The following is a 144,179-nucleotide window of genomic DNA, read 5'->3' as shown; positions in this document are numbered from 1 at the left end:
CCCTATTCTAAAATACAAAAGTAATCAGCTCTTTTACCTGCCCTTAAAAGGGCTTTTTGCGGGGCCTTGCCCCAAAGTAATCAGCTCTTTTAGCTGAAAATAAAATACAATACCCCCCCAACATTACAACCCACCACCCACATACCCCTACTCTAACCCACCCAAACCCCCCTTAAAAAAAACTATCGCTAACCCCCTGAAGATCATCCTACCTTGAGTCATCTTCACTCAGCCGAGCCAAATTCTTCATCCAAGGTGCGCAGAGGAGGTCCTTGATCCAGTAGAAGTCTTCATCCAAGCGGGGCAAGAAGAGGTCTTCCATCCAGGCGGCGTCTTCAATCTTCATCCATCCGGAGCGGAGCCATCTTCAAAGGAGCCGACGCGGAGCCATACTCTTCTTTTCGGACTAACGACGAATGAAGGTTCCTTTAAGGGACGTCATCCAAGATGGCGTCCCTTCAATTCCGATTGGCTGATACAATTCTATCAGCCAATCGGAATTAAGGTAGAAAAAATCTGATTGGCCAATCGTATTGAACTTGCATTCTATTGGCTGATCGGAACAGCCAATAGAATGCGAGTTCAATACGATTGGCTGATTGGACCAATTATTAGTTGCTGAGCTGTGTGAGGCCCCCCACCTTCCTTATCAGTGTTCTCCCCTGGGTCCTCGGGATGAAACAACCCCTGCTCCCTAATCTGGGCAGACTGCTGTCAGGTCACCACTGATACAGAGGGGCCCTCCCCCTCTGGCACTACTTCCACAAACTTCAGGTACTGAGGGATGTTTGGTTCACACACCAACAGACAGTCATTCTCATTCAGCTCTCTCTCTCTCTCTGTCAGTGCATCCTTCCACATTTTCACAGGGCACTACAGACATGTCTGGTTCAGGTAAAGGCTGCGTCACACACACACCTTGCCCCCTCCCCTTCAGCACATATCTGGGCATAGTTACACATGGTCTCTTGTACATTTGGGCCCCTATCTTGTTTACCTAGGTCACAGGTATCATGATCAGGTATATACTGTGACAATAATCTACCCAAATCAGTACCAAGCAATACATTTGTAGGAATATTATCTGACACTCCCACATCTCTTAACCCTCTTCCTGTTCCCCAATCTAGATATACTGCAGGCTGTACTCCCCCAATCCCTTTTACTGCTAGAGTCTTTCCAGGGATAATGTCCTCCGAGCTCACTAGCTCTGGACGCACAATAGTCACTTCTGCACCCGTGTCCCGAAGCCCCAATGTTAGCTTATCTCCAACAGTCACAGGTTGTAAGTTTTCATTGGTACTTTCCTCTGGCCGAGTTACAAACAAAACAGAAGATGATAATCCTGAGGAGCGTCTTCCTCCTGTGGATGCTAAAGGTTTCTTCCTCTCTGGGCAGTTAGTGCTGATGTGACCCATTTTTTGACAAGCGAAACACTTGCGGGTATCTCCCTGTCCAGGTGCAGCACCCGTCCTTCCTTTCCCAGAGGGAGCAGACACACTAGAAAAAGGCACAGCAGGTTTTGTGAAGGGGGTCGTGCAGCAGCTTCTTTCCAGGTGGATCCCCCTTAGCAAATGATTTTCTCCCATTCCCTGGTGACCTGTTGGCTGTGTAAAAATCAGCCAGCTCACCAGCTTCCAATGCTGTTATGGGTTTATGATCCAAAACCCATTCTTGAACATCTGCTGGGCACAGCTGCAAAAATTGATCCTTCACAATCAGCTCTCCCAGCTCCTCCATAGTGGCAACCTTTAGCCCTCTGACCCACTGTTTAAAGGCTGTCATCAAGTTCCCAACAGCTGCAGTATAGCTCTCTGACGTACCTTTCTGCAGATAACGGAATTTCTTCCTGTACACCTCAGGAGTAAGATTATATCTCATCTGCAGTGCAGCTTTTATGGAATCATAGTCCTGATCAAATTCTGGGGGTAGTTCAGCAAAAGCCTCCAGTGTAGGACCTTTCAGTCCAGGGTTAAGGTACTTGGCCCACTGCTCCCTTGGAAGCTGGAACTGTCTGCAAACTTTCCCAAGGCTATGCAGGAATACATTCACATCGCGATCTTTCTCCAGAGTGGGAAAATTCTCTGCATGTACTCTGGGAACAGGTGGGTCTCTAGGTTCACTAGCAACAGGGGAGACCATACCTCTCTCCAACCGTAGAAGCTGTAGCTGATACTCTCTCTCAGCCTGTCATTCAGCAGCCTGTCTCTCAGCTGCCAGAGACTCTCTCTCAGCTTCCCTAGCCGCCTGTTTCTCAGCTGCTTCCACAGCCGCCTGTCTCTCATAAAATTTTGTAATCAGTTCCATGTGCAAACTTGCATCCACTGAGCCCATATGTTTCAAAACAGTTTGCAAATAACAGTAAAATGAATCCTCAGATCCTGATGAATTGCTGCCCCCAGCTGCAGACACCTCTCCTGAGACTTCCGCTGGGGTGGCTTGGCTGTTATCATATTCAATAAGGAGTTGTATTAGTCCATCTTTGTTCTTTCCACGGGATGGGATTTCTTTCATGTAATTAGCAAGAGTCCATGAGCTAGTGACGTATGGGATATACATTCCTACCAGGAGGGGCAAAGTTTCCCAAACCTCAAAATGCCTATAAATACACCCCCCACCACACCCACAATTCAGTTTTACAAACTTTGCCTCCTATGGAGGTGGTGAAGTAAGTTTGTGCTAGATTTCTACGTTGATATGTGCTTCTCAGCATGCTGAAGCCCGGTTCCTCTCAGAGTGCAGTGAATGACAGAGGGATGTGAAGGGAAAATTACCTATTGAATACAATGGTCATCCTAATGGGGATCTATTTCATAGGTTCTCTGTTATCGGTCATAGAGATTCATCTCCTACCTCCCTTTTCAGATCGACGATATACTCTTATATACCATTACCTCTACTGATTCTCGTTTCAGTACTGGTTTGGCTATCTACTTTATGTAGATGAGTGTCTTTTGGTAAGTATGTTTTCTTTTATTTATGACACTCTCAGCTATAGTTTGACACTTTATATGTAAAGTTCTAAATATATGTTTTATACTTATATTTGCCATGATTCAGGTTAATCAGTTTCATTTTGGGAAATGCATATGAAAAAACAAAAAATAAAAAATACCTGAAAATTTTCAAATTGACTTTCTTTTCTAAATTGCGGGCTGTTAGGCTCGCGGGAGCGCAACATGCTATAATTTATTACGTCATTTTTGGCGCGAGACTTTTTTGGCGCGAGATTTTTGACATTATTTAAGTTCTTATTTCATTTTGCTTCTGGTTTCCAGAGGCTTATTCTGTTTGCATTTTTTCCCATTCCTGAAACTGTCATATAAGGAAATTGATAATTTTGCTTTATATGTTGTTTTTTCTATTGCATATTGCAAGATGTCTCAATTTGACCCTGTCTCAGAACCTACTTCTGGAATGCTGCTGCCTGATGTCGGTTCTACCAAAGCTAAATGCATTTGTTGTAAACTTGTGGTAACTGTTCCTCCGGCTGTAGTTTGTGTTAGTTGTCGTGATAAACTTTCAAAAGCACACAATATTTCCATTAGTAGTAATCCATTACCTGTTGTTGTTCCTTCAACATCTAATGTTCAGGATATTCCTGTTAATGTGAGAGAATTTGTTTCTAATTCTATTCAGAAGACCCTGTCTGTTATACCACCTTCTAATAAACGTAAAAGGTCTTTTAAAACTTCTCATAAATTTGATGAATTTTTAAATGACCGACAGCATTCTGATTTATCTATCTCTGATGAGGCTCTATCTGGTTCAGAAGATTCTGCCCCAGATATTGACACTGACAAATCTTCATATTTATTTAAAATGGAGTATATTCGTTCTTTATTAAAAGAGTTATTGATTGCATTAGATATGGAGGAGACCAGTCCTCTTGATATTAAAACCAGTAAATGTTTAAATTCGGTTTTTAAACCTCATGTAGTTATTCCAGAGGTTTTCCAGTTCCTGATGCTATTTCAGATGCAATTTCTAGGGAATGGAATAGTCTGGGTACTTCATTTACTCTTTCTTCAAGGTTTAAGAAACTGTACTATGGGAAAGAGAGATATATGGACCAGCGCCAACTAAAGAGCCCTTAGAAGCCTGGGGATGGTGGTACCTAGTAACCACCAGAAAGGGTATAGACAATACAGATGAAACCCCAGGCGCCTACCCACGGAGGCAAGGGATAAAAAAAATTGTTAATAGATAATAGAGTGTAGTGCATAAAATTACTTTAATACAACAAAGTTAAAAACTCATAAAAGTTAAAAAATCATGGATCCATGTTACAAATAAAAACAAAATATAAAATCAATAAGTGATACACAATGGAATAGAATGCAGTTAATGAAATACAAATATAAAATACAAAAATACAAATACAATCGAGGAGGAAATGGGGCTTCCTTCCAATAGGTGCAAGAACAAAAAGTGGTCCCAGAAAAAAAATGTCCCAGAGACTAATACAATTCATCCATCAAGAATATAATAATAATAAGAAAGTGCTGTAGTGTAAAGTGTCCAGAAAATAATCCTTAGTGTGTAAGCTTTCAAAATAAAAAAATGAATCCTCAGTGGGAAAATAGTGATAAAAACAAAGGTAAAAAAAACTTCAGTGAAGAAGATAATCTAATATGAAAGTGCTAAAGTATAAAGTGTCCAGAAAATAATCCTCAGTGGATAACCTTTCAAAATAAAAAATGAATCCTCAGTGGGAAAAATGGTGATAAAAAACTCCAGTAAAAAATACTTCAGTGATGAAAATAATCTAATGCTGGTGTGGAAAAATTACTGGTGTGGAAAAAATGTGTGCAATAAATCAATCCCAAAGTACAAACATTAAAGTGGTAAACGGGAAAAAACGGATGGCAGGATTACTTGTAACTCAGATACTGCGAATTAGGAAAGGATGCTGCTCATACAAAGTAACTGCTAATGAATCAGCAACTGACGTGTGAAATATCCCCAACCTAGAAGAGATAGATAACAAACATATCGCAATAACGTACTAGAATCAATAGTGTAGAACGCAATGTTTAAATATATGCCTTGTCTCCGTATTCAATGTGATGTCACTTCCGGTCAGAGATAAGAATGAAATAGTTTGATCTATAATCGTACTATATGTAAGGGTTAACTGTATTGAAGGGGAAAAATTAAAGCCGATGCCAAAATATTATGCCAAAATATTAGGTTTAAAATATTTTAGGTCCGTGATTTCAGCTAGCTGATTGGTTGTGACGTCACGATAGGCGTCTAGGTTTATGATTGTAGAAAAATGAGAAAGGAATAAATTTGATCATAAGATTGTGTAGGATTCATGTGTTATTCACACTATGTTATGTGGAAAAAAATAATAAATAGAGGCTAAAGATCAAAATATTGAAATTTAGAATGGAAACCCGGACTTTGTTTTCGGTCCGTGATTGGAGCTAGCTGATTGGCCGTGACGTCTTACTAGGCGTTTGGACTATTGATTGGAGGAGGATGGGGGTGTGAGATGAGAATTAGATAGTGTAAAATTTAGACAAAATCAATTAAACAAGATAAGGAGTGTATTCCATTCATCTACGCTCAAACCCATAATGGTTGGTTCTAATAATAGTCCTAATATTAGAGAAAGGGGGCTTTGTGGCCAAAATGGGTCGACAAACATCTATGGCTGAATCCTTAGAGACTTAAACCGCTAGGAATAAGTAAGTGTGAGTCAGGCACTTTGAGTCCATATTAATATAAACAGCTATGGGAACAGAGCTAGTATTATCAGGTAGAACGGGCAATGTAGTCCCTCTATTATTGGAATAAATATCATAGTGTGTATATGTACGAGTATGCCCACAATAATAGTGGTAGTGTACCGGGGGTGTATCTTTGGTAAGATCCTCTCCATCCTATCACCCCGATGATATACCACTTACCAAAAATCCACAAGTCGCTTCAGAATCCACCAGGGAGACCAATAATTTCTGGTATAGGCTCCCTTAGCAGTAACCTATCTGAATATGTGGACTTAAACCTACAAAAATACGTCAAACAGCTTCCTTCATGTCTTAAAGACTCGACCCAGGTATTAAATTTGCTAGATCAAATAACCTGGGAAGACGGCTTCATTCTGGTAACATGTGATATCACATCCTTGTATACCAGCATCCCACACCAACAAGGGATAGAAGCGGGGGAATTCTTTCTTGAGAAAAACCCTGAAGTTCCTACGAATCAGGTGGAGTTCATCCTGGAGAGTATTAGGTACATTTTGGAGCATAATTACTTTTGTAATAACGGAACCTAATACAAACAGATCTGTGGCACAGCGATGGGGACCAGGTTCGCGCCTAGTTATGCGAACCTATACATGGGGAAATGGGAACGCATCTTTTGGGACTCCTGTCCGGCTAGTGCGGACCTGGTCCTCTATCGCCGTTATATTGACGACATTCTGATCATATGGAAGGGGACGAAGACAGATTTAGATTTCAATCATGAACCACAATATGAATAACCTAAAATTCACCTACGAGTCAAGTACCACCGAAATAGTCTTCCTGGATCTTAAGATAATGGTAAACGAAGGAAAAATAGAAACATCTACACACTTTAAAGCTGTGGACAGCAATAACTATATCCACAAGACCAGCTGCCACCATGACAACTGGAAGAATAACATACCGAAGGGACAGTTACTAAGAATGAGGAAGAACTGCTCTACCCAAGAGAGATGGGAAGAACAGTCCCAAATGATAAAAACTAAATTCTTAGAAAGAGGTTGTTCCTATATGATGTTGGAACAGAAAATTCTGGAAGTGGGTGAAATAGAACGTACTGAGCTGACTAAATACAGGGACAAAACCAGAAGACTTGAGGAAGAAATAAATGGACCTCTCGATATCCCAATGATAACTGAATTCAGTCTGAATAAAGACATTATTGGGAACATCTTTAATAAACGTTGGGCGATCCTTAAAGAAGAAGAACTAATAGGTGAGAGATTACCTTCAAAACCCAGGTTCATCTATAGAAAGACCAGAAATCTGAAAGTATGGTAGCACCAAGCAAGCAAAAGACGAAAAAAACTGGGGTAACAGACGTGTTTGGAAAAAGGATCAAAGGTTTTTTTCCTTGCCCATCTTGTAAGGCATGTAAACATGGAATCAAGTCTTCAGCATTTAAATGTCACAACACCGGAGAAACATATAAGATCTACGATATGATTAGATGTCATGATTAGGGTGTCATATATATGCTACAATGTCCATGTGGACTACAGTATGTGGGCCAGACGTCACGAGCCCTCAGAGACAGGATACGTGAGCATTTACTATCAATTGAAAAATGTAGTATGGAAACACCCTTATACAAACATTTTTCAATAAAGCACAACGGAGACATAAGAGATCTTAAATTTACAGGGATTCAGAAGGTCAACAAAAGGTGGAGAGGAGGCAACTTTGAGAAAATGTTATTGACAAATGAGTCCAAATGGATCTTCAATCTTGATTGCCTCCATCCTAGAGGACTAAATAATAAGGAAGATCTCTCTCACTTTCTTAATATGACCTAGAAATAGGATTTATGTCAAGTTGGGACATATAATACTCTATTAACCACTCTCATTTGGTTACCCATACTTTCCAACATACTAATATATGGTCTGCAATTATGTTTAATCTCATTAAAGCGACGTTAATTGCACATCAGAATTTTCAGCTCAGTCACTCACATGCTCCGTAGGGAGTTTTATTTGTTCGCCACAACTTATAGAACTAATATATTTGTTTATCCCCTTTTTTAGATAGACAATAGGTTCCCCCAGCATTATGGTATTCCCCTCAGCTATGTACCCCATTAGCAGCATTTCAGCTGACACTGGTCTGTCTTTATAAGTGAACAGGCCACTCTTGTGGCCCTTTCTGATCCAAGTTAAAACTATGATCCAGATATTACGCTTTTTCTAGGGATTGCTATGAATGTTCTCAAGTTCCATCACCATCGATGAGCCACCATTACACAATACTACATTGAGTCTGTTCTCCCAGCCACACCATTACTAAATGATATATTATTATATTTTGCTCAGATATTGATTATATCATTCCACCCCCTCCCTCCCATCAAATACTCCTTAGACTGACTGCTTAATCTTTGTCAGCTCAACTGATTAATAGCCGTTGACTATGAGCACTAGGTTCACCATTAAAATTTGGAAAGAAATTAGATAGTCAATGAATCGTTTTTAGAATTGTCTTTATAATGATAGTATGATAGTGACACATGGTCCTTAGGTTGGTATCTTATTGGACTGACCACAATCCACGCAGCGGTCATTCCTTTAGGATTTAGTATCCGAGAGTGACATCTGTAGTCAGTACAAGAATGACCGGTAGTTGAGACCAAGATTGTATGGGACATACTGACACTACCACTATTATTGGGGGCATACTCGTACATATACACACTATGATATTTATTCCAATAATAGAGGGACTACATTGCCCATTCTCCCTGATAATACTAGCTCTGTTCCCATAGCTGTTTATATTAATATGGACTCAAAGAGCCTGACTCACACTTACTTATTCCTAGCGGTTTAAGTCTCTAAGGATTCAGCCATAGATGTTTGTCGACCCATTTTGGCCACAAAGCCCCCTTTCTCTAATATTAGGACTATTATTAGAACCAACCATTATGGGTTTGAGCGTAGATGAATGGAATAAACTCCTTATCTTGTTTAATTGATTTTTGTCTAACTTTTACACTATCTAATTTTTTGCACTATCCAGCTTTCTGATTTACCAAGAATTTTAAGTTGTTTTATATGCAACTCCTTAGTTTACTACCCAAAGGACTTCCGAACATTTATCATGATCAGTCTTTTTCCTTTATATATCTCTTCTGTTTTAAGTAAATGGTCATCCTTTGCATCAGGTCATCTATTCCATATATGAACAATTAGGCATTGATCTCTCCTTATTTATATATTGAAGTTTTAATATATAGGGATATCACATTGGAATAACTTCCAAATTATTCCATCCAATCAGATTTAGATTAACACACACACCCATCCTAGTACTAGGGAAGTAGTACATAGGTTCGCCCAATCCTTCGATCAGTTTCATCTCACACCCCCATCCTCCTCCAATCAATAGTCCAAACGCCTAGTAAGACGTCACGCCCAATCAGCTAGCTCCAATCACGGACCAAAAACAAAGTCCGGGTTTCCATTCTAAATTTCAATATTTTGATCTTTAGGCTCTATTTATTATTTATTTTCCACATAGCATAGTATGAATAACACATGAATCCTACACAATCTTATGATCAAGTTTATTCCTTCCTCATTTTTCTACAATCCTACACCTAGACGCCTATCGTGACGTCACAACCAATCAGCTAGCTGAAATCACGGACCTAAAATAAAGTCCGATTTATTTATTAAACCTAATATTTTGGCATAAGATTTTGGCATTGGCTTTAATTTTCCCCCTTCAATACAGTTAACCCTTACATATAGTACGATTATAGATCAAACAATTTCGTTCTTATCTCTGACCGGAAGTGACGTCACATTGAATACGGAGACAAGGCATATATTTAAACATTGCGTTCTACACTATTGCTATGTTCAAAGTGAGGATTATCATTCACTAATCAGTATTGTCAACTTCTTTTATCTATACATGTTTCACACTATTAAATATGTATAAAACTTTTACACCATAAGATTTGTAAACCGGAAGTTAATTAATTTTACACATCCGGTTCTTGGCTTTAAAAGGCTACCAGAAACTATTTGAAAACCAGTCTTGATAAAGGCCTATCACGGGCCGAAACGCGTAGACCAACTGGTAAGCCTTACTCTTATTCCTCCTTGATTCTAGTACATTATTGCGCTATATTTGTTATCTATCTCTTCTAGGTTGGGGATATTTCACACGTCAGTTGCTGATTCATTAGTAGTTACTTCGTATGAGCAGCATCCTTTCCTAATTCGCAGTATCTGAGTTACCAGTCATCCTGCCATCCGTTTTTTCCCCTTCACCACTTTTATGTTTGTACTTTGGGATTGATTTATTGCACACATTTTTTCCACACCAGCAATTTTTTTTCCACACCAGTAATTTTTCCACACCAGCATTAGATTATTTTCATCACTGAAGTATTTTTTACTGGAGTTTTTTATCACCATTTTTCCCACTGAGGATTCATTTTTGATTTTGAAAGGTTATCCACTGAGGATTATCTTCTGGACACTTTACCCTTTAGCACTTTCATATTAGATTATCTTCTTCACTAAAGTATTTTTTACTGGAGTTTTTTCCCACTATTTTCCCACTGAGGATTCATTTTTTGATTTTGAAAGCTTACACACTAAGGATTATTTTCTGGACACTTTACACTACAGCACTTTCTTCTTCTTATTATTATATTCTTGATGGATGAATTGTATTAGTCTCTGGGACATTTTTTCTCTGGGACCACTTTTTGTTCTTGCACCTATTGTGGGGTATTAGCACCCTTTAGGAAGCCCCATTTCCTCCTCGATTGTATTTGTATTTTTGTATTTTATATTTGTATTTCATTAACTGCATTCTATTCCATTGTGTATCACTTATTGATTTTATATTTTGTTTTTATTTGTAACATGGATACATGATTTTTTAACTTTGATGATTTTTTAACTTTGTTGTATTAAAGTAATTTTATGCACTGCACTCTATTATCTATTAACAATTTGTTTTATCCCGTGCCTCCATGGGTAGGCACCTGGGGTTTCATCTGTATTGTTTAAGAAACTGTACCCTTTGCCGACTGATAGATTGGAGTTTTGGGAAAAGATCCCCAAAGTTGATGGGGCTATCTCTACTCTTGCAAAGCATACTACTATTCCTATGGCAGATAGTACTTCTTTTAAAGATCCTTTAGATAGGAAGCTTGAATCTTATCTAAGGAAGGCTTATTTATGTTCAGATCATCTTCTTAGGCCTGCTATTTCTTTGACTGATGTTGCTGCAGCTTCAACTTTTTGGTTGGAAACTTTAGCGCAACAAGTACCAGATCATAATGTGTATGGCATTGTTAAGCTAATTCAACATGCTAATAATTTCATTTGTGATGCCATTTTTGATATCATTAGAATTGATGTCAGGTATATGTCTTTAGCTATTTTAGCTAGAAGAGCTTTATGTCTTAAATCTTGGAATGCAGATATGACTTCTAAGTCAACGTTGCTATCTCTTTCTTTCCAAGGTAATAAATTATTTGGTTCTCAGTTGGATTCTATTATTTCAACTGTCACTGGGGGGAAGGGAGCCTTTTTGCCTCAGGATAAAAAAATCTAAGGGTAAATTTAGGGCTGCTAACCATTTTCGTTCCTTTCGTCAGAATAAGGAACAGAAACTTGACCCTTCCCCTAAAGGAACGGTTTCCAATTGGAAGCCTTCTCCAGTCTGGAATAAATCCAAGCCTTTTAGAAAATCAAAATCAGCCCCCAAGTCCGCATGAAGGTGCGGCCCTCATTCCAGCGCAGCTGGTAGGGTGCAGACTAAGATTTTACAAAGATGTTTGGATCAATTCAATCCAAAATCATTGGATTGAGAACATTGTTTCTCAAGGGTACAGAATAGGTTTCAAGGTAAGACCGCCTGTGAGAAGTTTCTTTCTCTCAGGCATTCCAGTGAACCCAGTAAAGGCTCAGGCTTTCCTGAAGTGTGTTTCAGACCTGGAGTTATCTGAGGTAATTGTGCCAGTTCCCTTTCCGGAACGGGGTCTGGGGTTTTATTCAAATCTGTTCATTGTTCTAAAGAAAGAGAATTCTTTCAGACCAGTTCTGGATCTAAAAATTTTGAATCGTTATGTAAGAATACCAACATTCAAGATGGTGACTATAAGGACTATTCTGCCTTTTGTTCAGCAAGGGCATTATATGTCCACAATAGACTTATAGGATGCATATCTTCATATTCCGATTCATCCAGATCACTATCAGTTTCTGAGATTCTCTTTTCTAGACAAGCATTACCAATTTGTTGCTCTTCCTTTTGGCCTAGCAACAGCTCCAAGGATCTTTTCAAAGGTTCTCGGTGCCCTACTCTCTGTAATCAGAGAGGGGGGTATTGCGGTGTTTCCTTATTTGGACGATATCTTGGTACTTGCTCAGTCTTTACATTCTGCAGAATCTCACACAAATCAACTAGTGTTGTTTCTTCAAAGACATGGTTGGAGGATCAATTTACCAAAAAGTTCCTTGATTCCTCAGACAAGGGTAACCTTTTTAGGATTCCAAATAGATTCAGTATCCATGACTTTGTCTCTAACAGACAAAAGACATCTGAAATTGGTTTCAGCTTGTCGGAACCTTCAGTCTCAGTCATTCCCTTCAGTAGCTATGTGTATGGAGGTTTTAGGTCTCATGACTGCAGCATCAGACATAATCCCCTTTGCTCGTTTTCACATGAGACCTCTTCAGCTTTGTATGCTGAGCCAATGGTGCAGGGATGTTATGTTCCTGTCCCTTTAAGTCAGGATGTTCAGGTATTCACATTCCTATATAAGGCCCCTCCTCCAGTCTACCTATGCTTGGTAATTTGTATTCACTTAGCTATAAGCTGAGCAACAACGAAGACACCTTGCTGATATTCCTAACCAAGGAATTTACTATTAGTAACTTCAATTGCTGTGTGCTTTTCAACTTTGGATCGTCATATTTCAGGTTTCCTTATTTTGACCGGAATCCTCAAAGTATCTTACACTTGTTAAATCTGTTTCTCCCGGCTTATACATTGAAGCCGTGTATCGGCGTCTGACGTCACCGTAAGTCTCAGGAGCTCTCTCTCACTCTGGCTGCAAACAACCAACTCCTGTGCTTAATAGTAACTCACCTTAAAGCTGCGGTAACCGTTACTATTTCTTACTCTCTGAAGGTGGTAACGTATATACCTTAATTCACTTACTACTTTAAAGGACTTTCCTGCATGTTATACAGTGTGACGCTTATGCAAATTCAGCTACCTTTAACAATCTGATTGCTTGTAATATCTATCGCTTCAGCTTGACGAACTGTGCTTTAATATTCTATGTGCATTATCAAATATCATACTGTTGATTGTGAAGGACTGCCTGCTGTTTACATGAATACTAACAACGTTATAGACTAACTAAGGATTGCCTGTTAACTAAAAACAATATAACCGTTATAGAGCTCTCCTGCTTAATTTATATAGAAACACCTCCTGGTTGCAACCTGTGTTATTTGAGGCTGACATTCACATACTAACACTAATCTATATTTACCTTTCTTTTATCTACTATCTCTATAATTATCTGCATATTGCAAACTGCTATTGCAATCGGGATAATATACCTTTAAATCTCATTTCCTCCTCTCTGTATAATTATCTGCATATTGCAAACTGCTATTGCAATCGGGATAATATATCTTTAAATCTCATTTCTTTCACTCTGCATCCATGCAGCAGTGACCCTCAGATCTATGAGCAAAAACTAGGTTCTTGATTACATCTAATGAACCTAAAGGTTTGGTGTGAGACTGAGTGGTCCTGCAGTTAAGGATATCAAATACTTGCACCAACATAACATATTACCAAGCCTAACATATATCCTACAGCATGGATATCAGTGAACTTACAAACCGTGTTGGTTCCCTTGCACAAAGCATGGACCATATGCTACAAGGCCTCAGAGAAATTAAAATTGAAAATGATCACATTAGGAAGTTTATTAATGTGCATTTATCTGATAAACCTGCTCCTATTGATTTAACACCTGAACCAATTGTATCTCCACCTGAAAAATTCTTTGGTGACAGGACTCAGTTTAGAGAATTTAAAAACTCCTGTACTTTGTATTTCTCTTTAAAACCCCGAACCTATGCATCTGATCGAGTCAAGGTTCTAACGGTCATCTCATATCTCAGAGGAGAGGCTAAATCATGGGCTAACGCCTTCTATGAGAACAATGACCCCATATTGGACTCCTTAGATGCCTTTTTCTCTGCCATGTCCCTATTATATGAAGACCATCATAAGCAGAATACTGCTGAGACAGCTCTTAGGAACCTACGACAAGGTAAAAGAGCAGTAGAAGAATATATCACGGACTTTAAAAGATGGGCACCAGACACCCAATGGAATGAACCTGCTCTGAGAAATCAGTTCAGAACAGGTCTTTCTGAAACATTAAAAGATGAATTAGCCCGTGGTGCAGTTCCTGTGGATTTAGAGAATCTTATGACTTTATGTATCACTGTTGATAGAAGGATAAGAGAACGTAGATCTGAAAGGGCACTATCTGATCCTGTTGTCAAGAAAATCCCAGCATACCATCCTGTGGTCACTGCACCATCTAAATCAAACGATGAACCTATGGAAGTTGCTGTCATGAGGGGTCCTCTAAAACCAGAGGAAAAAGCCAGAAGGAAGCTACATAACTTGTGTTTATATTGCGCAGCAAAGGACCATGCTGTTAGAGACTGTCCTGTGCTTATCAGACAGAAGAGGGGTAAGAATCTTCAGCACCAAAATTGTCTTAATAAATTGTCTGCGCTTACCACTCATTTACCAATTTCTGTTCTTTTGCAGTGGCGTCTACAGAAGACAAAAACCCAGGCCGTTATTGACTCTGGTGCATCTGGGAATTTCATTGACCAAGCATTTGTAACAAAACATAAAATACCCACAATAAAAAAAGATAGTGCACAAGCCATAAGATTGGTTGATGGTTTTCTTATGAATACAGGGCCTATTACCCATCATACCACACCCTTACAAGTTATCACACAGAAGGGCCATACTGAGACATGTACATTTGACATTTTGCCCTCTAGTTTATACCCATTAATTTTTGGTATCAATTGGTTGATAAAACATGATCCTGATATTTCTTGGAAGCAAGGTGTTGTGAATTTCAATTCCACTTACTGTAAGGAAGTCTGTTTTCCCAAAGCTTCTGTGTGTTGTATGACTGATCATGTTTTACCTGAATGTTATAAAGAATATTCTGATGTGTTTGACAAAGTAGAAGCTCAGAACTTACCCCCCCACAGGTCATATGACTGTCCTATAGACTTACTACCGGGCAGTTCCATTCCCTTTGGTCATATATACCCTATGTCAGAACCTGAATTGGTTCATTTGAAACAGTACTTAGAGGATAACCTTAAGAAAGGTTTTATAAGACCTTCCACCTCTCCAGCAGGTGCTGCAATGTTTTTTGTTAAAAATAAGGACGGATCACTTCGTCCTATTATTGACTACAGACAACTTAATAAATGTACCAAGAAAAACAGGTACCCACTCCCACTTATCCCTGAACTTATAGAACGGTTGCAAGGAGCTAAAATTTACACAAAATTAGATCTTAGAGGAGCTTATAACTTGATAAGAATGAGGAAAGGCGATGAGTGGCTAACAGCTTTCCGCATACGTTATGGACTGTATGAATATACAGTAATGCCTTTTGGGCTGTGCAACGCTCCTGCAACGTTCCAGTGTTTTATAAATGACGTATTCCATGACTTACTTGATGTCTGTATGGTCATTTATTTAGATGACATTTTAATCTATTCTGACAATATAACAAACCATCACACCCATGTCAAGCTTGTTTTGTCCAGACTTCGTACACACCATCTCTATGCCAAGCTAGAGAAATGCATTTTTAATACCACTACTATCTCCTTCTTAGGATACCAGGTTTCCCCTTCTGGTATCGCTATGGAAGCAAACAAAGTGGAAGCTATTACTAACTGGAGCACCCCCCGTACAAAAAAAGATGTTCAGAGATTTCTTGGGTTTGCAAACTTCTATATGAAGTTTATCAAGGGCTTTTCTGAGATTGCTAGACCCTTGACTAAACTAACTCAGAAAAAACCTGGTTTCTCTTGGAATATACATGCTGAGAACGCATTTAAAGTATTAAAGGAGAGGTTTGTAACAGCACCGATACTCAAATTCCCAGATCCCAGTTTACAGTACACGCTTGAGGTTGATGCTTCTGAGTACGCTCTTGGAGCTGTACTCTCACAAAGAGATTCACCCAAGGAAGCACTACATCCAATATCATATTACTCTAGGGTAATGAGCTCAGCCGAGCTAAATTATGCTATTGGTGAAAAAGAGCTTCTCGCTATAAAATCAGCACTAGAGTTTTGGAGACACCTCCTTGAGGGTACTAAACATACTATTCTTATATTTACGGATCATAGAAACCTTGAATATTTAAAAACCAGCAAAACATTAACATCTAGACAAGTTAGATGGAGCCTCTTCTTTTCAAGATTTGATTTCACCATCACTTACCGCCCAGGTTCTAAAAATACAAAAGCAGATGCGCTTTCAAGGAAGGATCCAAAACCTCAACATTATATACCTCCAGATTCTATCATTCCACAAAATAAGTTCATTGGATTGACTTCAATCACTGAAACCTCTATAAAAGAGTATCAGAGAGCAGATCCAAAACTCCCATTAGCAGATCTACAAAAACACAGTAGTAATCTGTATTACCATGGAAACCAGATATACATTCCAGAACCTCTACGAAATGAATTGATGCATTCTGCACATGATTCTCTCCTTTCAGGACATCCTGGACTTCATAAAACACTACGCATACTACAAAGAGACTATTGGTGGCCCAATATGAAAAGTTCTGTCTCTTCCTACATTCGATCCTGTTCTGTCTGCGCTACTTGCAAACATACTAGAACTCGTCCTTATGGACTTCTACTTTCATTACCAGTTCCTGAAAGACCCTGGAAGGACATAGCAATGGACTATATAGTGGAGTTACCTCCATCCTCTAACCATAACACAATTCTAGTCATTGTTGATTTGTTTTCTAAAATGGCACACTTTATCCCACATATGGGTTTACCAACCGCATCCGAAACAGCCATACTGTTCTTGAATCATGTTGTAAAGTTACATGGACTACCTGACTCCATCACGTCTGATAGAGGATCTCAATTCACCTCTAAGTTCTGGACTCAGTTATGTTCTATACTCAAGATTACTAGGAGATTAAGTACTGCTTATCATCCCCAGACTAATGGTCAGTGCGAAAGGACTAACCAGTCTCTTGAACAGTATCTGAGATGCTATTGTACCAACCAACAGGATAACTGGTTCGCTCTGCTACCTACTGCAGAATTTGCACATAATAACATGACCAACGCATCCACAAAAACTTCGCCATTCTATATTAATTATGGTTTTCACCCTTCATACCATCTTTTCCACAGAACCGATTCCTTGCTACCTACGGTTGATCAGACAGTTAATACTATTGCTGAGGGTTTTTCTGTTCTCAAAACAACCTTACAAGAAGCTCAAGCTTCACAGAAACATCATTATGATTTGAGACGCTAGAAACCCCCTCCTTATAAACCTGGGGATAAGGTTTGGTTAAGTACCAAACACTTGAAACTCTGTATTCCAAGTAAAAAGCTTGGAAGTCTCTTTATAGGTCCCTATGACATAGTTAAGGTTGTTAATCCAAATGCTGTGACTCTTCAGCTACCTCCCTCTCTCAGGATACATCCTACATTCCATGTGTCCCTCCTGAAACCTTTCTCTCCGACAAGGGATCCCCCTCATCCGTCATTGACTAACCCTCCAGTTGTGGATGATGTTGAGTATGAAGTGGATTCTATTTTGGACTCTCGTTTATACCGCAATCAACTCCAGTACCTGGTACGATGGAAAGGTTTTGGGGCTGATGAGGACTCCTGGGAACCATACTCTAATTTGTCGGCACCCCGTCTTCTTTCAATTTTCCATCGAAGACATCCCGACCGACCCAAGCCTTGATCCGCGGAGCGGCTCTTTTTAGGGGGGCGTCCTGTTATGTTCCTGTCCCTTTAAGTCAGGATGTTCAGGTATTCACATTCCTATATAAGGCCCCTCCTCCAGTCTACCTATGCTTGGTAATTTGTATTCACTTAGCTATAAGCTGAGCAACAACGAAGACACCTTGCTGATATTCCTAACCAAGGAATTTACTATTAGTAACTTCAATTGCTGTGTGCTTTTCAACTTTGGATCGTCATATTTCAGGTTTCCTTATTTTGACCGGAATCCTCAAAGTATCTTACACTTGTTAAATCTGTTTCTCCCGGCTTATACATTGAAGCCGTGTATCGGCGTCTGACGTCACCGTAAGTCTCAGGAGCTCTCTCTCACTCTGGCTGCAAACAACCAACTCCTGTGCTTAATAGTAACTCACCTTGAAGCTGCGGTAACCGTTACTATTTCTTACTCTCTGAAGGTGGTAACGTATATACCTTAATTCACTTACTACTTTAAAGGACTTTCCTGCATGTTATACAGTGTGACGCTTATGCAAATTCAGCTACCTTTAACAATCTGATTGCTTGTAATATCTATCGCTTCAGCTTGACGAACTGTGCTTTAATATTCTATGTGCATTATCAAATATCATACTGTTGATTGTGAAGGACTGCCTGCTGTTTACATGAATACTAACAACGTTATAGACTAACTAAGGATTGCCTGTTAACTAAAAACAATATAACCGTTATAGAGCTCTCCTGCTTAATTTATATAGAAACACCTCCTGGTTGCAACCTGTGTTATTTGAGGCTGACATTCACATACTAACACTAATCTATATTTACCTTTCTTTTATCTACTATCTCTATAATTATCTGCATATTGCAAACTGCTATTGCAATCGGGATAATATACCTTTAAATCTCATTTCCTCCTCTCTGTATAATTATCTGCATATTGCAAACTGCTATTGCAATCGGGATAATATATCTTTAAATCTCATTTCTTTCACTCTGCATCCATGCAGCAGTGACCCTCAGATCTATGAGCAAAAACTAGGTTCTTGATTACATCTAATGAACCTAAAGGTTTGGTGTGAGACTGAGTGGTCCTGCAGTTAAGGATATCAAATACTTGCACCAACATAACAAGGGATTATACAAAGATATCACAATTAATATCCTTAAATCCCAATATTCGACTATCTCTAACTTGGTTAGATCACCATAATTTAATTCAAGGGGCCTCTTTTGTTCGTCCAACCTGGACTGTGATTTCAACAGATGCAAGTCTTTCAGGTTGGGGAGCTGTCTGGGGATCTCTGACAGTGCAGGGGGTTTGGAAATCTCAAGAGGTTACCAATCAATATTTTGGAACTCCATGCGATTCTCAGAGCTCTTCAGTTTTGGCCTCTTCTGAAGAGAGAACAGTTTATTTATTTTCAGACAGACAATGTCACAACCTTGGCGTATGTCAATCATCAAGGTGGGACTCACAGTCCTCAAGCTATGAAAGAAGAATCTTGGATACTTGCATGGGAGGAATCCAGCTCCTGTCTAATCTCTGCGGTCCATATCCCAGGTATAGACAATTGGGAGTGGATTATCTCAGTAGCCAGACTTTACATCCGGGAGAATGGTCTCTTCACCCAGATGTGTTTCTTCAGATTGTTCAGATGTGGGGGCTTCCAGAAATAGATCTGATGGCTTCTCATCTAAACAGGAAACTTCCCAGGTATCTGTCCAGGTCCAGGGATCCTCAGGCGGAAGCAGTGGATGCGTTGTCACTTCCTTGGAATTACCAACCTGCTTATGTCTTTCCGCCTCTAGTTCTTCTTCCAAGAGTGATTTCCAAAATCATAATGGAGCGTTCATTTGTACTGCTGGTGGCTCCAGCATGGCCACACAGGTTTTGGTATGCGGATCTTGTTCGGATGTCCAGTTGCCAACCTTGGCCACTTCCGTTAAGGCCAGACATTCTATCTCAAGGCCCATTTTTCCATCAGGATCTCAAATCATTAAATTTGAAGGTATGGAGATTGAACGCCTAGTGCTTAGTCTTAGAGGTTTCTCTGACTCAGTGATTAATACTATGTTGCAGGCTCGCAGATCTGTGTCTAGAAAGATTTATTACAGAGTTTGGAAGACTTACATTTCATGGTGTTCTTCTCATAAATTCTCTTGGCATTCTTTTAGAATAACTAGAATTTTACAGTTTCTTCAGGATGGTTTGGATAAGGGTTTGTCTGCAAGTTCCTTGAAAGGACAAATCTCTGCTCTTTCTGTTCTGTTTCACAGAAAAATTGCTAATCTTCCTGATATTCATTGTTTTGTACAGGCTTTGGTTCGTATCAAGCCTGTCATTAAGCCAATTTCTCCTCCTTGGAGTCTTAATTTGGTTTTGAGGGCTTTACAGGCTCCTCCGTTTGAGCCTATGCATTCTCTGGACATTAAATTACTTTCTTGGAAAGTATTGTTCCTTTTGGCTATCTCTTCTGCTAGAAGAGTTTCTGAATTATCTGCTCTTTCTTGTGAGTCTCCTTTCTGATTTTTCATCAGGATAAGGCGGTTTTGTGGACTTCATTAAAATTTTTACCTAAAGTTGTGAATTCCAACAACATTAGTAGAGAAATTGTTGTCCCTTCATTGTGTCCTAATCCTAAGAATTCTTTGGAAAGATCTTTGCATTCTTTGGATGTGGTAAGAGCTTTGAAATATTATGTTGAAGCTACTAAAGATTTCAGAAAGACTTCTAGTCTATTTGTTATCTTTTCTGGTTCTAGGAAAGGTCAGAAGGCTTCTGCCATTTCTTTGGCGTCTTGGTTAAAGCTTTTGATTCATCATGCTTATTTGGAATCGGGTAAATCCCCGCCTCAGAGGATTACGGCTCATTCTACTAGGTCAGTTTCTACTTCCTGGGCTTTTAAGAATGAAGCGTCTGTTGATCAGATTTGCAAAGCAGCAACTTGGTCTTCTTTGCATACTTTTACTAAATTCTACCATTTTGATGTTTTCTCTTCTTATTTAGAAGCAGTTTTTGGTAGAAAAGTACTTCAGGCAGCTGTTTCAGTTTGATTCTTCTGCTTATAATTTCAGTTTTTTTCGTTATAAAGATTAAAACTTTTGATTTGGGTTGTGGATTCTTTTTTCAGCGGAATTGGCTGTCTTTATTTTTATCCCTCCCTCTCTAGTGACTCTTGCGTGGAGTTCCACATCTTGGGTATTTGCTATCCCATACGTCACTAGCTCATGGACTCTTGCCAATTACATGAAAGAAAACATAATTTATGTAAGAATTTACCTGATAAATTCATTTCTTTCATATTGGCAAGAGTCCATGAGGCCCACCCTTTTTATGGTGGTTATGTTGTTTTTGTATAAAGCACAATTATTCCAATTCCTTGTTGATGCTTTCGCTCCTTTCTTATCACCCCACTTCTTGGCTATTCGTTAAACTGAATTGTGGGTGTGGTAGGGGTGTATTTATAGGCATTTTGAGGTTTGGGAAACTTTGAACCTCCTGGTAGGAATGTATATCCTTACATCACTAGCTCATGGACTCTTGCCAATATGAAAGAAATTAATTTATCAGGTAAATTCTTACATAAATTATGTTATCTCACTCCTGGTATAACAGTGCCAACATTTCCTTTGTTTGTTGCTGATATAACTCCATATTAAAAATAAAATAGAAAAGAAAAACAGAGAATAGGGAAGGGGACTGTTTGCAATGTGTGACTATATAATGCACTGAGTTTTAGCCTTTGGAAATTGTGAGTTACAATTTCTTTTTAGTACTGGGATTTTTACACTAGCAAATCCACAAGCACTAAAATCTAATAACAAAAATTATCTACACCGCTGCCCACCAATTTGTGATGACCAGGGTTATGCAACCCTGCGCCAGTCACTTATTTGGCGCAAAAAGGGTTATCAGACCCCTTCTACTCTCACTAATATGTCACAATCTAGCCACACCAGGCAAGCTTGTGATTTAGTTCAGTGGGTGCAAGGGTTAATAACACTCTCCAGTGTGTACTAGACGTAAAAGAAATGCCCAAAACTCCCCTTCAATGCCACCCACACCAAACTAACTATAATATCTAGCTCAAAAACTGCCACCACTTATGATTTATTAAAGGGAAAATCCTAAGGAAAAACCCAGACTTACACATTAACTCTCTGAATACATTTTAGCAGAAAATAACCTAAATTATACAGTTCTAATATTCCAGTCTCTTTCAGTAACGTGGTTCAATTATTAGACAAAGGTCAACACTTAATAAAGGAATTATTTATTATGCCAAAAATATTATGCACAATGCATTATTAATAAAAAGTTGTTACAAATACAATTACACACAGCAAACAGTTTTTTAAAATAAGAAAGGAGAAAAACAGATTGAATACTTTACTAGTCGTTGGAATCTGTTACCAGAGAGATGGCATGAAGCAATTGGGTCCTTACTCTGTGTTGTTACAGCCTCCCTTGCAAGAATGACAATCTTATAGTTAAAAATAAGATTCTTATACCTATTTTCCAGAGATCAAGTTGCCTGACCACACCCTCCTGGGCAAGGTAAGAAACCCCCAGTCTTTATGGTGAAAATATTTTTATTCATACATTTTTACAAATACAAAAACAGTAAACAGTGGTCATAAGTTCCAACATTCTCAAGTTGCTCGGTACAAATCACATACATTACAAAGAAAAACACTTTGACATATGGGTACAAATGTGTCTCCACTCTCCTAAGATGTTTTGTGGTTCTATTTTATATAAGTTTTGCTTGGCCTAGTCCATTCCTGCCCCCCCCCTCCTCCTCGAGGCTTCATAGTAATGTATGAAGGGTTCCCATTGCTGAAGAAATGTTTTTTTATCGTCTAGATATTCTGCTGTGGCGCTCGCCATATCAAAGTGATATATCATCTTTTGTTTGATCATATCAAAACTAGGGGGGGTTCCCTTCCAAAATTGGGCTATGCTCAGTCTGACAATAGTACAGATCCATCTTGCTAACTTATTATTATGTTTGGAGATTCCTGGAATCGGGAAGTGGAGGAGAGCCTGCTCCATTGTCAACGTTATTGTTTTTTGGAGAATCTCACTCACTAGGGAGGAGGCCTGATTCCAAACTTCCTTAACTAGTCTACAGTCCCACCACATGTGGGCGTATGTCCCAGTTTCGCCGCACCCTCTATAGCAAAGTTTGGTGAGAGGGTCTCCCCCTCCTCCCGACCTAGTTGGAAATAAGTACCATCTGAAGGCTACCTTAACGAAATTTTCCTTAAGAGCCGCATTTTGTGAGAAAGATAACCCACTGGCTAAATTCTCCTTCCATGTCTCTATAGACCAGGTTTTCCCTGTGTCATTTTCCCATTTTAGCATTATAGGTGGTTTGCTATCTTGTGGAGTGCTGTTGAGTAGTGTATATAGGGTAGAGATCCCACTTCTAACGTTCTGATCAGAAAGGCAAAGCCTCTCTAGTGTGGTACTTATAGGAACCTTCTCCCCCCCCATAATTTGTTGTGCTCTTGATTTTAATTGGAGGTAATGATACCAAATATTTCTATCTTCGCTATCTAAGGCTTGATACTGTTCGTATGAAATTAACTTGGCGTCTTTGTATATGTCTGCTATTCTGTAAAGCCCTTTATTATGCAATTTCTGTTGTGTAATTTTATCGAGTGGGGTGTTTTTGGGTGTCAAGGGAGTGATCATTGATCTCCTATTGAGGAGGGGGAATTTGGAGTTCACAGTTTTCCAAATGTGTAGGGTATGCTGAATTGCAATAAATTCACATTTTTTATGAGTGATATCATTGTTGGGGGTCCATAAGAGATTGGATAATGGCGAGGTGTTCATAATGTTAGATTCAATTTTTATCCATTGCGAATTATCATGAGGTTTGAACCAATGTAAGGTCTGGGCCATAAGGGCTGAGTAATAGTATGGGACAAGGTTTGGAAGACCCACCCCCCTCTCTCTTTTTGAAGTACACATGATATTTTTATTGATTCTTGCTCTTTTACCCTGCCATACAAACTTCGAGATATCCTTTTGGAGTTTATGTAGGTCCGACAGGGGAAGAGATATTGGCAGGGAGCGGAATAAATATAGCAATTTGGGTAGCAGGGACATCTTGGTAGAGATAATTCGTCCATATAGAGAGATTTTGAGTTTCGTCCATTTTATTAATAAGGCTCTAATTTTTTTAAACATGGGGAGGTAATTTAATTGATATAGGGAGTGTATATTATTAGATAGGTTGATTCCTAGATATTTAATGGACTTTTTTGGCCATTTGAATGCAAAATTAAGTTCCATAAGTTTTTTAGTGTGGTTTGGCAACTCGATTCCTAGGGCTTCGCATTTCTCCTCATTTATTTTATAACCCGATAGGAACCCAAACTGCTGTATTAATTTGTATACCGGTGGGAGGGATAATAAGGGTTTAGTTAACGTCAAGATCACATCATCGGCGAACAGAGATATCTTATGTTCTGTTTGGCCTACCTGAATTCCGGAGATGTCTCGATTTTCTCTAATTTTAATAGCCAACGGTTCTATGCTCAAAGCAAATAGCAGTGGGGATAGCGGGCATTCCTGTCTAGTTCCGTTGTTGATATGTATGGTTTTAGACTGATATCCTGCCAATTTTACAAAAGCTGTTGGGAATGAATATAGTGATTTGATAGCGTCATAAAATGACCCTGAAATACCCACCCTCTCCAGAACCGCAAACATAAAGTCCCAGTTAATTCTATCGAATGCCTTCTCTGCGTCCAAAGAGAGGAACAGAGAAGGCATTCTTCCCACCGTGGCTATATTGATCAGATCAATAATCTTCCTAGTGTTGTCTGGGGCCTCTCTTTGTGAAATAAATCCAACTTGGTCTGGGTGAATTAGTTTAATAAGGAGTGGGTTTAGGCGGTTCGCTAAAATTTTAGTAAATAATTTAATATCCTGATTGATTAAGGAAATGGGTCGGTAGTTGTGGCAATGTTGTTTATTTTTCCCCGGTTTTGGGATTACTGTAATTCTGGCCGACAGCATTTCTCTAGGTATATCTTTACCCTGCATCATGGCATTAAATACTTTGACTAGCTGAGGTATCAGAATGGGATGTAGTATTTTATAAAAGATGGCAGGGTAGCCATCAGGTCCTGGGGCTTTAGATCGTTTAAGATTTTTAATATTCAATTTTATTTCCTCTTGGGTTATGGGGCTATTTAGGGATTCTAACTCCTCTTCTGTTATAGTTGGCATCGTACTCTCTCCAAGAAAGGCGGATAGGTCTGGGGCTTTGTCTCTACCTTTATTTGCTAATGATATATTATACAGTTTATCATAGTAGTCTGCAAAAATGTTGGCAATGTCCTGGGGGTCATTGGTCATTTTGTTATTTGGAGATTGTACCTGGGGGACTGTTGTGATTTTCGTTATTTCTTTTAGTTTGTTAGCTAGCATTCGGTCAGGCTTATTGCCGTAGATATAGTACTGAGTGTCCACTATTTTTATAGATCTTGCTGCTTCCTTATTTAGAAGTGAGTCTAATTCTGCATTTTTGGTCTTGAGTAGGTTAGTTAAATTACGTGAAGGGTTGAGCCCTATTGGTGATCGAAGCCTGTTTGTCTCCGCTTTTAGGTTTATTAATTTAGTTTCCCTAAGTTTATTTTGTCTGCCAGATTCAGCCATAAGTAAACCTCGCGTATATGCCTTTAGTGCTCCCCATTCTAAGATAGGGTTCTGTGTGGAGTTATTGTTGATATTGATAAATTCAGTGATTTGTTGCTTAAGTTGTGTTAGTTCCGGACCTTCCCTAAGCAGGGATGCATTTAGAGTCCAGGATTTAGTCCTGTATGGGTTAATCAGTCCTGACAGAGTGATTTCCACTATGGAATGGTCTGACCAGGAGCAGTTTGTGATAGATGCTTTGGAGAGTAAGGGTACTAGAATTTGACTCACCAAGATATAATCTATTCTAGATTGAGATGAATGCATAGGGGAATAATATGTGTAATCTCTAGTTCCGTGATTTAGAGCTCGCCACCCATCTATCAGATTATGATCTAGTGAGAAGTCAAGCAGGATCCTGCTTGATTTGGTGAGTTTGTTAACAGGCGACTTCGCTTGTGAGGATCTGTCAATTCTGTCATTCATAGTGAGATTGAAGTCCCCACCCACTATAATTTTATACCTTTTCCACATCATGAGGTGCTTGCTAAGTTTAGAAATAAAATTGGCTTGTAGCTCATTAGGGGCATACACGTTAACTAACAGAATTGGGGTATTTTGTATTGAACCTTGTATTATTAAATATCTGCCTTCTCTGTCTTTTGTAACAGATTCCTCATGAAAATTTAGGGAAGAGTGTATTAGTATTGAGACCCCGCATTTCTTTTTCGGGCCTATAGCATGATATTGTGTGGGGAACACCTTATCCCAGTATGTGGGTGTGTATGCTGACGTGAAGTGTGTTTCTTGTAGCATTATTATCTTGGCCTTTAGCGCCTTGTATTCTGAGATTGCCTTTTTTCGTTTGATATCGGAGTTTAAGCCCCTAACATTATGTGATATTTTTATTGACATGATATATCTTTAGACAGAACAGCTATAGTAAGGTACCTTAGGGCCTCTGACGAATGGATCGCGGTCTCTCCTTTTTGGAGGGGGAGCTCCATGGACCAGGCCAAGCTTGGCTTCTGTGGGAAAGTTATGATCAAGCCTACATAGTGAATGGAGGAAAAAATTAGCAAAACAGGTAATATTGCAATAGGCAGTACATGAGAATAGATATCCGAATGAACTGTCACAGTGAATGTGTGGAATGACCTGGAAATTAGTGACCAAGAGTGAAGTAAAAATGAAGTACAAATAAATTCTAGAAATAATAATAATAAATATGTGATGTGGAACATAGTGTTTACATCACATTTACCTGATCAGAAAGTTTAGCATGAACATGGGTTAGGGAAGGGGGTAAGGGATGGGGGGAATGGGGAGGTGGGGAGGGGAGGGGGTGGGGGAGATCCTGGGAATATTTATTACTCTTTTAAATTCTACTAGTAAACATTTTGAATGTAAATCTAACTAAGAATTGTAGGCAATGTGTTTTCAAAAACTTAAATAGGATAATTAAGTTCAGAGAGGCAGTAGGGGCTACCAATATTTCTTATGCTATCTATTAGTTGAAGAGCTAGCTTAGACAAATATGAATTTGAAGGTGGTATGCTATCTAAGCGGGGAGCTATACCTTTCTGAATTGAGCATTGCCTACGGACTGTAACATATAAACATTGCAACCGAAAAGTAACCCTAAAACAATAACATATCAAAATTGAACCTCAAACAAAAGAATGTCACTATACAAGCCTTGTCCCTTCAAGTTGGGTCAATCCTCTCAACTTTTGAAAAAGTTCTGGATTAGATAAAGATTCCAGATTAGCCTTGTTCTCAAGGTGGGGGATCTACTGTGTCATCAGTTTCTTCTCCGTCAGTATCCTTGCTGGGGTTTGCCCTTTGTTTCGTTGCTTTTCCTTTTCTCCCGATCGGGATCCATTCTTTCTGAAAAGTTTTCCTAGTGGATGATGAGCTTGCAGGAGTAACAGGAGTTTCCATTTGTATTTGTAGACGATCTAGTATGGCCTTTCCTTCCTCCAAAGTAGTACAGGTGTAATTTCCGTTCTGATATGTAAAGGCCAGTTTGAAGGGGAAGTTCCATCTATATTTTATATGCTCCTTTGTTAGAGCTGTGGTAATGGGTTTCAAGTCCCTTCTTTTCCGAAGTGTTATTGGAGCGAGATCTGAGTATATTTGCAGATTATGACCTTCATATTCTATGCATTTTTGGTCTCTGGCTGCTTTCAATATTTTTTCTTTAACATGGTAGTAGTGCAGTTTTAGAATAATGTCTCTAGCAGAATTTGGTTGCGGTCTTGTGAGAGCCCTATGGACCCTGTCCATCAATATCATATCTGGTTCAATATCTGGGATTAGTTGTGTGAATAGATCAGTAACGGTTTCTTCAAGATTTTTAAAAGTCTCTGGGAGATTTCGAATTCTCAGGTTAGATCTGCGAGATCTGTTTTCCAGATCTTCAATCTGTTCTTCAAGTCTGCAGATGTATGAAGAGTTGTCTTGTATGGAGTTTCTGAGTATAGGGATTTCTTCTGTTACATTGTCTAGTTTTTCTTCTAGTTCCACTGTTCTCCCACCTATTTCTCTAATATCTTGCCTTATCTCAGACAGGGCCATTTTGAATTCTTCCTGGAATATTGATTTAATTTGGGCTAGAAGCTCTTTATTGGTCTCCTCTGTTCTTAAACCTCCAGGAGTCTCAGGGGTTTGTGTCATTGAGTTAGTTGCCACAGGAGAGTTACTTTTATCCGGTCCCTTTTGTTTTGATTGGGACCTTGATAGGCATTCTTTCACTGTTTGTGACTTGTTCTTCATGGTAAGAGTGATGATATGTAGGCAGCCCTATATTGTATCTTAAATTTGAGATAGGCCCTGACTTGTGTTGTTCCTTGTGCTTCGCTATTCTCAGGATCTTTAGGTAGTATTTAGGGGTGTTTGTTCATGCTTGTGGTAGTCCAACACTTAGTTAGTGCATATCGGTTAATTGTCAGGAAATGTGATTATTGGAGTTCTTTTTCAATTTCACATAATGCGTTTAGGGTAGTGAGATGGTATATTTGAAAAGTCTCTCTTGTCTGGTGACTTGTAGGCTCCTGCTAATTCTCAACTGGTATTCCCAGGTTGTTGCTATAAAGCTCCACAGCCTAGGCCGAGAATTTGGTATAATGGAGTCTTGTAAGGAGACTGTTCTTAGATAAATATGCTGGTACTCACATTAGAGCAACGAGAGGGGTGTTAACAGAGGCTTTATGTGTCCCTGTTGCAGTGTCTTTTAAATGGCGTCTTTTCCCGCCAGCTAATTCTCAGCCCCTATTAGCCTCTTTTATTTATTGCGGTATGTATGTTTATTTTGAGGAGCTATAGATGTAGGGTATAGGTATTAATAGTGAGTGTTATCACTGCTGTTGCGGTTGCAGGTCAGTGGTGTTCAGTGATGAGGTGCCTGATGTTAAAAGGGTTCTAGTCTTGTGATACTGCAGGTGAGGCCTACCGGGTGTGAGATGTGTAGGCCTCAGGGCTCCTCAAGACGAACCATGCACTGCCTTTTTTGTTGTTTTTTTTTGGTTTTTCTTTCCCCCTTATTTTTTCCCCAAAGTGTCCTCAGAAAAAATGGAAGGAAATCGATAGGGGTAGGTGTCAATCTAGGGTATTCCTCCGGTTGTGTGTGTTTAAGTTGGGATTGACTCACCTCCCCTTGCGTTTTGCTGATTCAGATCAGGCCCGCAGTCCTCCACCCCAGCCGGGCCCACTCCTCCAAGAATCTCCGTTCTCCGGCAGCCAGGGGATGCAACAGGAGCCTCTCCCCTGGGACCGGAGGTTGTTGATCGACAAAATAACTTCGTTTGCGGACCCCTCTGAGCACACCAGCAGAGGCCGCGCCGTGTCAGGAGAGAAAGGCCCCAAGCAAGATGGCGGCTCCCCGCGCCTAAAGTTGTTCAGGCGCGCGGAGGACTCGGTACCACAGGATCACAGGTAACAGTTCGTGAGGCTTGGGTCGTGGAATGACTGCTCCCGGGATGATGATCAGTGGGGCTGTGTAAGCAGTCCCAGGGGGAGGTAAGGCCCAGCCTGGGCAACGTGAATGGTGTTGCTGTTAGGTCTCCGGTCGCAAGTGCAGCGGTCAGACTGACCTCCTAGCCGGCAATGAAGCAGCAATCTTCTGCTCCGGAGCGGATCCCCGACCCTCCGGAGCTAGTAAGGGACACCTCAGCAAGGATGAGCAGTTACTGGGCCTGTGAATGCGCCCGCGATTCAAAAGTTTTGATAGAGGTCCCTAATTTTATGCAAGGATAAGGAGGCTATAGTTGTGGTCTTATATATATCAAAATTGCCCCCAAATATAAGTAATATTGAGGCTTTTATTTAACTTTTATGGGTCTAGAGTCAGGAGCTCTCCTCTGGCACGTCTGCTCCCGTTGGCTGTCGACTCCGCCCCCCAACCCCCAGTCTTTATAACCTTCAATAAACTAAGTCTTTGCCTGAAATTATAGAACCCATTATAATTTCTGCTAGGTAAATCTATTTTCATATATATGTATATGTATATATATATATATATATATATATATATATATATATAGACAGGCACTCTCTTAGTTTCATTGGGAGAATCAATTTGATATCAAATATGACAGGGTTGTCATATTTCCCTTAATTTAATGTCATAACAGTTTTAAACACATATATACATTATACCCATGTCCCTTTATTGACCTTATCAGTTTCTGTGACTGAGGCCCTGTTTTGCATCATGCCGGCTGCTGACAGTCTGAGCCATAAAGGTCCCCCCTGTGTGAGCATTTATGAGGCTTCTGGCACTTCAAAGAAAACACAAACAGACAGTTCTTCTTGAAAAACAAATCTTTTTTTAGCTCACAGGCTAAACAGAATTAACCCCTTAGCAGCTAAATCCTGAGGTATTTGTGACAGTGACTAAAATGAAGATCCTTTCTAAGCTGCTCTCTACCTGTTATTATACCTATCTCAGACTTAACTAAACTACATAAATATATTCTAAATTTCATGTGGAACAATAAGAAAGCTAGGATTAATAAACATATAATGACAAGACATAGAAATGGAGGGGGAATAGGCCTCCTCGAATCTGGTGTCATACTATTATGCAGCCAGACTGGCCCAGACAACTCTATGGTATAAATTAACTAGTGACATCAAATAGGTGCATTTAGAGACAGATATTTCTGGAATTGAGCACCACTTTAAACTCCTATGGGCCCCTAAAGCTCATAGACCACAACAAGGAAAAAGATTTATAGCTATTACGTACTCTATATGTATGGAATAAAGTGGTCTAAATTCTCTTTAATTAGCAGTAGATCTCAAGTCTCACCTCTGATAGTTTTACATTTTCCAATCCACAAGGTAGTCCAGGACAAGTGGGCAAACAGAGGACTTTATATAATTGCAGATACTATCATCAATGGGAAATTCTTAACAATCCAATAATACAATGATCTAGATCCAGCATACTTGGTTTCACTACATACAGCTGATATCTAGAGTACACAAAGAGATGGGTCCATCATAAACGACCACTAATACTCCCTTTGAATACTTATGTAATTTAAAATCTAAACAGAAAGAATTGATCGCCTCTATGTATCCTTTATGTAATATCCCAGACACTAACACAAAAAACAACTTATGAGACAATGGGAGGCAGATTTGGGGAAAGAATGGTCAGTCAACACTTGGATTAACACATTGAAACAGGGTACATCATTTACCTGTAGTTCCCTTTTGTAAGATAATTATCTGAAGTCTGCCTTCAGATGGTATTTACACCCATCTAGACTTTTTAACGTCGGGGTAAGGGAAAATACCAATGCTACAGGGGTTGTGTTGAGAGTGGGACTTATATGCACATGTGGTGGCAATGTGAGTAAATCAATGGGCTTTGGAAGGGAACTGTCAGGCTACTGAGCAAAAGATTTGAGAAAGATGTAAACTTAAAGGGACAGTCTAGTCAAAATTATGATTCCAATAGGGCATGCAATTTTAACAACTTCCCAATTTACTTTTATCGTCAAATTTCCTTTGCTCTCTTGGTGTTCTGTGGAATGGTAAACCTAGGTAGGCTCATAGTGGAAATAGTGGCAACGGTGTTAGTTTAAGCAAATATCAACCCCTTCATAATATAGTATGCTGAAATAATGGTAGATATATAATCTATTCAGTATTCATTATATACCAGTTAGTATCACTGGTGAAGTGTAGGAGAAGGGGGGTGCTGACTGTCTGATATATATATAGGTACAAAAAAGAGAGAGAAGTTTGACAGTACCCAGCACTCACAAAACACTATATAGTAACAGTATGTATTGAAAACCGGATTGTGTCAAGAACTGGTTATTAAAACGTAACTTTTACTAATGATAGAATAAAAAAGTGGTAAATAGTGCCAAATGTATAACATAAATATGTGAGACATACATTTAAAACTTAGCCTCTGAGAAAGCTGTGCTAGCGGCGAAATGTGCATCAGGCATTGTCTGTGTGCATGAGAATTGCTAATTTGTGTTTACCTGGGACCTCTCTAAGCTCATATTGATGTGGCAATTGCCTTCCTTAATCAGTCATTTACAAACCGTTTCCTCTCCTGCTCTAGATACCAGTATTGCTCAGATTAGGTAATGTTGTAGATTAGCTTTAGAGCAATCCGTGTATTCTCTGAGCCCTGAGGATTACGGTGTATTTGAACTATTACCCAGGGAAGTAATTCTGTTTTTGAAGTCTCACACACACAGTCCTGATCTGTTTCTTAATCTAAGTTTTAAATGTATGTCTCACATATTTATGTTATACATTTGGTACTATTTACCACTTTTTTATTCTATCATTAGTAAAAGTTACGTTTTAATAACCAGTTCTTGACACAATCCGGTTTTCCATACATACTGTTACTATATAGTGTTTTGTGAGTGCTGGGTACTGCCAAACTTCTCTCTCTTTTTTGTACCTAGGTAGGCTCACATGCTAATGCGAAGCTGTTGAACTGCCTCTTCTCTTTTTTTGACAGTTTTTGACAGTTAAACACTGCTAATTCATGTGTGTCATATAGATAGCATTGGCTAAAATGAACGTCTGTCAAAAGAACTGAGATTAGGGGGAAGTCTGCAGAGGCTTAGATACAAGGTAATCACAGAGGTAAAAATATAACAGTGTTGGTTATGCAAAACTGGGCAATGGGTAATAAAGGGATTATCTATATATAAAAACAAAAACATTTCTTGAGTAGACTGTCCCTCTAAACCCTGAACATGCATTATTATATTTCCCAACACAAGGCCTTACCCCAAAACATAACTGACAGCAATCATTTGTACAGCAACTAGAACATGCATTGCTCAATACTGAAAAACAGAACCGCCTAGCTTTGCCCTAATAGAACAAAAAATAGACTATTTCTACCGAATGGCTAGCTAAGCTGCAGACTTATTAGGGTTGATTTATTAAATGTTGAGCGGACGTCCGTTTGACATAGCTAAATACAGACAGCATACGCTGTCCACATTTAACATTGCACAAGAATTTCTGGTAAAATGCTTGTGCAATGCTGCCCCCTGCTTATTGGCGGCCGCTAGCAGGGGCTCTCAATCATCCCGATCGGACAGGTTAAGGAGCAGCTGCCTGAAACAATGGGCCTCTGAAAGCAGCATCTGCTGCTTAAAGGGCCAGTAAACCTAAAAAATAATGTTATAAAATTCTGCACATTATATTAGCAGCAGCTTTATAAAACCTAATATTCCCTGTGAATTTTTATAAAAAAAGACAGTTTTTCAGACCCGCTCTCTGTGCTCTTCTGAGCGGGTCTATTTTTATCACAGAGCGCATCCGGCCAGCTGTCTAGTCACAGCCCGGCCCGACCGCGCCATTATACTCAGTGCAGCTCGCTCCTGTCATCAATTCAAAAGTTGACATCTTAATAGTACTACTTGGAGTTGCTCTTAATGCCATTAGGACTAGAGGTAATTTTACATCCCAGTCTTTACCTGTTTCACTCACAAACTTTTTGAGGATTTTCACAATGGACTGGTTGTAACGCTCTACACCACCACTTGAGGCAGCTCTATATGCAATGTGGAGCTTTCTTTTAACCCCTATTATTTTCCACATTTTGGTCATCACTTCGCTAGTGAAGTGGGTTCCCCGATCGGATTCAAATCTCTGGGGTAAACCAAATCTGGAAAAAACGTGGTTGATGAGCAATGCTGCGCATGATTCAGCACTATTGTTAGGTGCACTGATGCACTCTACACATTTAGTGAACAGGCATGTCACTGTTAACATGTATTTGTTACCTCTTGATGACCTAGTTACTGGACCAATAAAATCAATCTGTATATCTGACCATGGCATCACCATCCCCCTTTTCTGCAATGGCGCTCTATGCGTTGGTGCAGTGGGTTGGAACTGTGGACAGATTAAACAACCTTGACAGTAGGTTTGAACATCTTTCAACATGTGCGGCCAAAAGGCGTAATCACGTAATATTTCATACGTGAGTTTGGCACCATGATGGCCAGATGTGGGAGCATCATGGGCATGTTGAAGCATGAGACCTCTGAACTTTGTGGGTACTACCCATTACTGGATGCCAGTTTTGGAGGTTCTAATTAACAAACTATCCTGTAATTTGAATTATGATCTAGACTTCATTAAGATTCTAAGATCTTCCTTGCCAATACAATCATCTTTTGAGATGGGGTTTCTTTCAGGATCTTCTATGTGTTTATAGAAGGTGCCTACAATGGGGTCTTCTTTTTGACTAGTGATCAGGTCCTCACTAGGAGAATCCTGACTCCATTGTACCAGGTTAGGCTCACTTTGTTGTTTAGCCTGTTTTCTGGTAATGGCTTCTACCTGAATTGTACCCATTAAGTGGTCGATATTAAGGAGTTCTCCAGTTATGGCTCCTTCTTTGGCTAATGAATCCGCAAGATCATTGCCTTCCTTATCAGGACCTAGAACCCTGGAATGACCCTTGGTCTTTTTCCAGTGTATGGTTAAATTATTGGACACCACTAGATTAACAATCTCGCAGAACAACTAGCCATGTTTGACTGGTTTGTTGTTAGTTTTCTGCATGCCATTTCTTTTCCAAGTTGGCAGGTATTCAACAAAACTGTCATGCACGTAATTTGAGTCATTAATGATCACAAATTCATGAATACCATGTTCAATAGCCATTTCAATGGTTTTTAGAGCAGCAGTGAGTTCTGCAACTTGACTGGATCTTGGTCCAATGTTAAAACCTACAGAAATATTTGGGTATCCGCTTTACCAAGTTATACCAATGCCAGCGACTGGTCTGTGCTCATCATCAATAGTGGCATGGTAAGAACAACCATCAACATATACCCAAGGTAATGTCTGATAATGGTCCTCATTGTACATTTTATATGGGGAAAGCAATTATTCCTCCAGGAAATCATCTTCTGATAATTCTTCCCCAGGATCTTTAGCAGTACAGTCGAGGAGCTCAGCAAACCCCTGTGCAACTGGATTCTTTTTATTCTGCTTGTAGCGAATTTCTAAGGGCCAGCCTTGTAAGGAAAGAGTCCACACTGTTATGCGGCTATTAGACAAATTCCCATCTCTTATTCTCACCACTTTGCAAATATAGCAAAGGCTGGTGGGCTGTTTCTACAATAATTTTCTCACCCTGTATATAGCTGCGGAAATTTTGTAGAGCCCATACAGTAGATAAGAGGGCTTTTTCGCAATCGCTAAATTTTTATTTCTACTGGGGATAGAGTTTTGCTCACATAAGCAATGGCTTTGCTTAAATTATCATGTTTTTGGTATAAAACAACACTCATGGTTATATCTGTGTAACCTGTTTCTAAGAAGAAAGATTTACCACCTTCAGGGTATGCTAAGCAAGGTGCTTGAGTGAGTTTTCTCTTCAGCTCCTTGATGGCTGTCTCTTGAGATTCACTCCAGTGCCATTTCACATCCTTCTTTAGAAGAAGTAGTAGTGGTTTAGCTAATTTTGCATAATTATCAATGAATTTGCAAGAATAATTTGTCATACCCAGGAATGATCTCAATTCCTTTAGGTTAGTTGGGTTTTTAGAATTTACTATAGCTTCCACCTTTTTCTTCTGAGGATTTAACCCTTCAAAAGTAACTTCATGTCCCAAGAAGTTTACACGAGTGCGGCGCCATTGAGCTTTTTGTAGGGATAATTTGACACCTGCCCTTTTAAGTTGGCTGAGGACGTGTTTGAGCTCTGCGATGTGTTTTTCAAAGTCTGTGCTTTTGATTAAAACATCATTAACATAAGATAAAGTCCCCCTTTCCAGTGCATCAGGCATAGCCTTATGCATGAATACAGCAAATTCATGTCCAGAATTTATGTATCCAAAAGGAAGTCTGTGAAATGCATACTGGACATTTTGGAATGAGAATGCCAGCTTATACTGGTCCTCCTCATGTACCTTTATGGTCCAATATCCCTGCGCACAATCAATGGCAGTGAATATTTTGGATCCCTACATTTGTGCTAGGCACTGGTCAATATATGGCACAGGCCAGCCAGACATGTACACTCGTTTGTTTAGCTGTCTTAAGTCAGCACACAAACGCCATTGTCCATTGGGCTTAAGAACACCTAGAATAGGATTGTTATAAGAGCTGTGCACCTGTCGGATAATACCCCTTTCTTCCATGTTCCTTATGATTTCTGCAAGAGAATCATATGAGGTTAAAGGAAGTCTGTATTGTTTAACAAACACAGGTGGTGCATTGGGATCTGTTTGTATTCTCGCAATGTGCAAGTCTGTAGTTCCACAGTCATAAGAGTCCCTAGCAAAAATATCCTTGTACTCCATCAGGAGTTCTCGCAGCTGTTGGCGTTCATCATCGCTGGAACAGCCATTAGCTAAGGATACTTGCTCTTCGACTATTTGCTGAAAACCTGGAAAGATTTCAGGCTGTCCTATTTCATAGGCTTCTTTCAATCTAGAGGTGAGATCCCCTTGATTATAATTTACATTGCCCCCATGACTCTGGGTATTGGAGTAATCTTGCTGTTTGATCGGCTGATCAAATACTAGAGAGGCTTCTTCAATTTTACAGACGCCTTCCTCTGAGTTGAAGGGATAAACAGACTGAATAGTAAATAGACCCTCTGGCATAGATGCAAAGGATTGTTCTATTAATTGTTCTTTAGTTAAGTATCCTTCAGGTATTAGCCCAATTATATTATTCTGGAATCCAAAAGTGTAATAACTTGATTCCAGCACATATCCTATGTTAGTTCCCTTGGATAAGGTTATATCCTGTGGAGTCATGTTATGTACAATAACATGTATTGGAATAGTTCCAATATTTACCATAGGAGTATAGGCCATTGTTATACCCAGATGTTGTATTCTATGGGAGAGGCAAATTAGTGTTTCAGAAGTTTTTAATTTCTGACCTCTTTTTACCTGTAAGGGTAAAAGAAATTTATCAGCCCCGGCAGGAATTATAACATCGTTAGACACCTGCATATTCACAGCATATGGCAATTGCTGGTTTGATTTCAGGGCTGCATTTTCATCCTGAAATACTTCAGGGTCCCCCTTTAACCTGCTCTACAGGCAAGAGTTAATCGAATCTATTTGTATCTATGTAAGATATCATTGCCAATGTATATTTGATTATGGAGAGTATTTAGAACTAAAAACAGGTGCTTCAATGATTTATTACCTATAGAGACGGAAAATAAGAACTTAGCTGTGATGTTATAGCTTTCAAACCTGTCATCCAGGCTGTGGACACAGTGGTCTTGGGGAGTAAGATATTAAATCACTTTAGGTTCAGCTATCTGCGCTAATAAGCCTTTGCTTATATAGCTAGCTTCCTGTTTTAAGTTCAATTTAGCATACTTGGTTTTACCAAAGTCATGCACTTGTATAGGGATAAATAGATTCTCTTTAACTCTCTCAATTCCTGTGAGGTATTGAGTGTGGCCTCCCCCTTAGGCATTTTATGATCACCCTTGTGGAGAGATATGGTTAATACATCACTGTTTAAGGAAATATTCGCTATCTTTCCAGGCAAAATTTTAAAAGTATTACCATCAGAGCCACTTAAAGGAGTCTGATCATCTATTTGTAAAATAGTGATTTCAGGTACAGAGTTATTCCTGAAATGAATCTCCACAGCATCTGGCTTCTCTTCCACCACGTGACAGTTATGTCGGGGGCGAGATATACCAGATTTCTCATACTTAATAGGCCTTTTGACTTGTGACAAAATTACATTATTTATGTAATCAATTATGGTGCTTAATCGCTTCAGGAGATCACTACAAATAATTACACGATCAGTTGGCAGATCCACTATAAAGACAGGGTGTCTTATGACCCTGTTCCCCAGTTTAATTTTTAACCATGCTATACCGTGGACTTTTAGAGAGTCACCCCCAACACCTATTAGTGAACCATCAAATTCTTTTATTTTTGGTTTGTGGGGTGTTAGCTCATTTAACTGTGTGTAGTACCTGTGGGATAAAATAGTGGCCTGAGACCCAGTATCAATTAATCCAATGATAGGGTTGGAAACTGAATCCTGCAGCTCAGCTAATACATAATATCTCCCTGCAGTTTCGACTAGGGTCGACTGGGTTCTTGTGTACTGCATCTGTGGAAATAAGGTTATGAGAACACAACATTGGTTAATTTTTCCCAGCTGAGGTTGCTTGTCATCACAGCTAAATCGTCCGTTTCCGGGCTGTGGGGAGAGAATATGATTAGTACCATTATTGACATTTATCATTACATTTTGTATATCTCTCCCCTCCCTTTCAGGTGATACTGCAGTATTTATGACTGTGCCTGTGGCCCATTGCTGACCAATGGCTGTACCCCTAAAAAAGTATTGTTCAGTTGCTGAGCCATAAAAGGTTGACTCATATTAGCGAATTGTTCGCTCAACACATTTAACTGGGTATAAAGCTGATCTACTTGATTGTACAAGTTACCTCTACCCCTGGGCCTATCTCTTGATGCCCCATAATAATGATTCCTGGACCATTGGTTCCCCTCAGAATCAGGGCCGCTGTTTCTATCCTGGCGTGGTTGCCCCTGGGGTTCAACTTGTTTAGCGTTAGTATTTTGGGGAGCACTATTTACTTGGGGAGTCTAGTTACCCTGAGAGTATTTTCGCTACTTATTGTATCTATCCTTGCGGGGATACCAATTATTTTGTGGGTATTCTCTTTGGGAGTAATTATTTACCTGTGTATGTCCCCCATTTTGAAAATAGTCTCTCTGCGCTTCAGCCCGTGTTGGGGGAGGGGTATAGTTAAACTTCTGTGGCGATGGCCTGTTTCCTCTGGCCACCTCCGCATAGGTTTTCTTTTTAGACTCCAAACTGAGGGGGCTAGGTGACACCCTAGTTTCTGCCACAATTTTGGGTTTTGATTCCTTTTTGACCCCCTGTTCACCGGACTGCTGAATAGAGTATAACTTTATACTCTCTTTGATCAACCATTCCAATGAGCAGTTCTCATCAAAATCTCTAGCTAAATTAATTTTGATGAGTGCGGGCAGTGCTTCAAAAAATAAATTCACAAATTCTGAGCATTCAAATATGGGATTATCTTCAGCCATACTGTACGGAAAGGAATTCTATGGGGCTTTGATTTGCACTACATTTTAAACCATATACAGCTATTTTCGCTGCAGTTTTAGTGCAATGTTGCCTGAATTCTTTTCTGCACTGTCGTTTTGTTTCACTCCAGGAATGAATATTCATATCCTTTAGTAAAGCAAATACCCAGGGCAGAAATGTAATTTTTGACTGCTCACTTGTCACATTCATTATGGATAATGCATTTTCTAAGGTCTCTAAGTGATCAATTACAGAGTTTGTTCCTTTGTTGGAGAATCTAGGTACTGCACCCCTTAGGAAAGTAATTATTTTATGGGAGTCATATACTTTATTAGACATATTTTGGGATTTCCTAGGAGCCTTATTTTCGGGGTTGGAGTGTTTTTATTTTTTATTTAATATGCGGTAACATATAAAAGTTTAATTATATATTGGGTTGAGAATCACTCTTAGTAAATTTATTTACATATTTATGTTGACACATCTAGTAATTATTTGTTATAGGGTTGCACATAAGGCGATAACTTATTTATTATTTATTTATTATTAATCTTTTACACACACATTGATATCATAGCTGCATGTAGGCTGCTATGTACGTACATATGGGCATCCTTTGGAGTTATTGAGACAGAGTGATGTCGGATATAGTCTTGGTTCTGTGCTTTTACTTTGATCTTAGGGGCCGCGCAGCATCTGCATGAGGGTGGTGGCTATATTTCGTTCTCCTCAAGCTCCGCTCTTTGATTGGAGGTTTCTGGAGGCTTGGCACAGACTTAGGTCCAATGGAAGTCACACTGGGAGAGATGACTCACGAGGGCGTTAATCAATACGCTCCTCGACGTGAAGGCTGGTAGCCTATTGAGATACAGACAGAAATTACCTCTATGGTGACGTGGGTGGGCGGAAGCTTTAGGAATTGCCGCTAACATAAAATCTATTGTTATTAAAACAAACTGACAGAGCACTATTACTTTTTCGTTCAACACCCAAACTTAACAAGCATAACAGGAACAAAGTGCGCATACAGCCCGTGAGTTTTATACTTGTACACTACCTAAGTAAGTGATACGATCTGGAGATGAGAGCAGATATACTTGTGAAAATTGTGAAAAGTGTTAAAATATCATCACATTATCTCTTCAGTTACGAACAAGATTATTATTGTTATTTTTGTTAGGGTAAAGAAATAAATGTCACACTTCAAATGAGGGTACAATGTAGATATAATACTAATTAAGGTCTGTAATACTAAAGGGAAAATATAGATCTATTGTGCTATAAAACATACATGTGGTCAGGCATATTAAGTGATTATATGTAGAATAGAGACTATTAAAATACATGTATCTTGCTTATGTTTTTTATGTGGGTATATTATATTGTTGTACACATTGTGATTATTTTATTTTGAGGTGTATAACAAATGTTTTTATTGGGATTGTTATATTACTGTATTTTTGTTTTTAATTTCAATCTGAAGGGTCACAAGGTTATTGCTATTGTCTATTATGGGTTGGCAATGGTATGGAGGTTAATACAGAGATATCTATACTTATATGGGATTTGCTCAAAATGGTTTGTGTTACATATGAGAGCTTTGTATATAGGGGTTTCCATGCTTACCAACTGCTGACCTGTGCAACAGGTGTTCACACTTTAGAAATTAATTATCCTATCAGATTTAGTTTCATGTGTTCTATTGTCTTTATAAAGCAAGTGTTGTTAACATTTTAACATAGCCTGAGGAAACAGCCCTGTGGTGGCTGAGAAACATGTCGCTGTTTTAATAAAAGTTTTTAAATATACACTTGCTTTTTCACATTTATTCTGCTCCTGTTGGGGGCAGAGTGTGTGTGTATATATATTTTTTTCTGCTAGTCTTATTTTCCTAAGTGGTGATTTTCTGCATCCTGCAAATTGGATTTTACAGTCCACTGGGCGGCTGAGAGGTCCCAGTACTGCTGATATTGCACCTGGTGGTGCTTTGTTTCCTGTAAGTACAACCTTGAATCCTTTTTTATCTGGTGTACAAACGTTACTGGGCTATGTGTGTGCCTTTTTTGCCCTTATGGGCATCATAGGATAGGCCCTTGCCAAGGATCATCTCTATCTGGCTGGAGATACCAGTGAGCTGGACCACTGTTTGAAGTTCCAGGCTGCCACAATAGCACCATTTGGGTGCGCCACGTTTGTGAGTATATTTCCTATCCTGCTGATGTTTTGTATCTGACTGCCGTGACGTTACTAGGCCATGTTGGCGCCTCTGTGCTTCTTTTTCTTAGGGGTTGGAGTGTTCCCTATTTTCCCTTTTATTATGGGGAGACCCCCTACGTACATTAGTACTATGTGGGCTATTTGGCTAGTTAGCTCCGCCCCTTGACACTCTATTAGAGTTTCCCTCCCCCTCATCAGCTGAGTTACAGCAGCTTCCTAAATTTACATCATGAGGTTACTGTCTATTTGGGAGATCTATTTCTGACCCAACAGGGGTCATTTGTCTACATTCTTCCCTAAATTTCTGCATCTCATGTCTGATGCATTCTCTAACGGAGTTAGAATTATCTGCATTATTCTCACTGTTAATAGAGGGGTTTTCATTATGGTGATATGACCTTTTTAAATCACTTAATTCTCTCTGGCTTTGTGCGAGCTGTTTATTTAACTCTTGTATCTTTGCTAGTAAATCTAAGTTATGCTTATCTAAGGTGGCTATGTCTTGGGCAAACTCATCAATTTTATCTTTGGCTATTTTTAAATTCTCTTTGCATCTGCGTGAGAAACGAATACTATTTTCTAGCCTCGGTATTTTCAATTCTTTCTCTATGAGATATAGCGACATTTCGTCAATAATGCATATCACAAGGGGCCAAGATTTTAGTTTTAGTTCGTCGCGTTTTTTGAGATTTTTGCATTGATTAATTATTAATAATTCTTGGAATAATTCACTTTTTTCATTCCACCTTTCATCATCAATGGCAATATTTTTAGCCTTAATTTCAAGCATATTCATGTAATCATTTAATTCACCCGCAATATTAAACCTTCCTTTAATGTGGCCTATAATGTCCATCTTAAGGACCTCACCTCGAGTAAGGGGTATTGTCAGGGAACAATTTTCAACGCTATGTACAGAATTAAATTATTCACTCCTAGTAATAGACATTATTATATTGGCTTAGTATTTAGTTTAGTTAATATAATTTTTACCAATAAAAAGAGAAAAAAAAATTATATTTAAAAAATATATATATATTAATTTTGAAATATGAAAAATTAATATTTTTTATTAATTTTTATATTAATAATATCTAAAGCAAAGTGTCTCCAAATAAGATGTCAGTATATGGCAGGGTTATAACACAATATATTTAATAATTATCCTTTAAACTGAACCCCAATAAAATATGCATATACTAGAAACCATAAAATTAATATAAATTCCTGAATTATTTTTATTAGTTAATATCTATAGACACATTGAAATATATTTGTAGGAACCAGAATATGAATCAATACTATACATGTTTGAATTATTAAAATATGCTATACTTTTTACAAATTAACCCAAATTGTAACTTTATAACTAACATTATACACAATTGAATTTCACTCAATTAACACAATGAGATTCCAAGATGTTAGCTACTAACATTCAGACTGGTACAATTAACTATATAGTCACAATTGATTCTAACACAATTCTAATTTAAAATATCAAAATAGTATCTATTATCTATGCAAAACCCAATTGTCCTTTGCTAATTTATCTAAGTTGAAATAAATTCTTAGTTACTTACAATTTAAAACCAATTCTGAGTTATAACTCTATATTTGTAAAGATAAACAACTTAGTATTTAGGATATATGTTTTAAAATACACAGACTATGAATGTTTGTTTTAAAATATTACCTATAATTAGTAACCTTTTATACTTTACCAAAATGAATCAATTTGTAATTCAATTTCCAGTATTTCTCAACAGGTCCAATCTCACCTCAGAATACCAAAATTGGAGTATTGTTGCATATGGAGAATAAAAAGTAGCTATTTGCTTCTAATAACTGCAGCAGTTATTCGTCCAGGGTTTCAGCAAAATAGTTTACCAGCCAAAGTTTAGCTCAAGTTAGCCAGCAAAGTTTCTCTTTTTTTTCCTCTATGCTTGGGGTTAAATCATCTGATATCACCCCTCCCCTTTTTTGTTGAGTACCATCATTGGTGAGATTGGAAACGCACAAAGGAAGCTTGTCTCGGATTGGCCCTTCTAGCTTATCTCTTCTCATTGGATACTTGGGAGGTCTTACCGGATTGGACCTGGGAAATTTCATTTTTAACAGCCAAAGCCTTCTGGCTGTAATACTGGATTTTGGCCATCGGGGGCAGCATGACAAACAAACAGCCATACATTTAATAATTTCTAACATTTAAAAGCATTTCTTTAAAATGTGTAATTTAAAATGTTATAATTTCTCTTGTTAAGTGTATCCAGTCCACGGATCATCCATTACTTATGGGATATTAACTCCTCCCCAACAGGAAGTGCAAGAGGATTCACCCAGCAGAGCTGCTATATAGCTCCTCCCCTAACTGCCATTACCAGTCATTCTCTTGCACCCAACGACTAGATAGGATGTGTGAGAGGACTATGGTGATTATATTTAGTTTTATACCTTCAATCAAAAGTTTGTTATTTTATAATAGCACCGGAGTGTGTTATTCCTTCTCTGGTAGAATTTGAAGAAGAATCTACCTGAGTTTTTACTATGATTTTAGCCGGCGTAGTTAAGATCATATTGCTGTTTCTCGGCCATCTGAGGAGAGGTAAACTTCAGATCAGGGGACAGCGGGCAGATTAATCTGCAAAGAGGTATGTAGCAGCTTATTATTTTCTGACAATGGAATTGATGAGAAAATTCTGCCATACCGATATAATGTAAACTCAGCCTTAAATGCAGTAGCAGCATCTGGTATCAGGCTGTCATGTATGTATATTTTACACTTCAGTATTCTGGGGAATGGCACTTCACTGGAATTATACTGTGTGCATAAGACTTTAGCCTAATTTGCAGGGACTGGCAACAGGCTCTTTAATAACACTTAATTTATGTTAAACGTTTTTTGCTGGCATGTAAAATCGTTTCATTTTCTGAGGTACTGGGTGAATAAAATGTTTTGGGCATTATTTTTTCCACTTGGCAGTTGTTTTATTTAATTTATGACAGTTTACTGATCTCTCTCACTGTTGTGTGTGAGGGGGAGGTCAAAAAATTCAGTCAGAAGCTCATTGTATTTCCTGCATGATCCGGTTCATCTCTACAGAACTCAGGGGTCTTCAAAACTTGTTTTGAGGGAGGTAATCATTCACAGCAGAGCTGTGAGATTGTAGTTGACTGTGATAAAAAACGTTTATTTCTGTAACTTTTTTTTCTGCTATCAGGGTTAGTTATCCTTCGCTAATGGGAACAAGCCTTTGCTAAAATTGTGTTTTTTACAAAGATTTGATGCTATAACCTTTCAGTTTATTAACTTTCAACTGTCATAACTCTTTCTGTGCTTCTTATAGGCACAGTACGTTTTCATATTATAGTAAATTACTTGAAAAGTATTTCCAAGTTGCTAGTTTATTTGCTAGTGTGTTAAACATGTCTGATTCAGAGGAAGACATCTGTGCTATATGTGCTAATGCCAAAGTGGAGCCCAATAGAAATTTATGTACTAACTGTATTGATTCTACTTTAAATAAAAGTCAATCTGTACAAATTGAACACATTTCACCAAACAACGAGGGGAGAGTTATGCCGACTAACTCGCCTCACGTGTCAGTACCTGCATCTCCCGCTCGGGGGGTGCGTGATATTGTGGCGCCGAGTACATCTGGGCAGCCATTACAAATCACATTACAGGATATGGCTACTGTTATGACTGAAGTTTTGGCTAAATTACCAGAACTAAGAGGTAAGCGTGATCACTCTGGGGTGAGAACAGAGTGCGCTGATAATGTTAGGGCCATGTCAGATACTGCGTCACAACTTGCAGAACATGAGGACGGAGAGCTTCATTCTGCGGCTGACGGTTCTGATCCAAACAGATTGGATTCAGATATTTCAAATTTTAAATTTAAGCTGGAAAACCTCCGTGTATTACTAGGGGAGGTGTTAGCGGCTCTGAATGATTGTAACACAGTTGCAATACCAGAAAAAATGTGTAGGTTGGATAAATATTTTGCGGTACCGTCGAGTACTGACGTTTTTCCTATACCTAAGAGACTTACTGAAATTGTTACTAAGGAGTGGGATAGACCCGGTGTGCCGTTCTCACCCCCTCCGATATTTAGAAAGATGTTTCCAATAGACACCACCACACGGGACTTATGGCAAACGATCCCTAAGGTGGAGGGAGCAGTTTCTACTTTAGCTAAGCGTACCACTATCCCGGTGGAGGATAGCTGTGCCTTTTCAGATCCAATGGATAAAAAGTTAGAGGGTTACCTTAAGAAAATGTTTGTTCAACAAGGTTTTATATTGCAACCCCTTGCATGCATTGCGCCTGTCACGGCTGCAGCAGCATTTTGGTTTGAGTCTCTGGAAGGGACACTTGAATCAGCTCCATTAGATGAGATTACACACAGGCTTAAAGCTCTTAAGTTAGCTAACTCATTTATTTCAGATGCCGTAGTACATTTAACTAAGCTTACGGCTAAGAATTCCGGATTCGCCATTCAGGCGCGCAGAGCACTGTGGCTAAAATCCTGGTCAGCTGACGTTACTTCTAAGTCTAAATTTCTTAATATACCTTTCAAAGGGCAGACCTTATTCGGGCCCGGATTGAAAGAAATTATCGCTGACATTACAGGAGGTAAAGGCCATGCCCTGCCTCAAGACAGAGCCAAACCTAAGGCTAGACAATCTAATTTTCGTTCCTTTCGGAATTTCAAAGCAGGAGCAGCATCAACTTCCTCTGCTCCAAAACAAGAAGGATCTGTTGCTCGCTACAGACAAGGCTGGAGACCTAACCAGTCCTGGAACAAGGGCAAGCAGGCCAGGAAACCTGCTGGTGCCCCTAAAACAGCATGAATTGAGGGCCCCCGATCCGGGAACGGATCTAGTGGGGGGCAGACTTTCTCTCTTCGCCCAGCCTTGGGCAAGAGATGTCCAGGATCCCTGGGCGCTAGAGATAATATCTCAGGGATACCTTCTGGACTTCAAATACTCTCCCCCGAGAGAGAGATTTCATCTGTCAAGGTTGTCAACAAACCAAATAAAGAAAGAGGCGTTTCTACGCTGCGTACAAGAGCTTTTATTAATGGGAGTAATCCATCCAGTTCCACGGTCGGAACAGGGACAAGGGTTTTACTCAAATCTGTTTGTGGTTCCCAAAAAAGAGGGAACTTTCAGGCCAATCCTGGATTTAAAGATCCTAAACAAATTCCTAAGAGTTCCATCGTTCAAAATGGAGACTATTCGGACAATTTTACCCATGATCCAAAAGGGTCAGTACATGACCACAGTGGATTTAAAGGATGCTTACCTTCACATACCGATTCACAAAGATCATTACCGGTATCTAAGGTTTGCCTTTCTAGACAGGCATTACCAGTTTGTAGCTCTTCCATTCGGATTGGCTACGGCTCCGAGAATCTTCACAAAGGTTCTGGGTGCTCTTCTGGCGGTACTAAGACCGCGAGGAATTGCGGTAGCTCCGTACCTAGACGACATTCTGATACAAGCTTCAAGCTTTCAAACTGCCAAGTCTCATACAGAGTTAGTACTGGCATTTCTAAGGTCGCATGGATGGAAGGTGAACGAAAAGAAGAGTTCTCTCTTTCCACTCACAAGAGTTCCCTTCTTGGGGACTCTTATAGATTCTGTAGAAATGAAGATTTACCTGACAGAAGACAGGTTAACAAAGCTTCAAAATGTATGCCGTGTCCATTCCATTCAACACCCGTCAGTAGCTCAATGTATAGAGGTGATCGGCTTAATGGTAGCAGCAATGGACATAGTACCCTTTGCACGCCTACATCTCAGACCGCTGCAATTGTGCATGCTAAGTCAGTGGAATGGGGATTACTCAGACTTGTCCCCTACTCTGAATCTGGATCAAGAGACCAGAAATTCTCTTCTATGGTGGCTTTCTCGGCCACATCTGTCCAGGGGGATGCCATTCAGCAGGCCGGACTGGACAATTGTAACAACAGACGCCAGCCTACTAGGTTGGGGCGCTGTCTGGAATTCTCTGAAGGCTCAGGGACAATGGAATCAGGAGGAGAGTCTCCTACCAATAAACATTCTGGAATTGAGAGCAGTTCTCAATGCCCTTCTGGCTTGGCCCCAGTTGACAACTCGGGGGTTCATCAGGTTTCAGTCGGACAACATCACGACTGTAGCTTACATCAACCATCAGGGAGGGACAAGAAGCTCCCTAGCAATGATGGAAGTATCAAAGATAATTCGCTGGGCAGAGTCTCACTCTTGCCACCTGTCAGCAATCCACATCCCGGGAGTGGAGAACTGGGAGGCGGATTTCTTAAGTCGTCAGACTTTTCATCCGGGGGAGTGGGAACTTCATCCGGAGGTCTTTGCCCAAATACTTCGACGTTGGGGCAAACCAGAGATAGATCTCATGGCGTCTCGACAGAACGCCAAGCTTCCTCGTTACGGGTCCAGATCCAGGGATCCGGGAGCGGTTCTGATAGATGCTTTGACAGCACCTTGGACCTTCGGGATGGCTTATGTGTTTCCACCCTTCCCGATGCTTCCTCGATTGATTGCCAGAATCAAACAGGAGAGAGCATCAGTGATTCTAATAGCGCCTGCATGGCCACGCAGGACTTGGTATACAGATCTAGTGGACATGTCATCCTGTCCACCTTGGTCGCTACCTCTGAAACAGGACCTTCTGATCCAGGGTCCCTTCAAACATCAAAATCTAATTTCTCTGAAGCTGACTGCTTGGAAATTGAACGCTTGATTTTATCAAAACGTGGTTTTTCTGAGTCAGTTATTGATACCTTAATACAGGCTAGGAAGCCTGTTACCAGAAAGATTTACCATAAGATATGGCGCAAATACTTATATTGGTGCGAATCCAAGAGTTACTCATGGAGTAAGGTTAGGATTCCGAGGATATTGTCTTTTCTACAAGAAGGTTTAGAAAAGGGTTTATCCGCTAGTTCCTTAAAGGGACAGATTTCAGCTCTGTCCATTCTTTTACACAAACGTCTGTCAGAAGTTCCGGACGTTCAAGCTTTTTGTCAGGCTTTAGCTAGGATCAAGCCTGTGTTTAAAACTGTTGCTCCACCATGGAGTTTGAACTTAGTTCTTAATGTTTTACAGGGGGTTCCGTTTGAACCCCTTCATTCCATTGATATCAAGTTGTTATCTTGGAAAGTTCTGTTTTTAATGGCGATTTCCTCGGCTCGAAGAGTCTCTGAGTTATCTGCCTTACATTGTGATTCTCCTTATCTGATTTTTCATTCAGACAAGGTAGTTCTGCGTACTAAACCTGGGTTCCTACCTAAGGTGGTCACTAACAGGAATATCAATCAAGAGATTGTGGTTCCATCTTTGTGTCCTAATCCTTCTTCGAAAAAGGAACGTCTGCTACACAATCTAGATGTAGTCCGTGCCCTGAAATTTTATCTACAGGCAACTAAGGATTTTCGACAAACGTCTTCCCTGTTTGTCGTTTATTCTGGTCAGAGGAGAGGTCAAAAAGCTTCGGCAACCTCTCTCTCCTTTTGGCTTCGTAGCATAATACGGTTAGCCTATGAGACTGCTGGACAGCAGCCTCCTGAAAGAATTACAGCACATTCTACTAGAGCTGTGGCTTCCACTTGGGCCTTTAAGAATGAGGCTTCTGTTGAACAGATTTGCAAGGCTGCAACTTGGTCTTCTCTTCATACTTTTTCCAAATTTTACAAATTTGACACTTTTGCTTCTTCGGAGGCTGTTTTTGGGAGAAAGGTTCTTCAGGCAGTGGTTCCTTCCGTATAAAGAGCCTGCCTGTCCCTCCCGTCATCCGTGTACTTTAGCTTTGGTATTGGTATCCCATAAGTAATGGATGATCCGTGGACTGGATACACTTAACAAGAGAAAACATAATTTATGCTTACCTGATAAATTTATTTCTCTTGTAGTGTATCCAGTCCACGGCCCGCCCTGTCACTTTAAGGCAGGTAATTTTTCCATTAAACTACAGTCACCACTGCACCCTATGGTTTTCCTTTCTCTGCATGTTTTCGGTCGAATGACTGGTAATGGCAGTTAGGGGAGGAGCTATATAGCAGCTCTGCTGGGTGAATCCTCTTGCACTTCCTGTTGGGGAGGAGTTAATATCCCATAAGTAATGGATGATCCGTGGACTGGATACACTACAAGAGAAATAAATTTATCAGGTAAGCATAAATTATGTTTTTTTTATATTACTAAATAACATGTTCAAATGTACTGCATTATGTCACATTATTTAGTCTGATTATTTTAAGACCAAACACATTAGGTTTTTAACATTATATTATATCAAAGTAATTTATACTGCTAACTGATTAGCTTAAAATCCATTTAAAATGTCACCAGGTCATTTCCCCACATTTATATACAAACACAGCATATTTCACATTCAGTGTACTTCTTTATGGGACAACTACGTGTGTATTTGTTAATCATGCCTGAAAAATAAAAGGTTAGGTTATTTATATTTTTCATTTAGCAGACATTCATATTTAATATTATATGGAGAGACAATTTCATATCCATTAAAGGGACAGTCAACACCAGAATTGTTGTTGTTTTAAAAGATAGATAATCCCTTAATTACCAATCCCCCAGTTTTGCATAGCCAACACAGTTATAATTATACATGTTTTACCTCTGTAATTACCTTGTATCTAAGCCTTAGCAGACTGCCCTCTTATTTCAGTTCTTTTGACAGACTTGCAATTTAGCCAATCAGAGCTGTCTCCATGGTAAATTCACGAGCATGAGCTCAATGTTATCTATATGAAACACGTGAACTAATGCCCTCTAGTGGTGAAAAACTATCAAAATGCATTTAGATTAGAGGCAGCCTTCAAGGTCTAAGAAATTAGCATATGAACCTCCTAGGTTTAGCTTTCAATGAAGAATACCAAGAGAACAAAGCAAAATTGGTGATAAAAGTAAATTGGAAAGTTGTTTAAAATTACATGCCCTATTTGAAACATGAAAGTTTTTTTTTGGACTTGACTGTCCCTTTAATGTTCTTCCTGTCATTTTCCATTAGCTTCCTGGAACATGGAGAAATTGTATTTATTTTGGAATAACTTAAACATTTTATATATATATTAATGCAGTTATTCATTTAATGTATTTCAATCTGAATTGCATTATAGACATGTAATACAGTCTAAGGTATATATTTTAAATATTCTGTTGTCAACAATACACAGGCTAAGGTATTTTGAAATCTTAAATCCGGGCCAGATGTGTATGGAGCTCCACAGGGGATCATTTAACTTGTGTTTGTTAGAACTACAGTTCTTTGAAGATGTTTGTATTTTCAGACATTTTCCCAGACGGAGCGGCTACTCACCTTGTGCAGGAAATCCATATATGGGCATGTATTTTTGAGGCTCCATCATGCTAATTTCCATTTCCTTGAAATTGTGAGCATCTCATTATGCTTTATGAAAAGTTTTAGACATTTACGTCTCTATTCACTGTATGGGGTCATCTATCTGACAATCTATCCTTCTTTGAAGTGACCCTTCTAAGATTACTTTGAAAGCAATTTCTTTTAAAGTGACTTTGTGACCCATCCTGTGTCATCAACAGAAGTGGGGGAGGATTGAATATGGGTTTCAAAGCATTTGATGTCTTATAATTTATGAATCATTTGGTGCTGACAGCCAAATATATAATAATATATATATATTAATCTTCACATATACCTTGACAAAACAGTGCTTCCGCCCAACCCCGGCACGGACCATTTACGGTAACATCCCGAGTATAGGCCGCACCCCTGATTTAATTACTTACATTAGTGGAAAAAAGAGCGGCCTATACTTGGAACAATACGGTATTTAGCATGGGTGTTTTTTGGTGGTTGTAGACGTGTAACAGATTTTGGGGGTGAAAGTTAGAAAAAGTGTGTTTTTTCCATTTTTTTCTCATATTTTATTTATTTTTTTATAGTAAATTATAAGATATGATGAAAATAATGGTATCTTTAGAAAGTCCATTTAATGGCGAGAAAAACTGTATATAATATGTGTGGGTGCAGTAAACGAGTAAGAGGAAAATTACAGCTAAACACAAACACCACAGAAATGTAAAAATAGCTTTGGTCCCAAACGGACAGAAAATGGAAAAGTGCTGTGGTCATTAAGGGGTTAAAACCACTTACTGTACTTTGCCTCTACAACCTTTCCCCCACTCCTTCCTTATTAAACAGTCAGTTTTCCTGTAGAATGTAAGGTACCTTGAGTAGGATCAACATATAATTTTTTTGTCTCTATAACTGAGGCTGTAATTACAGCTAATGATATATATTGTAACCTATCAGCATTTCTACTCATCAGCACTGCATGACATCTTAGCACAAGGTAATAAATAACATACTTTTGAGTAAAGCCTGAGGGATTATGTCTTGGCATGTCGCTGGGTGGCAGTGTTCGCGCCACTATTGCCGCAATTGTATTACTTTTTTGTGTAGAAAACTGCAGGTCCAGGACTAAATAAGGAGACTGGTTTCTAAGATGTCTGTTATCTACCAATATCCATTGCTTAAAAAAACAACAACAAAAAAACGTATAAACGTTTAATAGGAGCTTGTACTGATATTATATAGTTGTTATGTGGTCGTGTTTGAGTCTAAGCAAAAGGATATGTGATAATGTGTGTGATAACAACAATCCAGTTGAATGCTTACGACAACCGTAGACGAGTGTGAAAGCACTAGCTAGGCGGGGCTATCTATGTGTGTCATGCAGTGATGTGGTAAGGAGGAGGGACAACAACCAATGCGTCATTAGAAGTGGGTGAAAGGTGACTGCTCTCTCTAGTGTTAACAGTTAGGCTCGGCGTATCCTTACAGCACCCTGACAGGATGCAAAGCGCCAGGGAGTACGCTAGTGCCCTGTCACCCACAGCACTAATAAGGTGAGATCACCCGTTGGAACCACTTATAAAAGTGGTGATTGGTGAGTAGCGTTAGGGGCGGCAGGGATCAGTATTTATACTCACTGAATTCACCGACAACAAATAGCACAAAGACGCACAATTCTATGACATATACGTTTTGTTTGGTTGAGCTGATATAGACTCGTTTGGCAGAATTGTTTTTATCGGTTTCTGCCCAGCTGCTGTGGTATACTTAGGTTGACCCTCTTCAGGCTTCTTATCTATAAGGGGTCTCCATCTGCAGGACCCTCGCTTTCATGAAAACCGTAATTAAAAACAGGTCGAAAGAATGTGGATATGTCTTGAAACACAACATTGTGTATATCTGTACATTTAATATATACAATTTGCCATGCTCAATTCTTTTTTTTTAATTTAGTTTTCTTAGAGGACGTCAGATATTTTTGTAAGTTTGCCCTTCTTCACTGCTTGTGTCCTTTTATTTACATAACAGCTGTTTCGTTACCATAAACAGGCCACTGATTCTGTTGTTGCCATTTGTACCTTTAGGCAAGCAATGTGCAGTATTTTTCTTCAACAGAGGAGTCTTTACAGCGAAGTAGTAAAAAGCTTAATACCATAGCACAGAGGAATTTATATTTTATGCCACTGTCTTTGTAAAACTACCATATCTCATTTAAAGGGCCATTATAGTGGAAAATACCATGTTTTATTTAATATAGATCATGTCATTTTAACACTCTACAACTCTTATGTGTTTAACTCCCAGAAAGGGGTTAACATATAAAGTACTGCTTAGAATCCACATAGCATTGCTAGTCCTGAGCAGAAACTGCTACTGACCCAATTGAGCAATGATAGTTGCACTGACATTTTTTTTATACATTTATTTACAGTGTAAATTTAGACAATAAAGTGTCCGTTTTTTTAAAAATCCGATTAAAAACAGGGGCACTTTAATTCATCAAAATTTACATTTCACTCGTGTTGTGAAATTACTTACCTTTTAATCTTGACAGTAGGGCTGGGCGATATCCATCCCAGGAACGCTAACTGCTCAGAGTGAGAGACACGTCACGTGTCAGCTCAGGATCTTCTCTTCAGTCGCCGCTCAGCCTGATCACATGGGGCGAGTGATGTCACTTCTGGGTGGGGCTAAAAATCACATACTCTTGCGGTTTTCAAACCGTGGCGATTAATCGCGGTTTAAAACAGCAACCGCGATTAATCGTGCAGCCCTACTTGACAGCCGCTGCACCGCTTCCCCCACCCGTCGCAAAACCTCTTCCCGGGTCTAAAATGAGGAATCCGGCTTCCTCCAATCAGGGCGTTGAATCAGACACAGAAGCCATGATTTAAGGATGACTGATCCGTCATTTCTGACGTATGAAGAGGCTTGCGAAGACCGGGGGAATCGCTGGAGCGGCTGTCAAGATTAAAAATAAAGTATTTTCACAACACAAGTGAAATGTAAATTTTTATGAATTAAAGCGCCCCTGTTTTTAATCGGATTTTTAAAAACCGGACACTTTATCATCTAAATTTACCTTCACTTTAAGTTTGTTGTTTTGTGATTATAATCAGTGTAGATAATTTGGAATAAACGCACACAATTGCATATCCATCTTATTTTATGATTGTGGCTCTAAATATTTTTGATAATTTTGACCACTTCTTATTCACAAAATATATTACTACTATGGTGTAGTATCATAATCGGTGATATTGGTAGGGGGCTTCAAGGGAAGGTGGGAGTTTTGCAGATAATACAAACATTTGTAATTCTGTTTGTATTCGAGGAAGGGTAAGATATAATGAGCAGTGACAGTAGGATTGGAGATGTGAGAGGGATCCAATCTATCACAAAATAAAAATCAAAGGACCATTAACCCCTTCATAACTGGGGCAAGTGTTTGCAGATGTAAACACTTGATTGAAAAAATAAATCACATGAATGTTGATGCGATCATGTGATTTAAAGGCCGGGATCAGATCACGGGGGACTGCCTACGGTGCTAGGCATGCCCCCCCCCATTCCTTTTTCCCATTAAGCAAAAACAGGAGGCTTTAAATTACAGTACTATTAGTACAGCATGAAATGTCCTAACAGTGTTAAGCGGTTAAATAAGTTGAACTGCACAATCAGCAAACCCATAATAAAAAGACAATTTTAGTCTGAATTTTAAATGAGGACTTTTTTTTTTTTTTGACAAATTTCAAAGTTACTTTAATTTTCATTCCCACTGCATCATGTGACATCCACAAACCAATCACAAAATTCAAATACGTATATTCTGTGAATTCTAGCACATGCTCAGTAGGAGCGGGTGCCTCAGATATTGTGCATTTAGATTTTGGAATTAAATTTGAATTTAAAATTACATGCCGTACCTCCATAATAAGAGTTTAATTTTGATATTACTGTTCCTTTAAAATTTGGGATGTAAACCCATATAATTCAGTAGCACTACACTAACAAAAAAAGGAATGGAACTCCAGGTATTTTTATTCAGTGTGAAGTTTGGTAATGGGCACAGTAGCACATCAGGTAAGGTCAGGATAACTCTTGGTTACCAGCAGCAGCAGGAAACCTAGAGTTATGTCACTTTATAAATCACCAGTTATCTTGCATATTGCAGTTATGTTATGAAGACAAAAACGGCTCTGCAGACAAACTATTTAAAACTTTTAAACTGTTTTTAAGGGACATGAAACCCACATTTCTATTTTTCACGATTCAGATAGAGCATGCAGTTTTAAATAACTTTTAAATTTATTTCTGTTATCAAATTTTCTTAATTCTCCTGGTACCTTTTGTTAAAAAGCAGGAACATATGCTCTGCAGCATGCACGTGTCCGGAGCAGTATATGGCAGCAGTTTTGCAAGAATGATATCCATTTGCAAGAGCACTTGATAGTAGCACTCTTTTCTGCCATGTAATGATCCAGACATCTACCTAGGTATCTCTTCAACAAAGAAAGAGAAGTAAATTGGAAACTTTTTAAAATTGTATGCTCTGTCCGAATCACAAAAGAAAAATGTTGGGTTTCATATCCCTTTATCAAAGTTTGTATTGTTTTACAGTCAAAGCAACCAAGAAACATAATCCTTGAAAAGTGTCTTCAGTAGTTTTATCTGCTCTTTATCCTGCCCGGACACCCGGGGTGGGGAGAAACACAATCTGCAGAGGTAAATTTATTTACATAAAAAGCTGGAAAATAAATAATGAAAGTACATTGTATAGCTTTGTTTACCATGCTTGAATTGCAACATTATATACGTCACCTCCCTCTGGTTTTGAGTGAGTGGTGGGGATTTAATACAGGGACTATTGGTTACTAGTTTGGCCCCGTTTGTGTCATCAATATCTGCAAGTACGCTCATAACCACTAGGAACTTTCCCTCATAGGATTTAGTCAGAGGTATACATCAGGAGGACTGTGCTTATTTGACCGCATGTTATTGTCTGCAATTATACAATAGTACAGATTTACCTGTTTATTCAGTGGACGCACTGTGTTACTGGACATTTGAGCTCCCCTGTTTGTATGTTAGGTAACGAATTAATCGCATATGCTTAGTATGATTTTTCCTTATTTATTTTCGTGCACACTGTTTCAAATTTTTGCTTAGCTAGGGTTAGTACAGTGACTCAGACCAATCCCAGGACAACTGTTTCGTGGTTATTGCCACTCATCAGCTGGGAGTAGGTTAAGTCACTGCTTGGTAAAGTTCATTTTACTGCTATGGCATAAAGGGAAGTCTGTTTTAAAAAGCAGGCTAAAAGTAAAAAGGTGAGTCATTGTGAACCTCATTTGCATATCTTACCCAGATTCATTTGCTGCATTGGAAACAGTGTAGTCAGAGAGTTTCTAGGTTTAAAGCAAGTCTTCTGACTTGTTTAGATTTGTAAATGGTTTACACAATGAGTTATTTTCTCTATATTTTGTATTTAGTGGAGGATTTTAAACTCACTTTTCGCCTCCCCATAATTTTAATTGTTGTGTTTTATATATATATATATATATATATATATATATATATATATATATATATATATATATATATATATATATATATATATATATATATATATATATTACAATTTTTTTTTTTTTTGTGTGCAGATAATTACGAACAGGTGATTAGTGAACCAAAATTTAGCTAGCGTAACTATTCACTCCTGAGTGGGAGTCCCACCTTTCGCGGGATACACTTAGCTACAAAGATATTATTTCCAACAATCCTGATTAATAGACAGATCTTTAGTGCAGAGGTAATCCATACCACATCAACAACTCATATAGGTAACTGTTGTAAGGTATAATTGATAATACACAATGGCAAAAAACCGGGTAAGTATCATATCACTCACCCTCCTTATCCGTAGCGGTATTCGTGCCTCTGTCACACACAACAGGTGAGTATTGCTGTTGTAGGCTGTTCTGAACTCCGGAACCATTCAGGCTCTCCTGAACCCGTAGCAAAACCAAAATGTAAGTTTAAAACAGATTCACAGTTCCAGGGTAGAAAGGAGAGAGAGGGGAGATTTTGGTATAATAAAACATGTACTTTATTAATGTTTCTTAAAACAAACCGGCACAGCAAACAGTGATCTCACTGTTTGCTGTGCCGGTTTGTTTTAAGAAACATTAATAAAGTACATGTTTTATTATACCAAAATCTCCCCTCTCTCTCCTTTCTACCCTGGAACTGTGAATCTGTTTTAAACTTATATATATATATATATATATATATATATATATATATATATATATATATATATATATATATATATATATATATATATATATATATATATATATATATATATATATATTTGTAGTCCTGTTTGTTTTTGGTTTAGCAGAGGTGACAACCCTAGGATCAAAATTCTCATTCCCCACTTGTATAACATGACATACATAAAACATAAAACAAAATGCTATTATTGGTCACGCACCTGTTATTTTTGCCTATATTTAAAGTGCCGGATTTTCAGTTAGCGTTGGTGAGAAGTGCAGGTGGGGAAGCTTAAAATAGGATTTAGCAATAACTTAATCTTTACATACATATGCCTTAATCTATTTTTTATGTTGTTGCTTCTGGACTTTGCTAGCAGCAGACATTTATACTATTGGTATGTCAACCAAATATTTTATCTAACAACATTTTGTGTAATTTTGTTTCAGGTGTTAGTTTTATTCAATCCCTTCTCCCCATGTTAAACTAAATTAAAGGGACAGTCAAGTGCAAAAAAACTCATGTTTCAAATAGGGGCATGTAATATTTTTTTTTTTCTTAATAAAAAGCTTTATTGTTTGAATGTGCTCATGAATACATAAACAAAAAACATTAGGTCATACAGCCATTTCAAAAACAATTAGTATTGCCAAGTCTGTTGAAATGCTAACTGCATCATACAATATATAACGTACATGCAACGGTCTTGAGAGGATAAAAAAGAAAATAAAGAACATTCAAAGCATAACGAAAAAAAAATAAAAAAATGGAAAGAATTAAGTCATTCTTCGAAGGGTATTATACAATCAACGTTTAGCATATCAATATTATATACTAACAATAGGCTTTCCTATGGAGTCAACTGCGTCCGCAATTTTTAGTGATTTGAATAGCATACGCCTGCTCCCTACTTCATAGAACAGGAGTAAATAAAAGACTCAGTTAACCCAGTGATCTATAGGTCATGTAAGCAGGCTAGAAAGGAGAAAAAGAGTGAAAGAAGAAATAAGGAAGAGAAGGGTGTTGGGAGGAGGACCGGGAAGGAAAAGGAAAAAAAAAAAAAAAGGGAGGGGGGAAAGAGGAAAGGGACGAGGAGGGCACACCATGTGGAGCCTGGGTCAAGGAAGTATGGGATCTGTGGAAATCCAATATCTAAATCGATTTGCCTTCCCAAATTAGTGTCATGTATTCGTGTGTAGTGAGTTTTCCTATTTTGAGGTAATGGTATCTCTCAAGGCTAAGTAAATCTTTAACTCCTTCCCTCCATTCCTCTACGTTTGGAGCCTGAAGTGATTTCCAGTGCTTCGGGATCAAACCTTTAGCACAGTGCAACATCAGAATTAATAATCTCATTTTGGCTTCTTCTTTTATTTTGAGTAGATTGTGAAACAACAGATAGTGTGGCTCAGGGGGTATGATAACTGATAGGATTCTGCTACATTCAAGGAACATGTTCTCCCAGAAGGGGCGTATCTGTGGGCATGTCCACCATATGTGCATAAGAGTGCCCTCCTCTCCGCAGCCCCTCCAGCACTCCCCTCCAAGATGCGGATAAATCTTTCGAAGTCTCTGAGGTGTAAGATACCATCTGCTCAAAAACTTATAGTACATTTCTTGCAAGCGGGCAGAGACCGATGCCTTTCTTGCTTTGTCAAAAATCGTTAACCAATTCTGTGTCTCAATTCTGATACCCAGGTCCTTCTGTTATGCTTCAACATAGGAAGGCAGGGTATTGTCGTCTCTCACCAGCAGCAGTTTGTATAGACGCGATATCAAGTGATCAGGTACCTCCCTAGTAGTGCAGAGCATCTCAAAGGGTGTTTTACTTCTGGACAGCAGTGTTTTGTCCTGCAGGCTATTAAAATAGTGATTGAACTGTGCAGTCCGGAACCAGGACGAGAACGTCCAGTTGTCCCATTCAGCCAGCTCTTGTTGTGTCTTGATCTTTCCATCAAGTATGGTATTCGAGATAGCTGCCTCGGCTAGAGAATAGGCTAAGCTCCGATTATATGGTTTATGAGTAAGGCCATTATCTGGATTCTCCCAGACCGGCGTCACTGGGGCGTCAATTGTCGAGAGCTTCTTGTCTGTTTTCAGTAGCACATCCCACAGTCGGAAGACATCCTCCATTAGTGGATACTGTTGCATTTGTCTAGGACGCTGCTGTGCTGAGACCCATGCAAGGGAGCCAACATTGCCTCGCCTCATGATATCTCCATCCAGTCTTATCCAGATTTTATTAGGGGAGTTATGGCACCACTCTACAAGGCGCTGAAGGCCTATTGCTTTGCGATAGACGAGGAGCTGAGGGACACCAAGACCTCCCCTATCTCTAGGAAGATACATTGTGTTCCTGTTTACTCTTGGTTTAATACCACCCCAGATGTACGCCTCTATTTCTGATTGCATCTGGTGCACGAGATGTGAGGCAGCTGAAAGAGGTACAGTCTGCATGATGTATAGAATCCTGGGGAGAACATTCATCTTGACAACGTGTATTCGCCCCACCCAGGAGATATTTTTATTTTTCCAAGTTGCAAGATCTTGGGTTATATCTTCCCTGATCTTTTTGTAGTTTATTTCTACAATCTCTTTTATGGACGGGGCCAGAACTATCCCGAGATATTTAAGCCTGCCAGGTGAAATACGGAGTGAGCATTGAGCACGTAGTGCCTCTATCGTCTCCTTAGGTTCCGTGACATTAAGGATCTCCGATTTTGTTGGATTAAGTAGGAAGTCCGAGACTTTGCCATATGCCTCAAACTCCGTAAGTGAAGTTTGCAAGGAGGATTTAGTGTTGGTTAGCGTTAGTAGAACATCATCTGCATACAATGCAATTTTATGTTCTAGATCTCCAATTTTTTTACCCTCAATATCAGCATTACTTCTAATCCTGCAAGCCAGGACCTCGATGACCAAGGCAAACAGGAGGGGGTACAAGGGGCACCCCTGCCTAGTGCCATTAGTAATCTTAAAGGGTGCGGAAAGCATACCATTAACCCGGACTTGCGCTGTGGGAGCTGAGTATAAGGAAAGCACGCTGTTCAGAAACTTAGGGCCAAAGCCCAACTTCCCCAGGGTATGCTGCATGAATCTCCAATTAACCCGGTCGAAAGCCTTCTCCGCATCCGTTGACACTAATGCCAACGGTGCGGAGGTAGCTTGGGCATGTGAGATCAGTTGGATGATTCTCAGTGTGTTATCGCGGGCCTCCCTCGCTGGAATAAAACCAGTCTGGTCCGGTGATACTAACCTAGGCAAGTAGCGCTTAAGACGGTTCGCCACGACCTTAGCTAAAATCTTAACATCTGAGTTAAGAAGAGATATTGGTCTGTAGCTTTCTGGCAAATCTGCTGGTTTCAGAATAACTGTGATAAATGCCTCCAGCATCGACTTGGGTAGAGTAGGCTCTTCCGTCAATAGACTGAATATGTGAAGTAAGTGTGGGACCAGTACGTCTGAAAAGATTTTATAGTACTGAATGCCGAATCCGTCTGGCCCGGGGCTCTTGCCGGTGGGGAGGTCCTTAATTGCTAAAATAATCTCTTCCCTCCCAAAGGGAGCGTCAAGTAACTCTTTCTTCTTGGGTTAGGCTCGGCATATCGACCTCTGCAAGGTAGTCTAGAATGGCTCTTTCCGAGCCAGGATCCTCTGCGTTTATGTCCCGATCTGGACCCCCTGTGTGGATATTATATAGAGTTTCATAAAACTCCTTGAATCCGTTTGTGATTGATTGTCCATCCTTACATCTGTCTACCAGTTCGTAAACGTAAGACTTCAGCCGTTGGCGCGTAAGTGCTCACGCCAAGAGCCTCCCCGCCTTATTGCTCTGCTCAAAGAAGCGCTGTCTAAGTTTTAGGGCTTTTTCTTGTTGCTCTCGCTGTAAATATTGTAGTAGGTCCATTCTGGCAGCCACTAATCCCTTTTTAAGGGTATCATTTAAAGGTGAATCTTTGTGCGCCTGTTCGGCCCGGGAAACCCCCAAAAGGAGCCCGTCATATTGTTCTTTTTTCACCCTATTCAGAGCAGCCTTACGTTTGATCAGAAGGCCCCTGACCACACACTTGTGGGCCTCCCACACAGTAGTAGGACTCAAATGATCCACAGAGTTCAGGCGAAAATATTCATTTATGTTCTGTAGTTCTTGTTTATAAATGGGGTCAGCAAGGAGGGAGTCCTCCAATCTCCAAACAAATGGAGTCAACGGGGTGTCTGGCCAGTCTATAGAGCATCTGACCAGTGCATGGTCTGACCAAGTGATCGAGCCAATGCTGCTGCTGGTTGTCAACGAAAGCCCTACCGAGTCAGTAAAGAAATAGTCAATTCTAGTATATTTCCCATGTGGGTGGGAGTAAAAGGTATAGTTTCTTGTCGTAGGATGCAGTATACGCCAGACATCATGTACAACCATTTCTTTAAGTGTTTTAGTGAGATGTTTGAGTGTTTTAAGTGGAGTGCTGGAAAGGCCATCAGAGGTATCCAGTTCAGGGCAGATGGATACATTGAAGTCTCCCCCCCCAAAAATATTGCCTATTTGTATTTCTAGGATCTTATTCGCTACCCCCTTGAGGAACAAGTCCTGCGCTGTGTTGGGAAAGTATACATTAGCAAAAGTTATGGGTCTATTATACAGTGTACCTGTCAAAATTAGGTATCTGCCTTCCGGGTCTCTACAGATCTGGGTAACCCGAAAGGGGACCTTGGAGTGAAATAAAATGCCCACACCATTTTTCTTCCGAGGGCCTGATGCAAAGTATGCTTCTGGGTATTGTCGGCTGTGCCATCTAGGTTCATTATGTTTAGAGTAGTGTGTCTCCTGTAGGAAAACAACGTCCCCACCCATCCTATGGAGATCCCGAGTAACTATCGATCGCTTCCCTGGGTTATTCAAACCCTTGACATTTACAGTTATTAGGTCAATCAAATGACTATCTCTACTTCCACGTATTTGTGCCATCATGAGTGTGCTAATGTTGTTATGGAGAGGGGGGGGGAAGAGGGAAAAAAAAAAAAAAAGGGGGGGGAGGAGAGAGGAGGAGAGATGTAAATTATACAAGAAGGGAAAAGAATGGAAAAGAGGTAGATGTTAAAGGAAAATAAGGATTATAGTTATAAAGGGGTTAAGATTAAATAATAAAATGTAGATGAGGCTAGCTGATCGCTAGCTACGTAATAAAAAGTTTTGGTAAAGTTCCCCAAAATCGGGGTAGCAACAATAAAGTCAACAATAAATTCAAAATAGATATTTGAATAATACAACAGAGGGTAGTAACCCTATTACTCTCATTAATAAACGCTTATATTTGTAAGAAAAAATTCTTTGTAAGAAAAAGGCAATTGGTGTACCTATATTAACAATAAACCACTTTAACATTTTATGCTATTAAACCTAAATTAGAGCAGTATCCTCCCCCGGCCTAGACCACAGATTCGTAGGCAGGCCCCGGGAGTTTCCCAGAGGCCCGTCCAATGCCAGTGTAACTATCCATCTGGTGCATAGGCCAAGGGCAGGAGACTACGCTCATTGAGTTAGATAAAACTGAATTGACAGAATCTAGTAAAAGCAATCTAGCTTATGAACACATATCAAGACATACATTGCAATTTAAATGCACTGTTGGTGAGAGTCCTTCAGTCCAGAGCAATCAGTTAATAGTGCATCACATATGTGCAGGATCTATCCTCTGGATTAAAAGTTCTTTGGTGTATGCATATATACAACAATTTCAATCTGGAAGATTACTATTTTAAACCTAGTAAAAGCAATCTAGCTTATGAACACATATCAAAACATACATTGCAATTTAAATGCACTGTTGGTGAGAGTCCTTCAGTCCAGAGCAATCAGTTAATAGTGCATCACATATGTGCAGGATCTATCCTCTGGATTAAAAGTTCTTTGGTGTATGCATATATAGAACAATTTCAATCTGGAAGATTACTATTTTAAACCTAGTAAAAGCAATCTAGCTTATGAACACATATCAAAACATACATTGCAATTTAAGTGCACTGCTGGTGAGAGTCCTTCAGTCCAGAGCAATCAGTTGATAGTGCATCACATATGTGCAGGATCTATCCACTGGACTAAAAGTTCTTTGGTGTATGCATATATACAACAATGTCAATCTGGAAGATTACTATTTTAAACACAATAATTGTCACTTATCTGTCTGGTTCGATCTTCACGTAAACTCCCAAGTTTCTCCGTCATACATAAGATGATGTTGAAGGATCTACAAGCCAGGCTCACGGCCTGTTCAGTTGTGCTTCTGCCTCTTCCAACCCCGGTTCCTGGGGATGTGGGTTCCGATTTGGAGCTGGCGGTCTTATTTGTAGGCCTAAAGTTTGATTGAAGTTTTGTAGATCTGCCTGCGTTTTAAAGGTGGCTGTTGTACCATTTTTAGAAGCAATGATACAGGTGGGGAATCCCCATCTATACTGTATTTTCTGCGCTTGTAGTATTGAAGTGATGTAACGCAGGTCTCTTCGCTTCTGGAGCGTAGACGGACAGAGGTCTGTATAGACCTGGATCTCAGATCCCTCATAAGTAACATGTTGTTTGTTTCTTGCGTGCCCCAAAACTTCCTCCTTGTCCCTATAGGATAGCATTCTAACTATAATATCTCTTGGTGGGGCTCTTGAGGGCGGTTTAGGCCTGTGAGCCCGCTCTATTTGGATATCTTCTGCGGCTGGGGAATTCTTGATGTATCTAAATAGGTCTTGAATATACTCTAAAATATCTGGGGGGCCAACTGTCTCTGGGATCCCTCTAAGTCGTAGGTTGTTGCGCCTACTTCTATTTTCAAGGTCCTCAAGACGCTCAGTTAGGCTATGCACAATTGTTTCCTGGGACTGTAAGCAGCTAGACTGGTGTTGCAGGTCGGAGCGCAATGTTTCTTGTGTCTCTTCGACTTCTGTCACCCTGTGGTCTATGGCAGTGATGTCTTGCTTAATTTCGCTGAACATGCGCTTTACATCTAACATTGCCTCTCTAATATCATGTTTAGATGACAGGTGCTTAATGTCCTCCTTTGTGAGATAGGCAGGTTGTGTTGTATCTGAACTGTTTGGTTGCGTTGTATTATTTTGACCAACTGTGCCAGTATGTTCCTTAGATACCCCAGGGGTTATTTCAGGTGTGATAAGGTAATTCTCCATGTTAGAGGATTGTGAGCCCTTGTGGGGTTTAGTAACCCTCCTATTGGACATATCTTCCCCCTGTTGTGTATCCAAAGGAACGTTATACCCAGACTTCCTGATCTGCAGACCAGATTAATATTGTCCCAGAATAAGATTATTGCTGAATCAGCTATTGTCTCAATCACTCTCAGTCTAGTTTGCGTGCTGTGTGAGACAATTATTTAAGGGCTCTACTAGTGACAGTCTGCACAATCCTCAGGACTCAGCGTGTTTTCCCCTGTGTAGGTGAAGGGTTATATGACCCTATTTGAGCAGCGGGGTTATTTACACCTTCCCAACAGTCCTAAAAAAAAATTATAGTGCTGCGTGTGTGTTTTAACATACGGGACTCACCCGCTCTGCAGCAACCGCCTTCTGCGTGCCTGGGGCCTGTGTGAGGGATGGCCGTGTGCTGGTCGGATGATATCAGCAGGGGTCAAAGCCGCTATTTCGATCTTGCGCTGCTCGCCTCTAAGCAAAGGTCCTTGCCGGTGCTGGGGATGAGACTATTGATCGCCCATGAAGTGCAGCTTGTCAAAGGAGCGGTTACAGCTGCGTAGGCCCGAGTTGCGCCGCAGCGTGTATGCGGCGTTCTAGTAAGTGTCCCAAAAGTCTCACAGGAGGGATCCCACTGGTGCCCGATGTTCCTCCGTAATTCAGGGCTTAAAGGTACAAGTGTGGTCTATTTGCTAAGCTTATATGTGCCTTTTTCTAGCTAATGAGAGGTCTAGGGCTTCAGAGCTCGTTTAACATGCGGCCATTAGGTTTCCTGGCCAGGCTCCGCCCCCCAGGGGCATGTAATTTTAAACAACTTTCCAATTTACTTTTATCACCGATTTTGCTTTGTTCTTTTGGTATTCTTAGTTGAAAGCTAAACCTAGGAGGTTCATATGCTAATTTCATAGACCTTGAAGGCCGCCTCTAATCTAAATGCATTTTGATAGTTTTTAACCACTAGAGGGCATTAGTTCACATGTTTCATATAGATAACATTGAGCTCATGCACGTGAATTTACCATGGAGACAGCTCTGATTGGCTAAAATGTAAGTCTGTCAAAAGAACTGAAATAAGGGGGCAGTCTGCTGAGGCTTAGATACAAGGTAATTACAGAGGTAAAACGTATAATTAAATCTGTGATGGTTATGCAAAACTAGGGAAATGGTAATTAAGGGATTATATATATTTTAAAACAACAATAATTCTGGTGTTGACTGTCCCTTTTAAAGATGAGATTGCATTTTAGTAGTTAAAGGACTCCAAAACTTTAGCTTTTTGTTCACACCCGGACGGCAAATGTCATATTACAAACATTTATATATCAAATGACCTACATTTAAACTCCAATGATGTTTCCTGACATCAAAAAAATAAACTTTCATTTTCGCTGATGTCATCAATCCCCACCCTCCAATATGGGCCGTGCACGATAAAAATCAATTTCCAATCAGATGGCGATATCGTGCATATAATTAAGTGACGTTTCCTCGCCATGTGCATGCGTACTGAGATCCATAAACTCGTGCATGCGCATAGCCCCTCCCTAATGCCGGAATTACTCATAGAATGTTATCGCAATAAATATGGAATTAATGCTCGTTATTGGTAGGGAGATTGTCGCACCGCTCTTACCTGCTCTGAGAAGCTCTGTCATCCGCTCTGCTATCCATACATGAGGCCGCTGCTTTGCTGTGAGTGACGAAAAAGGATGACGATTCAGCATATCGCACGTGCGCATCGCAGTAATACTCCGCCATTTTCTTAACCTGGGTTATCGGTCTGGATTAGGTGATAGAAAAGCTTAGCCAGTGGTGGGTTTGGAAATAGTTTGATTTTGCGAATCGGATATCTACTAAACGCTAGTTACTTGAAATGGAATGTAAATTACAAAGTGATGTAAAATGTATAGATTTTGCGATTGCACATGTTTTGTTTTCTTTAGTATTGTCTGCTTGGCTTTCATTCTTTTTTTTTTTTTTTTTTTTTTTTTTCAGCAAAAGAGCACATTTTAAAATTTGGAAAATGTATCTTTTTTTGGTTACATTTCAGACTTCTCCACACCATTCTATGTTTTTATTTAAACATTTATTTTTATTATCTTTCTAAAATGACACTGACATTTTACAAGACAGTAAAGTGAATGTTATAAAAACATTGTTTAATTTCTTTAAAATTGATAATTTTAGCCTATTCAATTACTAGTTTTTCAGTGTAATAATATGATTTGGGCATTCCATATCCCATGGGAAGAGATTAGCTTTATTTTCCTTCTCTGTGAAGGTGCAAGAAGGTTGTCATGGAATTGATAAGGAGCCATATGAATTTGGAAGAAAAGCAGATTATCCGAGCTTTAGCAGATGGGGAAGATTACATTTAGTAGGAAAAAGTTACTTGAGTATTATGGTCAGTAAGCAGGCATGTGAGATAAATTTTGTTAAAGGGACATTGTACATTAGATTTTTCCCTGCATAAACATTTTGTAGATGATCCATTGATATAGTCAATCTGGTAGTGTTTTTGTAACAATGTATAGTTTTGCTTATTTTTTAAGAACATTATGCTGATTTTCAGACTTCTAACCAAGCCCCTCAGTGTCAGATTTATACATGCGTTTACAGACTTCTGCTGGCTCCTGTTTTTTGTATCTGTCTTTTCATTTGCAGACAGTGGGTGTCTGTTTTCCCAGCCCCTTTCAGTGGGTGTCAACAGTTTCTAAGTTAGTTTTTAAAAGGTTTTGTACTGAATGTTTATCAGTATCTGTGCATATTCTTCTTTATAGTAGTGTCTATTGCATGCAGTTATGACAATTGGTGTATACTGTCCTTTTAATGACTAGCTAACCTAGATGGTACTGTCTCTGGTCTGATAGCTTGGGAAAATGGGAAAAAAGTAGAACTGTTCTTAGAAAAATGTAACACCTAGTATTCTACTAAGGTCTAATCACACATGTTGCTTTAATCCATCACAAAATTTAGTGCATCTAAAATTCATGTGGACATTTTGGAAAGAATGACAGGAAATGAGATGCGTTTCTAAATGATGTGAAGGGACAGTAAACACCAAATTTTTTGTTGTTTAAAAAGGTAGATAATCCCTTTATTACCCATTCCCCAATTATGCATAACCAACACAGTTATAATAATATACTTTTTACCTCTGTGATTACCTTGTATCTATGCCTCTGCAAACTGCCCCCTTATTTCAGTTCTTTTGACAGACATGCATTTTTAGCCAATCAGTGCTTGCTCTTAGGAGCTTCACATGCCGGAGCTCAATGTTATCTATATGAAACACATGAACTAACACCCTCTAGTGGTGAAAAACTGTCTAAATGCTTTCCGATTAGAGGCAGTCTTCAAGGTCTAAGAAATTAGCACATGAACCTCCTAAATTTAGCTTTCAACTAAGAATACCAAGAGAACAAAGCAAAATTGGTAATAAAAGTAAATTGGAAAGTTGCCCTATTTAAATCATGAAATATTTTTTGTGACTTTACTGTCCCTTTAAGCCTCCATAAACATTTTGAAACAAAATAGCAGCCAGTGTTAAAGGAGCAGTGAATTCAAAATCAAACTTTCATGATTCAGATAGAACGTTCATTTTTAAACAGCTTTCCAATTTACTTCTATAATCTAATTTGCTTTGTTCTCATACTTATTTAGGCTCGGGAGCAGCAATGCACTACTGGGATGTAGCGGAACACATTGGGTGAGCCAGCAACAAGAGGCATATATGTGCAGCTGCCAATCAGGAGCTAGTTCCTGCTAGTGTTTTGCTGTTCCTCAAACAAAGGGTACATCAGAACATAAATGTGAGTCTAATATGAACATGAGATTTTGCAGAAAAATATCAGTCGGGGCCAAGAGACCATCCAGACTTAACAATATACATGATTTAAAAAAGCAAACAAAACTGATTAGTATAAAGGAACACAAATTAGATTACTAATAAAGAGCTGGAATGTTTTGAGAAAAAAAAAAAGGTTAAAGGGAACAGCCTGGGGTTATGGAGCAGAAAAGAACCAGGTATGAGCTTGTTATGTACAGTATGTAATTAAATAGTGCTGCTTTAGCACAACAAATTCCATTGAAAATACATGTAATTCAACCTTGCCCGTGAGTAAAGAGTGCTGGTGTTGTCACAAGCTTATACACAGAATGGTTGTACCCGTTCCCTAAACCTTCACCCGTATAGGCTGCTAAATAGTAGCATTAAACTATTGAACATTCTATTCCCTGAGTTGCTCCTGTATCTGTGTAGGTGAATGTACAGACCTGTGTACAAGGTGCTAACCTGATCCTTTCTGACTATGAGCCTGTCCAGTTCTGCTTCTTAGTTGCTGTTCTGGCCATTGCCCCTGGTCATCCATACAAGATGTGCCTCTGGATCCGGTTACATCTTCTCAGTTATGAAAATACTGAATACAGGATCTTACACCGCTTCACACACTTGGTGGTGCAATTTTGTACTATGGAAGATGCCAAATAAAGGGACAGTAAACTCCAAAATTAAGCTTTTGCGATTTAGACAGAGCATGCAATTTTAAACAAATTTTCTCCAACATTGGTGTGTCCGGTCCACGGCGTCATCCTTACTTGTGGGAATATCTCTTCCCCAACAGGAAATGGCAAAGAGTCCCAGCAAAGCTGGCCATATAGTCCCTCCTAGGCTCCGCCCACCCCAGTCATTCTCTGCCGTTGCACAGGCAACATCTCCACGGAGATGGTTAAGAGTTTGTGGTGTTTAGTTGTAGTTTTTTTATTCTACTATCAAGAGTTTGTTATTTTAAAATAGTGCTGGTATGTACTATTTACTCTGAAACAGAAAAAGATGAAGATTTCTGTTTGTGAGAGGAAGATGATTTTAGCAGACAGTAACTAAAATCGATTGCTGTTTCCACATAGGACTGTTGAGATGAAGTAACTTCAGTTGGGGGAAACAGCAGACTTTTCTGCTTAAGGTATGACTAGCCATATTTCTAACAAGACTGTGTACTGCTAGAAGGCTGTCATTTCCCCTCATGGGGACCGGTAAGCCATTTTCTTAGTCTCAAACAGAATAAAGGGCTTAATATGGGCTATAAAACTGGTAGACACTTTTATGGGCTAAATCGATTGCTTTATTTGGACATTTTATACATGTTTATGCTGATAATTCACACTTATAAACTTGGGGAACGTTTTTTTAACTTCAGGCACTATGTTAGACACCTTTTCCAGTCAGGAAGGGCCTTCCCAGTTGTAGGCTGAGCCTCATTTTCGCGCCATTACTGCGCAGTTGTTTTTGAGTGCAAGACATGCAGATGCATGTGTGAGGACCTGAAAGTAGTTGGAAAAGTTCCTAGAAGGCGTCATTTGGTATCGTATTCCCCTTTGGGCTTGGTAAAGTCACAGCAAAGGCTGTAGCTGGGACTGTATAGGGGTTAAATCTGTAACCGGCTCCGGTTAATTTAAGGGTTAAAGCTCTGAAAATTGGTGTGCAATACTTTTAATGCTTTAAGACACTGTGGTGAAATTTTGGTAAATTTTGAACAATTCCTTCATATATTTTCACATATTCAGTAATAAAGTGTGCTCTGTTGACAGTAACGGTTTTGTTTTAAAACGGTTTTTGTGCTTTATTGACAAGTTTAAGCCTGTTTAACATGTCTGTGCCTTCAGATAAGCTATGTTCTATATGTATGAAAGCCAATGTGTCTCCCCCTTCAAAATTGTGTGATAATTGTGCCATAGCGTCCAAACAAAGTAAGGACAGTACTGCCACAGATAATGAAATTGCCCAAGATGATTCCTCAGATGAAGGGAGTAGACATGGTTCTACATCATCTCCTTCTGTGTCTACGCCAGTTTTGCCCACGCAGGAGGCCCCTAGTACTTCTAGCGCGCCAATGCTTATTACCATGCAACAATTGACGGCTGTAATGGATAACTCCATAGCAAATATTTTATCCAAAATGCCTGCATATCAGAGAAAGCGCGATTGCTCTGTTTTAAAACACTGAAGAGCAGGAGGGCGCTGATGATAATTGTTCTGTCATACCCTCACACCAATCTGAAGGGGCCATGAGGGAGGTTTTGTCAGATGGGGAAATTTCAGATTCAGGAAAAATTTCTCAACAGGCTGAACCTGATATTGTGACATTTAAATTTAAATTAGAACATCTCCGCGCACTGCTTAAGGAGGTGTTATCTACTCTGGATGATTGTGACAACTTGGTCATTCCAGAAAAATTATGCAAGATGGACAAGTTCCTAGAGGTTCCGGTGCACCCCGACGCTTTTCCTATACCCAAGCGGGTGGCGGACATATTGAATAAGGAGTGGGAGAAGCCCCGCATACCTTTTGTTCCCCCTCCTATATTTAAGAAATTATTTCCTATGGTCGACCCCAGAAAGGACTTATGGCAGACAGTCCCTAAGGTCGAGGGGGCAGTTTCTACTCTAAACAAGCGCACTACTATTCCTATCGAAGATAGTTGTGCTTTCAAAGATCCTATGGATAAAAAATTGGAAGGTTTGCTTAAAAAGATTTTTGTACAGCAAGGTTACCTTCTACAACCCATTTCGTGCATTGTTCCTGTCACTACAGCAGCGTGGTTCTGGTTCGAGGAACTAGAAAAGGTCGCTCAGTAGAGAGACTCCATATGAGGAGGTTATGGACAGAGTTCAGCACTTAAGTTGGCTAACTCTTTTATTTTAGATGCCGCTTTGCAATTAGCTAGATTAGCGGCGAAAAAATTCAGGGTTTGCAATTGTGGCGCGCAGAGCGCTTTGGCTAAAGTCTTGGTCAGCGGATGTATCATCCAAGACAAAATTGCTTAACATCCCCTTCAAGGGTAAAACTCTCTTTGGACCAGAATTGAAAGAGATTATCTCAGACATCACTGGAGGAAAGGGCCACGCCCTCCCACAAGATAGGCCTTTCAAGGCCAAGAATAAGTCTAATTTTCGTTCCTTTCGTAATTTCAGGAACGGACCGGCCTCTAATTCTGCATCCTCTAAGCAAGAGGGTAATGCCTCACAGTCCAAACCAGCCTGGAAACCGATGCAAGGCTGGAACAAGGGTAAGCAGACCAAGAAACCTGCTACCGCTAACAAAACAGCATGAAGGAGTAGCCCCCGATCCGGGACCGGATCTAGTGGGGGGGCAGACTCTCTCTCTTTGCTCAGGCTTGGGCAAGAGATGTTCAGGATCCCTGGGCACTAGAAATAGTTTTCTCAGGGGTTATCTTCTGGAAATCAAGGAACTACCCCCAAGGGGAAGGTTCCACATGTCTCATTTATCCTCAAACCAAATAAAGAGACAGGCGTTCTTACATTGTGTAGAAGACCTGCTAAAGATGGGAGTGATACACCCAGTTCCAATGACGGAACAAGGAATGGGATTTTACTCAAATCTGTTCGTAGTTCCCAAAAAAGAGGGAACCTTCAGACCAATTCTGGATTTAAAGATCCTAAACAAATTTCTCAGGGTACCATCGTTCAAAATGGAAACCATTCGAACGATTCTACCCACTATCCAGGAAGGTCAATTTATGACTACCGTGGATCTAAAGGATGCGTACCTACATATTCCTATCCACAAAGAACATCATCAGTTCCTAAGGTTCGCCCTTTCTGGACAAACATTACCAGTTTGTGGCCCTCCCATTCGGATTAGCCACTGCTCCAAGGATTTTCACAAAGGTACTCGGGTCCCTTCTAGCGGTTTCTAAGACCGAGGGGCATTGCAGTAGTACCATACTTGGACGACATTCTAATACAAGCGTCGTCCCTTTCAAAAGCAAAGGCTCATACAGACATCGTTCTGGCCTTTCTCAGATCTCACGGATGGAAGGTGAACATAGAAAAAAGTTCAACAGAGGGGGTTTTTGGTTACGCCACACCACAAAAGGACTGTTTAAACTTAACACACATATTGTGGGGAGTGCTACCAAAGTGACCAAAATAATTACAAAACAACAAAAGATATTTTGGTGCACATCCAACCACTTAAGTCCACTCTTTCATGGCATATTAGTATATGCTTCTGTCTGCCAAATATACTTACATAGCTTCTAATAAGATTGGGATAAACATCTCGCAATAATATGAGCTTATATTTGTGCTGCAAAAAACAAATATACTTCTATCTGCTAAATATATTTACATAGTTCAAATAAAATTGAGATTAACATCTTGCAATAGTATTGACTTATATTTATGCTGCAAAAATTTTTTTTTTTTTTTTTTTTTTTTTTTGCTTTTTAAAAAATGCCTTTAAATGAAATGGGATCTTAGTCACACAATATGATCATATTCTGCTAAGCCAGTCTACCACTTACAAGGTGTCCCACATCAGACCGGTCCTATACTAACCAGTTTACACACTGCAGCAAGTCATGTCTACACAGTGTGAAGCTTTCTAGCTTAAAAGTAAGTATATTTGGCAGACAGAAGCATATACTAATATGCCATGAAAGAGTGGACTTAAGTGGTTGGATGTGCACCAAAATATCTTTTGTTGTGTTATAGAAAAAAGTTCTCTGTCTCCGTCAACAAGAGTTCCCTTCCTGGGAACAATAATAGATTCCTTAGAAATGAGGATCTTTCTGACAGATATCAGAAAGTCAAAACTTCTAAGCGCTTGTCAAGTTCTTCATTCTGTTCCACGTTCTTCCATAGCTCAGTGCATGGAAGTAGTAGGGTTGATGGTTGCAGCAATGGACATAGTTCCTTTTGCGCGAATTCATCTAAGACCATTACAACTGTGCATGCTGAAACAGATAAAGTAGGTCAGAAGACCAGAGATTCACTCCGTTGGTGGATATCCCTGGACCACCTATCCCAGGGAATGAGCTTCCGCAGACCAGAGTGGGTCATTGTCACGACCGACGCCAGTCTAGTGGGCTGGGGTGCGGTCTGGGAATCCCTGAAAGCTCAGGGACTAGGGTCTCGGGAAGACTTCTCCCGATAAACATTCTGGAACTAAGAGCGATATTCAATGCTCTCAGGGCTTGGCCTCAGCTTGCAAATGCCAGATTCATAAGATTCCAATCAGACAACATGACGACTGTTGCGTATATCAATCATCAGGGGGGGAACAAGGAGTTCCCTGGCGATGAAAGAAGTAACCAAAATAATACAATGGGCGGAGAATCACTCCTGCCATCTATCTGCGATCCACATCCCAGGTGTGGAGAACTGGGAAGCGGATTATCTGAGTCGTCAGACATTCCATCCGGGGGAATGGGAACTCACCCGGAGATTTTTGCCCAGTTGACTCAATTATAGGGCATTTCAGACATGGATCTGATGGCGTTTCGTCAGAACTTCAAGGTTCCTTGCTACGGGTCCAGATCCAGGGATCCCAAGGCGACTCTAGTGGATGCACTAGTAGCGCCTTGGACCTTCAACCTAGCTTATGTGTTCCCACCGTTTCCTCTCATTCCCAGGCTGGTAAGCCAGGATCAAACTGGAGAGGGTCTCGGTGATCTTGATAGCTCCTGCGTGGCCACGCAGGACTTGGTATGCAGACCTGGTGAATATGTCATCGGTTACACCATGGAAGCTACCTTTGAGACAGGACCTTCTTGTTTAGGGTCCATTTGAACATCCAAATCTGGTCTCCCTCCAGCTGACGGCTTGGAGATTGAACGCTTGATTCTATCAAAGCGTGAGTTTTCAGATTCGGTGATTGATACTCTGGTTCAGGCCAGAAAACCGGTAACTAGAAAGATTTACCATAAAATATGGAAAAGATATATCTGCTGGTGTGAATCCAAGGATTCCCTTGGAATAAGGTAAAAATTCCTAAGATTCTTTCCTTTCTGCAAGAAGGTTTGGATAAAAGATTATCTGCGAGTTCTCTAAAGGGACAGATTTCTGCTTTATCTGTCTTACTACACAAACGACTGGCAGCTATGCCAGATGTTCAAGCATTTGTTCAGGCTCTGGTTAGGATCAAGCCATGTTTACAGACCTTTGATCCTCCCTTGGAGTTTAATATCTAGTTCTTTCAGTTCTTCAAGGGGTTCTGTTTGAACCTATACATTCCATAGATATTAAGTTGTTATCTTGGAAAGTTTTGTTTTTGGTTGCTATTTCTTCTGCTAGAAGAGTTTCAGAGTTATCTGCTCTGCAGTGTTCTCCGCCCTATCTGGTGTTCCATGCAGATAAGGTGGTTTTGCGTACTAAGCCTGGTTTTCTTCCAAAGGTTGTTTCTAACAAAAATATTAACCAGGAGATAGTTGTACCTTCTTTGTGTCCGAATCCAGTTTCAAAGAGGAACGTTTGTTACACAATTTGGACGTAGTCCGTGCTCTAAAATTCTATTTAGAAGCTACAAAAGATTTCAGACAAACATCTTCTCTGTTTGTCGTCTATTCTGGTAAAAGGAGAGGTCAAAAAGCGGCTTCTACCTCTCTTTCCTTTTGGCTTAAAAGCATCATCCGATTGGCTTACGAGACTGCCGGACGGCAGCCTCCTGAAAGAATCACAGCTCATTCCACTAGGGCTGTGGCTTCCACATGGGCCTTCAAGAACAAGGCTTCTGTTGATCAGATATGTAAGGCAGCGACTTGGTCTTCACTGCACACTTTTGCCAAATTTTACAAATTTGATACTTTTGCTTCTTTGGAGGCTATTTTTGGGAGAAAGGTTTTGCAAGCCGTGGTGCCTTCCGTTTAGGTAACCTGATTTGCTCCTTCCCTTCATCCGTGTCATAAAGCTTTGGTATTGGTTCCCACAAGTAAGGATGACGCCGTGGACCGGACACACCAATGTTGGAGAAAGCAGAATTTATGCTTACCTGATAAATTACTTTCTCCAACGGTGTGTCCGGTCCACGGCCCGCCCTGGTTTTTTAATCCGGTCTGATTAATTATTTTCTCTAACTACAGTCACCACGGTACCATATGGTTTCTCCTATATTTTTCCTCCTGTCCGTCGGTCGAATGACTGGGGTGAGCGGAGCCTAGGAGGAACTATATGGCCAGCTTTGCTGGGACTCTTTGCCATTTCCTGTTGGGGAAGAGATATTCCCACAAGTAAGGATGACGCCGTGGACCGGACACACCGTTGGAGAAAGTAATTTATCAGGTAAGCATAAATTCTGTTTTCCAATTTACTTCTATTGTCAAATTTGATTTGTTTCCTTGGCAACCTTTGTTGAATAGTAAACCTGTGTTTATCAACCTGTTTGTAGCAAGTACCCATACAGGCATACATATTGTTAAAATAACAATAGGCAGGTGTGCATATCCCAGAATGGGATAAACTGGCATCAGATATGGTTATTATGCCCTTAACCCAGTGACGTACCCTGTCTGTCGCTGCAGTCCTGGGCTTCTCTCTGCCGTGATCTCGCTCAAAATTGTGAGTGCGCTATTTCTGCATGCCCCACGAGTGGGGCACTGCACAAATAGATTTGCAGAGTTACCGATGCAGAGAGGGCCAGGAGGGAGGTAGGGGCAGTGAGGGGGATCCTATGTGGGATCCGTTGCCATAAAGGGATCTGGGAGGGGAAGGGTGGTAGGGTATTGAGGGGGGCAGCTACATTACAAAAAATTTAAAAAAAAAATTAAAAAATGGCATAATTTGCAGCAAACTGGGTAATAGCAGACAGCTGCCAGTACCGAAGATGGCAGCAAATAGGTAGAGGGGGTATGGTTCGTGAGCTGTTTGGGTGCTAAGGGGGAGCCAACACTGCAGAATATATATATATATATATAATATATATTTATATATATATATATATATATATATATATATATATATACACACACACCACGGAAGGGGACTGCTGCACTCTCATACCGGACCGGGTACACATCCCATGACCCTGTAACATGCTCAGCCCTGGGTGCTCACCGTCATTCACAGGAAGCTGTGCTGTCCCCAGAGTCACAGGCAGTTAACCCCAGACAGGTCTGGGTGCAAGAACCATAGGGAAAATTACAAAACAAATTAATACAACACACAGAGAAAGTCCAGCACTCACAATCTTAGCTGAGAGCTTCTAAGGCGGGTGGCCGGGCCCATCGCTGGAGGGGGCAGGCGGAGGGCAGAAGCAGGTGGGACCGCTACACCACTCTACAGACAAGGGGGGGGGGGGGGTTCAAAGCTACGTCAGGGAGGGATAATGAGGGGGATCCTATGTGGGATCCGTTGAAGGATAGTAAACTGTAGTGATTATTATTGCAGCACTGCAGATATGTACTTTTTCTTTCTATTTTGTTTTAATGTTTGTGCAGATATTTTCTATATTAGAGGTGCTTGTACTTTTTTTTTTTTTTTTTTTGTGTGTGAAGTTTGTCGGTGTCATCTAATTATGAATGTGCTAAACACAAGACAATCTGAGCTTGCACAAAAACATGATCATTAATAAAGGGACGGTGTAACCTACATTTTTTCCCTTTCAATTTGTTTCCAATCATCCGTTTTACCTGCTGGATTGTATTAAATAGTTTACAAATAGCTCCTTATTTTACTTTATACTTAAGTATAGGCTATAGAAAAACTTTGTAAACAAAGCCAGCAGAAGAAATTACACTCCGAGCAGGAGGAAGACGAGATAAGCAATAAAATGTTAATTTTCAACTGTTATCCAGGGCCTGTGATTACCAAAAAAATCCTCTTGCCCAATGGGGTGAGTAAATGACAAATCTTACCATCCCGCAGTAAGCTTTATTTGCCCGTGCATGTCTGCATGTAGGGTATTTATTACATTAGATAAAAAAGGCAAAGCTAGTAATTATAAACTCAGAGTTTTATTATTTTTTTACATTCCTCGGATTGGTCATTATACTATTGAAGGATTGACCACATTGGGATTATCAAACTTTTTTTTCAAAGCAAACAAATATAACTGTAAAAACTGTATATCCTTTTATCTCTTTGCTGCATCATCTACTTTCTTTTTTTTAAGTATTCTTAAAGATATCACATCACTAAACTAACATCCGGAAATGGAAAAAGCATTGTCTGAAAGATATTTAATGCAAAACTGAGCAGCATTTTTTTAAATTCAGCTGGTATTGTGCTCACATTCGCTAACATCCAGAAACAAAACAATCGTCTAAGTTAGAAAAATATCTAATGCAAAGCTGAGCTCAGCACTTTTTTTTTTTCTTTCCTTTGGATGTCTCACTTATTACGCTCACAAAAAAGTAGTACCACATCGATATGCTAATATCCAAAAACCTAAACAAGTATTTTCGATAAGTTGAGAAAATATCTAATGCAGCAATTTTGGCTGTCCCCAGTTACAAGAAAATGTCAGGTTGCCATTCAGGGCTAGTAATTTAATATTTTACTTGCCGCAAGAAATTTTGGTCTCATTTGATATGCACTGGTTCCCTCTAAGTATTGGTTTTTGGTATACAGACTGAGATAATAAAAAGAAGTGTGCGTGTGTATAAAAAGTGATAACATATGGATATCTGATTTCCCTGCAATCTCAACCCATTTTAATGGTTTGTGGTTTCAAAGAACAAAACCAGCTATTTAAAATATCAAAATATACCTAAATGAAAATGTTCTCATACATTTTATACTCTGCAGCTGGTTTCAGCTCCATGTTAAAAAGATGTTTTCTGCTACGAGAAACAAATGAAAACACATAATTCTGATTGGATCAAAACAAAAAGTAAATTTTTGCAAAAAAACAAATCGGCTGATAGATTGGACTGGACTCAAGTATTCTCGGCAAACAATAATAAAATTCTCGTTTACATTTGAAATGTAAATCTCCAAGTGATAATTGGGATTACATTAATTCAAGGTGTAGGCACATGAAGGCAATGTGTGGCAACTGTATAACTCAGACAGTTACTTCTGTTTTATCACAGGACCTCTCAGTTGTACTATATAGGGAATCTGGACCGTGAAGACAAAAATACACCTCTGCCTTTGTAAGTCACCAGTAAAGTGCAGTACCTATACATTTTCTAGTACATCTTGCAAGTGCTGTTTTACATTGTTTCTCAATACATATTCATTAGGTTCTAGGAATTCAGTTCCATCTTTCCCTTGAGTATATATAAAAAATTTTTTATCTCTGGCTTGTTTATTATCTGCCTGATCAGTTTGATATCATTTTGCCAACCTTTATTTTAAAAATATAGTAGCCATCCAGAAATACAAATACATTGTAAAGCGGTAACATCAACATTTTCTGATATTATTTATGGTATGTGAATCTGTACATCGAATGCTTATTTATTCAGTGGTTGATTTATTCTGTTTTATAGTTTTATTTTGACCAGTGCCCTTTGCTTTCAGATCTGTTACTACAGCAGGTACAGCATTGACCCCGAAAAGTCTTGTTTCCCCACTACCTCCTGCTCAACGACCGTTCCGAGTTTCTAATTATGACAAAAGCACGAGAAAGGGCTTAGTAGCTGGCACTTTAAAAGAACTAATTGAAAAGGTAATTGAACCTGTTTTGTTAGAATACTTGCGCTCTTGTAAAGAGAGGAGGACATTCTTGTATGTGCACAAATCATGTTTTTTGTACTTTATCAGCTTTACTATTGTACACGCGTTTGATTACATTCTTTTTATTGCAGGCCATTGACACATTGTTCATTACAGCAAGCCTGGTAACTCTGGTGCTAGAGGAAGATGGCACTGTTGTAGATACAGAGGAATTTTTTCAGTCGTTGGAAGATAATACACAGTTTATGCTTTTAGAAGGGCGACAGAAATGGAAGCAAGTAAGTGTGTTATTAATGGGTGATGGGCACAGTGTGAGAAGTATTTCTTGAGCTTTAACAGTTTACTCAAACTGTTTCCATTTGTTCTATCATATGTAAAAAACCACAGTTGAATTTTATTTTTAATGAAAGTGCATGACTGTGTACAGCTGAGTCCTGGAGCTCTGTTGTTCGCTCCCACAGAACAAGTTAGTTTGTGCAGCAGAGAAATACTATGCAGTGTTCACCACACTTGACCAGCCAGGTCAATATGACGTCGCCGGGGGGGGGGGGGCTTTGCAATGTTATAACCTATTCTGTTGTTTATAAATGTTAAGTTATCCAAACCACAAATTGCATAATTTAACATAAATTGATTCCATGATAATTTGTATAATACACTTTGAAAAACATTTAATATTGATATTTGCTTATGTTTTAGCCGAGTGGTCATTTAAAATCAGCCTGGTGGAGTGCCGATTAAATAAGTCCTGGGGAGAACACTATAATCTTTTTTTGCATACAAGACCTCTTATAGAGGAAAAAATTTAAATATAACAAAAATATCCCAATATTAGCATGTAAGCTCTCAAACCCAGCTGACCTGTAAATCATCTTTTTTGCAAGATGATCTTCAAAAGTTCGCAACTCATAGCAGGACCCTTGCCCCATTCACCTGATATATTATTGGCACTTATAAATGTTACCATTGTATACTGCACCTACTTTTGTATTGCTGCAGTCTGTTGGCATATTGCAAATAAATGTTAATTAAAAGTTAATTGCAATAATAATCCCTATGTTCATGCAAACTGTTTGTGAATGTCTAGTGATTACAAATAACAGAAGTTGGTGTAGACTTTCTGTGAGGTGTGCTTTCAATTAGCACCACTAGATGGCAGAACATTTACAGTACAATATTTTTGTACTTTGTTTCCATCTCACAATCTTGTTTGCCTAGAGCGCCATAGAAAGTGACAGGACATGTTTATAAGCTCCCCTATAATATTTATTTTGTTATTTTATTATCTTCTTTTTTTTAATGTACAAAAAGGAACCAGACCTAGAGTGTCAAATTCAAATTCTTCCACATTCTGCTGACATTATTTCATTTCATTGTATTTTTATTCTTTAGCAAAGTGCTACATTAAACAGATACTGCTGTGCCTGGGCAAAAAAATAAGTTTTAACTGGGTACTACAATAGCAAGATTGAAAAATAACAATAGTACTTATTTACACTACAGTCTAAAGTTATTCATGTCATTTCTTAAATGGTTTAGGATTTACATTCAACTAATAACATATTTTATATATAATAATAATAATAATAATGATAAAAATTAAACTATCATGATTGAGGTAGATCATGCAATTTTTAAACTACATTCCAATTTACTTATATTATCACAATTGCCTTTGTTCTCTTGGTATTTTTTTGTAGAATAGTAAACAGCAGCAATGCACTACTGTGAACTAGCTGAACACATTGAGTAAGCCCATAACAAGAGTTATACATGTGCAGCCACCAATCACCAGCTAGCTCTTGTTGTACCTACTTAGGTATGCTCTTCAATAAAGCATACCAAGAGAACAAAGATTGAATCATAATTTCGTTTTGACTTTCCCTTTAATGTTTGAAAACATCTTAAAAAAAGAAAAATAACTAAGTCACATAACAAAAAGTAAGAACATTGGATATGCTCTAAAGTTTAGAGCATATCCAATGTTCTTACTTTTTTATGTGACTTAGTTATTTTTAAGGATAACAATGCAGTATGCAAACTTCCTGCTCTACTTTATTTGCATTATACCCACTGAATGTGTGGCTTTCCTTAGTTAAATAGAATAATCCATCTACTCTCTTATCCTTTACTCCACCAACGTGGTTTAGACTCTAAACCACGTTGGTGGAGTAAAGGATAAGAGAGTAGATGGATTATTCTATTTAACTAAGGAAAGCCACACATTCAGTGGGTATAATGCAAATAAAGTAGAGCAGGAAGTTTGCATACTGCATTGTTATCCTTAAAACATTCCAAAAATATTTACGTTTTAACCTGTTGCTTATAGTGTGTTATGTGCAAGGATTACTTGTGCTTATTATTTATAAAATGGCAGCTGTCTGCAGGTGACAATAGGATACAGTTAATGTATTTGGCACTTTCCTTTAGTCACTATAAGCCCGCTTATTTTTGTTTATTTACCTAGAAATGATTCTGTAGGGGAGGAGAGGTGATCTGTGGGGTTGATAGTGTTTTTGTCTATGTAACGTTTTGTCTCACTGCTCAAAGGAACATAAAACCCCACATTTTTCTTTCATGATTCAGATAGAGAATACAATTTTTTTTTTTTTCCAATTTACTTCTATCATCAAATTTTCTTTGTTTTCTTGTTATCCTGTGTTGAAAATGCAGGGAATGTAAGCTCAGGAGTGTGCACGTGTCTGCAACACTATATTGCAGGAGTTTTGCAACAATCTTCTACATTAGCAGGAGCATTAGATGGCAAAACTATTTCCTGTCATGTAATGCTCCAATTATGTGCACGCTACCTATCTAGATATCTCTTCAATGGAGAATAACAAGAAAACGAAGCAAATTTGATAATAGAAGTAAATTGGAAACTTTTTTTAAAATGGGTATTCTCTATCTGAATCATAAAATAAACATTTTGGATATTATGTCCCTTTTTAAAAGTGCAAAAAAAAAAACCAACTCTCTGGTATGTTAGAACATATTGGGCCAGATTACTAGTGGAGTGTTATCATTAGCGCAAGGAACGTAAACGCATTGCGAGATTGCAGTGTTATTTACGCTCAAATCCATATTACAAGTGGTGCGCTGTTAAAGATTACTGCAAATTTGTTTGCGCAAACTTGCGAGTAATATGCGCTCATATTACAAGTTGAAAGTAAATACGATTTGCACAACTAGTTGAATTCAACAGACTGTCACTGCTATTCAGCAGAGATACCTAGATGCAGCCAGATCGTGATGTCATCAGTAGGCGGAGCTTTGCAGCAATTTTCAAAGTGGCCAGAAAACAATATTCATTTTAAAATAACTTTTTTACCGTTCCTGCATGCTATGATATAAAAAGGGTTGCTGGAGAATATTTTCAGCTTATTCTAAGTAAGCACTTTATGATGACTAAGGATGTAGTAGAACCTTTAATAGTAATGTTAGGTTTTGAGCCGTGAAGTAGAGCCTCTGGTTAACTGTCCTCGCAAAACAAAAAACGTGTCACAAAACCCTGATCAAAAATAACATTACAAAAGTACAGTTACACTCATAATTACACCCATCTAATAAAAATTATTTAAAAAAAATATTGCGCAAAAAAAGTTTATAAGGGCTCAAAGATATGAGATCTCAAGTGTAAAAAAAATAAAAAGGCCAGGCAAAGGGCTTTAACATAGAGGATGTACATGTCTAAATATGTATGTATATATGTTTATATATGTGTACATATTTACAGACATTTATACACATATAAACACCTTAAATACATATGTACACATATATACAGTGCATTGGAACCATTTGCAGTTAAGTAGATGAAAATCTTGTAAATCATATTGTGCAATATTCATTTCTAATAAAAGGTTTTAACAATGTATTTACTGTAAATATTTCACATTCCTATGTTCTGCACATAGCAGAATATGTTCTATGTATATGTATGTATGTATATATATATATATAGATCAAAGATAAACTCATTTTCAGAACTTTTTCCACCTTTAATGTGACCTATAAACTTAACAACTCACTTGAAAAACAAACCAAACTGAAATCTTTTAGGTAAAGGGAAATAAAAATTAAAAAACTAAAATAATATGGTTGCATAAGTGTGAACACACCCTTAAACTAATACCTTCATTGAAGCACCTTTTGATTATATTACAGCACTCAGTCTTTTTGGGTATAAGTTTTTTAGCATGGCACATCTTGACTTGGCAAGATTTGCCCACTCTTCTTTGCTAAAAACACTCTAAAATCTGTCAGCAATGCGAGGGGCATCTCCTGTGCACAGCCCTCTTCAGGTCACCCCACAGATTTTGAATTGGATTCAGGTCTGGGCTATCCCAAAACTTTAAATATTCTTCTGGTGAAGCCATTCCTTTGTTGATTTGGATGTATGCTTTGGGTCGTTGTCATGCTGAAAGATAAAGTTCCTCTTTCATGTTCAGCTTTCCTAGCAGAAGCCTGAAGGTTTTGTGCCAATATTGTCCTGGTATTTGGAACTGTTTATTATTCCCTCTACCTTGACTAAGGCCCCAGTTCCAGCTGAAGAAAAAACAGCCCCCAAAGCCATGATGCTGACACCATCCATGCTTCACTGTGGGTATGGTGTTCTTTTGGTTATATGCAGTGTTGTTTTTGTGCCCAAACATATCTTTTGGTAATTATGGCCAAAAAGTTCAACTTTGGTTTCATCAGACCCAGAACACCTTTTGCAACATGCTTTTGGGAAACTTCAGATGTCTTTTTGCAAAATTTAGCCGGGCTGGGATGTTTTTTTTTTGTTGTAAGATAGGCTTCCCGTCTTGCCACTCTACCCCATAACTCGGACAAATGAAGAATACGGGAGATTGTTGTTCACATGTACCACACAGCAGTACTTGCCAATATATTCCAGCAGCTCCTTTTAATGTTGCTGTAGGCCTCTTGGCAGCCCTCTAAGACCAATTTTCTTCTCGTCTTTTCATCAATTTTGGAGGGACACTCCAGTTCTTGGTAATGTCACCTGTTGCACCATATTTTCTTCACTTGATGATGACTGTCTTCACTGTGTTTCCATGGTATATCTAATGCCTTGGAAATTCTTTTGTACCCTTCTCCTGGACTGATACCTATTTAACAATGAGATCCCTCTGATGCTTTAGAAGCTCTCTGCGGACCATGGCTTTTGCTGTAGGATGCAACTAAGAAAATGTCTCAGAAAGACCTACTAGAACAGCCTGCACTTTATTTGGGGTTAATCAGAGGCACTTTAAATCATGACAGGTGTGTACTGACTGTGATTGCTTAATTCTGAACACACTTATGCAACCATATTATTATTCACCAACTTATGCAACCATATTATTTTACTTTTTATTTTTTTAGTTCACTTTACCTAAAAGATTTCAGTTTGTTTTTCAATTGAGTTGTAAAGTTTATAGGTCACATTAAAGGTGTAAAAAGTTCTGAAATTATTTATCTTTGTTTAATTTGTCAATTACAAGCTTTCTCCTCTTTGAAAGCTCTATTTAAATAGCCCATATTTTTGTTGGGTGTATAATGTCCCCTTTAAAACAAATTTTTCAGTTTTAACCTCTATTTCCTCATTTTTGTTTTGTTTTCTTGGTATCCTTTGTTGAAAGTATAGGTGGGCTCTGGAGCTGCTGAATGGTGGCTGCACATATATGCCTAGTGTTATTGGCTCACCCATGTTCGTTGCTGTTTCTTAAACAAAGGATACCAATAGAATGAAGCAATTTAGACAATAGAAGTAAACTGGAAAGTTGTTTAAAATTGTTTTCCTCTATCTGAATCATGAAAGAAACCATTTTGGGTTTCATGTCCCCTTTAAAGGCCCTATTTTAATACAATCAGCAGGAGGCCAGAGTAATATTAGACCTTTTTATTTCGAGAGGCTATGAGGAACAAATAACTTGTGATGCTGAGTTGCACATGCTTGGGAAAGACTCATTCTCTGCAGCTGTCTATAAGCCACTCTAGTCACTCGCAGTTGGTAAAGTCACACACAGGTTGTGAATGAGGCATGCATTAAATAGGCTGAGGTCTCTCATTTTATAAGAACTGCCCGATGCTCTAGACAAGCTGTGTTCAATGCTTCACTATAGACAGACGTCTTTATCAGCCTGGTGTATAAAACACAATTTAAAATAAATGATATATATTTAGACATTTTCTGTTTTGCACATATTAATACAAGAAGTCTGTTTTTTGTGGAACAAAACCTTTCATATTCATACTCCTATTTCAGTGCGATCACAAAATGAGTAGGTCATTTGTGACAGGGGCATTTGTTTCTGTACCATGCCTATTGGTAAACAAAGGAGTTTTAGTGATCCTGTTTTTCTTTTAAATGGACATGAATCCCAATTTCTTTCATAATTGAAATAGAACATTCATTTTCTCTTGTTAGGTGTATCCAGTCCACGGATCATCCATTACTTGTCGGGATAATTTCTCCTTCCCAACAGGAAGGTTCCAAGAGGATCACCCACAGCAGAGCTGCTATATAGCTCCCCCCTAACTGCCATATCCAGTCCATTCTCTTGAAAGCTCTCAAACATAGCTGGAGGTAGTTTAGAGGGAAAGTGGTAAAATATAGTTTAGTTTTTTCTTCAATCAAAAGTTTATTGTTTTTAAATGGTACCGGAGTGTACTATTTTATCTCAGGCAGCATTTAGAAGAAGAATCTGTCTGCGTTTTTCTATGATCTTAGCAGAAGTAACTAAGATCCACTGCCGTTCTCAACATATGTCTGAGGAGTGAGGTAACTTCAGAGGAGAATGGCGTGCAGGGTATCCTGCAATAAGGTATGTGCAGTTTAAGTTTTTTTCTAGGGATGGAATTTGCTAGAACAATGCTGCTGATACCGGATTAATGTAAGTTAAAGCCTAAATACAGTGATTTAATAGCGACTAGTATCAGGCTTGCTATCAGAGTTATATACTCTGATTAATGTGCAATATAAAACGTTTGCTGGCATGTTTAATCATTTTTATATATGCTTTGGTGATAAAACTTATTGGGGCCTAGTTTTTTCCACATGGCTGGCTTTATTTTTGCCTAGAAACAGTTTCCTGAGGCTTTCCACTGTTATAGTATAAAAGTTACAGTTGGTGCAGTTAAAATTACAAACTGTGATATTCAGCTTCCCTCAGCAGTCCCCTGCATGCTATAGAACATCTCTGAAGGGCTCAAAAGGCTTCAAAAGTAGGAGCTGTGGCAGTTGTTATGACTGTTTGAAAAACATATTTTTCGTTTTGTTAATCTGTTTTTTGTATTAAGGGGTTAATCATCCATTTGCAAGTGGGTGCAATGCTCTGCTAACTTGTTACATACACTATAAAAAATTCGTTAGTTTAACTGCCTTTTTTCACTGTTATTTCAAATTTTGGCAAAATTTGTTTCTCTTAAAGGCACAGTAACGTTTTTTTATATTGCTTGTTACCACTTGATTTAAAGTGTTTTCCAAGCTTGCTAGGCTCATTGCTAGTCTGTATAAACATGTCTGACATAGAGGAAACTCCTTGTTCATTATGTTTAAAAGCCATGGTGGAACCCCATAGGAGAATGTGTACCTAAATGTATTGATTTCACTTTAAACAATAAGATCAGCTGTTATCTTTAAAAGAATTATCACCAGAGGATTCAGACGAGGGGGAAGTTATGCCGACTAACTCTCCCCACGTGTCGGACCCTTTGACTCCGCTCCAAGGGACTCACCGCTAAAATGGCGCCAAGTACATCAAAGACGCCCATAGCGATTACTTTGCAGGACATGGCGGCAATCATGGATAATACCCTGTCAGCGGTATTTGCCAGACTGCCTGAATTCAGAGGAAAGCGCGATAGCTCTGGGGTTAGACATAATACAGAGCGCGCAGATGTTTTAAGGCCCATGTCTGATACTGCGTCACAATATGCAGAAGCTGAGGAAGAGCTTCAGTCTGTGGGTGATGTCTCTGACTCGGGGAAACCTGATTCAGATATGTCTACTTTTAAATTTAAGCTTTAGGACCTCCGGGTGTTGCTTGGAGAGGTTTTAGCTGCTCTGAATGACTGTGACACAATTGCAGTGCCAGAGAAATTGTGTAGACTGGATAAATACGCGGTGCCGGTGTGTACTGACGTTTTTCCAATACCTAAAAGGTTTACAGAAATTATTACTAAGGAGTGGGACAGACCCGGTGTGCCGTTTTCCCCCCCCTCCTATTTTTAGAAAAATGTTTTCAATAGACGCCACCACACGGGACTTATGGCAGACGGTCCCTAAGGTGGAGGGAGCAGTTTCTACTTTAGCAAAGCGTACCACTATCCCTGTCGAGGACAGTTGTGCTTTTTCAGATCCAATGGATAAAAAATTAGAAGGTTACCTTAAGAAAATGTTTATTCAACAAGGTTTTATCCTGAAGCCCCTTGCATGCATTGCTCCTGTCACTGCTGCCTTTCAGACAGCTACTCCAATTGACCTGAAATACTTGACAAGCTTAGAACACTTAAGCTAGCTAATTCTTTTGTTTCTGATTGCCATTGTTCATTTGACTAAACTAACGGCTAAGAATTCTGGATTCCGCCATCCAGGCGCGTAGGGCGCTATGGCTTAAATCTTGGTCAGCTGATGTGACTTCAAAGTCTAAATTACTTAACATTCCCTTCAAGGGGCAGACCTATTCGGCCTGGTTTTGAAGGAAATTATTGCTGACATTACTGGAGGTAATGGTCATACCCTTCCTCAGGACAGGGCCAAATCAAGGGCCAAACAGTCTAAATTTTCGTGCCTTTCGAAACATTCAAGGCAGGAGCAGCATCAAACTTTCCTCTGCTACAAAACAAGAGGGAACTTTTGCGCAATCCAAGCCAGCCTGGAAATCTAACCAGGCCTGGAGCAAAGGGCAAGCAGGCCAGAAAGCCTGCTGCTGCCTCTAAAGGGACAGCATGAAGGAAACGGCCCCCTATCCGGCAACGGATCTAGTAGGGGGCAGACTTTCTCTCTTCGGCCCAGGCGTGGGCAAGAGATGTTCAGGATCCCTGGGCGTTGGAGATCATATCTCAGGGATATCTTCTGGACTTTCAAAGCTTCCCCCCCACAAGGGAGATTTCACCTTTCGAGATTATCTGTAAAACAGATAAAGAAAGAGGCATTCTTACGCTGTGTGCAAGACCTCCTAATAATGGGAGTGATCCATCCAGTTCCACAGATGGAACAAGGACAGGGATTTTATTTCAAATCTGTTTTGTGGTTCCCAAAAAAAGAGGGAACCTTCAGACCAATTTTTGGATCTAAAGATCTTAAACAAATTCCTCAGAGTTCCATCGTTCAAAATGGAAACTATTCGGACAATCCATACCTATGATCCAGGAGGGGTCAGTACATGACCACATTGGATTTGAAGGATGCTTACCTTCATATACCGATTCACAAGATCATCATCGGTTTCCTAAGGTTTGCCTTTCTAGACAGGCATTACCAGTTTGTGGCTCTTCCCTTCGGGTTAGCTACAGCCCCAAGAATTTTTACAAAGGTTCTGGGGTCTCTTCTGGCGGTCCTAAGACCACGGGGCATAGCAGTGGCCTCTTATCTAGAACGACATCCTGATACAGGCGTCAAACTTCCAAATGCCAAATCTCATACAGACATAGTGTTGGCATTTATGAGGTCGCATGGGTGGAAAGTGAACGAGGGAAAGAGTTCTCTATCACCCCTCACAAGGGTTTCCTTCTAGGAACTCTGATAGATTCTGTAGAAATGAAAATTTACCTGACGGAGTCCAGGTTATCAAAGCTTCTAAATTCCTGCCGTGTTCTTCACTACATTCCGCGCGCCTTCGGGGGGGGGCTCAGTGCATGGATATGATCGGCTTAATGGTAAGTGGCGATGGACATAGTGCCATTTGCGCGCCTACATCTCAGACCGCTGCAATTATGCATGCACAGTCAGTGGCATGTGGATTACACAGATTTGTCCCCTCTGCTAAATCTGATCAAGAGACCAGAGATTCTCTTCTCTGGTGGCTATCTCGGGTCCATCTGTCCAAAGGTATGACCTTTCGCAGGCCAGATTGGACAATTGTAACAACAGATGCCAGCCTTCTAGGTTGGGGTGCAGTCCTGGAATTCCCTGAAGGCTCAGGATCGTGGAGCTCAGGAGGAGAAACTCCTCCCAATAAATATTCTGGAGTTAAGAGCAATATTCATTGCTCTTCTAGCTTGGCCTCAGTTAGCAACCCTGAGGTTCATCAGATATCAGTCGGACAACATCACGACTGTGGCTTACATCAACCATCAAGGGGGGGACCAGGAGCTCCCTAGCGATGTTAGAAGTCTCCAAGATAATTCGCTGGGCAGAGACTCACTCTTGCCCTCTATCAGCGATCCATATCCCAGGTGTAGAGAACTGGGAGGCGGATTTTCTAAGTCGTCAGACTTTTTCATCCGGGGGAGTGGGAACTCCAATCCGGAGGTGTTTTGCTCAATTGGTTCATCGTTGGGGCACACCAGAATTGGATCTCATGGCGTCTCGCCAGAACGCCCAAGCTTCCTTGTTACGGATCCAGGTCCAGGGACCCAGAAGCGACGCTGATAGATGCTCTAGCAGCACCGTGGTTCTTCAACCTGGCTTATGTGTTTCCACCGTTTCCTCTGCTCCCTCGACTGATTGCAAAATCAAACAGGAGAGAGCATCAGTGATCTTGATCGCGCCTGCGTGGCCACGCAGGACCTGGTATGCAGACCTGGTGGACATGTCATCCTTTCCACCTTGGCCTCTGCCTCTGAGACAAGACCTTCTACTACAAGGTCCTTTCAATCACCCAAACCTAATTTCTCTGAGACTGACTGCCTGGAGATTGAATGCTTGATTTTATCAAGGCGTGGCTTCTCCGAGTCAGTCATTGATACCTTTAATACAGGCACGAAAGCCTGTAACCAGGAAAATCTACATAAGATATGGCACAAATATCTTCATTAGTGTGAATCCAAGAATTACTCATGGAGTAAGGTTAGGATTCCTAGGATATTGTCCTTTCTCCAAGAGGGGTTTGGATAAAGGATTATCAGCTAGTTCTTTAAAGGGACAGATTTCTGCTCTGTCTATCCTTTTGCACAAGCGTCTGGCAGAGGTTCCAGACGTCCAGTGCATTTTGTCAGGCTTTGGTTAGAATTAAGCCTGTGTTTAAACCGGTTGCTCCTCCATGGAGCTTAAACTTGGTTCTTAAGGTTCTTCAAGGAGTTCCTTTTGAACCCCTTCATTCCATTGATATCAAACTTTTATCTTGGAAAGTTCTGTTTTTGATGGCTATTTCCTCGGCTCGTAGAGTCTCTGAGTTATCAGCTTTACAATGTGATTCTCCTTATCTGTATTTTCCATACAGATAAAGTAGTTCTGCGTACAAAACCTGGGTTTTTACCTAAGGTAGTTTCCACAAGAATATCAATCAAGAGATTGTTGTTCCATCATTGTGTCCTAATCCTTCTTCAAAGAAGGAACATCTTTTACATAATTTGGACGTAGTCCGTGCTTTAAAGTTTTACTTACAAGCGACTAAAGATTTTCGTCAAACATCTTCCCTGTTTGTTGTTTACTCTGGACAGAGGAGAAGTCAAAAGGCTTCGGCAACCTCTTTCTTTTTGGCTTCGGAGGCGTATACGCTTAGTCTATGAGACTGCTGGACAGCAGCCCCCTGAAAGGATTACAGCTCATTCTACTAGAGCTGTGGCTTCCACCTGGGCCTTTAAAAATGAGGCTTCTGTTGAACAGATTTGCAAAAGCGGCGACTTGGTCTTCGCTTCATATCTTTTCAAAATTTTACAAATGTGATACTTTTGCTTCTTCGGAGGCTATTTTTGGGAGAAAGGTTCTACAGGCAGTGGTCCCTTCCGTTTAAGTACCTGCCTTGTCCCTCCCTTCATCCGTGTACTTTAGCTTTGGTATTGGTATCCCACAAGTAATGGATGATCCGTGGACTGGATACACCTAACAAGAGAAAACATAATTTATGCTTACCTGATAAATTTATTTCTCTTGTGGTGTATCCAGTCCACGGCCCGCCCTGTCCTTTTAAGGCAGGTCTAAATTTTAAACTACAGTCACCACTGTACCCTATGGTTTCTCCTTTCTCGGCTAGTTTCGGTCGAATGACTGGATATGGCAGTTAGGGGAGGAGCTATATAGCAGCTCTGCTGTGGGTGATCCTCTTGCAACTTCCTGTTGGGAAGGAGAATATCCCACAAGTAATGGATGATCCGTGGACTGGATACACCACAAGAGAAATAAATTTATCAGGTAAGCATAAATTATGTTTTTTTAAATTGTTATAAGCATTATGTCGTCTGCTTATCTTATTTTCTTCTTCTGGACTTGTTTTTGGGTAGAGTTAGGGATATTATCATTTTCATGCTTTATCTCTCTCTTCTACAGTGTACCCTTAATATTGGTTTAAGCAGTGTGTCTGCTTATCATACTTTTTTCTGGACATTTTTATAATGTGTTTTTAGGGAATTTTACATGTACCTGTCTTATCCCTATTCTTTACACTAGAAGTGTATTCTGGTTATAAGCATTATGTATCATGTTAATGGTGGCTTCAAAGGAGCCCTCTAGTGGAAGTCCCTGGATACAACTTAAGTGACTAGAGTTCTAGACCCCAGGGGGGGGGGTATTTTCTATATAAAATAGGAGTTTAAATGGATGGTTAACTCCTAACTTGTTAGGGATTTATGCATTTCTATGTTTTATCCCTCCTTTTTCTCTTTAGAATATAGGTCAGATTTATTTTATTTTCCTTCTGGGGATCTGCTGACTTTTGTTTAATATTCCTCTATGTGAATAGTTTATAGTCTAGTCAGTAGTTTTCCTTCTCTACTGATATTCTGTTTTTCTTACTGACAGCAAGTAGTTGGGGTCATTCAACAACCTGCATATTTTGTTCTAGTTGCTGAAGTTCTTGTTGGCATAGTTTTATTTATTACGCTGCTCTTTTATCTAAATTTAGATAATTTCATGTTCCTCCGGCGGTAATCCTCTACGAATTATCCAGCCGCTTTAGGTTCATACTTTGTTCCAGCATTATCTGAGTTGGTCAGATTTCAGGAGTATGTGCTATTATGTAGCATGGTTTGTCGCAGGGCTCCTTTTTCTTTGCATGTATGAGGTCCCGAATTCAGTCCCAGCATCTACATTAAATAGGGCCATCTCAGAGGGTTTTTCTCAGAGGATTGTCCTAGACAACCCGACGGGAGACTCTTTGGCCTGGTAGTTTGTACTCCCTGAGAGATTGTACAACTGCCAAAGCAGTTTGGGGTCCATTAGGAACTCAGTTGAGACCAATCTTCAATTCTCTGATGGCTTGGCCTCACCTGGGCCTCAAGGGAGAAATACAGAGTTCCTTAGCTATGGAAGAGGTGACTCGTGTTTTTCAGTTGGCGGAGTCTCACAATTGCCTTATTTCTGCCATCCACATCCCAGGGGTGGACCTCTGGGATACGGAATATCTGAGCAGGAAGACTTTTTTTTTATCCAGGGTGGGCCCTTCTTCCGGAAGTATTCATAAAAATGACTCTCAAGTCGTGAGTTCCGGAGTTGAATCTGATGGCATCTCATCAACATACATTTTAAAGATCCATTTCTGCAAACAAACATTTGAAGACCTCACTGCAACAACAATCCTACAGACTCTCTGCAAACATACATTTTAAAGATCCATTTCTGCAAACAAACATTTGAAGGTAAATAATCTATCTCCAATCAAGACAATGAGTGCATTTTATTTTTATATCTGTTTGGCTAATTTGGAATTGGGTTTTAACATTTCCCCTCTCCCAGCTACACCTCCCCCCCATACACCTATCCTTTATTAACAGATAGTTTTTCATTTAAAACTCTTTCTCACACAGACCTCACTGCAACAACAATCCTACAGACTCTCTGCACGCACTAGCCCCGCCAAGCCTCCCCTCTACCTCCCACCCTGGTTTTTACCTTAATATATAAACACCTAACAGCAATTAGGTGCAGCTGTCACTAATGATCCAGGTTAGAGACAATACTTCACACTCACAGCCTCTGAACTGACACTTTATCATATTCTGTTTCACTTTCCCAACCCTCATTTACTCACCACACATTTCACTCACTCTCAGTTTACACTGCCTTATATTAGACATATTTCCCTTCTCCCTCACCTTTTTTGTCCAATCCCTCTCCTTTAGATTGTAAGCTTGAGAGCCTCTCTACCTGTAGGCCACTTTGTATTTAAAGTGAACTACTAATGATTGTGCTCAAGAGCAGGGCATTCCTCCCCTTTTGTATAACTCAATTATTGCACCTACAACTGTAATGTACCCCAATATTGTACTTGTTTGTGTATTTAATGCATCCCTGTATTGTTCCATTATTTCTTGTATAGCGCTATGTAATCTGCTGGCGCTTTATAAATACCTGATAATAAATAAATAATCTAAACACTAATCCTAGGTGCGGATCTAGATCAAGGGATCCACAAGCTTTCGATTCTGCAGCGTGTTCCACATTCTCTTATTTTTCATGCTGATGAGTGGTCCTTCGTACCAAAATTGAAATTTCTTCCTAAGGTGGTTTCGGACCGCAGTATCAATCAGGAAATTGTTGTTCCTTCGTTATGTCCTATCCTTCTTCTCTACTTGGTCCTAGTTGCATTCTTTTCCAAATTTTAAAATTTTGATGTTTTTTGCCTCAACTGAGTTTTCTTTTAGGAGGAAATTTCTTCAAGCGGTGGTGCCTTCTGTTTAGGGCCACCTGTCTTGTTCTCCCTTCCTTCCATTCTGTGTTCTCTAGCTTGGGTATTGGTTCCCACTAGTAATTAGAATGTATTCTTGGACTCTCCATGCCATTGGAAAGAAAACAAAATTCATGCTTAACTGATAAATTTATTTATTTCCTGGCATGGAGAGTCCACGACCTGCCGTTAATTCGATTTTAGACGGTAGTGTTTTTGTATAAACCTCAGGCACCTGTATACGCTTGTGTCATCTTCTACTTCCATTTTCCTTTGGCCGAATGACTGGGGATTATGGGTAATGGCTGGCTAGGAGTTGAATTCCCACTAGTAATTAGAATTGGATTCATGGAATCTCCATGTCGGGAAAGAAATTTTTCAGGTATGCATAAAAAATGTTTTTGTTTTTTGTTTCTTGCACTTTTCGCTCTCCATTGAAGTCTGGGAAAATATGTTAATGTGTTTGCAATATTAGAAGTTTGTTTTCTGCGCACTTTGGGGTAAGCAGAATTTTTAATTTTACATTCAACTTGTAATACACGCACTACCCGACGCACGCATAATGAAATAGTAAAGTAAACGTGCGAGTGGGAAAGCTAATTTGCGCTCCACTCGTAATCTAGCCCAAAATAGGTTCTGTGGAGAAACTGGGTTGTATTGATGCTAACTTTTTTCACCATTTTTTTTTTTTTCTTGTGCCTTTTCTAGGAAAGAAATGCTGGAATTTCAACAGAGCAAATGAAGAAAGGAATAGCAAACATAACGCTGGATTTTTACAAATTAAATCCTAAGGACTTTATTGGATGTTTGAATGTTAAAGCAACTTTTTACGAAATGTATTCTGTATCCTGTGACATGCAGTGCCTGGGGGCTAAGAAAATCTTAAGGTAAGTAGAGAAAGGGATGCTTGCTGAGAGGAAAAATTGAGATAAGCGGGTTTGAGGTATTGTTAAAGAGACATGAAACCAGTGTTTCCTCTAAGACCACATTTTGTAAGACGGCAGCACTACTTCTTGCCATATAGTGCTCAAGAATACTCCATAGCAGATTTGATAATAGAAGTAAATTCAAAACCTTTTTTCTATTCTTATTGTGTGCTCTGAATAACAAAATAAGTGTTTTGGGTAACGTCCATTTTAAAGGGGTACTAAAATAAAAAAAAACTTTCATGATTTTGCTTCAAACAACATTACAATATACTTTGATTATCAAATTAAGTCTTTTTATGTGCACACTTTGAGGTAGCAGCTCCTACTGAACACGTGCAAGAGGTCACATTGTATACATCTAAGTCTGTGATTTTCTGATGGCTGCTACATGATACAGGGGTCTTGGAAATGGAAATGCATTTTGAAATTTGTCAAAAAAATCTTTCTCATTTTAAAATCAGAGTAAGTGCTATAGCCTTTTCTTTTCTTTCATAAAATGGTGAGAATCCACAAGACATCACATGTGGGATTAAAGTCCAGTCCTACTGGAGGAGGCAAAAACACCCCACAGTTTTAATCCCTCCCACTTTCCCATGATTCATTTTTTTGCCTACAGCAAAGAGGGTGGTGAGACTTGAAGTGTGGTGATCTACACCTCATTTTAAAAGGGTTCTCAAACTGATGTAAGACCCGATATCCTCCTCAGAAAGACTGGAATTGGACAGAGGGGTATAAATAAGTACATTGGCAGTGAGAATAAATCTGCCATGGGAGTTTGTCACTTCCCTGTTACAGGAGTTGCTGGGACTGGTACTGCAGCCGCCTCCTGTTGGTTGCTTTGAATACTACTTTCTTAGATCCTGTGTAAGTGTATACTACACAAGATCGGCTCTTCTACTGGAAGCAGATCCCCTGCAGCCTCGTAAGTACGGTAGAGTGAGTGCTGACAGGTAGCTAGGTACAGGCTATTAGCATAAATATGTACACAATTCACATATCCTTTGGACATAGTTACAAACACCACATAACACTTTGGGCACATTTACAGTAAAATTCAGATGCTGTCTTTTTAAATTTATTTTTGGTATTTAGTACATACCAGATTTTTGATTCTCGTTTTCAGCAGGCTCTCAAAAAAATAGTAACATTTCTGAAGCTGAGGAGCTCATTTTCAGAAGTTTCTGATCTTCCTTCTGTGCAGAGCTCAGTGAATTAACTTTTTCCCGCCAAAACTGTGCTCTGGTTTCTCCTTTCCCTCACAGATGGTGGCCATCTTTGATGAAACATTGCAAATTCTCATCAGTCTTAGAGTGGTAAGCACCCTATAACTAGAGATAGTAACTAGAGTTTTGCATATATTTATTTAACAGGTTTTTTTTTAACTCAAAGTAACATTTTTCCTGTTTTAAAGTACCCAATGTTTCTCTTGTTAAGTGTATCCAGTCCACGGATCATCCATTACTTATGGAATATATTCTCCTTCCCAACAGGAAGTTGCAAGAGTCCACCCACAGCAAAGCTGCTATATAGCTCCTCCCCTAACTGCCATACTCAGTCATTCTCTTGCAAGCCTCAACATAGATAGGTCGTGAGAGTCTGTGGTTTTTTATACTTAGTTTATTCTTCAATCAAAAGTTTGTTATTTTTAAATGGCACCGGAGTGTGCTGTTTATCTCAGGCAGTATTTGGAAGAAGAATCTGCCTGCGTTTTTCTTTGATCTTAGCAGACGTAACTAAGATCCATTTGCTGTTCTCACACATTCTGAGGAGTGAGGTACTTCAGAGGGGGAATGGCGTGCAGCTTTTCCTGCAGATAAGGTATGTGCAGTAAAATATTTTTCTAGGAATGGAATTGACTAAGAAAATACTGCTGATACCGAAGTAATGTAAGTAAAGCCTTAAATGCAGCGATAGCGACTGGTATCAGGCTTATTAATAGAGATACATACTCTTATAAAAATGTGTTTTAAAACGTTTGCTGGCATGTTTAATCGTTTTTTTAACGTACATTGGTGATAACACTGTAATGTTGGTATAGCTTTAAATGCAGTAAAAGCGACTGGTATCAGGCTTATTAATAGAGATACATACTCTTGTAAAAATGTGTTTTAAAACGTTTGCTGGCATGTTTAATCGTTTTTTAACATATGTTTGGTGATAAAACTTATTGGGGCCTAAGTTTTTTCCACATGGCTGGCTTAAATTTTGCATAGAAACAGTTAACTGAAGCTTCCCACTGTTGTAATATGAGTGGGAAGGGCTTAATTTAGCGCTTTTTTGCGCAGTTAAAATTACAAAATGAATCATCCAGATTCCCTCAGCAGTCCCATGAATACTACAGGACATTTCTAAAGGGCTAAAAAGACTTCCAAAATCGTTTATAGGGAAGGTAATCCACAGCTCTGCTGTGGCAGTTTGTTGTGTCTGTTTTTAAAAAACGTCTGTCGTTTTTTTTATCTGTTTTTTGCATTAAGGGGTTAATCATCCATTTGCAAGTGGGTGCAATGCTCTGTTACCTTATTACATGTACTGTAAAAATTTCGTTTGTTTTACTGCCTTTTTTCACTGTTTTTCAAATTTTGACAAAATTTGTTTCTCTTAAAGGCACAGTAACGTTTTATATATTTGCTTGTTAACTTGATTTAAAGTGTTTTCCAAGCTTACTAGTCTCATTATTAGTCTGTTCTAACATGTCTGACATAGAGGAAGCTCTGTGTTCATTATGTTTTAAAGCCATGGTGGAACCCCATCTTAGAATGTGTACCAGATGTACTGATTTCATGTTAAACAATAAAGATAATTTTTTGTCTTTAAAAACATTATCACCAGAGGATTCTGTCGTGGGGGTAGTTATGCCGACTAACTCTCCCCACGTGTCAGACCTTTTGACTCCCGCTTTAGGGATTCACGCTCAAATGGCGCCAAGTACATCAAGGGCACCCATAGCGTTTATTTTACCAGGGGATTCTGTCGAGGGGAAAGTTATGCCAACTAACTCTCCCCACGTGTCAGACCCTTCGACTCCCGCTTCAGGGACTCACGCTCAAATGGCGCCAAGTACATCAAGGGCGTCCATAGCGTTTATTTTACAAGACATGGCAAAGGTGGTGAATAATACTCTGGCAGCAGTATTAGTCAGACTACCTGAAATTAAAGGAAAGCAGACAGCTCTGGGGGTAGATACAGAGCATACAGACGCTTTAAGAACCATGTATGATACTACCTCACAATATGCTTAGTCTGTGGGTGATTTTTTTGACTCAGGGAAGATGATTTAACCTGATTCTGATATTTCTACATTTAAAATTTATGCTTGAGAACCTCCACTTGTTGCTCAGGGAGGCTTTGGCTGCTCTGAATGAATGTGTACAATCGCAGGGCCAGAGAAATTGTGTAGACTGGATAAATAATATGCAGTGCCGGTGTGTACTGATGTTTTTCCAATACCTAAAGAGGTTTATTAAATTTTTTTTAATAAGGAATGGGATAGACCAGGTGTGCCGTTCTCTTCCCCTCCTATTTTTTAGAAGAATGTTTTCTAATAGTTACGACCACACGGGACTTCTGGCAGACAGTTCCTAAGGTGGAGAGAAGAGTTTCTACTCTAGCTAGGCGTACCACTACCTCTGGCGAGGACAGTTGTGCTTTTTAGATCCAATGGATAAAAAATGTTTATTCAACAGGGTTTTTATCCTGCAGCCCCTTGCATACATTGCTTCTGTCACTGCTGCTGCGGCGTTCTGGGTTGAGTCTCTTGATTTGACAAGCTTATGCTAGCCAATTCCTTTGTTTTCTGATGCCTTGTTCATTTGACTAGACTAACGGCTAAGAATTCTGTTTTTTACTATACTGGCGCGCAGAGCGCTATGGCTTATATCATGGTCAGCTGTCGTGACTTTAATAAATAAGCTACTTAACTTTCCCTTCAAGGGCAGACCCTATTCGGGCCTGGCCTTTGAAGGAGATTATTGCTTATATCAATGGAGGAAAAGGTCATGCCCTTCCTCAGGATAGGTCCAAATCAAGGGCCAAGAAAGGTCTAATTTTCGTGCCTTTTAAAACTTCAGGGCAGGTGTGGCATCCACTTCCTCTAAGGCAAAACAAGAGGGAATTTTTGCTCAGTCCAAGGCGGTCTGGAGACAATCGGACCTGGAACAAAGATAAGCAGGCCAAGGAGCCTGCTGCTGCCTCTAAGGCAGCATGAAGGACCGGACCCCTATCCGGTAACGGATCCTATAGGGGGCAGACTTTCATTCTTCGCCCAGGCGTGGGCAAGATATGCCCAGGATCCCTAGGCATTGAAATTTATATCCCAGAGATATCTTCTGGATTTCAAAGATTCCCCCCCCAAAAAAGGGGAGATTTCGCCTTTCCAGTTATCTGCAAACCAGATAAAGGAGGCATTCTTACATTGTGTACGAGATCCATCCTGTTCCAAGAGAGGAACAGGGACAGAGTTTTTACTCAAATCTGTTTGTGGTTCCCAAGGAGAGGGAACCTTCAGACCTATTTTGGATCTAAAGATCTTAAACAAATTCCTCAGAATTCCGTCTTTTAAGATGGAAACTATTCGTACCATCTTAACTATGATCCAGGAGAGTCAATAGAGGACTACAATGGATTTGAAGGATGTTTATCCTCACATTGTGATTCATAAAGATCACCATTGTTTTTCAGGTTTGCCTTTCTAGACAGGCATTACCAGTTTGTAGCTCTTTCCGTTGGGATATCTACAGCCCCAAGAATCTTTATGGAGGTTCTGGGGTCACTTTGTCGGTCCTTAGGCCGCGGGGCATAGAAGTGGCCCCTTATTTAGACGACATCCTGATACAGGCGTCAAACATCCAAATTGCCAAGTCTCATACGGACGTAGTACTGGCATTTCTGAGATCACATGGGTGGAAAGTGAACAAGGAAAGAGTTCTCTATCCCCAATCTCAAGGGTTTCCCTCTTAGGGACTCTGATAGATTCTGTAGAAATGAAAATTTACCTGACGGAGTCCAGGTTGTCAAAGTTTCTAAATTTCTGCCGTGTTTTTCATTTCATCCGCGCCCTTCGGTGGCTCAGTACATGAATGAAATCGGCTTAATGGTAGCGGCAAGGGACATAGTACCGTTTGCACGTCTACATTTCAGACCGCTGCAACTATGCATGCTCAGTCAGAGGAACGGGGATTACACAGGTTTGTCCCCCTGTTAAACCTGGACCAAGAGACCAGAGATTCTCTGGTGACTATGTCGGGTCCATCTGTCCAAGGGTATGACCTTCCGCAGGTCAGATGGGACAATTGTTACAATAGATGCCAGCCTTTTAGGTTGGGATGCAGTCTGGAACTCCCTGAAGGCTCAGGGATAGTGGACTTAGGAGGAGACCTTCCTTCTAATAAATATTCTGGAACTGGGAGTGATATTCCATGCTCTTCAGACTTGGCCTCAGTTAAGCAACTCTGAGGTACATCATATTCAGTCGGACAATATACACGACTGTGGTTTACATCAGCCATCAAGGGGGAACAGAAGTTCCCTAGCGATGTTAGAAGTCTTACAATAATTCACTGGACAGAGACTCACTCTTGTCTATCAGCTATCCATATCCCAGGTGTTGAGAACTGGGAGGTGGTTTTTCTAAGTCGTCAGACTTTTCTTCCGGGGGAGTGGGATTTCCTCCGGAGGTCAAGACCAAGCAGGAGAGGGCTTTGGTGTTTTTGTCAGTGCCTGCGTAGCCACGCAGGACCTGGTATGCAGATCTGGTGGACATGTCATCCTTTCCATCACGGTCTCTGCTTCTGAGACAGGTCCCTATACCTCAGGGTCCTTTCAACCATCTAAATAGAATCAATCTGAGATGGACTGCCTGGAGACTGAACGCTTGATGTTATCAAAGCATGGCTTCTCCAAGTCAGTCATTGATACCTTAATACAGACATGAAAGCCTGTCTCTAGGAAAATTGAACATAGATATGGTGCAAATATCTGATTGTTATGAATCCAAGGGTTACTCATGGAGTAAAGTCTGGATTCCCAGGATATTATCTTTTCTCCAAGATGTTTTGGAGGAAAGGGTTGTCAGCTAATTCCTTAAAAGGGACAGATTTTTACTCTGTCTATTTTTTTGCACAAGCGTCTGGCAGGTATTCTAGACATTCAGGCATTTGGTCAGGCTTTGGTTAGATCCAAGCCTGTGTTTAAAACTGTTGCTCCACCATGGAGCTTAAACCTGGTTCTTAAGGTTTCTTCAAGAAGTTCCGTTTGAACCTTTTTTGTTCCATAGATATCAATCTTTATCTTGGAAAGTTCCTTTTGGGTAGCTATTTCCTCGACTCGTAGAGTCTCCAAGTTATCTGTGTTACAATGTGATTCTCCTTATCTGGTCCTTCGTACGGATAAGGTAGTCCTGCGTACCAGCCTGGGTTTTTTCCGAAGGTGGTATCTAACAAGAACATCACTCAAGAGATAGTTGTTCCATGCTTGTATCCTAATCCTTCCTCAAAGAAGGAACGTCTATTACACAATATTGGACGTGGTTTGGGCTTTAAAGTTTTACTTACAAGCTACTACAGTTTCATCAAACGTTCACCTTGTTTGTTGTCTATTCTGGACAGAGGAGAGGTCAAAAGACTTCAGCAGCCTCTCTGTCTTTTTGGTTAAAAAGCATAATTCATTTAGCTTATGAGACTGCTGGACAGCAGCCTCCTGAAGGGATTACAGCTCATTCTACTAGAGCTGTGGTTTTCACTTGGGCCTTTTTTAAATGTGGCTTCTGTTGAACAGATTTACAAGACGGAGTCTTGGTCTGCGCTTCATACTTTTTCAAATTTAACAAATTTGATACCTTGCTTCTTCGGAGGCTATTTTTGGGAGAAAGGGTTTCTTACAGGCAGTGGTAACTTCCGTTTAAGTACCTGCCTTGTCCCTCCCATCATCCGTGTACTTTAGCTTTGGTATTGGTATTCCATAAGTAATGGATGATCCATGGACTGGATACACTTAACAAGAGAAAACATAATTTATGCTTACCTGATAAATTTATTTCTCTTGTAGTGTATCCAGTCCACGGCCCGCCCTGTCACTTTAAGGCAGGTAATTTTTTCATTTGAACTACAGTCACCACTGCACCCTATGGTTTTTCCTTTCTCTGCATGTTTTCGGTCGAATGACTGAGTATGGCAGTTAGGGGAGGAGCTATATAGCAGCTTTGCTGTGGGTGGACTCTTGCAACTTCCTGTTGGGAAGGAGAATATATTCCATAAGTAATGGATGATCCGTGGACTGGATACACTACAAGAGAAATAAATTTATCAGGTAAGCATAAATTATGTTTTTTCTGATTCCTTCACAGCGACTTCAGACTTACATTGTGCCAATATGTGTGTGTTCCACTGAGGGTGTTAGCCCTTTCTGTGCCTGTTATACTATTTCTGTGCTGCTATCTAATTTTAGATACTTGCCTGTCCTTACTATTCTAAATCATTATGACGCAATTGAAGTCTTAGGTCTTAACACTGATCCCTTAGAAGGGCAATCTACTGATAATTTAACCCCTTCTCATATGTGTTTGCTATGTAAGGAAGTGTTGGTGTGCCCCCCTATTTAGCTTTGTAACCTATGTGCTGAGTCTGTGTCTAATGCTAGACAGGGTCATACAGTGTTGCATTTGCAGCAGTGTACTCAGGGATTTGTTACCCGCCAGGGTTATCCCCTGGACAGTTCTACAGAGCTGTCCCCTTAATTAAAACCATACATTCACTCTACAGTTTCACAACTGATTGCTTTTATGCCTCAGCCAGTTAAACACATGCAAAGGAGAGAAGAGACCCTTCACAGGCATAGGAGAAAACTCTGTTTAAGATCCTTGGGTAATGAACATAATTTCCTAGGGATACCATATAGGCTTTTGGTTTCGCTCTCCTCAAGGAAGATTGCTCCTGTCTCATGTTCCTCAAGATCATTTAAAAACCAGACCGTTTTTGGCATGTTTAACAGACCTAAAAGCCACGGTATGGATTACTCCAGTCCCCTTGGGGGAACAGATTCAGGTGTTGTTTTCAAGCCTTTTTAATTGTTCCAAAGAAAGAAGTGATTTAAAGGCTGAACTTCAATCTATTTCTGAAAGTTCTAACGTTCAAATTGGAGATGTTTCACAGTATTTTTACCTTCAGTGCAGGAGCATTAATTTATGTCTACCATAGACTTGAAAAAGGCCTATTTACATATCCCTATTCACATGGATCATACAAATATTTTAAGATTTGCCTTTCTTAACAGATATTACTAATGTGTGCTGCTCCCATTTGAAATGGCACCAGTACCAAGAATCAAACCTTCTCTTAGCTCTTTTGTCAGTAGTGAGAGCTAAGGGTTCAGCAGTAGCTCCTTACTTAGATTATCTTCTGGTATAGGTTGCTTCTTTCAAATGGCTCAGAAACATACAAACACAGTTTCTTCATTTCATTTGTTGGAAAATCAACCTCCCGAAAAGATTCAGATGCCGTTTCTTTTGCCAGAATCGACTTAGGTTTTTATTTTCAACAGTCTGTCTAAGAAGATCTCTTTAGACTGCAAGACAAGGCAATACATTATCTATCTTGGTGACATACTCGCCAATCGTGATTTAGAGAACCTCTGTCCTCCATCGAGAATTGGGAAGTATTTACTGCAGACGCCAGCCTACTGGGCTGGGTCGCAGTCCGAGGTTCTCAGTTCAGGGAGTTTGGTCTCCTTGGGACACAAGGTTTCAACTTCTTATAGCTTCATGCAATTTTCATGGCTATCCATAGTTGGCCCCTGTTAAGACTGGAGTCTTTTCTGAGGTTTCAGTTAGACAATGTCATAGTAGTGGCTTACATCAACCACCAATGTGGCACTCAAAGTGCCTTAGCAATGAAAGAGGTAGCCTGCATTCTGACTTGGGCACACCGCCATCATTGCATGATTCAAGCTGTTCACATTCCAGGTGTGGACAATTGAGAAGCGTCAATACCTTCACCTCGGGGGAATAGTCTTTAAATCAGGAGGTATATTGTGAATTGTTGGGGAAGGCCAGACCGTATGGCTTCTCACTTGAGTTACAAGCTACCCAGTACTGAGCGAGATCTTGGGACTCGCTAGTGATTTCCTGCTCATTCAGATCAAGTAAGAAACTTTGATTCAGGCCAGTAAGTCTGTTGCAAGACACATTTATCAAAGTCTGGAAAGTCTTTATTTCCTGGTGTGGGTCTAAGAATTACAATTGGAACATAAGCCAAATTTCTACCCTTTCAGTCTTGTATCACAAGAAGATTTCAAGAATTAAGCCTTTGTTCAAGATTCGGTCAGGATAAGACCAGTTATCAGGCCTACTTCCCCTCTGTGGAATCTTAACTTGGTTTCGATTGTTTCTTCAGACTCAGCCCTTTAAACCTATGCATAGTCTGAACATTCAACTGTTGTCTTGAAAGTTTATTTTCTTTTAGCCATTTCCTCATCAGAAGAGCAAGAGTGATCTTGTGATTCTCCTTACCTGTTTTTATCAGGATAAAGCAATTTTAAGAATGAACTAACTCTTTCTTTCATAAAGTGTTTTCTTCTAAAAACATCAGTTAGGAAATGTTAGTCCCATCTCTCTGTTCAGCTCCAAAAAAAACCCGCTAAAGAGAGATCTTAACTTGTCATTTTGGACCTTAAAGGGACGGTACAGTCAAAATTAATCTTTCATGATTCAGTTAGAGTATCTAATTTTAAACAACTTTCCTATTTACTTATGTTAATTACTCAGATTTGCTTTTTTCTCTTGATATCTTTTATTGAAGAGTAAAACTAGGTAGGCTTATAAGACCTCAGGAGTGTGCACATGTTTTTAGTAATCTATGGCAGCAGTGCTTTGTAACATTGTATAACAAATATACAAATAATGTTGCAAAGCACTGCCATAGCTCACTAAAGACACGTGCACATGCCTAAGCTCTTATGTGCCTACCTAGTATCTTATGTGCCTACCTAGGTATCTTTTATCTTCAATAAAAGATACCAAGAGAACAAAGCAAATTTGATAACATAAGTAAATTTGAAAGTTGTTTAAAATTACATGCTCTATCTGAATCATGAAAGTTTAATTTTGACTTTACCATCCCTTTAATTTTATTTTTAGGCCACTAAAGAATTCAGAATTTCTTTTTCCTTGTTTTATCCATTTCTCAGGTCCCCCCAATGCTACAGAAAGCTACTGCAATCACCTTGGCGGCGTGTCTTAAAACTTTATGTAACGTACCTAGTTTCGGGGAATAATCCCCCTGAATAAATTACGGCTCATTCTACCAGAGTAGTCGCCACTTCTTGGGTTTTTAGAAATTCAGCTTCCATTGAACAGATGTGCAAGGCATGACTTGGTCATCTTTTCATACCTTTAACAAATTCTACCATTTTGACACGTTTGCGTCTTCTGAGGCTGCTTTTGATAGGAAAGTTCTGCAGGCCTCAGTACCTGTCTAGTACCTCTACCTGCCTTAACTGTTTTAAACTACATATTGCATGGTGGTGGTTTTGAGGGCTTCACAGCTTAAGTATAGGATCCCACATGTGATGGCTCATCAAGTCTCATTTTAGGAAAGAAATTAAAATGTATGCTTACGTGATAAATTAATTTCTATGATGATGGTGAGAGTCCACAAGACCCATCCTTGTTTTGTTCCATAAAAGTTGGAGGCAATACCAGTTTGAACTTCTTTTTTTTTTTTGTTTATAATCTTTTATTGAGATACTTAACATTACAAAATAAAGAGCATGTACATAAACAATGAGTATACATTTTAGAAACAAATTGTCATAGGAGCTGAATAACTGAACAGCATGTTTGCAAATCTACGTAGACAATAAGAGTACAAAATTAGCAAATATTGTGGTAAGACCGCTAGTTAATATAGATATTGCCATTGTCTAAATTGGCATTCTATGAGATAGCTCTCAGGAATCAGTGCTTAATTACTTTGATATAGCTGCTAATACACAACATAGGTTAACAACAATAATATAGATAAACATAATATAATGGTATCTCGTTTTATGCAATGTTGGTATACCTCCCAAACAAATCGGGGTCACTCTTGTACCCAAGTAAGCAGAATTGACATATGGGAGGATCTCAAAAGATAATAACAGTCACTTTTGGACCACTGATAAAATTAAGTTATCTAGCTTCTGATATATATTGTTAAATATTATACAACAAGTGAAAAGATCAAGCAACGTGAAATATCAGCTAATCTGTAAGTTAGGGAAATAGAATGAAAAGTTATGGTTGGATGGTAGTAGTTAAACTGTTATGGGATGGGTGTAAATGTTTGAAAACCTCATGAAAGGGTCCCGGCTCCATGTTATGATGAAAGTTGATTACACCTAGTTTTCTGTTATTGGGGCATTTGGTTAAGATGACATTGGGTATAGGGGTAGTCATACCACAGGATATTCCAAAAGAAGAGCTATTTTTATGTATTATAAAGAAGGTAGGTACACCCACATAGAACAGCTGAATGGTAATAAGGTTAATATATTTTAGCTAAAAATTAAGAACTAGCTTGGTTTTATATGAATATATAGTCCTAACTCTGTAGTATAGCGTTGGTTGTTTTAACTAGTGAATTCAGCAATCTTATTTGATATGGCATACTATATGGGGGAAACTCTAAAAGTTTTACGAATAAGAGCCAAGTATCTTAAGGGTAGGTGTCCACCAGGGGTCCCTAGGTGTAGTTTGAGGAACTGTTAATTTATGGCATATTACAAGGCTATTGAACATATAAAAGGAAAAACAATTTTTAAATACCTTAGATAAATAGTACAACTGCACCATAGTGATAATACTTCCAATAACTCACTGAATATTTATATCTACATTAGCAGTTAAATAAGAGGAGAGGGGAACATGAATAGGGACTACTAGTATGCAAAACAGTTATAATTTCACTAAAACTGTAGCTTAATAGTCACCCTGTCAATGGAACATAACATCTCATTACCAATGTAGGAAAGCATATTCCTCAATATAGAAATCAAACTGGTGGGTCAACTTTAATACTAGCATATAAAACTTGAGAGAGCTATACATTCCCATCAGATGGGTTCAGGTGTGGGATCAGCATCGAGGTCACCCTATTCCAGTCCGAGTAAAGGTGAGATCAAGGCTAGAACAGTGGAAATGGAGGTTCAGTTATTGCAGAAGAGAGCGTCCTCGTGGGTAATGTCCCGAGTGCATCAAGCCCACCAGTTCTAAGGAGCAGCCAGAAATATGAGTCGCCAGTATCGTTCCAATTCGATCTAAGCACAAGAAGGAGGGTGTAAAGGTGCTAATAATCTTCTTGTTGATGTGTTTTCCTATCTTTGGTCTTGGACTGTCGGCTGCATCAATCCAGACGATTAGCAATCTGCCTTCTAGAATGGTCTCGTACTCAGGACTCAAATCATAGCTGCAGGACTGGGGTTTTGTAATGTCCGGATGAACCGATTAGGAACTGGTGGCCTCAGATGTGGATCCTCTGTAAGCAGCATGTGGTATTGGGCTGGTTACGTTGTAAAGGCTAATGGTAATGGGGTGGTGTGCATGCGATCGTGCTCTGCTATAACCCCCATAGCCGGTTCTATACTCTCTGTCTCAGAAGATCGGGCCCCTGCTAAAGCTATTAGGTCAGTGAAGTTACTATCCATTTTTTGGGCCATGGTGGTCAGGAGGTCTTGAATCTTCTTATGGAGCATCTCACCCATATTTATGTGTATTCTACCATCCATTGTCAGCAGTTGAAGTTGACCTGCTTTACCTGGCATACCGAGGGGTACTAGGGTTGATGAAATAAGGCCGCCGCCTCGTCTAGCAAACTGCCCAGATTAGTGTTCCTTTGATTGCTGTCGTCACCAGAGTAGTGTCAATTGAATCTGCAATGTTTCAATTAGTGGCTTCTGCAGTTTAGCATTCTAATTTCTCATTAGTTTGTTGAATTATCTGCGGATTATCTGTTAGGATTCAGTAGCTTCAAATTTTGCGACCGGCTATGGCTGCCGCATGGACACGCCCCCCAGTTTGAACTTCTTTTACCCCGCTTTGCCTCCTACTTTCTTATTTCTTCCTTTCTCTTGGCCATATATATGACTAAGGAATCATGGGAAAGGGGGAAGGATTAAAGCTCTGTTGTGTGGGGTGTTTTGCCTCCTCCTGTAGGACTGGATTTTAATCCCAAATGTGATGTCTTGGGGAGTCTCGCCATTTTTTTTAATATAATTTTTTTTAATCCTGTTTGAGGCCACTCTCACAATGACATCACTATTATAAGGATCATAATCTGATCAGAATAGCATAGGTCAATATTTGAGGCCAGCTAGTGCTCAAAAAGTGTTATATAGATGGCCCCATATAAAGGCTCCAAAACCAATTGGAATTTGAAAAACTGTCTACTGTGATCAGGGTCAAGATTCTTAGGAGCAAGTTGTATAGGGCATCTCTATCAAATAGTACTATAGTGCAACTCTTAGTCACATATAGGCAAGGAGATGTAATAAATGGTTGACACAATGGTATTGGGCATCTCTACTATAAGCTCACTGCTGTTTCATGCCGTCCTTGTTCCATGAGACTCGGCAAATGTAGGGAGCAATGTCTACAATCTCCTGAATTAGCATCTCCTTTGGGTACATTTTCACATCTCTCTCTTTCTCTCTAGCTATATGTGTGGCTGAATATAGAGGAGTGATCTTGAATCTGGTAGGACTACTCATGTGTGGAAACTAGGGAAAGCCACACCTGTCATTCTGAAACCGATCCTCAGCCATCACTTGTTTCTTGGCACATGCCACAGCTCGACAAAGACGTTGCATAAATTTTGCTCTAGGCTCCAGAAATGGTCTTGCAAAATCTGGGTTATCTCGAACCCCCATCCATCTAGTGCATTCATTTATTATATTGAGAAAGTTTAAGCTTGCTGCAAAAACGCTTCCTCTTTAGATAGCTGCGTTTGCAATTGCGGTGGTTAAAGCTTTCTAAGCGAGAGTTGCTCACTTCATATCAGTGTTAAAGGTAGGGGGATGTTGAGGTTTTCCCTAGCTGGGCCACAGAGAACCTCAACGGTCTAAACTGGACAGCAGGCAATACAGAAATGGAGATATCAGTTGATATTGTAAATCATGTAGAATCCTAATCTACTCGCAGACATGCCTAGGTAATTTACATCTATTATCAATACGTTATAGCTACGTGCTTGCTTACCGACAACAAACCTGGAAAGGAAACGTTCTCTATAATATTCAACAACGTATGAAAAGGCAAAAGGTACATACTAGCTAACAATGCCAAACTATACTTTATAACAAAAATACCCATATCAAGGCAAATACTTTATCAACAAGCACATATTTAGACAACTCTCCAAAAGTAGGAAAAATGTCTTTACAAAATTTGTCAATTAAAAGAAAACTACAAATTGAAACACAGGATGTGTGTATAAATGTGCAGTATGTATAGTTGAAGTAAATGTGCTTTGATTTCTTTCCATGTTGCCAGCAGTAAGTAAATGTAATTGGCTGAAACTTTAGAAATCACGGTAGAGCCTACATTGTCCATAGTGAAAACAAAGATATGACAGTAAATTAACCCATACTAGCACACAATCTTACTGGCAGAGGCATTAAAGGACCATTAAATACTTTAGAATTGAATAAATTGACAAATGTACAATAAAAATAACATTTATGGTTGGGCGTGTCAGGGCAGCAGCCATGATTGGACGCAATACAGGCAGCTGAACATTGGAATAATACATTTCGATGTGTATTATGAGGAATACTTGACATCCAGTACTTATAATACTTTGCCTAGATTATGTTACTTGCCACTTTATCATGTTCCGTTTTTGTCTCACATTTTATTTGATTCAAGGTTTTCTGAGGGAATGTGCAATATTCTTTAGTTATTCTGTACTCACTACTTTACATTGTAGCAGAGTGTCATTTCTTCAGTGTTGTCACTTGAAAAGATATAACAACATATTTACAAAAATGTGAGGGGTGTACTCACTTTTTTGAGATACTGTACATGCAGATACACACACACACACACACACATACATACAGATATGCACACACACTTATACATGCAGATACAGAAACACATGTATACATACAGATACACACAACATAGCTTACACTTATACATTCCACTTATACATGCAGATACACACAAACATTACATAGCTTACACTTTTACATGCAAATACACACACTACATAGCATACACTTATACATGCAGATACACACACACACTTATACATGCAGATACACAAACACACACACACACACACATACATGAAGATACACACACACACACACACACACATACATACAGATATGCACACACACTTATACATGCAGATACAGAAACACTCGTATACATACAGATATGCACACACACTTATACATGCAGATACACACACACACACACATACATACAGATATGCACACACACTTATACATGCAGATACACACACACACACACACATACATACAGATATGCACACACACTTATACATGCAGATACAGAAACACGTGTATACATACAGATACACACATACACACAACATAGCTTACACTTTTACATGCAAATACACACACTTATATATACACACACTACATAGCATACACTTATACATGCAGATACACACACACTTATACATACAGATACACACACACACTATATCATATATGGGTATCTATAATTAATTGTATGGGGTCCTGGGGTTGGCAAGCACATTAGCTGCCAGTCTGAGCCTGACACTGTTCATTACCCTGGTGTTAGCATGCTCATTGTATATAAAAATGAATGCATTCTAGTATTCTCACCAGGGGTTAGAAATCATCACTACCAGAGGTTAGAGGTCACCATTACCTGAGATCAGAGGGTATACAGCCTTCTTACTCCTGCTTAAAGGGACAGTCTACACCAGAATTTTTGTTTTAAAAGATAGATAATCCCTTTATTACCCATTCCCCAGTTTTGCATAACCAACACAGTTATAATAATATTCTTTTAACCTCTGTGATTATCTTGTATCTAAGCCTCTGCAAACTGCCCCCTTATTTCAGTTCTTTTGACAGACTTGCAGTCTAGCCAATCAGTGCCTGCTCCCAGATAACTTCACGTGCACGAGCACAGTGTTATCTATAGGAAATACGTGAACTAACCCTCTAGTGGTGAAAAACTGTTAAAATGCATTCTGAAAAGAGGTGGCCTGTAAGGTCTAAGAAATTAACATATGAACCTCCTAGGTTAAGCTTTCAACTAAGAATACCAAGAGAACAAAGCAAAATTGGTGATAAAAGTAAATTGGAAAATTGTTTAAAATTACATGCTCTATTTGAATCATGAAACTTTATTTTGGCCTAGACTGTCTCTTTAACCCACACACCATTCCTTTTCCACAGGGAATCTAACAGGTATCTAACCCTGAGAGAGAAAAGTCAGCTGCTTCTGAGTATGGGCCCAATCGAATTAAAAAAAAAAAAACAAACAAACTTGGAAACAAAAAATTGCACCCATTGTATGTAATTAAAATGCTTATTTAACAGCAGCAAATAAACATGCTGATATTTTGGGGGGTGGGTAAGTAAAATATGTTTAAATTGTTAATAGTTCAGCAAGATTTGTTGTTTACATAGTACTCTTGTTCATTCGCTGAAAGGGACAACTCCAGTATGTAGAGTACAGGAACCTGCAATCCCAAAAACAAAAAGTAGAGTTTTTCAGTGCAGTAATAAAAAAGGTATATTTTAAAATTCCATGTTTTACTTATAAAAGTGCCCTTTCAAGTGTGCCTATTTTTTTTATAAAGATTGACACTTTTTTCCATATTGGTATTGATACTAATATCAAATCTTTATATTTTATTACAGTAGCATTTATGGGTATCTACTATAATTGAGTTACTGGGTGTTTAAAGGGACATTGAAGTAAACATTTTATTCACCATTAAAATTTAAATTACGCATAATTTAAAAACTTTGAAATGCACTTTATTTATATTGCCTTCTTTTTATGTAATTTAATTCAGAAAATAGTGGTGTATTCTCCATAAAGAGGCTGGAGTGCATTCCACGAAATACAGAACCTTGACACTTGTGCATAATGCACAGTGATTGTTTGTTTATATCTGCCTCTAATTGGCCACAGCAAAGGTATTTGAAATAAACAAGTCAAGAAGCTTTTCAAAGGGTGTGTCCATAGCTTGCAAAACAAATGCATATTTTCAAACAAAATTTAAGTTTTCAGTGCTTTAAAAGCATTTATTTTGCATGTAGATCTTTTGCAATGCAGTGTATATTTTCTGATACATAAATACAAAATTGATTTGAATATCCCTTTACTAGATATGTTCAGTTATGACTTTTCATTTTTGAAGTGCAGATATAATTAGAACAATGAGTTATAGCGCTATCTGTTTGCATACTTTTGATCCGTCCATTTCCTGTTAGAGACTTCCTTCATGTTTACCTCACAGTATAGGAACTGTCTGACTTGGTCTTGCTTGTGGAAGCACTGACCAGCTGTTCTGCAAAAGTTCAACTGTTTCATGTGCAGTTGTTTCCTAAGCTGCACCTGTCACATTATAATACCACGTGCAAGGCTTACTATTGCAGTAGGAATAAACTACAGATGCCATGTAGCAGAAACTCTGTAAAATCTCATTTCCATTGCTAAATAACTTATATCACTTTAAAACTAGCTGAAATGTGTTACACTCTCTATTAGACTTCAGCTGTAATATTTACTGTAGATTCCATCTTACTTTATTTACCTGAGTACTGACTTAAAGGGATAGGAAAGTCAAAATTAAAATGCCAAGAATCAGAACGTTTTATTTTAAGACACCTTTAAAATCACCTCTATTTTCAAATGTGCTTTGTTGTCCAGTTATCCATTGTTGAAACTGAATACGCACATATCCTACACGAGTGGGAGCTATCTAGGGATTGGTGCCTGCATACATTTGTGTCTTGTAATTGGCTAACTAGAGGTTTTCAATTAGCTGCCAGTAGTGTAATGCTGTTCGTTAAGCAAATGATCAAGCATATTTGATTATGTTCTATCCAAATCATGAATTAATGTTTTGGTGTTTCTTGTCCCTTTAAGAAAAATGTAACATTATTAAAGCAGTTTATTTTTCCACAAATGCAGCTGCCATTGACTAATGGCATTAAAAGGGACTTTATAAATCAATTGCTGCTTTTTAAAATATTTGGATACAAAAAATTGTGTTAAAAGCATTTAAAACTGCCATTCTGTTAATGTAATGTTCATTGTTTTGAAAAACACCTTGAGAATCCTTTTAAATGCTCTCTTTTGTTGTGACCAATTACAGGTACAGATATCACTGAAGTTATTTGCTTATCAAGCAATCACTGTACAATATGTTGAGGCTCAAGGTTCTGAATACCATAGAATGAACTCCATCCTCTCTGGGGGGAGAGTGGAAAGCAGGGTGGCTAAAACATCTGATTTTTTTTCTTTTAAATCCGATAATTAATTTTCTCTTGTTAAGTGTATCCAGTCCACGGATCATCCATTACTTGTGGGATATTCTCCTTCCCAACAGGAAGTTGCAAGAGGATCACCCACAGCAGAGCTGCTATATAGCTCCTCCCCTCACTGCCATATCCATTCATTCTCTTGCAACTCTCAACAAAGATGGACGTATTTAGAGGAGAGTGGTGTATTATAGTTAGTTTTTTAACTTCAATCAAAAGTTTATTTTTAAATGGTACCGGAGTGTACTGTTTATCTCAGGCAGTATTTAGAAGAAGAATCTGCCTGCATTTTCTATGATCTTAGCAGAAGTAACTAAGATCCATGGCTGTTCTCACATATTCTGAGGAGTGAGGTAACTTCAGAGGGGAATGGCATGCAGGTTTTCCTGCAATAAGGTATGTGCAGTTAATATTTCTCCTGTTAAGTGTAGTCAGTCCACGGGTCATCCATTACTTATGGGATTATAACTCCTCCCTAACAGGAAGTGCAAGAGGATCACCCAAGCAGAGCTGCTATATAGCTCCTCCCCTCTACGTCATATCCAGTCATTCTCTTGCACCTAACTAAAGATAGGACGTGTGAGAGGACTGTGGTGTGTTAAACTTAGTTTTTTATTTCTTCAATCAAAAGTTTGTTATTTTAAACGGCACCGGAGTGTATTGTTTGTTCTCAGGCAGCATTAGAAGAAGAATCTGCCTGAATTTGTCTATGATCTTAGCGGTCGTAACGAAGATCCACTTGCTGTTCTCGGCCATTCTGAGGAGTGAGGTAACTTCAGAACAGGGGATAGCATGCAGGGCCCACCTGCAAAGAGGTATGTGCAGTAAATTATTTTCTAAGGAATGGAATTGACTGAGAAAATACTGCTAATACCGATGTAATGTAAGTGCAGCCTTAAATGCAGTAGTAGCGACTGGTATCAGGCTGATATGTATGTATGTATACTCTGAGGTATTTCTGGGGAATGGAATTTCACTAAGAAAATACTGTCAATATTAAAGTAATATTTGAGCCTGCACTGCAGTGAAAGCGACTAGCAGCAGGCTTATTAATAACACTTCATAATTTTCAATTTTTAAAACGTTTACTGGCATTTTAATCGTTTTTTTCTGAGGTACTTGGTGATAAAACTTTATGGGCATGATTTTTACCACATGGCTGTCGTTTTTTTCTGAATAAAAACAGTTTACTGAGCTTCCCCACTGTTGTAATATGAGTGGGAGGGGCCTATTTTAGCGCTTTATTGCGCAGTAAAAATTTAGTCACAGTCTTCCTATTTCTTCCTCCATGATCCAGGACGTCTCTACAGAGCCCAGGGGTCTCCAAAACTAGTTTTGAGGGAGGTAATCAGTCACAGCAGACCTGTGACAGTGTGTTTGACTGTGATAAAAACGTTTATTATTTCAACTGTTATCCGTTTTGGGTATTAAGGGGTTAATCATCCTTTTGTTGGTGGGTGCAATCCTCTGCTAACTTTATACATTTTCTGTTAAAATTTGGTTGTTTTAACATATTTGGTTCATTGTTAATTCAACTGTGTCACATTTTTATGTTTCTTAAAGGCGCAGTAGCGTTTTTTATATAGCTTGTAAATTTATTTAAAAGTTTTTTCCAAGCTTGCTAGTGTTATTGCTAGTCTGTTTAAACATGTCTGACACAGATGAATCTGTTTGTTCACTATGTTTAAAGGCCAATGTGGAGCCCAATAGAAATTTATGCACTCAATGTATAGATGTTACTTTGAATAAAAGTCAAACTTTATATGTTAAAAAAATATCACCAGACAACGAGGGGGAAGTTATGCCGACTAACTCTCCTCACGTGTCAGTACCTTCGCCTCCCGCTCAGGAGGTGCGTGATATTGTGGCGCCAAGTACATCAGGGCGGCCCATACAAATCACTTTGCAAGACATGGCTAATGTTATGACTGAAGTACTATCTAAATTGCCAGAATTAAGAGGTAAACGCGATCACTCTGGGGTAAGAACAGAGTGCGCTGATAATAGTAGAGCCATGTCTGATACTGCATCCCAATTTGCAGAACATGAGGACGGAGAGCTTCATTCTGTGGGTGACGGATCTGATCCAAGTAAACTGGATTCAGAGATTTCAAATTTTAAATTTAAGCTTGAGAACCTCCGTGTATTACTAGGGGAGGTATTAGCGGCTCTCAATGATTGTAACACGGTTGCAATTCCAGAGAAAGTATGTAGGCTGGATAAATATTTTGCGGTACCGGCGTGTACTGACGTTTTTCCTATACCTAAAAGGCTTACAGAAATTGTTAACAAGGAGTGGGATAGACCTGGTGTGCCCTTTTCACCCCCTCCTATATTTAGAAAAATGTTTCCAATAGACGCCACCACACGGGACCTATGGCAGACGGTCCCTAAGGTGGAGGGAGCAGTTTCTACTCTGGCTAAGCGCACCACTATCCCGGTGGAGGATAGCTGTGCTTTTTCAGATCCAATGGATAAAAAGTTAGAGGGTTACCTTAAGAAAATGTTTGTTCAGCAAGGTTTTATATTACAACCCCTTGCATGCATCGCGCCTGTCACTGCTGCGGCGGCATTCTGGTTTGAGTCTCTGGAAGAGACCCTTAGCACAGCTCCATTGGATGAGATTATGAACAAGCTTAAAGCCCTTAAGCTAGCTAATTCATTTATTTCTGATGCCGTAGTACACTTAACCAAACTTACGGCTAAGAACTCCGGATTCGCCATTCAAGCGCGCAGAGCGCTGTGGCTTAAATCCTGGTCAGCTGATGTGACTTCTAAATCTAAATTGCTTAATATTCCTTTCAAAGGGCAGACATTATTTGGGCCCGGCTTGAAAGAAATTATCGCTGACATTACTGGAGGTAAGGGCCATGCCCTGCCTCAAGACACGGCCAAACCAAAGGCTAAACAGTCTAATTTTTGTGCCTTTCGTAACTTCAAGGCAGGAGCAGCATCAACTTCCTCCTCTCCAAGACAGGAAGGAACTGTTGCTCGCTACAGACAGGGCTGGAAACCTAACCAGTCCTGGAACAAGGGCAAGCAGACCAGAAAACCTGCTGCTGCCCCTAAGACAGCATGAAGTGAGGGCCCCCGATCTGGAAACGGATCTAGTGGGGGGCAGACTTTCTCTCTTCGCCCAGGCTTGGGCAAGAGATGTCCAGGATCCCTGGGCGTTGGAGATCATATCTCAGGGATATCTTCTGGACTTCAAAGCTTCTCCTCCACAAGGGAGATTTCATCTTTCAAGGTTATCAGCAAACCAGATAAAGAAAGAGGCGTTTCTACGCTGTGTACAAGACCTCTTACTAATGGGAGTGATCCACCCAGTTCCGCGGTCGTAACACGGGCAAGGATTCTATTCAAATCTGTTTGTGGTTCCCAAAAAAGAGGGAGCCTTCAGACCAATCTTGGACTTAAAGATCCTAAACAAATTCCTAAGAGTTCCATCGTTCAAAATGGAAACTATTCGAACCATCTTACCCATGATCCAAGAGGGTCAGTACATGACCACAGTGGATTTAAAGGATGCCTACCTTCACATACCGATTCACAAGGATCATTACCGGTATCTAAGATTTGCCTTGCTAAACAGGCATTACCAGTTTGTAGCTCTTCCCTTCAGGTTAGCTACGGCTCCAAGAATCTTTACAAAGGTTCTGGGCTCTCTTCTGGCGGTACTAAGACCGCGAGGCATAGCGGTAGCTCCGTACCTAGACGACATTCTGATACAAGCGTCAAGTTTCCAAACTGCCAAGTCTCATACAGAGTTAATTCTGGCATTTCTAAGGTCGCATGGGTGGAAGGTGAACGTAGAAAAGAGTTCTCTATTGCCACTCACAAGAGTTCCCTTTCTAGGGACTCTTATAGATTCTGTAGAAATGAAAATTTACCTGACGGAGGACAGGTTATCAAAACTTCTAAATGCTTGCCGTGTCCTTCATTCCATTCAACACCCGTCAGTGGCTCAGTACATGGAGGTAATCGGCTTAATGGTAGCGGCAATGGACATAGTACCATTTGCGCGCCTGCATCTCAGACCGCTGCAATTGTGCATGCTAAGTCAGTGGAATGGGGATTACTCAGATTTGTCCCCTCTGCTAAATCTGGATCAAGAGACCAGAGATTCTCTTCTATGGTGGCTTTCTCGGCCACATCTGTCCAAGGGGATGCCCTTCCGCAGGCCAGATTGGACGATTGTAACAACAGACGCCAGCCTTCTAGGTTGGGGCGCAGTCTGGAATTCCCTGAAGACTCAGGAGGAGAGACTCCTTCCAATAAACATTCTGGAATTAAGAGCAATTTTCAATGCTCTTCTGGCTTAGCCTCAGTTAGCAACTCTGAGGTTCATCAGGTTTCAGTCGGACAACATCATGACTGTGGCTTACATCAACCATCAAGGAGGAACAAGGAGTTCCCTAGCGATGATGGAAGTCTCAAAGATAATTCGCTGGGCAGAGTCTCACTCTTGCCACCTGTCAGCGATCCACATCCCAGGCGTGGAGAACTGGGAGGCGGATTTTCTAAGTCGCCAGACCTTTCATCCGGGGGAGTGGGAACTTCAACCGGAGGTGTTTGCCCAACTGCTTCATCATTGGGGCAAACCAGATCTGGATCTCATGGCGTCTCGCCAGAACGCCAAGCTTCCTTGTTACGGATCCAGGTCCAGGGACCCGGGAGCGGTGCTGATAGATGCTCTGACAGCACCTTGGGTCTTCAACATGGCTTATGTGTTTCCACCTTTCCCGATGCTTCCTCGATTGATTGCCAGGATCAAACAGGAGAGAGCATCGGTGATTCTAATAGCGCCTGCGTGGCCACGCAGGACCTGGTATGCAGATCTAGTGGACATGTCGTCCTGTCCACCATGGTCTCTGCCTCTGAGACAGGACCTTCTGATTCAGGGTCCTTTCAAACATCCAAATCTAATTTCTCTGAGGCTGACTGCATGGAGATTGAACGCTTGATTCGATCAAAGCGTGGATTCTCGGAGTCAGTGATTGATACCTTAATACAGGCTAGGAAACCTGTTACCAGGAAAATTTACCATAAAATATGGCGTAAATACTTATATTGGTGCGAATCCAAGAGTTACTCATGGAGTAAGGTTAGGATTCCTAGGATATTGTCTTTTCTACAAGAAGGTTTAGAAAAGGGCTTATCTGCTAGTTCGTTAAAGGGACAGATTTCAGCTCTGTCTATCCTTTTACACAAACGTCTGGCAGAAGTTCCAGACGTTCAGGCTTTTTGTCAGGCTTTGGCTAGGATTAAGCCTGTGTTTAAGACTGTTGCTCCGCCGTGGAGCTTAAACTTAGTTCTTAACGTTCTGCAAGGTATTCCGTTTGAACCCCTTCATTCCATCGATATCAAGCTGTTAACTTGGAAAGTTCTGTTTTTAATGGCTATTTCCTCGGCTCGAAGAGTCTCTGAGTTATCGGCCTTACATTGTGATTCTCCTTATCTGATTTTTCATTCAGACAAGGTAGTTCTGCGTACTAAACCTGGGTTCTTACCTAAGGTAGTCACTAACAAGAATATCAATCAAGAGATTGTTGTTCCATCATTGTGCCCTAACCCTTCTTCAAAGAAGGAACGACTTTTGCACAATCTGGACGTCGTCCGTGCCCTGAAATTTTATTTGCAGGCAACTAAAGATTTTCGTCAAAATTCTTCCCTGTTTGTCGTTTATTCTGGACAGAAGAGAGGTCAAAAAGCTTCGGCTACCTCTCTCTCTTTTTGGCTTCGTAGCATAATACGTTTAGCCTATGAGACTGCTGGACAGCAGCCTCCTGAAAGGATTACAGCTCATTCTACTAGAGCTGTGGCTTCCACTTGGGCCTTTAAGAATGAGGCCTCTGTTGAACAGATTTGCAAGGCTGCAACTTGGTCTTCACTTCACACTTTTTCAAAATTTTACAAATTTGACACTTTTGCTTCTTCGGAGGCTGTTTTTGGGAGAAAGGTTCTACAGGCAGTGGTTCCTTCCGTGTAAAGATCCTGCCTGTCCCTCCCGTCATCCGTGTACTTTTAGCTTTGGTATTGGTATCCCATAAGTAATGGATGACCCATGGACTGACTACACTTAACAGGAGAAAATATAATTTATGCTTACCTGATAAATTCATTTCTCCTGTAGTGTAGTCAGTCCACGGCCCGCCCTGTTTTTTACGGCAGGTCTAAATTTTAATTAAACTCCAGTCACCACTGCACCCTATAGTTTCTCCTTTCTCGTATCGTTTCGGTCGAATGACTGGATATGACGTAGAGGGGAGGAGCTATATAGCAGCTCTGCTTTGGTGATCCTCTTGCACTTCCTGTTAGGGAGGAGTTATAATCCCATAAGTAATGGATGACCCGTGGACTGACTACACAACAGGAGAAATGAATTTATCAGGTAAGCATAAATTATATTTTTTCTAGGGATGGAATTTGCTAGAAAATGCTGCTGATACCGGATTAATGTAAGTAAAGCCTTAAATGCAGTGATAGCGACTGGTATCAGGCTTATTAATAGAGATACATACTCTTATAAAAGTGTAATATAAAACGTTTGCTGGCATGTTTAATCGTTTTTATATATGTTTGGTGACAAAACTTATTGGGGCCTAGTTTTTTTCCAAATGGCTGGTTTGATTTTTGCCTAGAAACAGTTTCCTGAGGCTTTCCACTGTTGCAATATGAGTGGGAAGGGCCTATTTTAGTGCTTTTCTGTGCAGCTAAAAATACTGACAGAGACATTCAGCTTCCCTCTGCATGATACAGGACATCTCTGAAGGGCTAAAAAGGCTTCAAAGTCATGTTTGAGGAGGGTAACAATCACAGTAGACTGTGGCAGTTGTTGTGACTGTGTTTAAAAAAAACATTTATTATTCTGTTTTTGTTATTAAGGGGTTAATCATCCATTTGCAAGTGGGTGCAATGCTCTGCTGACTTGTTACATACACTGTAAAAATTTTGTTAGTGTAACTGCCTTTTTTCACTGTTTTTTCAAATTTTGTCAAAATTTGTTTCTCTTAAAGGCACAGTAACGTTTTTTATATTGCTTGTTAACTTGCTTTAAAGTGTTTTCCAAGTTGCTAGTCTCATTGCTAGTCTGTACAAACATGTCTGAAACAGAGGATACTTGTTCATTATGTTTAAAAGCCATGGTGGAGCCCCATAAGAGAATGTGTACTAAATGTATTGATTTCACCTTAAACAGTAAAGATCAGTCTTTATCTATAAAAGAATTATCACCAGAGGGGTCTGTCGAGGGGGAAGTTATGCCGACTAACTCTCCCCACGTGTCGGACCCTTCACCTCCCGCTCAAGGGACGCACGCTAATATGGCGCCAAGTACATCAGGGACGCCCATAGCGATTACTTTGCAGGACATGGCTGCAATCATGAATAATACCCTGTCAGAGGTATTATCCAGATTGCCTGAATTGAGAGGCAAGCGTGATAGCTCTGGGGTTAGACGAGATACAGAGCGCGTAGATGCTGTAAGAGCCATGTCTGATACTGCGTCACAATATGCAGAACCTGAGGACGGAGAGCTTCAGACTGTGGGTGACGTCTCTGAATCGGGGAGACCTGATTCAGAGATTTCTAATTTTAAATTTAAGCTTGAGAACCTCTGTGTATTGCTTGGGGAGGTATTAGCTGCTCTGAATGACTGTGACACAATTGCAGTGCCAGAGAAATTGTGTAGGCTGGATAAATACTATGCAGTGCCGGTGAGTACTGATGTTTTTCCAATACCTAAAAGGCTTACAGAAATTATTAGTAAGGAGTGGGATAGGCCCGGTGTGCCCTTTTCCTCACCTCCTATATTTAGAAAAATGTTTCCAATAGATGCCACTACACGGGACTTATGGCAGACTGTCCCTAAGGTGGAGGGAGCAGTTTCTACTTTAGCAAAGCGTACCACTATCCCGGTTGAGGACAGTTGTGCTTTTTCAGATCCAATGGATAAAAAATTAGAGGGTTACCTTAAGAAAATGTTTATTCAACAAGGTTTTATTTTACAGCCCCTTGCATGCATTGCGCCTGTCACTGCTGCGGCGGCATTCTCGTTTGAGGCCCTGGAAGAGGCCATCCATACAGCTCCATTGACTGAAATTGTTGACAAGCTTAGAACTCTTAAGCTAGCTAACTCATTTGTTTCTGATGCCATTGTTCATTTGACTAAACTAACGGCTAAGAATTCCGGATTCGCCATCCAGGCGCGTAGGGCGCTATGGCTCAAATCCTGGTCAGCTGATGTGACTTCAAAGTCTAAATTACTCAACATTCCTTTCAAGGGGCAGACCTTATTCGGGCCTGGTTTGAAAGAAATTATTGCTGACATTACTGGAGGTTAGGGTCATACCCTTCCTCAGGACAGGGCCAAATCAAAGGCCAAACAGTCTAATTTTCGTGCCTTTCGAAATTTCAAAGCAGGTGCAGCATCAACTTCCTTTGCTTCAAAACAAGAGGGAACTTTTGCTCAATCCAAGCAGGCCTGGAAACCTAACCAGTCCTGGAACAAGGGCAAGCAGGCCAGAAAGCCTGCTGCTGCCTCTAAGACAGCATGAAGGAACGGCCCCCTATCCGACAACGGATCTAGTAGGGGGCAGACTCTCTTCGCCCAGGCGTGGGCAAGAGATGTTCAGGATCCCTGGGCGTTGGAGATCATATCTCAGGGATATCTTCTGGACTTCAAAGCTTCTCCTCCACAAGGGAGATTTCACCTTTCAAGATTATCTGCAAACCAGATAAAGAAAGAGGCATTCCTAAGCTGCGTACAAGATCTCCTTGTAATGGGAGTGATCCAGCCAGTTCCGCGGACGGAACAATGACAGGGGTTTTATTCAAATCTGTTTGTGGTTCCCAAAAAAGAGGGAACCTTCAGACCAATTTTGGATTTAAAGATCCTAAACAAATTCCTCAGAGTTCCGTCATTCAAGATGGAAACTATTCGAACCATTTTACCCATGATCCAAGAGGGTCAGTACATGACCACAGTGGACTTAAAGGATGCCTACCTTCACATTCCGATTCACAAGAATCATCATCAGTTCCTGAGGTTTGCCTTTCTAGACAGGCATTACCAATTTTATAAGAACAGGAGAAGTGGACCGAGCGCTACACCCAGGGCCTTAAGCTTACTAACTATATAGCCTCCTAGTAGGCTAACAATACAAAAGTTAAAATGGGGAGAGAGTAAGCGCTAAAAAGCTTAAAAGGCTAGTAAAAGGTACATTTTAATACATATAAAAATTTACAAATGGCAATCAGGCGCATGGATCCATGTCTAACTTAACAAAAATATATATATATTTAATAAACAAATCTAAAAATATCTAAAAATATCCAATGGAGTATAGCATGCAACGTTTACATTCTACTATTATTGAAATAGCAGCTGAACCACAATAATTTGACCCACTCAACGTTTACATTCTACTATTATTGACTTCACGTTATATTTCTACACGTCACTTTGGAGGAAACACTACTGGATTCACTTACATATAACCGGTTGAACATTTGAACATTTTTTATGTACGCCAATTTTTGTGAACACTATTTTTTGTGAATGCTATTTTTCTTTGTTGAAAGCTATTGTGTGCACTCAATCACTCACTTAGGTTGTTTATATTATTGAATGTACATGTCCTTCTAACTCCTCATCACTGGCTCACTAAGTAAGCGTCACATGCTATACTCCATTGGATATTTTTAGATATTTTTAGATTTGTTTATTATATATATATATATATATCCATGGATCCATGCGCCTGATTGCCATTTGTAAATTTTTATATGTATTAAAATGTACCTTTTACTAGCCTTTTAAGCTTTTTAGCGCTTACTCTCTCCCCATTTTAACTAAGGCATTACCAATTTGTAGCTCTTCCATTCGGGTTGGCTACAGCCCCAAGAATTTTTACAAAGGTTCTGGGCTCTTTTCTGGCGGTCCTAAGACAGCGAGGCATAGCGGTGGCTCCTTACCTGGACGATATCCTGATACAGGCGTCAAGCTTTCAAATTGCCAAATCTCATACAGAGATAGTTCTGGCATTCCTGAGGTCGCATGGGTGGAAAGTGAACAAAGAAAAGAGTTCTCTTTCTCCTCTCACAAGGGTTTCCTTCCTAGGGACTCTAATAGATTCTGTAGAAATGAAAATTTACCTGACGGAGTCCAGGTTATCAAAACTTCTAAATGCTTGCCGTGTTCTTCACTCCATTCCGCGCCCCACGGTGGCTCAGTGCATGGAAGTAATCTGCTTAATGGTAGCGGCGATGGACATAGTGTCATTTGCGCGCCTGCATCTCAGACCGCTGCAATTATGCATGCTCAGTCAGTGGAATGGGGATTACACAGATTTGTCCCCTCTACTAAGTCTGGATCAGGAAACCAGAGATTCTCTTCTCTGGTGGTTATCTCGGGCCCATCTGTCCAAGGGTATGACCTTTCGCAGACCAGATTGGACAATTGTAACAACAGATGCCAGCCTTCTAGGTTGGGGTGCAGTCTGGAACTCCCTGAAGGCTCAGCTTTCATGGACTCAGGAGGAGAAACTCCTCCCAATAAATATTCTGGAGTTAAGAGCAATATTCAATGCTCTTCTGGTTTGGCCTCAGCTAGCAACACTGAGGTTCATCAGATTTCAGTCGGACAACATCACGACTGTGGCTTACATCAACCATCAAGGGGGAACCAGGAGTTCCCTAGCGATGCTGGAAGTCTCAAAGATAATTCGCTGGGCAGAGACTCACTCTTGCCACCTGTCAGCGATCCATATCCCAGGTGTAGAGAACTGGGAGGCGGATTTTCTAAGTCGTCAGACTTTTCATCCGGGGGAATGGGAACTCCATCCGGAGGTGTTTGCTCAATTGGTTCTCCGTTGGGGCAAACCAGAATTGGATCTCATGGCGTCTCGCCAGAACGCCAAGCTTCCTTGTTACGGATCCAGGTCCAGGGACCCAGAAGCGGCACTGATAGATGCTCTAGCAGCGCCTTGGTTCTTCAACCTGGCTTATGTGTTTCCACCGTTTCCTCTGCTCCCTCGTCTGATTGCCAAAATCAAACAGGAAAGAGCATCGGTGATATTGATAGTGCCTGCGTGGCCACGCAGGACCTGGTATGCAGACCTAGTGGACATGTCATCCTTTCCACCATGGACTCTGCCTCTGAGACAAGACCTTCTAATACAAGGTCCTTTCAATCATCCGAATCTACTTTCTCTGAGACTGACTGCATGGAGATTGAACGCTTGATCCTATCAAAGTGTGGCTTCTCCGAGTCAGTAATTGATACCTTAATACAGGCACGAAAGCCTGTCACCAGGAAAATTTACCACAAGATATGGCGTAAATATCTTCATCGGTGTGAATCCAAGAATTACTCATGGAGTAGGGTTAGGATTCCTAGGATATTGTCCTTCCTCCAAGAGGGTTTGGACAAAGGATTATCAGCTAGTTCTTTAAAGGGACAGATTTCTGCTCTGTCTATTCTTTTACACAAGCGTCTGGCAGAAGTTCCAGACGTTCAGGCATTTTGTCAGGCTTTAGTTAGAATTAAGCCTGTGTTTAAACCTGTTGCTCCTCCATGAAGCTTAAACTTGGTTCTTAAAGTTCTTCAAGGGGTTCCATTTGAACCCCTTCATTCTATTGATATCAAACTTCTTTCATGGAAAGTTCTTTTTCTGATGGCTATTTCCTCGGCTCGAAGAGTCTCGGAGTTATCTGCCTTACATTGTGATTCTCCTTATCTGATCTTTCATTCAGATAAAGTTGTTCTGCGTACAAATCCTGGGTTTTTACCTAAGGTGGTTTCTAACAAGAATATCAATCAAGAAATTGTTGTTCCATCATTATGTCCTAATCCTTCTTCAAAGAAGGAACGTGTTTTGCATAATCTAGACGTAGTCCGTGCCTTGAAGTTTTACTTACAGGCTACTAAAGATTTTCGCCAAACATCTAAACTGTTTGTTGTTTACTCTGGACAGAGGAGAGGTCAGAAGGCCTCGGCAACCTCTCTTTCTTTTTGACTTCGGAGTATAATCCGTTTAGCCTATGAGACTGCTGGACAGCAGCCTCCTGAAAGGATTACAGCTCATTCTACTAGAGCTGTGGCTTCCACCTGGGCCTTTAAAAATGAGGCCTCTGTTGAACAGATTTGCAAGGCTGCAACTTGGTCTTCCCTTCATACTTTTTCCAAATTTTCCAAATTTGATACTTTTGCTTCTTCAGAGGCTGTTTTTGGGAGAAAGGTTCTACAGGCAGTGGTTCCTTCCGTTTACGTTCCTGCCTTGTCCCTCCCATCATCCGTGTACTTTAGCTTTGGTATTGGTATCCCACAAGTAATGGATGATCAGTCGACTGGATACACTTAACAAGAGAAAACATAATTTATGCTTAACTGATAAATTTATTTCACTTGTAGTGTATCCAGTCCACGGCCCGCCCTGTCCTTTTCAGGCAGGTCTAAATTTTAATTAAACTACAGTCACCACTGCACCCTATGGTTTCTCCTTTCTCGGGTTTGTTTCGGTCGAATGACTGGATATGGCAGTGAGGGGAGGAACTATATAGCAGCTCTTCTGTGGGTGATCCTCTTGCAACTTCCTGTTGGGAAGGAGAATATCCCACAAGTAATGGATGATCCGTGGACTGGATACACTACACAAGAAATTAATTTATCAGGTAAGCATAAATTATGTTTTTTTATTATTATTTAAATTGGATTTTTTTTTCCAATAAAATGCTTTTTTAAGAAAAATCTATCTAAAGATAGATTTATTTAAGTTACATTATAATCTAAAGTTTATTCATCCTGAAATATTGATTTATTTTTTATTATATGGCAGGATTATGTAATGGTTAATTACATTTTTTTGTTAATACCATTAATCCATTCACAATGTCTTGTGCTCCCAGTGGTTTCTGTAAGATTATTTTTGGCAATTTTTCTATCTTTAAGATATTATCACATATTGTTTGTTTCCATCTTAATATGGGAAGAGTCCACAGCTGCATTCCTTACTTGTGGGAAATACTGAACCTGGCCACCAGGAGGATTCAAAGACACCCCAGCCAAAGGCTTAAATACCTCTCCCACTAACCCCAGTCATTCTTTGCCTTTCATCACAGGAGGTTGGCAGAGAAGTGTTAGAAAATGTTGGAGTAGTCTCTTATGGAGGGTAGTACTCTTCGAGATGGGACTAGAGTTTTAAGTAGTCCTGTCAGCTTCTCAGTTAAAGCATGGATAAAAGTTAGAGTCCGGTGATGCAGGGAGAGTCTTTCTGTGAAACCATCCCGACTCATATTAACAGCCCCATAGGCAATCTGCATTGACGAGTTTCGCTGCCTGCTTTCTTCACTCAAGTCCATGTCAGAAGCGATGCTACTATCTGTCACACTTGAAGGGCCGTGTTCCTGTTCCACGGCTTAGATTCTGGTAAGATCATATTTTATACATGTATGATAACGCAGGAAGACAGGGTCACAGTGTGACTCCTTTTATCTGTATAGAATTAAGGGTTAATATCTTCTTAGGGGGATTATTGAACAGGGGGGAATAATCTTATATGTTAATTTGATTTTATGCTGCTTTTATGTGTGAGGAGATATGGGCTCATAGGCTGTTATGGAATATACAGGTTTCACTTTCACTTTGAGAGCCATGCAGCTTACAAGCTTGGCGCGCTTTCTCATAGCAGGGACAGTCCTGCATTCTGCACCATGTTATTCATTCCCTTTTTCCTGACTGGGTGTCTTATCAGAGAGGAGTCATAAATCTCTGTACTGTTTGGATCATAGGAGGTGGGGAGTGCCCCAGCCATTGGGGTATAAGGGTGCTGTTTTTTTTTAATAAAATAAGATGTTTTATTTCTCTAGTTCTCCAGTTATTGCACTAGTGATGGAGGATTCTGTGACTTTAGAGGGCACTCCCTCTATTCCTAATGAGTAATTCCTGTTTATATGGTGAGGAGGCCTTAGTTCCGCCCTCTCAATTATGTCCCATATGCCTTGATAATGTGCTAATATCAAATATGTTTGATACCACAGAGCCGTCCACCTCTGAGGAGTTGTCATCCAGCGAGGTGCGTACCCTACATTCTTATATCTCTACACATGCAGTTTTCTCGTAGCATTGCTGATCCTCCATCTGGAGGGGGCCTTTTTTCACCAGATGTTACTGCGCAGTTCAGACGGCGGTGTCTGCGGCCTTAATGCTTTACCTCGCCCTGCTAAGCACAAGCGAAAGGTTAGATACTGCACTCCTTCCCACAGTACATCAGATAATTTATTGGATTTAACGGAGGGTTATCCGAGGATGAAGTTCTTTCTGAGACTTCAGAGTATGAACTTTCTGGATCAGAGTCTGCTGCCTCTAAACCTCCGGCTGTGGAGGAACCAGACTTTAGTTTAGGAATTTGCGCTTTCTTCTAAAGGAAGTTTTTGGCGAATTCAGAGGATCCATGAGGCCGAATTGCATGATGAACCTTTAATCCCTAAATTGGATAGAGTTTGAGGACAGGGTGGTACCTTATCCTTCCCTGCTCCTGTTAGATGGCGAATATTATTAAGAATGAATGGGACAGGATTGGATTCCTTTTCCCCCTCTTCTCCCTTTAACAAATTGTCCCCGGTCCTGGACTCTCAATGGAGTTGTGAGGTCCCGTCCCTAAATGGGATGGCGTTATCTTCACCCTTGATAAACGTACTACTATCCTGCTTGAGGGGAGTTCTTCGTTTGAAGAGTCCATGGATAAAAGATGGAAACTCTGTTAAGAAAGATGTTTCAACATACGGGATATTTGTTTCAACCGGCAGCGTCTGTTGCCACGGTTACTGGAGAAACTACCTTCTAGTGTGACACCTTATAGGATTTGATCGGGTGGAGGATCCCCTTCACGTTACTCAGAAAAGATTTATGGCCTTGAGGGTTGTTAATTCTTTTATCTGTGCTGCTATTAGGCAGTTTATTCTCTTGAATGCTATGGCTTCAGCTTTTTCTGTTCAGGCCCGTCGGGCTCTGGCTGAAGTCACTGTCTACGGATATGACTTCTAAGTCTAGACTTTTTCCCTCCCTTTAAGGGAATGATTTTGTCTGGTCCAGGCCTGGACTCAAATTATCTCCATGGTCACAGGGTGCAAGGGTGCCCTCCTACCAAAAGAGTGTATGAACTAATCTAAGGGACGATTTTCGTTCTGATAAAGCCCATGTCATCAGTCCTCTGCTAAGCCAGAGCAAACCAAGAGCTCTTGGAAGCCGGCTCAGTCCTGGAATAAATTCAAGCAGTGCAAGAAACCAGCCGAGTCTACGTCAGCATGAATGGGTGGTCCACGGTCCTCTTCTGGATCGTGTAGGGGACAGTATGTCGCTTGGTTCAGGGTCGTGCAGTATCCATGGGTCCTGGAGGTCATAGCTCAGGGTTACAAGATAGGTTTAAAGTCTCAGCCACCCAAGGGCAGATTCTTCCTGACCAGAAAGGAGGGAAGCCTTCTGGGGTGTGTACGGGATCTGTCCTCTAGGAGTTATTGACCCGGTGCCTATTGCAGTGATGGATTTGGAATACTATTCAAACCTTTTTGTGGTCCCTAAGAAGGAGGAAACTTTTCGTCAGATTATGAACCTAAAGTGCTTAAGCAGGTTATTTGTCCCCTCGTTTAAGATGAAGACAATGAGGTCCATTCTTCCCCTTGTTTGAGAGGGGTAGTTCATGATCACTATAGATCTGAAGGATACTCCCTTTTTGTACCAATCCTCAAGGACCACTTCCAGTCCTAAGGTTTGCATTCCTGGACCAGCACTTCCAGTTATTGCCCTTCTGTTTGGTCTAGCTAAAGACATTTTTCGAAGAGTTGACCATTCAGAATTTCTTCTCTGTCTTCTTCGATCCCATGGATGGCAGATAATCTAGAGAGAGTTCTTTTGTATCAAGTACTAGGGTAGAATTCTCAGGTACTATAATAGACTCCATAGACATGAGAATATTTCTAACAGACCAGAAACGTTGCAAGCTAGCTTCAACATGTCTTGCCCTCCAGATCTCCTTAAGGCCATATATGGCTCGGTGTATGGAGGTGATTGGTCTCATTGTGTCCAGCTTGGACATCATGTCCTTTGCCAGGTTTCACCTCAGACTGTTGCAACTGCGCATGCTGAACTACTGGAACGGCGATCATTCGGTTCTGTCTCAACAGATTTCTCTGGACAACCAATCGGGAGAATCGCTCTCTTGGTGGTTTTGTCCGGATCACCATCCTGGGTGATTGTGACTTCGATTGCGAGTCTGTCAGAATGGGGAGCTGTTTGGGGTGCCAGGAAGGCACAGGGCCTCTGGTCTCAGGATGTAAAGCTCCCTCCTGATCTTATTTTGGATCTTCGGGCAAACATAAGAGAGATGGAAAACATAAATTAGGCTTACCTGATAATTTCATTTCCATCTATATGGGAAGAGTCCACAGTTCCCGCCCGTGTTCTCCGATGGGCTGCCCTAAATTTGAATTTTTTTCTTCTGGCATCTTTTTCACCCTGATATTTCTCCTACTGTTCCTTGTTCCCTTGGTAGAATGACTGGGGTTATGAGGAAGTGGGGGAGGCATTTAAGCCTTTGGCTGGGGTGTCTTTGCCTCCTCCTGGTGGCCAGGTTCAGCATTTCCCACAAGTAAGGAATGCAGCTGTGGACTCTTCCCATTCAGATGGAAATTAAATTATCAGGTAAGCATAATTTTGTTTTTTTAGTTCTCAAACTGTGAATTTGTGTCTGCAGAAAAATACATGCCCCTTCTTCATAGCTAAAAAATTATTTTAAAAACATACAGAGTTGAGAAATAGACCTTGAAGGGGCATAATCATGAAAGAAAACATTTTGGGTTTTAGATGGAACATACGATTTTCAGATTTACTGCTTTTATCAAATTTGCTTCATTCTCTTAGTATCCTTTGTTGAAGGAGAGCACTGCAGTACTGGGGCCCAGCTGAACACATTGGGCAAGACAGTGACAAGCAGCTAGCTCACAGTAGTCCATTGCTTCTGAGCATACCTATGTATGCTTTTCAACAATGTATACCAAGAGAGCGTAGCAAATTAGATACGTAAGTTGCAAAAATGTTAAAAATTGCATGTTCTTTCTAAAATAATTTAAAGTTTAATTTTGACTTTACTGTCCCTTAAGGCCATTGCTCCCCTGTAAATTTATGTACACAGAATCAACCCTTACTACGTTTCAAGAAGCTCACTAAATAGATTGTTTGTTTGGAATGGAATAGATCTGCACAAGGACCTAAGTGTGAGGAGGGAGGGGCAAGCATTAAAAATGAAATGTGTTATTGTTTTAGTTAAATAAAACTATTTAAATTGTTATTATTAAGGTAATGGTTATTTTTTTTTTTTGTTAAACTACTGATGAAAAGCTGATTTTAATATGAATGATTAACCTATTAAACCAGAGATAGTTCACCTCCCATATATATATAATGATATATAACCAAATCAGTAATGCTCTAATATAACCGGAAAAATTAGGACATTTTTTTTATTCTAAGAATGAAAACCATGATTTCAATTGGTTTAAAGTGACAGTCTAGTCAAAATTAAACTTTCATGATTTAGATAGGGCATGCAATTATAAACAACTTTGCAATTTATTTTTATCATCAAATTTATGTTCTCTTGGTATTCTTTGTTGAAAGCTTAGCCTAGGTTGACTCATACAGTGGGGCAAAAATGTATTTAGTCAGCCACCAATTGTGCAAGTTCTCCCACTTAAGAAGATGAGAGAGGCCTGTAATTTTCATCATAGGTATACCTCAACTATGAGAGACAAACTGTGGAAACAAATCCAGACAATCACATTGTCTGATTTGGAAAGAATTTATTTGCATATTATGGTGGAAAATAAGTATTTGGTCACCTACAAACAAGCAAGATTTCTGGCTCTCACAGACCTGTATCTTCTTCTTTAAGAGGCTCCTCTGTCCTCCACTCATTACCTGTATTAATGGCACCTGTTTGAACTTGTTATCAGTATAAAAGACACCTGTCCACAACCTCAAACAGTCACACTCCAAACTCCACTATGGTGAAGACCAAAGAGCTGTCGAAGGACACCAGAAACAAAATTGTAGACCTGCACCAGACTGGGAAGACTAAATCTGCAATAGGCAAGCAGCTTGGTGTGAAGAAATCAAAATGATCACAAGAACGGTGAGCAAACATCCCAGAACCACACGGGGGGACCTAGTGAATGACCTGCAGAGAGCTGGGACCAACGTAACAAAGGCTACCATCAGTAACACACTACGCCGCCAGGGACTCAGATCCTGCAGTGCCAGACGTGTCCCCCTGCTTAAGCCAGTACATGTCCGGGCCCGTCTGAAGTATGCTAGAGAGCATTTGAATGATCCAGAAGCGGATTGGGAGAATGTCATATGGTCAGATGAAACCGAAGTAGAACTGTTTGGTAGAAACACAACTCGTTGTGTTTGGAGGAGAGAGAATGCTGAGTTGCAACCAAAGAACTCCATACCTTCTGTGAAGCATGGGGGTGGCAACATCATGCTTTGGGGCTGTTTCTCTGCAAAGGGAACAGGACAACTGATCCGTGTACATGAAAGAATGAATGGGGCCATGTATTGTGAGATTTTGAGTGCAAACCTCCTTCCATCAGCAAGGGTATTGAAGATGAAACGTGGCTAGGTCTTTCAGCATGACAATGATCCCAAACACACCGCCCGGGCAACGAAGGAGTGTCTTCGTAAGAAGCATTTCAAGGTCCTGGAGTGGCCTAGCCAGTCTCCAGATCTCAACCCCATAGAAAACCTTTGGAGGGAGTTGAAAGTCTGTGTTGCCCAGCAACAGCCCCAAAACATCACTGCTCTAGAGGAGATCTGCATGCAGGAATGGGCCAACATACCAGCAACAGTGTGTAACAACCTTGTGAAGACTTACAGAAAACGTTTGACCTCTGTCATTGCCAACAAAGGATATATAACAAAGTATTGAGATGAACTTTTGATATTGACCAAATAATTTATTTGCAAATTATGGTGGAAAATAAGTATTTCCAAATCAGACCATGTGATTGTCTGTATTTGTTTCCACATTTTGTCTCTCATAGTTGAGGTATACCTATGATGAAAATTACAGGCCTCTCATCTTCTTAAGTGGGAGAACTTGCACAATTGGTGGCTGACTAAATACTTTTTTCCCCACTGTATGCTAATTCCTAAGCTGTTAAAGGCCGCCTCTTATCTCAGTACATTTTGACATTTTTTCACAGTTAGAGCTAGTTAATGTGTGCCAAATACATAACATTGTTCTCCCATGGAATTATTTGAGTCAGCACTGATTGGCTAAAATGCAAGTCTGTCAAAATAACCGAGATAAGGGGGAAGTCTACAGAGGCTTAGGTACAAGTTAATCACAGAGGTAAAAAGTGTATTAATATAGGGGGCGTGTCCGTGCAGCATTCAGGACAGGACGCATTTTCTGCTAGCTCTGGTAGAATCTTTGGTAATCCGCCGATTATCATTACTTAACAGCGAAAGTAAGATCACAACCTACAGTCTCTCCACAGTGCTGGTGACTGGAGCCCTATATACCATCATCTGGCTGTTTGACACCGAGGGCACAGAACGGAGCAATAAGGCCTAAGACGGCGGGCCTACCATACTTAGGCATTCACCTCCCCCCCGGGAAGAGCCGGGTTACCGGTGCCGTCTAAATTTCCAGACTTACTGGGTCTCTTCAAACTTTATCACTATCTGGATAATAAACCCACTTGCTGCTCAACATCACTTTATTGCTACAAGACCTTTGGGGACAGAGTAGTACCAACTCGTCATTATGGCAGACAGGGAAGAAAAGATCAACTCAACATCTCTTGTGGTTTTACCTGCAAAGCTTGAATCCCTCATGAATCGGCTGATTGAGAGGGCACCGTTTGAATACTTGCTGAACCGCTTGTTTGTGGAGGGGGAGACGGGAAAAAAAGCGGGAGGGACATTCAGAGACAGAGCAACATTACAGCTCTGACACCGCGGCAACCCTCCCCACATCACAGGCCACACATAAACCAAAGCAACCCTTCATGGCCTCGGATATATGCAGAGCGGATCACAAGGACAATATGACAGTCTGGACCATACGAATAACGGATGGGACATTACACTATGACAGAGCTGGCTCGCTGTCCGCGGAAATGCGCGACACTGGCATACTGCCAGACATGATGAAGCCTCCCATAGAAGAAAAAGCGTCTGACTTCTCCACTTTGGCGCAGTGTTCCACATCGCAAGAGGGGACAACCCCACAGACACAGCACAGCCCCACACTTACAGGCATCACGGCTTCCTTTGGGAGCACAGACCGGCTAGACACCGCATCGCATTGGCTGAACTTAAGCTCTGCTGAGTCTCAATCAAATTTGGAAATGCCTTTGTCCCCCTCCGCTACAACAACTGAACAGGAAAAGCAATCTCAGCATTTAAGACTGCCATCTAGAATAAGGGTGAGACAGGCTAAAACGGCCCTTGATTATCGCCAGAGATGTGTAAATACTTCCCTATCGAGACTTGTCTATATAGTAGCTGGGGCTCATAATACCCTTCATCACTCAGCCCTCTTCCTCATTTCAGATATAGATTTGATACATACTGCTATGTGGTCAGCTGATAAGGAGGGCAAGGGCTAATACCTTTAGTAATTTGCTTGAACCTCAACACTGCCCGGCCCCTCCATAAATACCTGGACTGTCATCTATATATGGTTAATTGTGTTGTTTAGTAACATACTAGTTAAGCATAGTTTTGTTCAATGTTAGCTCATAGTTAAAATAGGAGCTCAGTTTTGCATTTCATAACTCTTATGGACATATGCAGCAATGTGTAGATAGGTGGTGTGTTCATCTGTATTTGTATTTTTAAAGGGTTCAATGGGATCACGATACTAAAGGGATGTCCCTATTATCCACTTTGATAGATCAAGTTGAGAATTCCCTCTCATATAGCAAACTCCCCTTCAATAATTGAAATAACATTTTAGCTATGTGAACCCAGGATAACTCTTCACATTATGTTTAATAAGAGCAGAAATCATATATGTTCACTGTTTGTCTAGACTCAATTATCTTTTTCTCATATAGTTTTGTATATTGTGTATTCATGCCCCAAAGAATGCGTTTTGATATTTTTGCTTAATGAGCATTTGTGCCCCAAAGATCGCAGTTTGCTTCATGTTAGGTTATAACATCACAGAGAATTCCCTATTTCTTTTGCACATCACATCTGGGATCCAAGAGAGATTCAATTACTTTATTTTTGGGACTTAAAACTAGAATATATATAAAAAATGAGGATAGAAACACATAAGCTTCAATATGTTATATGTGACTGCATTAATCCTGATTGTATTGTTTTATATCTATTTTTGTTATTTACACAATCCTCAATAAAAAAGTTTATTAAAAAAAAAAAAAAAAAAGTGTATTAATATAACCGTGCTGGTTATGCAAAACTGGGGAATGGAAAGGGATTATCTATCTTTTTAAACAATAAAAGTTCTGGAGAATACTTTTTGCAGGGTTAAACACATTTATATGCTAACAATGGTGAAGTAATAAAATGCTCTAACACATTAGGGCATTTTCATGTCCCTTTAGCATTACTAAAGACATTGTTTCTTACTGGGACGTATGAACAGACGGCATAATACAGTATCTGAAAGGGACATGAAACCCATGATTTAGAAAGAGAGAGCAATTTTAAACAACTTTCCATTTTACTTCTATTATCTAATTTTGCTTCATTCTCCTTTGTTGAAAAGCATATCTAAATAGGCTCAAGAGTTGCTGATTGGTGGCTGCACATACACATCTTGTGTTATTGACTCACCCATGTGCCTTGCTTTTTCTTCAACAAAGGATACCTAAAGAATGAAGCAAATTAGATAATAGAAGTAAATTTAAATCTTGTTTAAAAATGTATTCTTTATATGAATCATGAAAGAAAAATGTTGGGTTTTGTGACCCTTTAAAGCTCTCTGCTCTGAAACTAGCATAGCCTAAAATCTGATTGGTTGGTGAGTTTGAAGTGCCATGGCTAAGAAACACTGTTACAGAGGCAGATAATTAATAATTAAAATATAATTTTTATTTTTAACACATCTCTTTGCATTTTTGTTTTATTACAGACATTTGCTCCGGATGATGTCGTACTTTGCCCAGCTGACAGGCCATTTCCTTTTATACAGTAGCTCATACATAATGCAGTGGACTGAAGGCAATAATGATGAGAAAATATGTTCCAGGAGCCGGCGTCCTTAATTGAAGCTCAGATCTGCTGTGACCTTGCAGTCCCTTAAATGTGTGGAACTAGCTTGCACTAATAGTGGTGCATTTTTAGTCAATCTCTAGTATATTTCTGATGTATAAAATTGGTGCCCATTTCCTGTCTCCATTTTTCTTGTGCTGATAAGTTTATTATGTGTCTACTAAATCTTGTGTTTGTTTCTAAATAATTCAGTTCTTTATGTTCATGTAATCAACCAAAAATGCAATTTACTACTTTTACAAATTTATATTACTTTACTTTTAGATTTTTTTTTTATTTATAAAAAGAAAAAGCATTACTTATCTTAGATTTAAATAGATGTTCTAGTGTTGAAATAAAATGCCCTATTTCATTAAAGGATTTTATTTTAAAACTACTGCCCTTTCTCACTAGGTTTTTAACCCTTGCATAGGTGTTAAACATATATTTAAAGTTTTGTGTCCTCGTACAGTATTTCCTGAGCTGGGCAGGGCAGTGATTGGTGGATATATAGGTATGCCACTCTTGATTAGCTTGAGGGCCTTGTCATTCTCAGTACCTGCAATGCATTGTATCTGTGAGCAGTACTTTAACCCCTAAAAAGAGGATGAAAACACAGAACATTTTTATTTTTAAACAGATGGGGGGTTTTCACTACAAATGAGCATTTTGTTGTCACACTAGAGTATCCATTTAATCTATTTAATGTGTATATCCCATTATAAACATTGTGCTTGAAGTGGTACCAACCTTAGGGATATTAGAGGTCTAATTATAGGTTTCCATTTATCCTTTTTACGGAGTCTTTTTTCATTATGTAATTTGAACATTCATGTCGTAGGAACTTATGAAATTTATTTAACATTATTAATAATGTTTTGTTATCAGGTCTATTTGAAAGTGGTGCTATTCTGATATTGTAGATTAAATATTAAGCTGCCTTTTAATATTCTAAATAGAGATACAAGACAATTAACATTTAAATGTCGCTTATTTAATGTTGTTTGCAGTGTCCACTGCTGGTTGTGAATATAATTAGTTTTATAAACATCGATATTTGTTTAAAACGTAATGTAGACCTTTTAGCAACCATAGTGCTCATTGTGTAGTGTTTGTGTAGTAAGATAGTAACTTATGGTTCTTTTGTGCCTATTAGTACAGAACAACAAATATTTGAGCACTGGACTGGTCTTCTGGTGCAAGATAAAAATAGCGCTATTAATTTATTGATAAGAGCCGTCACTTGTTTACATTGTGCTACTCCAAAACTGTCTATTCTTATTTATTTGTTTTTTTTTATTTTAGAACACTTTTAATAAAAAATAAATTTCTTTTGGTTAAAATACGCACAACACAGTTTTAAGTTGTTTTTAAAGTTTGACGTCAATGTTTACAAAATGTATAAAGTTACAGTATGTGTTACAGAACATACTAAAATCACAGTCATCTCCTGAACTTGTACTACTTTCTGTATTAAAAACACTTATAAAGCTATATTAAAAAATCTTTGTCTTTTTGTCTTTTTTCTTTGCTAAGACATAAAGTCCACAACGTCATTCCAATTACTAGTGGGATATTCACTCCTGGCCAGCAGGAGGAGGCAAAGAGCACCCCAGCAAAGCTGTTAAGTGTCACTTTCCTTACCTATAACCCCCAGTCATTCTCTTTGCCTCTGTCAATGGAGGACGCGAAGTTGGTGTCTGAAGATTTTTATTCCTTTTTCAGGTACTTTTCCCTGCAATTAAGGATTTGGGTTTAGCTGTGTCCACATCACTCTCTTGAGTAAGAGTAGTGGTGGCTTTTAAGCAGTTAGAAAGTGGTGAGGTGGTCCTTGCTTTGTTTTCTAACCTATTTTCTGCCCTTGGTATCGAAAGCCAGAGTTGGTTACTCTGTTCTTTCTTTTTCTACAGGTCTCTGATAGGAGTATGTGTCCTTTCACACCTTGTGAGCTGTCTTCCTGCCTGACATCTTGCAGGTAAGTGCTTTTGCCTCCTAGGTACTGGAGACTTGCACTATATATCTCTGCATTGGATTTCTGGGACATATATAAATCCTTTATAGAGGGTTTGTTTCTGGGCAGTGTGCAGTCACTTTTTATGTATGTGGAGACTAAGGGGTTAATATCTTCCCTTGCTGTTACGGGATGATAACTCTGGGGCTCAAGAGATTTTTTTATTTAACTGAGGTCAATTTTCACTTTTTTGTGCCGGTCATATGACTATTGGCTCTTCTGCTTAAGACTTTGAGAGGAGTGGTATAGTACTAATGCAAGTGTTTTTCCTGTGAGGTGGAAGGCAACTTGTTTGCCGCTTTATACAAAGTATTGCTAATATTTGGCGAAGGTCAGGTAGGGCACCTCAGACTGTCTGAGGTGTAGAGGCGCAATATTTGTAATTTTTACTGAGCATTTTTGGCGCTCTAAAACTAAAGTCTGTTTTCATTCCTTTAATTAGGTAAAATTACTCGGCTATGGACACTGAGCAGGAGGCTGTTCCTTTTTACAAATGTTTATTATGCTTAGAGGCCCAAATTGTTTTGCCTGTCCAATTTTGCTCCTCGTGTTTAGATAGAACTTTAACATTTAAAGATAAATTACTACCTTTTGAGCCTATATGCTGTTTAGGATATGCCACAGCTTTCTCCTCAAATGTCGAAAGCCTCTATGGCGTCACATACAGTGCCCTGCGGTTCCTCTCAGCCTCCTGGAGGCGTGGTTTTGCCTGTAGATTTTGCTGCACAGATATCTTCTGCGGTGTCTGCGGCTTTATCTGCTTTTCCCATGCTGGGGAAGCGCAAGAGGAAATCAAAGCATCATTTATTATAAGGTGTCTGTCCCATCTGCTGCTGTGACGGTTGACATCCCCCATTAGTTGGATGAGGAGGATACCTCGGTAGCTTCTAAGGCTGGGGAGCAGTCTGGGACTCGTTAAAGGTTTAGGGCCTATGGGCTCAGGAGGAGTTTTCTCTCCCCATAAACATCTTGAAGTTGAGAGCGATCTTCAATGCCCTGATGGCTTGACTTGGCCTCAGTTGTCCTTAGCCCGGTTTATCAGATTTCAGTCAGACAACATCACCTCAGTGGCTTACATCAACCACCACGGAGGAACTCTGAGTTCCTTGGCCATGAAGGAGGTGGCTCGGATTATTCAGTGGGTGGAAGCCCACAATTGTCTTCTATCTGCCATCCACATTCCAGGAGTGGACAACTGGGAGATGGATTTTCTGAGCAGACAGACTTTTCATCACGGGGAGTGGGCTCTTCATCCGGAGGTGTTCTCCAGGTTAACCCTCAAGTGGGGGGTGCCGGAATTGGATCTGATGGCATCTCGTCAGAACCCCAAGCTTGCAAGGTACGTTTCAAGGTCAAGAGATCCTCAGGCCACCCTGATAGATGCTCTGGCGGTTCTTTGGGACTTCGGTCTTGTATACCTGTTTCCTCTGTTTGCACTTCTTCCACGAGTCATTGCTCGTATCAAGCAGGAGAGAGCGTCTGTAATTCCAAAAGCTCCTGCATGGCCTCACAGGATCTGGTTTGCCAACCTAGTGAAAATATCATCTCTTCCTCTTTGGAGGTTACCTCTGAGGGAAGGACCTTCTAACTCAGGGTCCTTTCCTCCATCAAAATCTTGTTTCTCTGAAGTTGACTGCATGGAGATTGAACGCTTAGTTCTGGCTAAGCGTGGGTTTTCTGAGTCTGTTATTTATACCAGGCTTCAGTCTCACAAGCCTGTAACTCGTAAAATTTACCATAAGGTATGGCGCAAATACCTATATTGGTGTGAATCGAAGGGCTTCTCTTGGAGTAGGGTCAGGATTCCTAGAATTTTGTCTTTTTTTTTCTCCAGGAAGGTCTGGAGAATGGGTTGTCAGTCAGTTCTCTGAAAGGTCAGATTTCTGCATTATCTATTCTTTTACATAAGCATCTGGTGGATGTGCCATATGTTCAATCCTTTTGTCAGGCCCATGTTTGAATCAGGCCTGTATTTAAACCTCTTGCTCCTCCTTGGAGCCTTAACTTAGTTCTTGGGGTTTTGCAGCAGGCTCCGTTTGAGCCCATGCATTCTGTAGATATTAAGTTGTTATCTTGGAAAGTTTTGTTTCTTATCTCTATTTTTTCTGCACTCTCGGCTCTGCAGTGCAATTCGCCTTACCTTATTTTTCATGCGGATAAGGCGGTCCTTCTTACTAAATTGGGGTTCCTCCCTAAGGTGGTTTCGGATAGAAATATTAATCGGGAAATTGTTGTTCCTTCTCTCTGTCCTAATCCTTCTTCTCAAAAGGAACATCTGTGACATAACTTGGATGTTGTGCACGCTCTACAATTCTACCTTCAGGCTACTAAGGTCTTTTGCCAGTCTTCTGCCCTGTTTGTTTGTTTCTCAGGAAAGTGTAAGGGTCAGAAGGCAACGTTTACTTCTCTTTCCCTCTGGTTAAGAAGTATGATTCGTTTTGCTGATGAGACTGCTGGTCAGCAACCTCCTGAGAGAATTACGGCTCATTCCACTAGGGCTGTCTCCTCTTCTTGGGCTTTCAAAATGAAGCTTCTGTGGAACATATTTGCAAGGCGGCAACATGGTCCTCTCTGCATACTTTTTCCAAATTTGATACTTTTGCCTCGGCTGAGGCTTCTTTTGGGGTAAAGGTTCTTCAAGCGGTGGTGCCTTCTGTTTAGGTCTCCCTGTTCATTCCGTGTCCTCTAGCTTGGGTATTGGTTACAACTAGTAATTGGAATGACGTTATGGACTGTCCATGTCTTAGGAGAAAAAAAAATGTATGCTTACCTGATGATACATTTCTTTCTTTCTCTTGTAAGGTGTATCCAGTCCACGGGTTCATTGATTACTTGTGGGATATTCTCCTTCCCAACAGGAAGCTGCAAGAGGACACTCACAGCAGAGCTGTCTATATAGCTCCTCCCCTAACCCACACCTCCAGTCATTCTCTTGCAGCTCTCGACAAGATAGGAAGTATCAAGAGATATGTGGTGACTTAGTGTAGTTTTACCTTCAATCAAGAGTTTGTTATTTTTAAACGGTACCGGCGTTGTACTGTTTTTCTCTCAGGCAGAAATTAGAAGAAGAATTCTGCCTGGAGGTTGATGATCTTAGCGGTTTGTAATTAAGGTCCATTGCTGTTCTCACACATAACTGAAGAGTATGGGAAAACTTCAGTTGGGGGAACGGCCTGCAGATTGCCTGCTTTGAGGTATGTTCAGTAATTTTATTTCTAGAGAGATGGTAAGTTCTAGAAAATGCTGACAGAGCCTTATGTATTTGAGGTAAGCTAGATGCAGTGATTTAACAACGACTGGGATCATGCTTACAAAACAGGGTAATACTCATGTTAATACTCATATTACTTAGAGACAAAACGTTTACAGGTTTCATAAATAGGACATTTTTTCTCTGAGGGAGATAAGTCTATATTTGGGGCCTAGTTTCCACATGGCTAGTCAGATACTCCTAGGAGTATTTTCTTAAGGCCCCTCTGGCATCCAGTACATGGTGGGAGGGGCCTATTTTCGTGCTCTATATGCGCAGTTTTCATTCAGACTGAAACATCCAGCTTCCCTAGAGGAGTCCTCTGGCATCTGAGGACCACTATAGAGGGTTTATTTCTTCCCTAAATCGTATTTGAGGGCAGGTAGGAGCCTCAGCAGAGCTGTGGCAAGGTGCTTAACTGTATTTTAACGGTGCTTGACGTTTTTTAAATCCGGTTTGGAGCCTAAGGGGTTAATCATCCATTTGCAAGTGGGTGCAATGTTGCTTTAGTCCCTTACACACACTGTAAAAATTTCAAAGACTTCACTATATTTTTACACTGTTTTGCAGTTTAAGTGCTAATTTTTTTCTCTTAAAGGCACAGTAACGTTTTTATTTAATTGCTGTTTCACATTTATTAAAGTGTTTTCCAAGCTTGCTTGTCTCATTACTAGTCTGTTAAACATGTCTGACATAGAGGAAACTCCTTGTTCAATCTGTTTGGAAGCCATTGTGGAACCCCCTCTTAGAATGTGTACCAAATGTACTGAAATTTCTATTAACTATAAAGACCATATTATGGCGCTTAAAGATTTATCTCCAGGGGATTCTCTGACTGAAAAAAGGGAGATTATGCCATCTAGCTCTCCCCATGTGTCAGAACCTATAACTCCCGCTCAAGTGACGCCAAGTACATCTAGCGCGTCTAATTCTTTTACCTTACAGGACATGGCGGCAGTTATGAATGCTACCCTCTCAGAGGTATTGTCCAAACTGCCAGGGTTGCAAGGAAAGCGAAACCGCTCTGGGGCTAGAACAAATACAGAGCTTTCTGACGCTTTAATACCTGTGTCCGATATACCCTCACGATACTCAGAAGCCGAGGCAGGAGAGCTTCTATCTGTGGGTGACATTTCAGATTCAGGGAAGGCGTTGCTTCAGTCTGACACTGAAATGACAGCGTTTAAATTTAAGCTTGAACACCTCCGCTTATTGCTTAAGGAGGTTTTAGCGACTCTGGATGACTGTGAACCTGTTGTAGTTCCAGAGAAATTGTGTAAGATGGACAAATACTTTGCAGTGCCTGTTTACACTGATGTTTTTCCAGTCCCTAAGAGGTTTTCGGAAATTATTACTAAGGAATGGGATAGACCAGGTGTGCCGTTCTCTCCCCCTCCTGCTTTTAAAAAGATGTTTCCCATAGATGCCGCCACACAGGACTTGTGGCAGACGGTCCCTTAGGTGGAGGGAGCAGTCTCTACCCTAGCTAAGCGTACAACTATCCCCGTCGAGGAAAGTTGTGCTTTCCTAGATCCTATGGATAAAAAATTGGAGGGTCTCCTTAAGAAAATTTTTATTCATCAAGGTTTTATTCTCCAGCCTCTTGCGTGCATTGCCCCAGTCACTGCTGCAGCAGCTTTTTGGTTCGAGTCTCTTGAGGAGGCTCTACAGGTGGAGACCCCGTTAGCTGAGATTTTAGACAGGATTAAAGCTCTTAAGTTAGCTAATTCCTTTATCTCTGACGCCGTTTTTCATTTAACCAAACTAACGGCTAAGAATTCAGGTTTTGCCATTCTGGCACGTAGGGTGCTATGGCTTAAGCAGGGCCGGATTTCCCATTAGGCACAGTAGGCATGTGCCTACAGGCGCCTTGCAGTGAGGGGCGCCTGCCTGTCAATAATAAAAAAAAAAAAAAAAAAAAAAAAAAATTTTTTTTTTTTTTTTTTTTTTTTTTTTTATGAGGGCATTTATTTTAGTAAGAATTGTGCTGCCAGGTGCCTACAAAGTCGAGTGTTTCATTGGGAATATGTTACAGCAGTTGAGGGAGCCATGAAGGAGAGAGGGGCAAAGATTAAAACTAAACCCCTCCCATTGAATTTCTAAATTCTAATTTTAAACACATTTGTTGACCCCTGGATTACATATAATCTACAACATTCCATGTTTTCCTTTAAGAGCAACATCATATGATATTTATATTTCAGAACAAAATAAATGTAACATCTGTGTGTGTTTGTACCAAAAATATCAGAGTTTACAAGATTTTTTTCCCTACATTTTATATTTTCTTCCACTGGCTGCACAGGTTGTTGATGGTGATGAGCTTGCATCAAGTCCTGGTCAGCAGACGTTACTTCAAAGTCTAAGCTTCTTAACATCCCCTTCAAGGGACAGACCCTATTCGGGCCTGGTCTGAAGGAGATCATTTCTGATATTACTGGAGGAAAAGGTCACGCCCTTCCTCAGGATAGGTCCAATAAGTTAAAGGACCAAACAGAGTAATTTTTGTTCCTTTCGAAACTTCAAGAGTGGCACAGCTTTAGCTTCCTCTAATGCAAAACAAGAGGGAAATTCCGCCCAGTCCAAACCAGTCTGGAGACCTAACCAGGCTTGGAACAAAGGGAAGCAGGCCAAAAAACCTGCTGCTGCCTCTAAGACAGCATGAAGGAGTAGCCCCCGATCCGGGACCGGATCTAGTAGGGGGCAGACTTTCTCTCTTCGCTCAGGCTTGGGTAAGAGACGTCCAGGATCCCTGGCCACTAGAGATGGTTTCCGAGGGATATCTTCTTGTATTCAAAGGTTCATCCCCAAAGGGGAGATTTCACCTCTCACAACTATCTGCAAACCAGATAAAGAGAGAGGCATTCTTACGTTGCGTTCAAGACCTACTGGTTATGGGAGTGATCCACCCAGTTCCAAGGGAGGAACAGGGGCAGGGTTTCTATTCAAACCTGTTTATAGTTCCCAAAAAAGAGGGAATGTTCAGACCAATCTTGGATCTCAAGATCCTAAACAAATTTCTCAGGGTCCCATCTTTCAAGATGGAGACAATCCGAACCATCCTCCCTATGATCCAGGAGGGTCAATATATGACTACCGTGGACTTAAAGGATGCTTATCTCCACATTCCGATTCACAGAGATCATCATCAGTTCCTCAGGTTCGCCTTCCTAGACAGGCATTACCAGTTTGTGGCTCTTCCCTTCGTCTAGCCATGGCGCCAAGAATCTTTACGAAGGTTCTAGGGTCTTTACTGGCGGTTCTAAGGCCACGGGGCATAGCGGTGGCTCCTTACCTAGACGACATCCTGATCCAGGCGTCGACTTCTCAAATCGCCAAGTCCCATACGGACATTGTTCTGGCCTTTCTGAGGTCTCATGGGTGGAAGGTGAACAGAGAAAAGAGTTCACTCTCCCCCCTCACAAGAGTTTCCTTCCTTGGAACTCTGATAGATTCGGTAGAAATGAACATTTTTCTGACAGAGGTCAGGATATCAAAGCTTCTAATTTCTTGCCATGTTCTTCATTCCACTTTTCGTCCGTCAGTGGCTCAGTGTATGGAAATGATCGGCCTGATGGTAGCGGCAATGGACATAGTTCCGTTTGCCCCCTACATCTCAGACCACTGCAACTTTGCATGCTCAATCAGTGGGACGGGGACTACACATATTTGTCTCCTCTGTTAAATCTGGATCAAGAGACCAGGGATTCTCTTCTCTGGTGGTTATCTCAGGTCCATCTGTCCAGGGGTATGAGTTTCCGCAGGTCAGAGTGGACTATAGTGACGACAGATGCCAGCCTTCTGGGCTGGGGCGCAGTCTGGAATTCCCTGAAGGCTCAGGGTTCGTGGACTCAGGAGGAGGCCCTCCTTC

At 40.0% G+C, this 144,179-nt stretch overlaps 1 protein-coding gene across 1 annotated transcript; it reads left to right on the top strand.

Moving 5' to 3' along the window:
- Positions 1-52,091: 52,091 nt before the first annotated feature.
- Positions 52,092-136,551, top strand: CIDEA (cell death inducing DFFA like effector a). The gene is made up of 5 exons (XM_053714906.1): positions 52,092-52,220; positions 78,388-78,535; positions 78,675-78,821; positions 94,005-94,183; positions 134,929-136,551. The coding sequence occupies exons 1-5, from the start codon at positions 52,168-52,170 to the stop codon at positions 135,059-135,061; spliced, it is 660 nt and encodes a 219-aa protein (XP_053570881.1). The 5' UTR covers positions 52,092-52,167; the 3' UTR covers positions 135,062-136,551.
- The last annotated feature ends 7,628 nt before the right edge of the window (positions 136,552-144,179 follow it).

The sequence above is a fragment of the Bombina bombina genome, chromosome 5, assembly GCF_027579735.1.
Source record: "Bombina bombina isolate aBomBom1 chromosome 5, aBomBom1.pri, whole genome shotgun sequence".
Taxonomy (NCBI): domain Eukaryota; kingdom Metazoa; phylum Chordata; class Amphibia; order Anura; family Bombinatoridae; genus Bombina; species Bombina bombina.
Note: the sequence above shows the minus strand (reverse complement) of the source record. Positions and strands in the feature narration are given on the sequence as shown.

What these genes read in the sequence shown, in the direction of transcription:
- CIDEA (XM_053714906.1), top strand. Translation starts at nt 52,168, where the DNA reads ATGCAAAGCGCCAGGGAGTACGCTAGTGCCCTGTCACCCACAGCACTA. An exon ending in TCACCCACAGCACTAATAAG is followed by an intron (nt 52,221 to 78,387) that starts GTGAGATCACCC and finishes CTTTGCTTTCAG; the next exon opens with ATCTGTTACTACAGCAGGTA. An exon ending in GGGGCTAAGAAAATCTTAAG is followed by an intron (nt 94,184 to 134,928) that starts GTAAGTAGAGAA and finishes GTTTTATTACAG; the next exon opens with ACATTTGCTCCGGATGATGT.